General features: G+C 45.0%; 1 protein-coding gene and 1 long non-coding RNA gene across 2 annotated transcripts in view; one reads left to right on the forward strand and one right to left on the reverse strand.

Annotated features, from left to right (window-relative positions):
- LOC149984196 (uncharacterized) overlaps positions 1–3,546 on the forward strand; it is a 5,412-nt gene extending 1,866 nt beyond the window's left edge. Inside the window, exon 2 of the long non-coding RNA XR_016495515.1 lies at positions 2,899–3,546. This is a non-coding gene — a long non-coding RNA (uncharacterized LOC149984196). The remainder of the gene's footprint in view (positions 1–2,898) is intronic.
- Positions 3,547–26,893: 23,347 nt separating this feature from the next.
- LOC110510406 (chloride intracellular channel protein 5) lies at positions 26,894–95,117 on the reverse strand. The gene is made up of 6 exons (XM_021591755.3): positions 94,131–95,117; positions 35,907–36,016; positions 34,023–34,148; positions 33,142–33,248; positions 30,094–30,275; positions 26,894–29,944 (listed from the first exon to the last, which is right to left on the reverse strand). The coding sequence occupies exons 1-6, from the start codon at positions 94,707–94,709 to the stop codon at positions 29,780–29,782; spliced, it is 1,269 nt and encodes a 422-aa protein (XP_021447430.3). The 5' UTR covers positions 94,710–95,117; the 3' UTR covers positions 26,894–29,779.
- Between the last annotated feature and the right edge of the window lie 16,845 nt (positions 95,118–111,962).

Consider the following 111,962-nt stretch of genomic DNA (forward strand, 5'->3'; position numbering starts at 1 on the left):
GAATAAATGTTGTGGATCTTAATGTTTTTCCTCATAATCCTGGACTATCGGACCACCATTTTATTACGTTTGCAATTGCAACAAATAATCTGCTCAGACCCCAACCAAGGATCATCAAAAGTCGTGCTATAAATTCACAGACAACACAAAGATTCCTTGATGTCCTTCCAGACTCCTTCTGCCTACCCAAGGACGCCAGAGGACAAAAATCAGTTAACCACCTAACTGAGGAACTCAACTTAACCTTGCGCAATACCCTAGATGCAGTTGCACCCCTAAAAACTAAAAACATTTCTCATAAGAAACTAGCTCCCTGGTACACAGAAAATACCCGAGCTCTGAAGCAAGCTTCCAGAAAATTGGAACGGAAATGGCGCCACACCAAACTGGAAGTCTTCCGACTAGCTTGGAAAGACAGTACTGTGCAGTACCGAAGAGCCCTTACTGCTGCTCGATCATCCTATTTTTCTAACTTAATTGAGGAAAATAAGAACAATCCGAAATTCCTTTTTGATACTGTCGCAAAGCTAACTAAAAAGCAGCATTCCCCAAGAGAGGATGACTTTCACTTTAGCAGTGATAAATTCATGAACTTCTTTGAGGAAAAGATTATGATTATTAGAAAGCAAATTACGGACTCTTCCTTAAATCTGCGTATTCCTTCAAAGCTCAGTTGTCCTGAGTCTGCACAACTCTGCCAGGACCTAGGATCAAGAGAGACACTCAAGTGTTTTAGTACTATATCTCTTGACACAATGATGAAAATAATCATGGCCTCTAAACCTTCAAGCTGCATACTGGACCCTATTCCAACTAAACTACTGAAAGAGCTGCTTCCTGTGCTTGGCCCTCCTATGTTGAACATAATAAACGGCTCTCTATCCACCGGATGTGTACCAAACTCACTAAAAGTGGCAGTAATAAAGCCTCTCTTGAAAAAGCCAAACCTTGACCCAGAAAATATAAAAAACTATCGGCCTATATCGAATCTTCCATTCCTCTCAAAAATTTTAGAAAAGGCTGTTGCGCAACAACTCACTGCCTTCCTGAAGACAAACAATGTATACGAAATGCTTCAGTCTGGTTTTAGACCCCATCATAGCACTGAGACGGCACTTGTGAAGGTGGTAAATGACATTTTAATGGCATCGGACCGAGGCTCTGCATCTGTCCTCGTGCTCCTAGACCTTAGTGCTGCTTTTGATACCATCGATCACCACATTCTTTTGGAGAGATTGGAAACCCAAATTGGTCTACACGGACAAGTTCTGGCCTGGTTTAGATCTTATCTGTCGGAAAGATATCAGTTTGTCTCTGTGAATGGTCTGTCCTCTGACAAATCAACTGTAAATTTCGGTGTTCCTCAAGGTTCCGTTTTAGGACCACTATTGTTTTCACTATATATTTTACCTCTTGGGGATGTTATTCGAAAACATAATGTTAACTTTCACTGCTATGCGGATGACACACAGCTGTACATTTCAATTAAACATGGTGAAGCCCCAAAATTGCCCTTGCTAGAAGAATGTGTTTCAGACATAAGGAAGTGGATGGCTGCAAACTTTCTACTTTTAAACTCGGACAAAACAGAGATGCTTGTTCTAGGTCCCAAGAAACAAAGAGATCTTCTGTTGAATCTGACAATTAATCTTAATGGTTGTACAGTCGTCTCAAATAAAACTGTGAAGGACCTCGGCGTTACTCTGGACCCTGATCTCTCTTTTGAAGAACATATCAAGACCATTTCAAGGACAGCTTTTTTCCATCTACGTAACATTGCAAAAATCAGGAACTTTCTGTCCAAAAATGATGCAGAAAAATTAATCCATGCTTTTGTCACTTCCAGGTTAGACTACTGCAATGCTCTACTTTCCGGCTACCCGGATAAAGCACTAAATAAACTTCAGTTAGTGCTAAATACGGCTGCTAGAATCCTGACTAGAACCAACAAATTTGATCATATTACTCCAGTGCTAGCCTCTCTACACTGGCTTCCTGTCAAAGCAAGGGCTGATTTCAAGGTTTTACTGCTAACCTACAAAGCATTACATGGGCTTGCTCCTATCTATCTCTCTGATTTGGTCCTGCCGTACATACCTACACGTACGCTACGGTCACAAGACGCAGGCCTCCTAATTGTCCCTAGAATTTTTAAGCAAACAGCTGGAGGCAGGGCTTTCTCCTATAGAGCTCCATTTTTATGGAACGGTCTGCCTACCCATGTCAGAGACGCAAACTCGGTCTCAACCTTTAAGTCTCTACTGAAGACTCATCTCTTCAGTGGGTCATATGATTGAGTGTAGTCTGGCCCAGGAGTGGGAGGGTGAACGGAAAGGCTCTGGAGCAACGAACCACCCTTGCTGTCTCTGCCTGGCCGGTTCCCCTCTTTCCACTGGGATTCTCTGCCTCTAACCCTATTACAGGGGCTGAGTCACTGGCTTTACTGGGGCTCTCTCATGCCGTCCCTGGAGGAGGTGCGTCACCTGAGTGGGTTGAGTCACTGATGTGGTCATCCTGTCTGGGTTGGCGCCCCCCCCCCCCCCCCCTTAAGTTGTGCCGTGGCGGAGGTCTTTGTGGGCTATACTCAGCCTTGTCTCAGGATGGTAAGTTGGTGGTTGAAGATATCCCTCTAGTGGTGTGGGGGCTGTGCTTTGGCAAAGTGGGTGGGGTTATATCCTTCCTGTTTGGCCCTGTCCGGGGGTGTCCTCGGAGTGGGCCACAGTGTCTCCTGACCCCTCCTGTCTCAGCCTCCAGTATTTATGCTGCAGTAGTTTATGTGTCGGGGGGCTAGGGTCAGTTTGTTATATCTGGAGTACTTCTCCTGTCCTATTCGGTGTCCTGTGTGAATCTAAGTGTGCGTTCTCTAATTCTCTCCTTCTCTCTTTCTCTCTCTCGGAGGACCTGAGCCCTAGGACCATGCCCCAGGACTACCTGACATGATGACTCCTTGCTGTCCCCAGTCCACCTGGCTGTGCTGCTGCTCCAGTTTCAACTGTTCTGCCTTATTATTATTCGACCATGCTGATCATTTATGAACATTTGAACATCTTGGCCATGTTCTGTTATAATCTCCACCCGGCACAGCCAGAAGAGGACTGGCCATCCCACATATGCTCTCTCTAATTCTCTCTTTCTTTCTCTCTCTCGGAGGACCTGAGCCCTAGGACCATGCCCCAGGAATACCTGACATGATGACTCCTTGCTGTCCCCAGTCCACCTGACTGTGCTGCTGCTCCAGTTTCAACTATTCTGCCTTATTATTATTCGACCATGCTGGTCATTTATGAACATTTGAACATCTTGACCATGTTTTGTTATAATCTCCACCCGGCACAGCCAGAAGAGGACTGGCCACCCCACATAGCCTGGTTCCTCTCTAGGTTTCTTCCTAGGTTTTGGCCTTTCTAGGGAGTTTTTCCTAGCCACCGTGCTTCTTCACCTGCATTGCTTGCTGTTTGGGGTTTTAGGCTGGGTTTCTGTACAGCACTTTGAGATATCAGCTGATGTACGAAGGGCTATATAAAATAAATTTGATTGATTGATTGATTGTCCTGTTGTTCTGTTGTCCTATTGTCCTGTTGTCCTGTTGTCCTGTTGTCCTGTTATCCTATTGTCCTGTTGTCCTGTTGTCCTGTTATCCTATTGTCCTATTGTCCTATTGTCCTGGTGTCTTGCTATCCTATTGTCCTATGGTACTGTTATCATGTTGTCCTGTTGTCCTGTTGTCCTATTGTCCTATTGTCCTGTTGTCCTATTGTCCTATTGCCCTATTGTCCTGTTGTCCTGTTGTCCTGTTGTCCTGTTATTTTGTTGTCATGTTGTCATGTTGTCCTGTTGTCCTGATGTCCTGTTGTCCTATTGTCATGTTGTCCTGTTGTCCTATTGTCCTGTTGTCCTGTTGTCCTGTTGTCCTGTTATCTTGTTGTCCTATTGTCCTATTGTCCTGTTATCTTGTTGTCCTATTGTCCTATTGTCCTGTTATCTTGTTGTCCTATTGTCCTGTTATCTTGTTGTCCTGTTGTCCTGTTGTCCTGTTGTCCTATTGTCCTGTTATCTTGTTGTCCTGTTGTCCTGTTGTCCTGTTGTCCTATTGTCCTATTGTCCTGTTATCTTGTTGTCCTATTGTCCTGTTATCTTGTTGTCCTGTTATCTTGTTGTCCTATTGTCCTGTTATCTTGTTGTCCTGTTGTCCTGTTGTCCTGTTGTCCTATTGTCCTGTTATCTTGTTGTCCTGTTGTCCTGTTGTCCTGTTGTCCTATTGTCCTATTGTCCTGTTATCTTGTTGTCCTATTGTCCTGTTATCTTGTTGTCCTATTGTCCTGTTATCTTGTTGTCCTGTTGTCCTGTTGTCCTGTTGTCCTGTTGTCCTGTTATCTTGTTGTCCTGTTGTCCTGTTATCTTGTTGTCCTGTTGTCCTGTTATCTTGTTGTCATGTTGTCCTGTTGTCCTGTTATCTTGTTGTCCTGTTATCTTGTTGTCCTGTTGTCCTGTTGTCCTGTTGTCCTGTTGTCCTGTTATCTTGTTGTCCTATTGTCCTGTTGTCCTGTTGTCCTGTTGTCTTGTTGACTCTCAGTCTGCGTCCCAAGTGGCACCCCATTTCCTGTATTGTCCACTGTATTGGACCAGGGCCCAAAGGGCTCTATATAGGGAATAGGGGGCATGTACTTTGCTACATAGGGTAGTCTGTGTTTTGTTTCTTTCTCATCGTGCTGGGACTACTTGGTTGGTGGTCAGGACTTGAGTGGACGAGAGCAGGAGAGGAGGAGTGGGGAGGGAGGACAGGAGCGAGGTAGGAGTGGAGGAAAGGAAATAAGGAGGAGTGGAAGGGAGGAGAAGACGATATGTAAGGAGAGGAAAAGTGCTGCCTCAGCACCAGAGAGCTTCAGGGTTTATAGAGTCCGACCCTGAGAGAGGGAGAGGGAGAGGGAGAGGGGAGAGAGAGAGAGAGAGAGAGAGAGAGAGAGGGAGAGAGGGAGAGAGAGAGAGAGAGAGAGAGAGGGAGAGAGGGAGAGAGGGAGAGAGAGAGAGAGAGAGAGAGAGAGGGGGGGGAGAGAGAGGGAGAGAGAGAGAGGGAGAGGGAGAGAGAGAGAGAGAGAGAGAGAGGGAGAGAGGGAGAGGGAGAGGGAGAGGGAGAGAGAGAGAGGGAGAGGGAGAAGGAGAGGGAGAGCGAGAGAGAGAGGGAGCAGAGAGGGAGAGGGAGAGGGAGAGAGAGGGAGAGCGAGAGAGAGAGGGAGCAGAGAGAGAGAGAGAGGGAGCGAGAGAGAGGGAGAGAGAGAGAGAGAGAGAGGAGAGAGAGAGAGAGAGAGAAAGAGAGAGGAGGGAGGGAGGGAGGGAGGGAGGGAGGGAGGGAGGGGGTGCAGAGCGAGAGAACGAGAGAGTGAGCTTAGCCTTGATATGGAGACGTTGTAGGCAGACCTGGCTCTCAAGAGGAGACAGTCTATGCGCACACAGCCCACAAAATGAGGTGGAAACTGAGCTGCACTTCCTAACCTCCTGCAAATGTATGACCATATTAGAGACACATATTTCCCTCAGATTACACAGACCCACAAAGTACTCGAAAACAATTACAATTTTGATAAACGCCCATATCTACTGGATGAAATACCACAGTGTTCCATCACAGCAGCAAGATCTGTGACCTGTTGCCACGAGGAAAGAGGAAGCAGTGAAGAACAAACACCATTGTAAATACAACCCATATTTATGTTTATTTATTTTCCATTTTGTACTTTAAATATTTGCACATTGTTACAACACTGTACATAGACATAATATGACATTTGAAATCTCTCTATTCCTTTGAAACTTTTGTGAGTGTAATATTTATTGTTCATTTAAATTTGGTTTATTATCTATTTCACTTGCTTTGGCAATGTAAACGTGTTTCCCTTTGAATTGAATTGAGAGAGAGAGAGAGAGAGAGAGACAGAGAGACAGAGAGAGAGAGACAGAGAGAGAGAGAGAGGGAGACAGAGAGAGAGAGAGAGAGAGAGAGAGAGAGAGAGAGAGAGAGAGAGAGAGAGAGAGAGAGAGAGAGAGAGAGAGAGAGAGAGAGAGAGAGAGACAGAGAGAGAGAGAGAGAGAGAGAGAGGGAGAGAGACAGAGAGACAGAGAGAGAGAGAGAGAGAGAGAGAGAGAGAGAGAGAGAGAGAGAGACAGAGAGAGAGAGAGAGAGAGAGAGAGAGAGAGGGAGAGAGAGAGAGAGAGAGAGAGGAGAGAGCGATTCCAGGCTGTTGTTAAAGTCAGATTGTTTAATATTCCCGCTGTGAAGGGTAATTGAACTCATAACACACACCACCCTCCACAGTGACGAAGAAACCGGATGTTTCACTTCAACTATACAGTCTTTTCTATCTAACTTCTGTTTTCCCATGAAAACTGGATGTGGGGACTCCACTCAGGCATTTATTTTGTGCCTACTAAGGTTACACGCCTACTCACACGCAGACAGACACATGGTTACACACACACCTGATAGCCTCCTCACGCACATAGAGAGGTCAACAAACAGGAGCTACTGTTTAAATCAGGTACAGATATACTACTAGTATAATTATTATTAATATTATTACTACTATAATAACTTTATTAAAATCATTACTACCATAATTATTAATATTCATATTAGTATTGTGTTTATTAAAATCATTACTACCATAATTATTCATATTCATATTATGATTGTGTTTATTAATAGCATTACTACAATTATTGATAGAATTAATATTACTACTACTATCATTATTAAAATGGATATTATTACTACTATAATAATTATTAATATTATTAGTGGTAGTAATAGTATTCATACAATTATTATAATAATTAATATTATTACTACTATTATTATCAATATTATTAATATTATTAATGCAATTATTATTATTAATATAATTATTATATTAGTGTTAATATTAATGCAACTATTTGTATTAATAATAATGTTTTTCAAGGCCTCAGTTGTCCAGTGTTGGTGACCACTGACCACTGGAGCTGCTTCTTCTTGTTGTTAGCTGATAGGAGTGGAACCCGGAGTGGTCGTCTGCTGAAATAGCCAATCCGTGACAAGGACCGATGAGTTCTGAATTCCGAGATGCCGTTCTGCACACCACTGTTGTACTGCGTCGTTATGTTAGATTGCAGGATTCTTGGCATTCTCCTTCGACCTCACGTCAACCAGATGTTTTCGCCCACAGGACTGCCGCTGACTGGATGTTTTCTGTTTGTCGTCACATTCTCGGTAAACCCTGGACACTGTCGTGCGTGAAAATCGCTTTAAGTGATAGTTAATTGTATTTTTATCTACATGACAAGAACATGATATAAAAAGTAAAGTGAAAGGCACTTAGATGGAATATGTATGGAGACTGGAATAGTGCATTGAACAAGAGGATTTGAAAAAGTGTTTCTGGTTCTCAGTCAATTGAAAATGTGGTTAGAGATGATCTGTTTAACTTTTTATTTTATTTTTGTGCTTAGGGTTGTGAAAAGTGATTGAAAAGAAAGTGTATTATTGTCTGTGGGGGGCGTGCCTTGTCTGTGTATGTGTACAAAGTGTGTGTGTGTGTTTCCATTTGAAAACAATCTGCTGTATTTCTCCAGGGAAGCATGTTGTGTGGAGGCTCAAAGCTCAGAGCTCCAACCCACATCAAGAGGAGCCATCCGGCCACGCTGCCACAAACTTCTTTCTCTTCTCTTTCCTCTCACCCCCTTTCTTCTCCTCTTGTTCTCCGCTCTTTCCTCTCACCCCTTTCTTCTCCTCTTTGTTCTCCGCTCTTTCCTCTCATCTCTTTTCGTCTTCTCGTCATCCCCATCCTCCTGGCCTCCCCCTTAACCTCTCCTCTTTCTTCCCCCTCACCTCCCCCTCTCCTCCCCCTTCCCCCTCTCCACCCCATCCCATCCCTCTCCTCCCGCTCACCCCCCCTCACTTTCCCCTCTCATCCAGCCCTCCCCTGCCCCTCACCTCACCCTCTCTTCTCCTCCACTCCTCCCACTCCTCCCCTTCTCCCTCACCTCCCCCTCTCATCTCCTCCACCCTTCCCTCTCCTGCCTTCCCCTCACCTTCCCCCTCTCCTCTCCTCCAACCCTCCTTCTCCTCCATTCTCGCTCACCTTCCGCTCTCCTCCCCTCTCCTCCACCCCTCCCTCCCTCCCTCTCCTCCCCTTCACCTCCCCCTCCCTCACCTCCCCTAACCCCCTCCACCCCTCCCTCCCTCTCCTCCCCTTCACCTCCCCCTCCCCTCACCTCCCCTAACCCCCTCCACCCCTCCCTCTCCACCCTCCCCTCCCCTCTCCTCCCCTAACCCCCTCCACCCCTCCCTCTCCTCCTCCTCCCTCTCCTCCCCCTCCTTCTCCTCCCCTAACCCCCTCCCACCCCTCCCTCTCCACCTCCCCCTCCCCTCACCTCCCCTAACACCCTCCACCTCCCCTAACCCCCTCCACCCCTCCCTCTCCACCTCCCCCTCCCCTCACCTCCCCTAACCCCCTCCACCTCCCCCTAACCCCCTCCCCCTCCCCCTAACCCCCTCCACCCCTCCCTCTCCACCTCCCCCTCCCCTCACCTCCCCTAACCCCCTCCCACCTCCCCTAACCCCCTCCACCCCTCCCTCTCCACCTCCCCCTCCCCTCACCTCCCCTAACCCCCTCCCACCTCCCCTAACCCCCTCCACCTCCACCTCCCCTCACCTCCCCTAACCCCCTCCACCCCTCCCTCCCTCTCCACCTCCCCTCTCCTCCCCCTCCCCCTTCACCTCCCCTAACCCCCTCACCCCCTCCCTCTCCTCCCCCTCCCCTCCACCTCCCCTCCCTCACCTCCCCTAACCCCCTCCACCCCTCCCTCTCCTCCCCCTCCCCTCCCCCTCCCCTAACCCCCTCCCTCCCCCTACCACACTGGGATTCGTTTTGGAGTTAACCCATCTATTTTCTTCTTTTCCCCAACATGTGTCCTATTACATCTGACAGCTTGATTCTAATATCAACTCATAATGATTTATTATTTTGGTTTCAGTTCTAAAATGTGATTTAATCTCATAAATGAAGCTGTATAACTGTGTGCCAAGACCATTAAATACATCAATTTACAAAAAAGCAATTATCATACTTCATCTCCCGTTTGCCCAGTTCGTTCTCTCCCGTTGGCCTAGTTTGTTCATACGGTGTTTAGTCCATATGCTCTTAGTTCAGTAAGCTGTACTGAGGAAGGACACAAAAAAAACACGTCTCTCTCTCGTCACATTAGGAAAGAAGTAGAAGAAAAAACGAATAGGTTTAGCTAATAAGATAATGACAGTTACGTAAGCAATGTGATGTGTAATGATGTTGGCTAGTCATCTCATCAGCAGAGTGATGTGTAATGATGTTGGCTAGTCATCTCATCTCGTTAGCAGAGTGATGTGTAATGATGTTGGTTAGTCATCAGCAGAGTGATGTGTAATGATGTTGGCTAGTCATCTCATCAGCAGAGTGATGTGTAATGATGTTGGCTAGTCATCTCATCTCGTTAGCAGAGTGATGTGTAATGATGTTGGTTAGTCATCAGCAGAGTGATGTTTAATGATGTTGGTTAGTCATCTCATCAGCAGAGTGATGTGTAATGATGTCGGCTAGTCATCTCATCAGCAGAGTGATGTGTAATGATGTTGGCTAGTCATCTCATCTCGTTAGCAGAGTGATGTGTAATGATGTTGGTTGGCTAGTCATCAGCAGAGTGATGTGTAATGATGTTGCTAGTCATCAGCAGTGATGTGTAATGATGTTGACTAGTCATCAGTAGAGTGATGTGTAATGATGTTGACTAGTCATCAGCAGAGTGATGTGTAATGATGTTGACTAGTCATCAGTAGAGTGATGTGTAATGATGTTGACTAGTCATCAGTAGAGTGATGTGTAATGATGTTGGTTAGTCATCAGCAGAGTTATGTTTAATGATGTTGGTTAGTCATCTCATCAGCAGAGTGATGTGTAATGATGTATGCTAGTCATCTCATCAGCAGAGTGATGTGTAATGATGTTGGCTAGTCATCAGTAGAGTGATGTGTAATGATGTTGACTAGTCATCTCATCAGCAGAGTGATGTGTAATGATGTTGGCTAGTCATCAGTAGAGTGATGTGTAATGATGTTGGCTAGTCATCAGTAGAGTGATGTGTAATGATGTTGGTTAGTCATCAGCAGAGTGATGTTTAATTATGTTGGTTAGTCATCCCAACAGCGGAGTGATGTGTAATGATGTATGCTAGTCATCTCATCAGCAGAGTGATGTGTAATGATGTTGGCTAGTCATCAGTAGAGTGATGTGTAATGATGTTGGCTTGTCCTCAGTAGAGTGATGTGTAATGATGTTGGCTAGTCATCTCATCTCATCAGCAGAGTGATGTGTAATGATGTTGGCTAGTCATCTCATCAGTAGAGTGATGTGTACTGATGTTGGCTAGTCATCAGTAGAGTGATGTGTAATGATGTTGGTTAGTCATCAGCAGAGTGATGTTTAATTATGTTGGTTAGTCATCTCAACAGCAGAGTGGTGTGTAATGATGTATGCTAGTCATCTCATCAGCAGAGTGATGTGTAATGATTTTGGCTAGTCATCAGTAGAGTGATGTGTAATGGTGTTGGCTAGTCATCAGTAGAGTGATGTGTAATGATGTTGGCTAGTCATCTCATCTCATCAGCAGAGTGATGTGTAATGATGTTGGCTAGTCATCTCATCAGTAGAGTGATGTGTACTGATGTTGGCTAGTCATCTCATCTCATCAGTAGAGTGATGTGTAATGATGTTGGCTAGTCATCTCATCAGTAGAGTGATGTGTAATGATGTTGGCTAGTCATCTCATCAGTAGAGTGATGTGTAATGACGTTGGCTAGTCATCAGCAGAGAAATGTGTAATGATGTTGGCTAGTCATCTCATCTCATCAGCAGAGTGATGTGTAATGATGTTGGTTAGTCATCTCATCTCATCAGGAGAGTGATGTGTAATGATGTGTGTTAGTCGTCTCATCTCATCAGTAGAGTAATGTGTAATGCTGTTTGTTAGTCATCTCATCTCATCAGCAGAGTGATGTGTAATGATTTTGGCTAGTCATCCCATCATTAGAGTGATGTGTGATGATGTTGGCTAGTCATCAGCAGAGTGATGTGTAATGATGTTGGCTAGTCATCAGCAGAGTGATGTGTACTGATGTTGGCTAGTGATCTCATCAGCAGAGTGATGTGTAATGATGTTGGCTTGTCATCTCATCAGCAGAGACCAACAGTCAGACCAACAGGCCAGGCCAACAGACCAGGTCAACAGGCCATGCCGACAGGTCAGACCAACAGGCCAGACCAAAGGACCAGACCAACAGACCAGACCAGACCAACAGGCCAGTCCAACAGGCCAGGCCAACAGACCAGGCCAACAGACCAGGTCAACAGGCCAGGCCAACAGGTCAGACCAACAGGCCAGACCAACAGACCAGTGTGTGTGTGTGTGCGTGCGGGGGTGCGTGCGTGCGTGTGTGTGTGCGTGCGTGTCAGTACGGTGGTTATACTGCTCTGAAACAGTCTCTCTGCCAGTTGGTATCCAGGATCCTGTCACTGAGCTGATATCTGACACTGATGGTAAATACAGTGTGTTTTGATCCGCAGGCAGAACGCAGCGATAGAATGACTGCCCAGCGTTGTTCTAGAATGATAACTGCGGTGTTCCAGAAACACACGGTGTTCTATCAAAGCTGACCGTGCAGGAAGTCTGATGCCAGCTCCTCAACTCTGACAGACTTCATATTCAACTGGAGCGTGTTTTCAAAGTGGTAGCTAATCTACCATGTTTATATTCTTTATTTATTTTCTCAACCATTCCAAAAAAAAGATGTGCTCCTGTGGGATAAACAGATGAATAACCATGTCATACCCAGTGACTAGGGTCCAGGGTTCTACCTGCTTAAAGGAACAACTCCAGTCCCAGGATCATTTTCCGCCTCCGTTTGGATATATGGTAACATCTCTGTCGGTGTGATGATCAACTCTCAGAAAATGAGAGAGAGAGACACAAGAACAGAGAGACAACAGAGCAGAGAGACACAACAACAGAAAGAGAACAGAGCAGAGAGACACAAGAACAGAGAGAGAACAGAGTAGAGAGACACAACAACAGAGAGAGAACAGAGGAGAGAGACACAGCAACAGAGAGAGAACAGAGCAGAGAGACACAACAACAGAGAGAGAACAGAGCAGAGAGACACAACAACAGAGAGAGAACAGAGCAGAGAGACACAAGAACAGAGAGAGAACAGAGCAGAGAGACACAAGAACAGAGAGAGAACAGAGCAGAGAGACACAACAACAGAGAGAGAACAGAGCAGAGAGACACAACAACAGAGAGAGAACAGAGGAGAGATAGAGACATTTATAGGATTAAAATATGTTCTTTATGTAAATCATTCCTCACCACATTACTTTTTAGGAGCGCAAACTTCTACATAAAGTGAAACTGAACTCTGAGTTTCCTTCAAAAGCAATAAGAGGATTAACATTTGATCTGAGAGGATGTTTAGAAACAGTTTGTTTTTATGTCTTTGGAAATTATAGACTACAATGTTATTTTTAGGTTTGTTAATCACATTGTTTACTGATGCATCTCTCTACACTGAGGTCAGAGCCCAGGCTACATCCCACGTGCCTAACCCTATTCCCTTTATAGGGCCTTGGGCAGAGTTAGTGCACTATATAGGGAATAGGGTGCGATTTGGGACACTGCCCCTGTCTTTAGAGTGTGTGATGTGTGGAGCCAGACTCACAACCATTTAGTTGGAGACTCCTTTCATCTTCCTGTCTTTCTCTCGTTCCGTCGCTCCCTCTCTCGCTCCGTCTCTCCCTCTCTCCCTCCGTCTCTCCCTCTCTCCCTCCGTCTCTCCCTCCCTCTTTTGCTCCGTCTCTCCCTCTCTCCCTCCCTCTCTCCCTCCATCTCTCCCTCTCTCCCTCCAGCTCTCCCTCTTTCCCTCCGTCTCTCCCTCCCTCTTTTGCTCCGTCTCTCCCTCTCTCCCTCCGTCTCTCCCTCCATCTCTCACTCTCTCCCTCCGTCTCTCCCTCCCTCTTTTGCTCCGTCTCTCCCTCTCTCCCTCCGTCTCTCCCTCCATCTCTCCCTCTCTCCCTCCGTCTCTCCCTCCATCTCTCACTCTCTCCCTCCGTCTCTCCCTCCCTCTTTTGCTCCGTCTCTCCCTCTCTCCCTCCGTCTCTCCCTCCATCTCTCCCTCTCTCCCTCCGTCTCTCCCTCCATCTCTCCCTCTCTCCCTCCGTCTCTCCCTCCATCTCTCACTCTCTCCCTCCGTCTCTCCCTCCTTCTTTTGCTCCGTCTCTCCCTCTCTCCCTCCCTCTCTCCCTCCATCTCTCCCTCTCTCCCTCCGTCTCTCCCTCCATCTCTCCCTCTCTCCCTCCCTCTCTCCCTCCTTCTCTCCCTCTCTCCCTCCGTCTCTCCCTCTTTTGCTCCGTCTCTCCCACTCTCCCTCCCTCTCTCCCTCCATCTCTCACTCTCTCCCTCCATCTCTCCCTCTCTCCCTCCGTCTCTCCCTCCATCTCTCCCTCTCTCCCTCCATCTCTCACTCTCTCCCTCCATCTCTCCCTATTTCTCTCCGTATCTCCCTCTCTCCCTCCGTCTCTCCCTCCATCTCTCCCTCCATCTCTCCCTCTCTCCCTCCCTCTCTCCCTCCGTATCTCCCTCTCTCCCTCCGTCTCTCCCTCCATCTCTCCCTCTCTCCCTCCGTCTCTCCCTCCATCTCTCACTCTCTCCCTCCATCTCTCCCTCTCTCCCTCCGTCTCGCCCTCCATCTCTCCCTCTCTCCCTCCGTATCTCCCTCCATCTCTCCCTCTCTCCCTCCGTCTCTCCCTCCATCTCTCCCTCTCTCCCTCCGTCTCTCCCTCCATCTCTCACTCTCTCCCTCCATCTCTCCCTCTCTCCCTCCGTCTCTCCCTCCATCTCTCACTCTCTCCCTCCATCTCTCCCTCTCTCCCTCCGTCTCTCCCTCTTTCCCTCCGTATCTCCCTCCATCTCTCACTCTCTCCCTCCATCTCTCCCTCTCTCCCTCCGTCTCTCCCTCTCTCCCTCCGTATCTCCCTCCATCTCTCACTCTCTCCCTCCATCTCTCCCTCTCTCCCTCCGTCTCTCCCTCTCTCCCTCCGTATCTCCCTCCATCTCTCACTCTCTCCCTCCATCTCTCACTCTCTCCCTCCATCTCTCCCTCTCTCCCTCCGTCTCTCCCTCTGTCTCTCCCTCTCTCCCTCCGTATCTCCCTGTCTCCCTCCATCTCTCCCTCCATCTCTCCCTCTCTCCCTCCGTCTCTCCCTCTCTCCCTCCGTATCTCCCTGTCTCCCTCCATCTCTCCCTCCATCTCTCCCTCTCTCCCTCCATCTCTCCCTCTCTCCCTCCGTATCTCCCTGTCTCCCTCCGTCTCTCCCTCCATCTCTCCCTCTCTCCCTCCGTCTCTCCCTCCATCTCTCACTCTCTCCCTCCATCTCTCCCTCTTTCCCTCCGTATCTCCCTGTCTCCCTCCATCTCTCCCTAAAGGAGTGTGCTCACGCATGCCGCCCTTATAATCAGCCATTTGGATATTCAAATGAGTAAAAAAAAAAGCTTTATTCACACATGTGTAGTTGACTACCAGAATACATCTAAGGGAAAGCTGGAATGAACACGGCTCCTTATGTTATCCTTTTCCTCTTTATCGTCCAGACTACATAGAGACAAAGGGAGAAATGGAGGAGTAGGAAGGAGAAAGGAATGAGGAACGTAGGAAGGAAGGAGAAAGGAAGGAAGAACGAAGGAAGGAAGGAGACAGGAAGGAGAAAGGAAGGAGCAAGGAAGGAAGGAAAGAGGAAGGAAGGAGAAAGGAAGGAGAAAGTATGGAGCAAGGAAAGAAGGAAAGAGGAAGGAAGGAGAAGGAAGGAAGGAGAAAATAAGGAAGGAAGGAGATGGGAAGGAAGAAGGAAGGAAGGAAGGAGATAGGAAGGAGGAAGGAAAGAGGAAGGAAGGAGAAAGGAAGGAAGGAAGGAGTAAGGAAGGAGGAGAAAATAAGGAAGGAGAAAGAAGGAGAAAGGAAGGAGAAAGGACTGAAGGAGATAGGAAGGAGGAGAAGACAAGGAAGGAATTTGGAAGGAAGGAGATAGGAAGGAGGAAGGAAAGAGGAAGAAAGGAGAAAGGAAGGACAAAGGGGGAGAAAGGAAGGAGAAATGAAGGAAGGAGATGGGAAGAAGGAGAAGACAAGGAAGGAATAAGGAAGGAAGGAAGGAAGGAGCAAGGAAGGAAGGAAAGAGGAAGGCAGGAGAAAGGAAGGAATGAGAAAGGAGGGAGAAAATAAGGAAGGAAGGAGATAGGAAGGAGGAAGGAAGGAGATAGGAAGGAAGGAGATAAGAAAGAGGAAGGAATAAGGAAGGAAGGAGAAAGGAAGTAGGAGAAAATAAGGAAGGAGATAGGAAGGAAAGAGAAAGGAAGGAAAAGGAAGGAGGAACGAAGGAGATAGGAAGTACACACTGACTCACTAACACACACTAACACACACTAACACACACTAATACACACTAACACACACTCCTCCCCCTCTCCTCCTCTTCTCCTCCCCCCCACCTCCTCTTCTCCTCCTCCTCACCTCCTCTTCTCCTCCCCTTCTCCTCCTTCCCACCTCCTCTTCTCCTCCCCCTCTTCTCCTCTTCTCCTCCTCTCCACCTCCTCTCCTCCTCCTCCCCACCTCTTCTCCTCCTCCTCCCCACTTCCTCTTCTCCTCTTCCCCACCGCCTCATCTCCTCGCCCCCTCCTCCTCTTAACCTCCTCCCCACCTCCTCTTCTCCTCCTCCCCACCTCCTCTTCTCCTCCTCCCCACCTCCTCATCTCCTCCCCCTCTCCTCCTCTCCTCCTCCCCACCTCCCCTTCTCTTCCTCCCGACCTCCTCATCTCCTCCCCCTCTCCTCCTCTTCTCCTCCTCTTCTCCTCCTCCCCCTCTCCTCTTCTCCTCCTCCTCTCCACCTCTTCTCCTCCTCCCCACCTCCTCTTCTCCTCCCCCTCTCCTCCTCCTCCCCACCTCCTCTTCTCCTCCCCCTCTCCTCTTCTTCTCGTCATCACCACCTCCTCTTCTCCTCCCCCTCTCCTCTCCACCTCCCCCTCTCCCCTCATCCCCCTCTCCTCCTCTTCTCATCCCCCTCTCCCCCATCCCCCTCTCCTCCTCTTCTCATCCCCCTCTCCCCTCATCCTACTCTCCTCCTCCTCTCCACCTGTTCTCCTCCTCCCCACCTCCTCTTCTCCTCCCCCTCTCCTCCTCCTCCCCACCTCCTCTTCTCCTCCCCCTCTCCTCTCTTCTCCACCTCCCCCTCTCCCCTCATCCCCCTCTCCTCCTCTTCTCATCCCCCTCTCCCCCATCCCCCTCTCCTCCTCTTCTCATCCCCCTCTCCCCTCATCCTACTCTCCTTCTCCCCTCCTCCTCTCCTCCATTTCTGTCCATCTGGCCCAGGCATCGGCAGTCTTGTTTTAGGAAACTTCTCTGGTTGTCTCTGTGGTGAGTCGTGTGCCCCTGAAGTCCTAACCTCTTCCATGGGATCATTAAAGGCAGACGGAGCCCGGTTCGTATTGCTTTTAGAGCAAACAGATCAGTTGCCACTTCATCCATCTACTTTAGCTCTCTGTCCTGGAAACTGACTTTTTCCAGCGGCTCACATGGGGTAGTCTGCCAGTGAAGAACGCTCCTCCAAATCCCACCCAACTCAGAGAGGAGGAAGTTGCCCTTAGACACTGATCTAAGACCAGTGTTAATGGTTAAGGTTAGGATACAGGGGAGGTAAACTGTCCCTAGATCTGTGGTTTCTCCTAGAGCAGATCTGACGTTAAAGATAAACTGACCTTAAAGACCATCTGACCTTAAAGACCATCTGACCTGAAAACAATAGCCAGGGAAAATGCCAAATTCAAATAAAATACTATAAAATTCAAACTTTCATTAAATCACACATGTAAGATACCAAATTAAAACTACACTCGTTGTGAATCCAGCCAACATGTCAGATTTTAAAAAGGCTTTTCGGCGAAAGCATAAGAAGCTATTATCTGATGATAGCACAACAGTAAACAAATAGGGTAGCATATTTCAACCCTGCAGGCGCTACACAAACTGCAGGAATAAAATATAAAACATGCATTACCTTTGACAAGCTTGTTCTGTTGGCACTCCAATATGTCCCATAAACATCACAATTGGCCCTTTTGTTCGATTAATTCCGTCCATATATATCCAAAATGTCCATTTATTTGGCGCGTTTGATCCAGAAAAAAACATCTTCCAACTTGCGCAACGTCACTACAAAATGTCTCAAAAGTTACCTGTAAACTTTGCCAAAAATTTTCAAACTACTTTTGTAATACAACTTTAGGTATTTTTAAATGTTAATAATCAATCAAATTGAAGACGGGTCTATCTGTTTTCAATACAGGAGGATCACAAACTAACGCTACTTTTTTAGTCTTGCGCAACTAACGTTACCCTGATCCAAGATGGCCGTACTTCTTCATTACACAAAGGAATAACCTCAACCAATTTCCAAGACTGGTGACATCCAGTGGAAGCAGTAGAAACTGCAAACAAGAAATCTCGTTTCCCAATGAAAACTCATTGAATAGACAGTGACCTCAAAACAAAAAAAAATTCTGAATGGTTAGTCCTCTGGGTTTTTCCTGCTACATAAGTTCTATTTTACTCACAGACATGATTCAAACAGTTGTAGCACCTTCAGAGTGTTTTCTATCCAAATCTACTAATAATATGCATATCTTATATTCTTGGCATGAGTAGCAGAAAGTTGAAATTGGGCATGCTATTTATCCAAAAGTGAAAATGCTGCCCCCTATCCCAAAGAGGTTATTAATGAACATGATGTCAGTTCGGTTGTCATCTGAGACATTCTTGATAATGATAGGATGACATAAACTGTATCCTGGAAAGTCTGAACATTATAGTTATCAGACATGGAATTGTTGTGCAATTTAAATGTTTAAATATTTAAATTGATTCAATGTGATTTTAGCTTCCAAATGAGAGTTAGGTCATGAGGTTAAAGCTCTGCTCACTCAGTGAAAAGACATGGGTTATAAACTATGAAACAGACCCTTCTCTCCTTCCACTATATGAGCCCTTGATGAAAATGTAACCTCCTGTTCCGGGTACATTAGGATGACGATCCGATGTCAGAATGGTTCAGATAACAACTACAAAATGAAGCCAACCTCAGCGTGAGCTTTGGTTGCGAATGGTATGAACGTTGAACTCTTATTCACTACAGAAGTGATACCGCCTAGCCGTTGAGTTAGCAGCGGCCGCTGTAAACGTGGACTAGGAAAGGACGGACGACGGATCCAGTCTAACACACGACGACGATACTACAACGTATCCAGTTTACCACCAGAGACATTATTCCGGGGACAGGAAAATGTTGGGCAACACGGCCTTCCATCTACAACCAACATATTGAGGAGCAGCTCAGAGTAAATATGTATAGCATTTTCCTTTTCCAAATGGGCGGTAATTTAGAATGCATAAGAAACTGTATTTACGATTGTAAGGGTTTTCCTGTGGTGAAGGAGAGGCGGACCAAAATGCAGCATGGTTATATTGATTCATGTTTAATAAAAACCGATAAACACTACAAAACAATAAAGGTGGAAAACCAAAAACAGCCCTATCTGATGTAAAACACAGAGACAGGAACAATCACCCACAAACACACAGTGAAACCCAGGCTACCTAAGTATGATTCTCAATCAGAGACAACTAATGACACCTGCCTCTGATTGAGAACCATACTAGGCCGAAACATAGAAATACCCAAAACCTAGAAAAACAAACATAGACTGCCCACCCAACTCACGCCCTGACCATACTAAATAAATACAAAACAAAGGAAATAAAGGTCAGAACGTGACAACGATAGCACAACTTCTTCCCTTTGTTCCTCAGTCTTCCCGCTCTTTCACTCAAACCCCGCCCCTTTTCCTTTGCATAACAAACTATCATATCTGTTCCGCCCGCCAGGGACGTTTTCCTTTATGACGTCATTTGTAATCAAGTTATGATTTAATTATGTGTATGTGTAATTCTGTGTGATTAGTTAGGTATTTAGTAAATAAATAATTAAACCCAATTTTTAATTGCTGATTCAACTTGTTAGCCAGGGTTCGTGCAGATAACCAAGAATTTACAACTTTCAGATGAGACTGAAATAAGATGACGATTAATATTGACTGCAATTGATGTAAAATATTACTAGGTCTTTAAGAATTTATTCAGAAGATAACAGCTCTATAAATATTATTTAGTGATGCCCAGACTCTCTAGTTAATTACATTTACATGATTAGCTCAATCAGGTAATATTAATTACGGAGAAATGTCCTTTGTGTAACCTTTGTGAATGTATTACTTTTAATAAATGCAAAAAGGAGAATAAACTACTGGAACTACTACTAGTCCTCCAGACCAGGAGATTAAACTACTGGAACTACTACTAGTCCTCCAGACCAGGAGAATAAACTACTGGAACTACTACTAGTCCTCCAGACCAGGAGAATAAACTACTGGAACTACTACTAGTCCTCCAGACCAAGAGAATAAACTACTGGAACTACTGATAGTCCTCCAGACCAGGAGTGACAGTGAAAGTACCGGTGTGACAGGACCACATGGACAGAACCAAACAAACAAACAATTGACATCTTCGTCCTAAAGCTCTTCAAACAATTCGAGCTTCTAATTTAAAAAATGAATCTCTCCAGAAATACAGTGCCTTGCGAAAGTATTCGGCCCCCTTGAACTTTGCGACCTTTTGCCACATTTCAGGCTTCAAACATAAAGATATAAAACTGTATTTTTTTGTGAAGAATCAACAACAAGTGGGACAAAATCATGAAGTGGAACGACATTTATTGGATATTTCAAACTTTTTTAACAAATCAAAAACTGAAAAATTGGGCGTGCAAAATTATTCAGCCCCCTTAAGTTAATACTTTGTAGCGCCACCTTTTGCTGCGATTACAGCTGTAAGTCGCTTGGGGTATGTCTCTATCAGTTTTGCACATCGAGAGACTGACATTTTTTCCCATTCCTCCTTGCAAAACAGCCCAGTGAGGTTGGATGGAGAGCATTTGTGAACAGCAGTTTTCAGTTCTTCTTCAGTTTTCAGTTCGCAAAGTTCAAGGGGGCCGAATACTTTCGCAAGGCACTGTAAGTCTCTCACTATTGCCACCTGTTATAGACCCCCCTCAGCTCCCAGCTGTGCCCTGGACACCATATGTGAATTGATTGCCCCCCATCTATCTTCAGAGTTTGTGCTGTTAGGTGACCTAAACTGGGATATGCTTAACACCCCGGCCATCCTTCAATCTAAGCTAGATGCCCTCAATCTCACACAAGGAACCCACCAGGTACAACCCTAAATCTGTAAACATGGGCACCCTCATAGATATTATCCGGACCAACTTGCCCTCCAAGTACACCTCTGATGTCTTCAACCAGGATCTCAGCGATCACTGCCTCATTGCCTGCATCCGCTATGGGTCCGCGGTCAAACGACCACCCCTCATCACTGTCAAACGTTCCCTAAAACACTTCAGAGAACAGGCCTTTCTAATCGACCTGGCCGGGGTATCCTGGAAGGATATTGACCTCATCCCGTCAGTAGAGGATTCCTGGTCTTTCTTTAAAAGTGCCTTCCTCACCATCTTAAATAAGCATGCCCCTTCCATTTTTTTTTTTAACTAAGAACAGATATAGCCCTTGGTTCACTCCAGACCCGACTGCCCTCGACTCGCACAAAAACATCCTGTGGCGGACTGCACTAGCGTCGAATAGTCTCCGCGACATGCAACTTTTTAGGGAAGTCAGGAACCAATACACGCAAAGGCTAGCTTTTTCAAACAGGAATTTGCATCCTGTAGCTCTAACTCCAAAAATGTCTGGGACACTGTAAAGTCCATGGATAATAAGAGCACCTCCTCCCAGCTGCCCACTGCACTGAGGCTAGGAAACACCACCGATAAATCCATGATAATCGAAAATTTCAATAAGCATTTCTATACGGCTGGCCATTCTTCCTGGCTACCCCAACCCTGGCCAACAGCTCTGCACCCCCCGCAGCTACTTGCCCGAGCCTCCCCAGCTTCTCCTTCACTCAAATCTAGATAGCAGATGTTTTGAAAGAGCTGCATAACCTGAACCGTACAAATCAGCTGGGCTAGACAATCTGGACCCTCTCTTTCTAAAATTATCCGGCCCTAGTTGCAACCCCTATTACCAGCCTGTTCAACCTCTCTTTCGTATCGTCTGAGATCCCTGAAGATTGGAAAGCTGCCGCGGTCATCCCCCTCTTCAAAGGGGAGACACTCTAGACCCAAACTGTTACAGACCTATATCCATCCTGCCCTGCCTTTCTAATGTCTTTGAAAGCCAAGTTAACAAACAGATCACTGACCATTTAGAATCCCACCGTACCTTCTCCGCTGTGCAATCCGGTTTCCGAGCTGGTCACGGGTGCACCTCAGCCAACCTCAAGTTATTAAACGATATCATAACCGCCATCAATAAAAGACAGTACTGTGCAGCCGTCTTCATCAACCTGGCCAAGGCTTTCGACTCTGTCAGTCACCATATTCTTATCGGCAGACTCAGTTCACTGGTCATGACAACATCCACCCGTAGCACGCGCTCCAGCAGGTATATCTCACTGGTCATCCCCAAAGCCAACACCTCTTTTGGTCGCCTTTCCTTCCAGTTCTCTGCTGCCAATGACTGGAACGAATTGCAAAAATTGCTGAAGTTGGAAACTTATATCTCCCTCACTAAGTTTAAACATCAGCTATCTGAGCAGATAACCGATCGCTGTAGCTGTACACAGCCCATCCGTAAATAGCCCACCAATCCAACTACCTCATCCCCATATTGTTTTTATTTACTTTTTTGCTCTTTTTCACACCAGTATCTCTACTTGCACATCACCATCTACTCATCTATCACTCCAGTGTTAATTTGCTAAATTGTAATTACTTTGCCACCATGGCCTATTTATTGCCTTACCTCCTTACGCCATTTGCACACACTGCATATAGACTTTTTTTCTACTGTAGTATTGACTGTATGTTTGTTTATTCCATGTGTAACTCTGTGTTGTTGTTTGTGTCGCACTGCTTTGCTTTATCTTGGCCAGGTCGCAATTGTAAATGAGAACTTGTTCTCAACTGGCCACCTGGTTAAATAAAGGTGAAATAAAAAATATATATATTATTTGGTGCAAAAAATATATATAAACAAAAAAATTGTAAATGGGTCTGTTGTCTCTGTCCGTCACTACAGATGACCCTGCAGTGGAAGGTCTGGACAAGTCACGGCAGCTCCAGACTGGAGAGGTGATCATCATTGTGGTCGTGCTGCTCATGTGGGCAGGTAAGGAAAAGGACAGGTAAGGAAAAGGACAGGTAAGGAAAAGGACAAGTAAGGAAAAGGACAGGTAAGGAAAAGGACAGGTCAGGTAAGGAAAATGACAGGTAAGGAAAAGGACAGGTAAGGAAAAGGACAGGTAAGGAAAAGGACAAGTAAGGAAAAGGACAGGTAAGGAAAAGGACAGGTCAGGTAAGGAAAAGGACAGGTAAGGAAAAGGACAGGTTAGGAAAAAGACAGGGCAGGTATGGAAAAGGACAGGGCAGGTATGGAAAATGACAGGGCAGGTAAGGAAAAGGACAGGGCAGGTAAGGAAAAGGACAGGGCAGGTAAGGAAAAGGACAGGTATGGAAAAGGACAGGGCAGGTAAGGAAAAGGACAGGTATGGAAAAGGACAGGGCAGGTAAGGAAAAGGACAGGGCAGGTAAGGAAAATGACAGGTAAGGAAAAGGACAGGGCAGGTAAGGAAAAGGGCAAGTAAGGAAAAGGACAGGGCAGGTAAGGAAAAGGACAGGGCAGGTAAGGAAAATGACAGGTATGGAAAAGGACAGGGCAGGTAAAGAAAGGGACAGGTAAGGAAAAGGACAGGGCAGGTAAGGAAAAGGACAGGGCAGGTAAGGAAAATGACAGGTAAGGAAAAGGACAGGGCAGGAAAGGAAAAGGACAGGTAAGGAAAAGGACAGGGCAGGACAGGTAAGGAAAAGGACAGGGCAGGTAAGGAAAAGGACAGGGCAGGTAAGGAAACGGACAGGTATGGAAAAGGACAGGGCAGGTAAGGAAAAGGACAGGGAAGATAAGGAAAAGGACAGGTATGGAAAAGGACAGGGCAGGTAAGGAAAAGGACAGGTAAGGAAAAGGACAGGGCAGGTAAGGAAAAGGACAGGGCAGGTAAGGAAAAGGACAGGGCAGGTAAGGAAAAGGACAGGTAAGGAAAAGGACAGGGCAGGTAAGGAAAAGGACAGGTAAGGAAAAGGACAGGGCAGGTAAGGAAAAGGGCAGGGCAGGTAAGGAAAAGGACAGGGCAGGTAAGGAAAAGGACAGGTAAGGAAAAGGACAGGGCAGGTAAGGAAAAGGGCAGGGCAGGTAAGGAAAAGGACAGGGCAGGTAAGGAAAAGGACAGGTAAGGAAAAGGACAGGGCAGGTAAGGAAAAGGACAGGTACGGAAAAGGACAGGTAAGGAAAAGGACAGGGCAGGTAAGGAAAAGGACAGGACAGAGCAGGTAAGGAAAAGGACAGGTAAGGAAAAGGACAGGGCAGGTAAGGAAAAGGACAGGGCAGGTAAGGAAAAGGACAGGTAAGGAAAAGGACAGGGCAGGTAAGGAAAAGGGCAAGTAAGGAAAAGGACAGGGCAGGTAAGGAAAATGACAGGTATGGAAAAGGACAGGGCAGGTAAGGAAAAGGACAGGTAAGGAAAAGGACAGGGCAGGTAAGGAAAAGGACAGGGCAGGTAAGCAAAATGACAGGTAAGGAAAAGGACAGGGCAGGACAGGTAAGGAAAAGGACAGGGCAGGTAAGGAAAAGGACAAGGCAGGACAGGTAAGGAAAATGACAGGGCAGGTAAGGAAAATGACAGGGCAGGTAAGGAAACGGACAGGTATGGAAAAGGACAGGGCAGGTAAGGAAAAGGACAGGGAAGGTAAGGAAAAGGACAGGTAAGGAAAAGGACAGGGCAGGTAAGGAAAAGGACAGGGCAGGTAAGGAAAAGGACAGGGCAGGTAAGGAAACGGACAGGTATGGAAAAGGACAGGGCAGGTAAGGAAAAGGCAGGTAAGGAAAAGGACAGGTAAGGAAAAGGACAGGGCAGGTAAGGAAAAGGACAGGGCAGGTAAGGAAAAGGACAGGTAAGGAAAAGGACAGGGCAGGTAAGGAAAAGGGCAGGGCAGGTAAGGAAAAGGACAGGGCAGGTAAGGAAAAGGACAGGACAGGTAAGGAAAAGGACAGGGCAGGTAAGGAAAAGGAGAGGTAAGGAAAAGGACAGGGCAGGTAAGGAAAAGGAGAGGTAAGGAAAAGGACAGGGCAGGTAAGGAAAAGGGCAGGGCAGGTAAGGAAAAGGACAGGTAAGGAAAAGGACAGGGCAGGTAAGGAAAAGGACAGGTAAGGAAAAGGACAGGGCAGGTAAGGAAAAGGACAGGTAAGGAAAAGGCCAGGGCAGGATGCTGTTTCCACTATACATTTACATTTTAGTCACTCAGCAGACAACTATGTTTCTGTCAATCAATCAATCATTCAATCATAGAGCATCCTTAGAGCTGTCGTAGAGCATCCATAGAGCTGTCGTAGAGCATCCATAGAGCTGTCGTAGAGCATCCATAGAGCTGTCGTAGAGCATCCATAGAGCTATCATAGCGCATCCATAGAGCTATCGTAGAGCATCCATAGAGCTGTCGTAGAGCATCCATAGAGCTGTCGTAGAGCATCCATAGAGCTGTTGTAGAGCATCCATAGAGCTGTCGTAGAGCATCCATAAGCCTGTCGTAGAACATCCATAGAGCTGTCGTAGAGCATCCATAGAGCTGTCGTAGAGCATCCATAGAGCTGTCGTAGAGCATCCATAGAGCTGTCGTAGAGCATCCATAGAGCTGTCGTAGAGCATCCATAGAGCTGTCGTAGAGCATCCATAGAGCTGTCGTAGAGCATCCAAAAGAGCTGCAGCCCAGTCCAATTCAGCCCAGTCCCATACAGCCCAGTCCCATACAGCCATGCAGCCCAGTCCAATTCAGCCCAGTCCCAATCAGCCCAGTCCCAATCAGCCCAGTCCCATACAGCCATGCAGCCCAGTCCAATTCAGCCCAGTCCCAATCAGCCCAGTCCCATACAGCCCAGTCCCATACAGCCATGCAGCCCAGTCCAATTCAGCCCAGTCCCAATCAGCCCAGTCCCAATCAGCCCAGTCCCATACAGCCATGCAGCCCAGTCCAATTCAGCCCAGTCCCAATCAGCCCAGTCCCAATCAGCCCAGTCCCATACAGCCATGCAGCCCAGTCCAATTCAGCCCAGTCCCAATCAGCCCAGTCCCAATCAGCCCAGTCCCATACAGCCATGCAGCCCAGTCCCATTCAGCCCAGTCCCATTCAGCCCAGTCCCATTCAGCCCAGTCCCATTCAGCCCAGTCCCATTCAGCCCAGTCCCATGCAGACCAGTCCCATGCCGCCCTATACTGAGCGCCAGCCACAGCTCATAGCTCCAGCCCAAATGGCACCCTATTCCCTATATAGTGCACTACTTTAGACTAGGGCCCTGTAGCACCCTATTCCCTATATAGTGCACTACCTTAGACTAGGGCCCTGTAGCACCCTATTCCCTATATAGTGCACTACCTTAGACTAGGGCCCTGTAGCACCCTATTCCCTATATAGTGCACTACTTTGTACCAGAGCCCTATAAACTATATAGAGAAGAGTGTGCCATTTGGGACGGCCTGTTGTTCCTGGCAGAGGGCTAATCTCAGTAAACACCACTGGTCTCATTGTAGAGTCCACAGCAGCAGATCCTATGAATTAGAATCCTCAGAGGGGAGAGACAGATCAGATGGATGGCCGCACTCAAGTTTTCTAGCCTAATGAGAGAGTAGAGATGAGGAATGAGGGGAGGAGAGGCAGTGGAGAGGAGAGGAGGAGAGGTGGTGTTTGGCATGGTAACCTCTATTTAAAGTTGTCAGCATTGTCTCCCACTTTCTCTCCCTGTCTTTTTCCCTGTCTCCCTCCCTGTGGCTCTCCCTTTCTCCCTCCCTGTGGCTCTCCCTGTCTCTCTCCCTGTATCTCTCCCTGTCTCTCTCCCTGTATCTCTCCCTGTGGCCTTTCCCTGTGGCTCTCCCTGTCTCTCTCCCTGTGGCTCTCCCTGTGGCTCTCCATGTCTCTATCCCTGTGGATCTCCCTGTGGATCTCCCTGTATCACTCCCTGTCTCTCTCCCTGTGGCTCTCCCTGTGGCTCTCCCTGTCTCTCTCCCTGTGGCTCTCCCTGTGGCTCTCCCTGTCTCTCTCCCTGTGGCTCTCCCTGTCTCTCTCCCTGTTTCTCTCTCTGTCTCTCTCTCTGTCTCTCTCTCAGTCTCTCTCTAAGTCTCTCTCCCTGTTGCTCTCCCTGTCTCTCTCCCTGTCTCTCTCTTAAACACACGGAGCAGAAACCGATCTACTCAACTGCGTCTGATCGGTGATGCCAGGCAGAGTTAACTCTTTCTCTGCCAAACACAGTGAAGACAGGACTTTACTCTTCATCATATTAGCATGTGTCCCAAATGGCACCTTATTCCATATATAGTGCACTACTTTAGACCACGGCTTATAGGCCTTTGGTCAAAGGTAGTGCACTATAAAGGGAATAGGGTGCCATTTGGGGTTGCATACTATTCCCTCTGAGACTCTAGTAGGTCGGTCGGTGTAATGGGTGATTGATGATCTCCAGTAGCTGCTGTTTTGTGTTTCAGAAATAAAAGACACAGAGACAGAAGCAGAAAACAGAGTATCTGTGAAAATATGATTTTATTTCCTAGCGGTCCACTCTAAACATGGCTCTTCTTTCAGATCACATGACCATCCAAACCACACCAGAACACTATGGGTCAGAACAGGAAGCACACAGGTTATAGACAGGAAGTCAGCCAAAGACCACGAGACAGAGACTGATGACTGTTTTACCCTGAATGGACAATAAAGTTTTAGAATCTGAAATCGCTGCGTGGAACATGTGTCTGCGTTCCAGGCTGACTACATTACAGATGCCTGCCAGACTTTAACCACTCTAGGGTGGATCTGGTAGATTGTCATCGCCCAGGCCTGAATGGTCTCTACATAAATATTCTCTGAATCTAAAGTCATCTCTGTTGACTCCATATTAAACCGACATGACGGACACGTTCTAACAACTGATAGCTAGAGGCTAAATATTCTAAACACCTGTCCGTATGACAAACGTTTAGGATTTAATTTAATAAAGAATGTTATTATCATGTTAATCAATCCATTTTTACTTGGCTTGGAATTTGGACATTTCCAAATAGGCACATGGTTCAGGATGAGATCCATTCTAGAACTAGTTCTGATGAACAATCAAAGTTAAACAATAGCAACAACGTAGCAACAGGTTTATTCAGGAGAACCAACCAGAAGAGAGCTTTGTTCCAGGCTTCTATCAGAGGCCAAACACAGTATAAAGTGCTTCCCTATAAAAACCCTGTTCCCTATAATAACCCTGTTCCCTATAGTCACCATGTTCCTTATAGTAACCCTGTTCCCTATAATAACCCTGTTCCCTATAATAACCCTGTTCCCTATAGTAACCCTGTTCCCTATAGTAACCCTGTTCCCTATAGTAACCCTGTTCCCTATAGTCACCCTGTTCCCTATAATAACCCTGTTCCCTATAGTCACCCTGTTCCCTATAATAACCTTGTTCCCTATAATAACCCTGTTCCCTATAGTCACCCTGTTCCCTATAGTCACCCTGTTCCCTATAATAACCCTGTTCCCTATAGTAACCCTGTTCCCTATAATAACCCTGTTCCCTATAATAACCCTGTTCCCTATAATAACCCTGTTCCCTATAGTAACCCTGTTCCCTATAGTAACCCTATTCCCTAAAGTAACCCTGTTCCCTATAATAACCCTGTTCCCTATAGTAACCCTGTTCCCTATAATAACCCTGTTCCCTATAATAACCCTGTTCCCTATAGTCACCCTGTTCCCTATAATAACCCTGTTCCCTATAATAACCCTGTTCCCTATAAAACCCTGTTCCCTATAATAACCCTGTTCCCTATAGTAATCCTGTTCCCTATAATAACCCTGTTCCCTATAGTAACCCTGTTCCCTATAATAACCCTGTTCTCTATAATAACCCTGTTCCCTATAGTCACCCTGTTCCCTATAATAATCATGTTCCCTATAGTCACCATGTTCCTTATAGTCACCCTGTTCCCTATAATAACCCTGTTCCCTATAGTCACCCTGTTCCCTATAATAACCCTGTTCCCTATAGTCACCCTGTTCCTTATAGTAACCCTGTTCCCTATAATAACCCTGTTCCCTATAGTCACCCTGTTCCCTATAATAACCCTGTTCCCTATAGTAACCCTGTTCCCTATAATAACCCTGTTCCCTATAATAATCCTGTTCCCTATAGTAACCCTGTTCCCTATAGTCACCATGTTCCCTATAGTAACCCTGTTCCCTATAATAACCCTGTTCCTTAAATAACCCGGTTCCCTATAATAACCCTGTTCCCTATAATAACCCTGTTCCCTATAATAACCCTGTTCCCTATAGTAACCCTGTCCCCTATAGTCACCATGTTCCCTATAGTAACCCTGTTCCCTATAATAACCCTGTTCCTTAAATAACCCGGTTCCCTATAATAACCCTGTTCCCTATAATAACCCTGTTCCCTATAATAACCCTGTTCCCTATAATAACCCTGTTCCCTATAATAACCCTGTTCCCTATAGTAACCCTGTTCCCTATAATAACCCTGTTCCCTATAATAACCCTGTTCCCTATAGTAACCCTGTTCCCTATAATAACCCTGTTCCCTATAATAACCCGGTTCCCTATAATAACCTTGTTCCCTATAATAACCCTGTTCCCTATAGTAACCCTGTTCCCTATAATAACCCTGTTCCCTATAATAACCCTGTTCTCTATAATAACCCTGTTCCCTATAGTAACCCTGTTCCCTATGGTGCTGGTCATGATTAGTGCACTATAGGGCAATAGGGCCCTGGAATGCACCCATAGTAATGTTCTCTTAATACACAACGCCGTTTCTCCTTGTTTGTTCAAAAGTTTTTAAAATACATTAAAATTTGTTAACAAATTATCAAATCAACTTCTCAACATAAGATCTGTCTCAAATAGAGAGACTACAGCAAAACGATATGAAAATCAACCAAGTGAAGCTCGTGATTGTAATGGACCTTTCAACACAGTGTATTATCAATTACAGATCAATACATCAATCAATATATTAGTATAATCAGTAGCCAGATGTTGATGGTGGAGGCAGACTACAGCAGGGGAAATTATGAATAAATACAACCAACTGGTCACTGTGGACTGGCTTCATGGTAACTGCTGATATGGGTTGGGATTAGGAGTCAACGGGTTAAAAATCACGCTTGTAGGTTAGAAGTCAGGGGTTAGAGATCAGGGGTTAGAGGTCAGGGGTTAGAGGTCAGGGATTAGAGGTCAGGGATTAGAGATAAGGGGTTAGAGGTCAGGGGTTAGAGGTCAGGGGTTAGGTTTCAAGGGGTTAAAAATCAGGCTTGTAGTTTAGAGGACAGGGGTTAGAGGTCAGGGGTTAGAGGCCAGGGGTTAAAAATCATGGTTGTAGGTTAGAGGTTAGGGGTTAAATGTCACTTCTCCAGTCTCTTGGCCACATCCAGGTAAGCCATCTCTATCTCGTTGTCGGCAGCGCAGGTGTTGGTGAACTCGTCTCGTGTGTAGGCATTCTTCAGATAGCGCCACACCCCACCCAGCTCAGACGGAATCTCATAGTTACGATACTTCTTAGCAACCACCTGGTAACAAAACACAGAGAGAACACACCTCACACTCAGGTAATAGAACGTCTGAGAGCCTGTGTCTGTGTGTGTGTGTGTGTGTGTGTGTGTGTGTGTGTGTGTGTGTGTGTGTGTGTGTGTGTGTGTGTGTGTGTGTGTGTGTGTACCTTGACTATATGTAGTTTGGGCAGTAGGTTGCAGTCAGCCAGGGTGAGGTCATCTCCATCCAGGAAGCGTCTGGTGGACCCCCTCTCCTCCTCCATGCTGTCTGCATCGATCTCCTCTGGGAGGGGACCAGCCAGGTAGTCATCTAACTTCTTCAGTGCCTTCAGCAGACCCTTCTCCAGGACTAGAAGGGAGGGGGAGAGAGAGAGAGATTTTAGTCCATTTATCATATAAAGAGAAATCAGGAAAAGGGAGCACATCTCCATCATATCCACAAGGTGGCAGCACAGGACAGTACAGTCATCTCCATCATATCCACCAGGTAGCAGCACAGGACAGTACAGTCATCTCCATCATATCCACCAGGTGGCAGCACAGGACAGTACAGTCATCTCCATCATATCCACCAGGTGGCAGTACAGCATAGTGCACAGCCACAGCAGGCCACAGCCAGGTTCCTTCTGTGTAGTAGGATTGACTCTGCTACCATTTAGTGGCAGCTAACAGTTGGACATGTCTGATATTGCTTCTGATATTCACACTAGTTTAAAAAGTAAATCTCAATGAGACTAAACCTGCTAAATGTAAGTATGAGACACAATAATAACGTATAGCAACCTACGGCCCTTCCACAAAGTTCAATGATATAGTGACAGAGGTTTGCAGAGGGATAGAGGTTAGGCCATAGGAATCAGAATACTAGAATGGACATGAACCTTCTTATGATGGGATAAAGGTCAGCCATGATGGTCATGGAGTTGGTCAACCATGGTTTGCCAGTGCTGTGATAAGATAGTGTAAAATAATGAATTTGAAGAATGTATCTGTACCGTGTGTTTGTTAGCTAGCTAGCCAGACAGTTTTAGAGGAATGAGTCCATACTTTATTCAAATTAACTGCCACTACTCCCAAGTCGGTATTCATCTCATATGAAGTATGACCAGTTCAACCAGAACCCACAATTTGTGGAATACAAACATTCTTGACTTTTGACCCTTCATTGTAAAAGAGCCAACTTCGTTGCCAATTTTTTGTTATAAAGCAATAACAAAACATGCCCTAAAAAGCTGCGTTGTTGTTCAATGTAACCAGGTCAAAAATACAGACCTACAATTCACAATGCTCCCAGATAGGGAAATCGATCCTGTGAGAAGAGCCCTGTGGCTTCAGGCTATTCGCTGTGGAAGAGTGGGAAATGTGGAGACCCGGTGTCCAAGTAGACTACAAGTAGCTACAGTGCCTTCAGAAAGTATTCATACCCCTTGACTTATTCCACATTTTGTTGTGTCACAGCCTGAATTCAAAATAGACCAAATTGATTTGTTTTCTTACCCATCTATATGCAATACCCCATAATGACAAAGTGAAAACATGCTTGCAAATTTATTGAACATGAAATACAGAAATATCTAATTTACATAAGTATTCACACCCCTGAGTCTGAAGCACCTTTGGCAGCGATTACAGCTGTGAGTCTTTCTGGGTGAGTCTCTAAGATCTTTACACACCTGGATTGTGCAACATTTGCCCATTATTCTTCTCAAAGGTTTTCAAGCTCTGTCAAATTGGTTGTTGATCATTGCTAGACAACTATTTTAAGGTCTTGCCATAGATTTTCAAGTTCATTACATGTATTTTTTATCCTGAAAAACTGAAAAACGTACAAGCATACCCATAACATGATGCAGCCACCACTATGCTTGAAAATATGGAGAGTGGTACTCAGTGATGTGTTGTATTGGATTTGCCCCGAATATAACATTTTGTATTCAGGACAAAAAGTGAATTGCTTTGTAACATTTTTTGCAGTATTACTTTAGAGCCTTGATTCAAGCAGGATGCATGTTTTGGAATATTTTTTTTCTTCTGTACAGGCTTCCTTCTGTCACTTCTTCCACTCTGTCATTTAGGTTACTATTGTGGAGTAACTACAATGTCGTTGAGCCATCCTCAGCTTTCTCCTATCACAGCTATTAAACACTGTAACTGTTTTAAAGACACTCATGGTGAAATCTTTGAGCGGTTTCCTTCCTTTCCAGTAACTGAGTTAGGAAGGACACATGTTTCTTTGCAGTGACTGGGTGTATTGATTCATCACCCAAAGTGTAATAAATAACTTCACCATGCTCAAACGGATATTCAAGGTCTGTTTTTTTTTTTTTACACATTTACCCTTCTTTGTGAGGCATTTGGAAATCTTCCCTGGTCTTTGTGGTTCAATCTGTGTTTGAAATTCACTGCTTGGCTGAGGGACCTGACATATAATTGTATGTGTAGGGTACAGAGATGAGGTCATGTTAAACACTATTATTGCAAACATAGTGAGTCCATGCAACTTATTATGTGACTTGTTAAGCACATTTCTACTCCTGAACTTATTGAGGCTTGTCATAACAAAGGGGTTGATTATTTATTATTTATTTATTAATTATTGACTCAAGATATTTCAGTTTTTCATTTGTAATCAATTTGTAAAAAACATTGAAAAACATTATTGCACTTTGATATTATGGGTTATTGTGTGTAGGCCTGTAAAAAAAAAACTATCAACAAGGCAACACTATCAACAAGGCAGGTCCTACAGGCCCTAGTTTCTACCTTCTTAACAGTACTATCAACAAGGCAGGTCCTACAGGCCCTAGTTTTGTCGCACCTTGACTACTGTTCAGTTGTGTGGTCAGGTGCCACAAAAAAGGACTTAGGAAAGTTGCATTTGGCTCAGAACAGGGCAGCACGGCTGGCCCTTGGATGTACACAGAGCTAATATTAATAATATGCATTTCAATCTCGCCTGGCTCAAAGTGGAGGAGAGATTGACTTCCTCACTACTTGTTATTTGTGAGAAGTGTTGACATGTTGAAAGCATGGAGCTATCTGTTTAAACTACAGCTCAGACACCCATGCATACTCCACAAGACATGTTCTAGGGGTTAGGGTTAAGGGTAGGGGTCAGGGGTTAGGCTATGTGTCCTACCTCCATTAGCTTGGTGTTCTAAGTGTTAGGGTTAAGGGTTAAGGGTAGGGGTCAAGGGTTATACTATGTGTCCTACCTCCATTAGCTTCAGGCTTGGTGTTCTTGATGTACGCTGAGAACTTGGCAAAGATGTTGTTTCCAGCTGTGTTGGACTCTCTCTGCTTGGCTGCCAACTTAGGGTACCTGCAAGAGGAAGACACAGAGATACAGTCAGATACAGGAATACAGAGATACAGTAATAGAGATACAGTCAGATACAGTCAGATACAGGAATACTGAGATACTAAGACACAACCAGACACAGTCAGACACAGTCAGATACAGGAATACAGAGATACAGTCAGATACAGTAATAGAGATACAGTCAGATACAGTCAGATACAGGAATACTGAGATACTAAGACACAACCAGACACAGTCAGACACAGTCAGATACAGGAATACAGAGATACAGTCAGATACAGTAATAGAGATACAGTCAGATACAGTAATAGAGATACAGTCAGACACAGTCAGATACAGGAATACTGAGATACTAAGACACAGCCAGACACAGCCAGACACAGTCAGACACAGTCAGACACAGCCAGACACAGCCAGACACAGCCAGACACAGCCAGACACAGTCAGACACAGCCAGACACAGTCAGACACAGTCAGACACAGCCAGACACAGTCAGACACAGAGACAGTGGAAAACATCTGGGTCACAGTATCATCTATTGAGCTGTATTCAGTGGATATAATGGAGCGAGCTGGATCAGGACTTGCACTGACACTACTTTGGGTGATGGCATATGAAGCCGAACGGTACAGAGGATTTCTGTGTGATATACATTATGGTTGGAGAGCTGCCTGTGTACAAGTTGACAGTGTTATCTGGAGAGAGGACGTACTCCTCGGAAGATGTGTGACGTTGTGCTGTTGTATTCATACAGCGTGTTACTGTATCCTTACTTGGGTGGAGCCAGTACATCCTCCAGGAACTCTTCTATCTTATTGATGTCTGTCTTCACCTCTCCATTAAATGTCAGGAAGGGAGGATGGGTCCCTGGGGCTAGGTTATGGAGGTCAGCTGGCTTCCTATTGGACAACAGATAGATAGAGTTACTTCTAATTGGAGCAGAGAGGGTCAGGGTTTCTTCCTATTAAAGCAGAGAGAGACAGGGTTACTTCCTATTAAAGCAGAGAGAGACAGGGTTACTTCCTATTAAAGCAGAGAGAGACAGGGTTACTTCCTATTAAAGCAGAGAGACAGGGTTACTTCCCATTAAAGCAGAGAGAGACAGGGTTTCTTCCTATTAAAGCAGAGAGAGACAGGGTTACTTCCTATTAAATCAGAGAGAGACAGGGTTACTTCCTATTAAAGCAGAGAGACAGGGTTACTTCCCATTAAAGCAGAGAGAGACAGGGTTACTTCCTATTGAAGCAGAGAGAGACAGGGTTACTTCCTATTAAAGCAGAGAGACAGGATTACTTCCCATTAAAGCAGAGAGAGACAGGGTTACTTCCAATTAAAGCAGAGAGAGACAGGGTTACTTCCTATTAAAGCAGAGAGAGACAGGGTTACTTCCTATTAAAGCAGAGAGAGACAGGGTTACTTCCTATTAAAGCAGAGATAGACAGGTGAGTGTTTGTAAACTTCTAACATCATCAAGAGTCTAAATGGAAGTTTGATTGAAAATCCCAACTTGTGACATACATCTGAGCTGATGTAGCATAACCTCTACTACTGAGTCACCTGGTTGTCATGTCTGACCCTTTCCTCAGTGGATCAGACACCTGGGAGTGTTACCAATGTGATACTGTCCCTTTCCTCAGTGGATCAGACACCTGGGAGTGTTACCAAGGTGATACTGTCCCTTTCCTCAGTGGATCAGACACCTGGGAGTGTTACCAAGGTGATACTGTCCATTTCCTCTGTGGTGTGTCCTCTGTCCCTTTCCTCAGTGGTGTGTCCTCTGTGGTGTGTCCTCTGTCCCTTTCCTCAGTGGTGTGTCCTCTGTGGTGTGTCCTCTGTCCCTGTCCTCTGTGGTGTGTCCTCTGTCCCTTTCCTCAGTGGTGTGTCCTCTGTCCCTGTCCTCAGTGGTGTGTCCTCTGTGGTGTGTCCTCTGTGGTGTGTCCTCTGTGGTGTGTCCTCTGTCCCTTTCCTCAGTGGTGTGTCCTCTGTCCCTGTCCTCTGTGGTGTGTCCTCTGTCCCTGTCTTCTGTGGTGTGTCCTCTGTCCCACATACCTCTTTAGCCCCGGTCCCTTAACCCCTAACCCCTGGCATACCTCTTTAGCCCCTGTCCCTTAACCCCTAACCCCTGGCATACCTCTTTAGCCCCTGTCCCTTAACCCCTAACCCCTGGCATACCTCTTTAGCCCCTGTCCCTTAACCCCTAACCCCTGGCGTACCTCTTTAGCCCCTGTCCCTTAACCCCTAACCCCTGGCGTACCTCTTTAGCCCCTGTCCCTTAACCCCTAACCCCTGGCGTACCTCTTTAGCCCCTGTCCCTTAACCCCTAACCCCTGGCGTACCTCTTTAGCCCCTGTTCCTTAACCCCTAACCCCTGGCATACCTCTTTAGCCCCTGTCCCTTAACCCCTAACCCCTGGCATACCTCTTTAGCCCCTGTCCCTTAACCCCTAACCCCTGGCATACCTCTTTAGCCCCTGTCCCTTAACCCCTAACCCCTGGCATACCTCTTTAGCCCCTGTCCCTTAACCCCTAACCCCTGGCATACCTCTTTAGCCCCTGTCCCTTAACCCCTAACCCCTGGCATACCTCTTTAACCCCTGTCCCTTAACCCCTAACCCCTGGCGTACCTCTTTAGCCCCTGTCCCTTAACCCCTGGCATACCTCTTGAGGTCGACGGTGGTGACATTGAAGACCACTCCCTTCAGCCACAGGATCATGAAGAGACGCTGGGAGAACGGACAGTTCCCGATACTCTCTCCATCGCTACCCGCCTAGAGAGAGAGAGCATTATCATTAGCAGCTGACTCGTACATTTCCTCAGTGAAAACAATGTACTGAGCAAATGTCAAATAGGCTTTTTTACCAAATTACCGTACGACAGACCACGTATTCACCCTGCAACCCAATTGACAAACAAACCAAAACAAGGGTAATTTGCCTCGAGGGTGTGCTATATAAATTGATGGAAAGTGTTGTTGGGGGAAAACGTATGACATTATAAAATCCATGTACGCAAACAACCAGTGTGCGTTTAAAATTGGCAAATAATACACACATTTCTTTCCACAGGGCCGTGGGGTGAGACAGGGATGCAGCTTAAGCCCCAACCTCTTCAACATATATATTAACGAATTGGCGCGGGCACTAGAACAGTCTGCAGCACCCGGCCTCACCCTACTAGAATCTGAAGTCAAATGTCTGCTGATGATCTGGTGTTTCTGTCCCGAACCAATGAGGGCCCACAGCAGCACCTAGATCTTCTGCACAGATTCTGTCAGACCTGGGCCCTAACAGTAAATCTCAGTAAGACCAAAATAATGGTGTTCCAAAAAAGGTCCAGTCGCCAGGACCACAAATACAAATTCCATCTAGACACCGTTGCCCTAGAGCACACAAAAAAACTATACATACCTTGGCATAAACATCAGCGCCACAGGTAACTTCCACAAAGCTGTGAACAATCTGAGAGACAAGGCAAGAAGGGCCTTCTATGCCATCAAAAGGAACATAGAATTCAACATACCAATTAGGATCTGGCTAAAAATACTTGAATCAGTTATAGAACCCATTGCCCTTTATGGTTGTGAGGTTTGGGGCCCGCTCACCAACCAAGAATTCACTAAATGGGACAAATACCAAATTGAGTCTCTGCATATAGAATTCTGCCAAAATGTTTTCTGTGTACAAAATAAAACACCAAATAATGCAGAGCAGAATTAGGCCGATACCCGCTAATTATCAAAATCCAGAATAGAGACATTCAATTCTACAACCACCTAAAAGGAAGTGATTCCCAAACCTTCCATAACAAAGCCATCACCTACAGAGAGATGAACCTGGAGAAGAGTCCCCTAAGCAAGCTGGTCCTGGGGCTCTGTTCACAAACACAAACAGACCCCACAGAGCGCCAGGACAGCAACACAATTAGACCCAACCAAATCATGAGAAAACAAAAAGATAATTACTTGACACATTGGAAAGAGTTACCAAAATACCTGACCGCCGTGACTGACCCAAACTTAAGGAAAGCTTTAACTATGTACAGACTCAGTGAGCATAGCCTTGATATTGAGAAAGGCCGCCGTAGGCAGACATGGCTCTCAAGAGAAGACAGGCTATGTGCACACTCCCCACAAAATGAGGTGGAAACTGAGCTGCACTTCCTAACCTCGTGCCAAATGTATGACCATATTAGAGAGACATATTTCCCTCAGATTACGCAGACCCACAAAGAATTTAAAACAAATCCAATTTTGATAAACTCCCATATCTACTGGGTGAAATACCACAGTGTGCCATCACAGCAGCAAGATTTGTGACCTGTTGCCACAAGAAAAGGTCAACCAGTGAAGAACACACACCATTGTAAATACAACCCATATTTATGTTTATTTATTTTCCCTTTTGTACTTTAACTATTTGTACATCGTTACAACACTGTACATAGACACAATAGGACATTTGAAATATCTTTATTCTCCCGAGCGGCGCAGAGGTCTAAGGCACTGCATCTCAGTGCTATAAGCGTCATTACAGACCCTGGGTCGATTCCAGGCTGTATCACAACCGGCTGTGATTGGGAGTCCCATAGGGAGGTGCATAATTGGCCCAGCGTCGCCCAGGCTTAGCCGGGGTAGGCCGTCATTGTAAAAAATTATTTGTTCTTAACTGACTTGCCTAGTTAAATAAAATAAACTTTTGTGAGTGTAATGTTTACTCTTCATTTTTTTTGTTTATTTACAATCACTTTCACTTGCTTTGGCAATGTAAACACATGTTTCCCATGCCAATAAGGCCCTTAAATTGAAATGGAAATGAATTGAGAGAGAGAGAGAGATAGGGGGTGAAGGGGGGAGAGAGAGAAATAGGGGAAGGGAGAGAGAGATAGGGGAGAGAGCGAAAAGGAGGGGGGAGCGAGAGAGAACAGGGGAGAGAGAGAGAGGAGGGGGGAGAGAGAGAAGGAGGGGGAGAGAGAGAAGGGGGGAGAGATCAGGTATCTCACTCTGTGTGTGTGCGTGTGTGTGTGTGTGTGTGTGTGTGTGTGTGTGTGTGTGTGTGTGTGTGTGTAGTTTCCATAGCGGTGGAAACTAACCCAGTCACCTGACACCATGGACTGACTGAATTATGAATACTGATTCCATTACCTGCTTCATCGACCACAGAGATACCTTTACATAGCATTGGGCTGGGTATGGAGCTAGGGGTCCACAGGGTTGGGTATGGAGCTAGGGTCTACAGGGCTGGGTGTGGAGCTAGGGGTCTACAGGGCTGGTTGTGGAGCTAGGATCCACAGGGCTGGGTGTGGAGCTAGGGGTCTACAGGGTTGGGTATGGAGCTAGGGTCCACAGGGCTGGGTATGGAGCTAGGGTCCACAGGGCTGGGTATGGAGCTAGGGGTCTACAGGGCTGGGTATGGAGCTAGGGTCCACAGGGCTGGGTATGGAGCTAGGATCTACAGGGCTGGGTATGGAGCTAGGATCTACAGGGCTGGGTATGGAGCTAGGATCTACAGGGCTGGGTATGGAGCTAGGATCTACAGGGCTGGGTGTGGAGCTAGGGTCTACAGGGCTGGATATGGAGCTAGTATCCACAGGGCTGGGTATGGAGCTAGGGGTCAACAGGGTTGGGTATGGAGCTAGGGTCTACAGGGCTGGGTGTGGAGCTAGGGGTCTACAGGGCTGGGTGTGGAGCTAGGATCCACAGGGCTGGGTGTGGAGCTAGGGGTCTACAGGGCTGGGTATGGAGCTAGGGGTCTACAGGGCTGGGTATGGAGCTAGGGTCTACAAGGCTGGGTATGGAGCTAGGATCCACAGGGCTGGGTATGGAGCTAGGGTCCACAGGGCTGGGTATGGAACTAGGGTCCACAGGGCTGGGTATGGAGCTAGGATCTACAGGGCTGGGTATGGAGCTAGGGTCCACAGGGCTGGGTATGGAGCTAGGGGTCCACAGGGCTGGGTATGGAGCTAGGGGTCCACAGGGCTGGGTATGGAGCTAGGGTCCACAGGGCTGGGTATGGAGCTAGGGGTCCACAGGGCTGGGTATGGAGCTAGGGGTCCACAGGGCTGGGTATGGAGCTAAGATCTACAGGGCTGGGTGTGGAGCTAAGATCTACAGGGCTGGGTGTGGAGCTAAGAGTCTCAGGGCTGGGTATGGAGCTAGGGGCACTGGGCTGGGTATGGAGCTAGGATGCACATTGCTGGGTATGGAGCTAGGGTCTACAGGGCTGGATATGGAGCTAGGGTCCACAGGGCTGGGTATGGACCTGGGGTCTACGGGGCTGGGTGTGGAACTAGGGTCCACAGGGCTGGGTATGGAGCTAGGGTCCACAGGGCTGGGTATGGAGCTAGGATCCACAGGGCTGGGTATGGAGCTGGGGTCTACGGGGCTGGGTGTGGAACTAGGGTCCACAGGGCTGGGTATGGAGCTAGGGTCCACAGGGCTGGGTATGGAGCTAGGATCTACAGGGCTGGGTATGGAGCTGGGGTCCACAGGGCTGGGTATGGAGCTAGTGTCCAAAGGGCCGGGTATGGAACTAGGGTCCACAGGGCTGGGTATGGAGCTAGGATCTACAGGGCTGGGTATGGAGCTAGGGTCCACAGGGCTGGGTATGGAGCTAGGGTCCACAGGGCTGGGTATGGAACTAGGGTCCACAGGGCTGGGTATGGAGCTAGGATCTACAGGGCTGGGTATGGAGCTAGGATCCACAGGGCTGGGTATGGAGCTAGGGTCCACAGGGCTCGGTATGGAGCAAGGGTCTACAGGGCTGGGTATGGAGCTAGGGGTCCACAGGGCTGGGTATGGAGCTAAGATCTACAGGGCTGGGTGTGGAGCTAAGATCTACAGGGCTGGGTGTGGAGCTAAGAGTCTCAGGGCTGGGTATGGAGCTAAGATCTACAGGGCTTGGTGTGGAGCTAAGAGTCTCAGGGCTGGGTATGGAGCTAGGGGCACTGGGCTGGGTATGGAGCTAGGATGCACATTGCTGGGTATGGAGCTAGGGTCTACAGGGCTGGATATGGAGCTAGTATCCACAGGGCTGGGTATGGAGCTAGGGGCACTCGGCTGGGTATGGAGCTAGGGTCTTCGGGGCTGGGTGTGGAGCTAGGGTCCACAGGGCTGGGTATGGAGCTAGGGTCTACAGGGCTGGGTATGGAGCTAGGGTCTACAGGGCTGGGTATGGAGCTAGGGTCTACAGGGCTGAGTATGGAGCTAGGGTCTACAGGGCTGGTTATGGAGCTAGGGTCCACAGGGTTGGGTATGGAGTTAAGATCTACAGGGCTGGGTATGGAGCTAGGATGCACAGGGCTGGGTATGGAGCTAGGGGTCTACAGGGCTGGGTATGGAGCTAGGGTCTACAGGGCTGGGTATGGAGCTAGGGTCTACAGGGCTGAGTATGGAGCTAGGGGTCTACATGGCTGGGTATGGAGCTAGGGTCTACAGGGCTGGGTATGGAGCTAGGGTCTACAGGGCTGAGTATGGAGCTAGGGGTCTACAGGGCTGGGTATGGAGCTAGGGTCTACAGGGCTGAGTATGGAGCTAGGGGTCTACAGGGCTGGGTATGGAGCTAGGATGCACAGGGCTGGGTATGGAGCTAGGGGTCTACAGGGCTGGGTATGTGACAATTAACCGGTTACCTTCAGATGAACCCGGATGACACTTGTGGGTTTTGTAGAGCAGTGACAGTTGTGAGGTTCTCGAGCAAATCGGAGAACACCGGCGTGTTTGTGAGAGTCTCCACTTTCCATAGAGGGGTCATAATAGTTTGTAGGATGCTACTGATGTTTTTTTGTTGTTGTTAGAAGACAGATTTTCAGGATGGCTCAAGGTCTGACAAACCACGCTCTAGCTCTTTCACCTTTCACCTGAAGTGTTACTTAGGCGGATACAGTACATGCATGTGTAAATTAGATTGACGGGTCAATCGACTCTAGGGGGTTAATTAACATAAACACGTTCAGCATCTCCAGATCTCCGCGCCTACAAGCCGCTGATTAGCGGGTCTAAAGAAACGTTTTGATATGAAAACAATGTATTTCAGAAGAACAGAATATGCACCAGATGAAGTCAATATTTTAAACGTTATCATCACGGTGATAGTTATCATCACGGTACAGTTTTCAGTTGGCTTATGCCATATCATGGTAATATTTAATGGCAGTACCATCATACTTCAAGGCTAAACCGTGGTACATTTCTATGATTGAGACTATACCATGGTATAAGTGAAAGTACCAAATTAGTACCATTGTATAAGTGAAAGTACCATATTAGTACCTTGGTATGAATGAAAGTACCATATTAGTACCATGGTATGAATGAAAGTACCATATTAGTACCATGGTATGAATGAAAGTACCATATTAGTACCATAGTATGAATGAAAGTACCAAATTAGTACCATGGTATGAATGAAAGTACCATGGTAGAACCACGGTTAATTGCTGTAAGGGTAGCTAGTGTAGTATGGGACGAGGCTAGCTAGCTATTGCAGTATGGGGTGTGGAGGTCAGGCTAGCTAGCCTGTGTAATATGGGGTGTGGAGGTCAGGCTAGCTAGCCTGTGTAATATGGGGTGTGGAGGTCAGGCTAGCTAGCCTGTGTAATATGGGGTGTGGAGGTCAGGCTAGCTAGCCTGTGTAATATGGGGTGTGGAGGTCAGGCTAGCTAGCGTGTGTAATATGGGGTGTGGAGGTCAGGCTAGCTAGCATGTGTAATATGGGGTGTGGAGGTCAGACTAGCTAGCGTGTGTAATATGGTGTGAGGAGGTCAGGCTAGCTAGCTATTGCAGTATGGGGTGTGGTCAGACTAGCTAGCGTGTGTAATATGGGGTGTGGAGGTCAGGCTAGCTAACATGTGTAATATGGGGTGTGGAGGTCAGACTAGCTAGCCTGTGTAATATGAGGTGTGGAGGTCAGGCTAGCTAGCGTGTGTAATATGGGGTGTGGAGGTCAGGCTAGCTAGCATGTGTAATATGGGGTGTGGAGGTCAGACTAGCTAGCGTGTGTAATATGGGGTGTGGAGGTCAGGCTAGCTAGCTAGTGTAGTATGGGGCAGGGAGGTCAGGATAGCTAGTGTAGTATGATGGACCACTGTATCTGATGAGCCACTGTCTCTCTGTACCATGCTGACTAGACTGTATGCCAATGCCCCCCCCCTGTAGTGAAGCTTCTGTCTGTGTGTGTGTGTGTGTGTGTGTGTGTGTGTGTGTGTGTGTGTGTATTGTTTGTTGCTGAGCTGAGTTATATGGGTCCTGTGGTAACACAATACACTGCTGATCATAATAGATAGTCAACATCTAGAACACTGAGGACAATAGAAAACGCTATAGAGGGACAGCAGGGCAGAGGACTGACCCTAATACACTGACCTGTACTATGCAAACACTTAATTTGCTCACTGCGTCAATTTTTTAACATTTAGTGTACTTGAGGTTTAAAAGGCTTCCATAGTTTGTAATTTCAACTTTTAAATTTCAGACTCAATTTTTCCTTTACTAAAAATGTATCCACCGCTACAAATTTATAATCCAAATTAATTATTCACATTTCCTGTTGCTGCAGGATTATTTTCCTGCTGTAGGAGACTGGCTCAGATTAAGATCCTACATCTGTAGGGCGTTCCTTGACTAAACTGACCAATTCAGAAGCAGGATCAAGGAGTTAGGAGCCAGCTGACTTGTCTAAATATTCAGAAAAACTTTTTTTTTTCAAATCAACCAAAAACACAAATCAAAAGTTCTTATTGAAGCAGAAAAGGAGTAGTTGTTTTGGGTTATTGATCCTATTCTGGATATGGAACAAAAATATAAACGCAACATGCAACAATTTCAAAGATTTTACTGAGTTACAGTTCATATGAGGAAATCAGTCAGTTGAAACGAATCCATCAGACCCTAATCTATGGATTTAACATGACTGGGAATACAGATGGATATGCAGTGTACTTGGAAAGTATTCAGACCCCTTCACTTTTTCTACATTTTGTTACATTAGAGCCTTGCTTTTTTTCCCCTCCTCATCCATGAGAATGAAAAGCAAAAAAAAAAGGGTTTTAGACATTTTTGCAAATGTATTTAAATAAAAAACAAGAAATACCTTATTTGCATAGTCCTTTTTCTATGAGACTCGACATTGAGCTCAGGTGCATCCTGTTTCCATTGATCATCCTTGATGTTTCTACAGCTTGATTTTCTACAACTTGATTGGAGTCCACCTGTGGTATATTCAATTGATTGAACATGATTTGGAAAGGCACACACCTGTCTATATAAGGTCCCACAGTTGAGAGTGAATGTCAGACCAAAAACCAAGCCAAGGAATTGTCTGTAGAGCTCAGAGACAGGATTGTGGCGAGGCACAGATCTGGGGAAGGGTATCAAAAAAAATTCCTCATCATTGAATGTCCCCCATCATTCTTAAATGAAAGAAGTTTAGAACCACCAAGACTCTTCCTAGAGCTGGCCGCGCCCGGCCAAACTGAGCAATCGTGGGAGAAGGGCCTTGGTCAGGGAGGTGACAAAGAACACGATGGTTACTCTGACAGAGCTGCAGAGTTCCTCTGTGGAGATGGGAGAACCTTCCAGAAAGACAATCATCTCTGCAACACTCCACCAATCAGGCCTTATGGTAGAGTGGCCAGACGGAAGCCCCTCATCAGTGAAGGGCACATGACAACCCTCTTGGAGTTTGCCAAAAGCCACCTAAAGGACTCAGACCATGAGAAACAAGATTCTCCAATCTGATGAAACCAAGATTGAACTCTTTGTGTGTCACGCCTGGAGGAAACCTGGCACCATCCCTACTGTCAAGCATGATAGTGGCAGCATAATGCCGTGGGGATGTTTTTCAGCGGCAGGGACTGGGAGACTCGTCAGGATCGAGGGAAAGATGAATGGAGCAAAGTACAGAGATCCTTGATGAAAACCTGCTCCAGAGCGCTCAGGACCTCAGACTGGGGTGAAGGTTCACCTTCCAACAGAACAACGACCCTAAGCACACAGCCAAGACAATGCAGGAGGCTCTGAATGTCCTTTAGTGGCCCATCCAGAGCCCGGACTTGAACCCGATCGAACATCTCTGGCGGGACCTGAAGATAGCTGTGCAGCAACTCTCTTCATCCAACCTTTAAAGGATCTGCAGAGAAGAATGGGAGAAACTCCCCAAATATAGGTGTGCCAAGCTTGTAGCGTCACACCCAAGAAGAATCGAGACTGTAATTGCCTGCCGAAGGCGCTTCAACAAAATACTGAGTAACGGGTCTGAATATTTATGTTAATGTGATATTTGCTTTGTCATTATGGGGTATTGTGTCTATATATGGGGGGAGAAACATGTAATCCATTTTTTAAATAAGGCTGTAACGTAACAAAATGTGGAAAAAGTCAAGGGGTCTGAGTACTTTCTGAATACACTGTATGTTGGCCACAAACACCTTTAATAAAAATTGACCTTACAATGGGTCTCAGAAGCATTTTGCTACATTGACATCAACAAACTGCTTGTCTACATGACGCCATACACGTGGTCTACAGTTGTGAGGCCAGTTGGACAAATTCTCTAAAATGGCATTGGATGCGGTTTATGGTAGAGAAATTAATGTTCAATTCTCTGGCAACAACTCTGGTGGATGGTCCTGCAGTCAGCATGCCAAATGCACACTCCCTCAACTTGAGACTGTGGCATTGTGTTGTGTGACAAAACTGTATATTTTAGATAGTTTTTTTTATTGTCCTCAGAACAAGGTGCACCTGTGTAATGATCATGCTGTATAATCAGCTTATCTTTATGCCACACCTGTCAGTTGGATGGATTATCTTGACAAAAGGATCTAATGCTCACTAACAGGGATGTAAACAAATTTAAGAAAAATTATATTTTTGTGCGTATGGAACATTTCTGGGAACTTTTATTTTCAGCTCATGAAACCACCACTTTACATGTTGTGGTTTTGTTGTTCAGTATATTATAGACCTCTGTACAACGCTAATATTACAGCTAAACTAAATAGACTGAGGAAGGCTGACGACAGACTGACCTGAGCAAGGACTGACAACAGACTGACCTGACGAAAGACTGACAACAGACTGACCTGACGACAGACTGACCTGACAACAGACTGACAACAGACTGACCTGAGGAAGGACTGAAACCGGACTGACCTGAGGAAGGACTGACAACAGACTGACCTGACGACAGACTGACCTGAGGAAGGGCTGACAACAGACTGACCTGAGGAAGGACTGACCTGAGGAAGGGCTGACAACAGACTGACCTGAGGAAGGACTGACCAGAGGAAGGGCTGACGTCAGACTGACCTGAGGAAGGGCTGACGACAGACTGGCAACGGACTGACCAGAGGAAGGGCTGACAACAGACTGGCAACAGACTGACCTGAGGAAGGACTGAAACCGGACTGACCTGAGGAAGGACTGACAACAGACTGACCTGACGACAGACTGACCTGAGGAAGGGCTGACAACAGACTGACCTGAGGAAGGACTGACCAGAGGAAGGGCTGACCTGAGGAAGGACTGACAACAGACTGACCTGACGACAGACTGACCTGAGGAAGGGCTGACAACAGACTGACCTGAGGAAGGACTGACCAGAGGAAGGGCTGACAACAGATTGACCTGAGGAAGGACTGATCAGAGGAAGGGCTGACGACAGACTGACCAGAGGAAGGGCTGACAACAGACTGGCAACGGACTGACCAGAGGAAGGGCTGACAACAGACTGGCAACGGACTGACCAGAGGAAGGGCTGACAACAGACTGGCAACGGACTGACCAGAGGAAGGGCTGACAACAGACTGGCAACGGACTGACCAGAGGAAGGACTGACAACAGACTGGCAACGGACTGACCAGAGGAAGGGCTGACAACAGACTGGCAACGGACTGACCAGAGGAAGGGCTGACAACAGACTGGCAACGGACTGACCAGAGGAAGGGCTGACAACAGACTGGCAACGGACTGACCAGAGAAAGGGCTGACAACAGACTGACCAGAGGAAGGGCTGACAACGGACTGGCAACGGACTGACCAGAGGAAGGGCTGACAACAGACTGACCAGAGGAAGGGCTGACAACAGACTGACCAGAGGAAGGGCTGACAACGGACTGGCAACGGACTGACCAGAGGAAGGGCTGACCTGAGGAAGGGCTGGCAACGGACTGACCAGAGGAAGGGCTGACCTGAGGAAGGGCTGGCAACGGACTGACCAGAGGAAGGGCTGACCTGAGGAAGGGCTGACCTGAGGAAGGGCTGACAACGGACTGGCCAGAGGAAGGGCTGACAACGGACTGACCAGAGGAAGGGCTGACAACGGACTGGCAACGGACTGACCAGAGGAAGGGCTGACAACAGACTGACCAGAGGAAGGGCTGGCAACGGACTGACCTGAGGAAGGGCTGACAACGGACTGACCAGAGGAAGGGCTGACCTGAGGAAGGGCTGACCTAAGGAAGGGCTGGCAACGGACTGATCTGACGACAGACTGACCAGAGGAAGGGCTGACCTGAGGAAGGGCTGGCAACGGACTGACCAGAGGAAGGGCTGACAACAGACTGACCAGAGGAAGGGCTGACAACGGACTGACCAGAGGAAGGGCTGACCTGAGGAAGGGCTGGCAACGGACTGACCAGAGGAAGGGCTGACAACAGACTGACCAGAGGAGGGGCTGACAACAGACTGACCAGAGGAGGGGCTGACAATAGACTGACCAGAGGAGGGGCTGATAAGACTGACCCAACAGACTGACCTGAGGGGCTGACAACGAACTGACCTGAGGAGGGGCTGATAAGACGGACCTGGGGATGGGTTGACAAGACTGACCTGAGGATGATGGACTGACAACAGACAAACAGGGTACAAAGCACAGGATTAAACTCAACTGGAATGACCTGAAGTTCATTGGAGAGATGACAGTTTGTTCAAATCCAAAACATTTACAATCAAATTAGAGGAAGTTGCCCAGGTTTGTTATGGTGCGTGTCCACTACCCACAGTCCCTTGGGGTGAATAAACTCCAGGCTAGTCATGGATTCTCAGAGCAGTGGTTCAGCAGATCTGATAGACTGACCTGCACCAACCTGATATTAGGGCACTGGACTGAACTGACCTGATACACGGGCCTGATACATTGACCTGATGAACCTACTACAACTCTCATCTCCTCTTACCAAAGACACCAGGATGTTTACCATGAGGGTGCCCTGGTTTGTTTTGATAGTACCCACTGTCCACGGTACGCTAGGGTGAATCAATTCCAGGTCAATCCCCTTGTCTCAGAAGAGAGATTTAGTTGAGGCTAAAGCACTGTGAGCTGTCTAATCTTAAGTAGTATCAGAATCTCTTCAAATCAATAGTCCTCTTCCTGACCTTAATGTGTGAGACTCCTCTTCCTGACCTTAATGTGAGAACCTCCTCTTCCTGACCTTAATGTGTGAGCCTCCTCTTCCTGACCTTAATGTGTGAGCCTCCTCTTCCAGACCTTAATGTGTGAACCTCCTCTACCCTTTAACATGAGTGAGCCTCCTCTTCCTGACCTTAATGTGTGAACCTCCTCTTCCTGACCTTAATGTGTGAGCCTCCTCTTCCAGACCTTAATGTGTGAACCTCCTCTTCCTGACCTTAATGTGTGAGCCTCCTCTTCCAGACCTTAATGTGTGAACCTCCTCTACCCTTTAACATGAGTGAGCCTCCTCTTCCTGACCTTAATGTGTGAACCTCCTCTTCCTGACCTTAATGTGTGAGCCTCCTCTTCCAGACCTTAATGTGTGAACCTCCTCTACCCTTTAACATGAGTGAGCCTCCTCTTCCTGACCTTAATGTGTGAACCTCCTCTTCCTGACCTTAATGTGTGAGCCTCCTCTTCCTGACCTTAGTGTGTGAACCCCCTCTTCCTGACCTTAATATGTGGGTCCTTTAACATGTGTGATGTGAGTTAGCTTGGATCCTATGAGATGCAGCGCTGGTCCATGTGATGTTTGTCACTCCCTCTATATAGGGCAGGTCCCCGAGGGCAGCATGGGGAACAGATGCAGCGCTGGTCCATGTGATGTCTGTCACTCCCTCTATATAGGGCAGGTCCCCCAGGGCAGCATGGGGAACAGATGGGTCAGGTCCCCCAGGGCAGCATGGGGAACAGATGGGTCAGGTCCCCCAGGGCAGCATGGGGAACAGATGGGGCAGGTCCCCCAGGGCAGCATGGGGAACAGATGGGTCAGGTCCCCCAGGGCAGCATGGGGAACAGATGGGGCAGGTCCCCCAGGGCAGCATGGGGAACAGATGGGGCAGGTCCCCCAGGGCAGCATGGGGAACAGATGGGGCAGGTCCCCCAGGGCAGCATGGGGAACAGATGGGGCAGGTCCCCCAGGGCAGCATGGGGAACAGATGGGGCAGGTCCCCCAGGGCAGCATGGGGAACAGATGGGGCAGGTCCCCCAGGGCAGCATGGGGAACAGATGGGGCAGGTCCCCCAGGGCAGCATGGGGAACAGATGGGGCAGGTCCCCCAGGGCAGCATGGGGAACAGATGGGGCAGGTCCCCCAGGGCAGCATGGGGAACAGATGGGGCAGGTCCCCCACGGCAGCATGGGGAACAGATGGGGCAGGTCCCCCAGGGCAGCATGGGGAACAGATGGGGCAGGTCCCCCACGGCAGCATGGGGAACAGATGGGGCAGGTCCCCCAGGGCAGCATGGGGAACAGATGGGTCAGGTCCCCCAGGGCAGCATGGGGAACAGATGGGGCAGGTCCCCCAGGGCAGCATGGGGAACAGATGGGGCAGGTCCCCCACGGCAGCATGGGGAACAGATGGGGCAGGTCCCCCAGGGCAGCATGGGGAACAGATGGGGCAGGTCCCCCAGGGCAGCATGGGGAACAGATGGGGCAGGTCCCCCAGGGCAGCATGGGGAACAGATGGGGCAGGTCCCCCACGGCAGCATGGGGAACAGATGCAGCATGTCTGGTTCTCAGCCTTGGACTCTTTGTTTTTTACCTTCAGATCATAGCTCTTAAAACAAGGAGCGTGTACAGTGGAGAACAGTCAGTGATGTGTCTGTTGTCCCCTGAGACCATGTCAGTGATGTGTCTGTTGTCCCCTGAGACCACGTCAGTGATGTGTCTGTTGTCCCCTGAGACCACGTCAGTGATGTGTCTGTTGTCCCCTGAGACCATGTCAGTGATGTGTCTGTGATGTGTCTGTTGTCCCCTGAGACCACGTCAGCTGTGTCAGTGAGGTGTCTGTTGTCCCCTGAGACCATGTCAGTGATGTGTCTGTTGTCCCCTGAGACCACGTCAGCTGTGTCAGTGAGGTGTCTGTTGTCCCCTGAGACCATGTCAGTGATGTGTCTGTTGTCCCCTGAGACCATGTCAGCTGTGTCAGTGAGGTGTCTGTTGTCCCCTGAGACCATGTCAGTGATGTGTCTGTTGTCCCCTGAGACCATGTCAGCTGACTTTCAGGCTACATGGCTGGCTGCACACTGATTCTTAACCTTCGTCTAGTCCTCCAGGGGGGTTGTGGAGAACTCAACAGCAGATATCATGTGGCTGATATCAGGACCTGTATTCACTTAGTATCTCAGTTACTGATCCAGGATCAGCCCCCCTCCCCTCTTCATCATTATGATTTAAAAGCCCAAACTGATCCTGCATACGGTCCAGAACCAGGAAGGATACAGTTGGACGTCAGTGTGTACCATGGATATACAGTGGATAAGGTGGGATAGTGTGTATGAGGATAGACAGTAGATAAGGTGGGATAGTGTGTATGAGGATAGACAGTAGATAAGGTAGGATAGTGTGTATGAGGATATACAGTAGATAAGGTAGGATAGTGTGTATGAGGATATACAGTAGATAAGGTAGGATAGTGTGTATGAGGATATACAGTGGATAAGGTAGGATAGTGTGTATGAGGATATACAGTAGATAAGGTAGGATAGTGTTTATGAGGATATACAGTAGATAAGGTAGGATAGTGTGTATGAGGATATACAGTAGATAAGGTGGGATAGTGTGTATGAGGATATACAGTGGATAAGGTAGGATAGTGTGTATGAGGATATACAGTGGATAAGGTAGGATAGTGTGTATGAGGATATACAGTGGATAAGGTAGGATAGTGTGTATGAGGATATACAGTGGATAAGGTAGGATAGTGTTTTACCGCTATAGCCATAGGGCATGTCGGAGAAGGCTGTGTTACTCTGCCATTAACACCTAGAGTATTGGTGTCTCGTGGGTCGACCTCAGCAGAACCTGTTGCTGTTGAAACTCTAAACACACACTGTCCACTACTACACTACAGAACACACACACACACACACTGCCCACTACTACACTACAGAACACACACACACACACACACACTGTCCACTACTCCACTACAGAACACACACACACTGTCCACGACTACACTAAAGAACACACACACACACACTGTCCACTACTACACTACAGAACACACACACACACACACACACACACACACACACACACACACACACACACACACACACACACACACACACACACACACACACACACCTGTCCACTACTACACTACAGAACACACACACTGTCCACTACTACACTACAGAACACAAACACTGTCCACTACTCCACTACTACACTACAGAACACACTGTCCACTACTACACTACAGAACACACACACACACACGGTCCACTACTACACTACAGAACACACACACACCCACACACACCCACACACACACTGTCTACTACTCCACTACAGAACAGACTGTCCACTACTACAGTACAGAACACACACTGTCCACTACTCCACTACAGAACACACACACACACTGTCCACTACTACACTACAGAACACACACACACACACACACACACACACTGTCCACTACTACACTACACACACCTGTCACACACATCTTACCTTGACAAAAAGCTCTATCTCAGGGTCTCTGTCTTCTCCGTTTGGTGAGGTCATATCTGTCTTTCTGACAGGCTGTCTGTCCGTCCTTCGAGTTTACTGTCCCCTTACGTTGCAGTAAGAGCCAAATCTGCACGTCTTCAAAATCAAGTCCCATCCACAGTCCTGAAGCCTACATTCTCCTGTCTGTTCTGATGACAGAGCTCATAGTGACTGCTCTCCTGGTCCTGGCTCAGTCCTTAGGTTAGGATGCTTTGTTCTGTACTGCTCCGCAGCTCTACCTTCCTCCTGTTTCCTCCAGGCTCCAACAATGTTGTCAGGAAGGATGTGAAACAGGTAACAGGTAGTAACAGCTGTAGACCAGATGTGACTCTGATTTGGCCCCTTCTACAGCTGAGTGATGAGAAGCAGATAGCTCTGACTGACACACAGAGAGAGAGAGAGAGAGGGGAACAGAACAGGTGACAGACTAGCAAGGGGGCGGAGCTCTGTACCCCTCACTCAGTCCATCTCTCTCTCTCTCTCTCCATCTCACTTCACCAACTCTCTCCCTCACCTCTTGCACACTTCACCCTCCTCTTTTTCTCTCCCCCCTCCCTCCCTCTCTCATCTCCCTTCCTCCATCTCGCTCTCTCTCCGCCTCAGCATCACTGAAAACTCACTACTTCCGTCAGTGAAATCAGGTCAGGTACAGCGCCTCCTCTCTGAAGGCTGTGTGGTCACTTGTTCAATGATCTTTGCATGACATTCTAGTCACAAACATAAACAGGTGTTAGATATGGAAATAAGCTGCATCGCCTGCTCTTTTGATTGAGTCCTTACTATAGAAGTATTACATCTGCTCTGACTTCTAAAAATCTGAATGATACCCTTCAACCTAGTCTGAAATCACACCCTTCAACCTAGTCTGAAAACAATAAACTACAACCTAGTCTGAAATCACACCCTTCAACCTAGTCTGAAATCACACCCTTCAACCTAGTCTGAAATCATACCCTTCAACCTAGTCTGAAATCATACCCTTCAACCTAGTCTGAAATCACACCCTTCAACCTAGTCTGAAATCATACCCTTCAACCTAGTCTGAAATCACACCCTTCAACCTAGTCTGAAATCACACCCTTCAACCTAGTCTGAAATCATACCCTTCAACCTAGTCTGAAATCATACCCTTCAACCTAGTCTGAAATCATACCCTTCAACCTAGTCTGAAATCACACCCTTCAACCTAGTCTGAAATCACACCCTTCAACCTAGTCTGAAATCACACCCTTCAACCTAGTTTGGAATCACACCCTTCAACCTAGTCTGAAATCATACCCTTCAACCTAGTCTGAAATCACACCCTTCAACCTAGTCTGAAATCATACCCTTCAACCTAGTCTGGAATCACACCCTTCAACCTAGTCTGAAATCATACCCTTCAACCTAGTCTGAAATCATACCCTTCAATTTGTCTGAAATCATACCCTTCAACCTAGTCTGAAATCACACCCTTCAACCTAGTCTGAAATCACACCCTTCAACCTAGTTTGGAATCACACCCTTCAACCTAGTCTGAAATCATACCCTTCAACCTAGTCTGAAATCACACCCTTCAACCTAGTCTGAAATCATACCCTTCAACCTAGTCTGGAATCACACCCTTCAACCTAATCTGAAATCATACCCTTCAACCTAGTCTGAAATCATACCCTTCAATTTGTCTGAAATTATACCCTTCAACCTAGTCTGAAATCACACCCTTCAACCTCCAAATCCTAGAATTCTAAATAAATTAACCCTTTAGAGTAACTATAATCTCGTAGATAAACAGGTGAACACTTCTCCCAGCAGCAGAGAGAGAGAGAGAGAGAGAGAGAGAGAGAGAGAGAGAGAGAGAGAGAGAGAGAGAGAGAGAGAGAGAGAGAGAATCATGTATTTTTAATGTGTGTTCACAGTTCTGCCTGGCAGGCTAACTAGCACAGCTTATATCTGATCTGACAGAGAGGAATCCTGTTACATTATTCATGCTTGGATTTGGTTTTAGCTGCTGGGGACTCTAACCCAGGGGCCTCGGTTTCTGCTGCATGGGGACTATATCCCAGGGGCCTCAATATTTTTACTGCATGGGGACTCTAACCCAGGGGCCTCAATATTTTTACTGCATGGAGACTCTAACCCAGGGGCCTCGGTTTCTGCTGCATGGGGACTCTAACCCAGGGGCCTCGGTTTCTACTGCATGGGAACTCTAACCCAGGGGCCTCGGTTTCTGCTGCATGGGAACTCTAACCCAGGGGCCTCGGTTTCTGCTGCATGGGAACTCTAACCCAGGGGCCTCGGTTTCTGCTGTTTGGGACTCTAACCCTGGGGCCTGAGTTTCTGCTCAATGGGGACTCTAACCCCATGGTCTGGGTTTCTGCTGCTTGGGGAATCTAACCCTGGGGCCTCAAGGTGTCTGCTGCTTGGGGAATCTAACCCTGGGGCCTCAAGGTGTCTGCTGGTGAGGACTCTAACCCTGGAGCCTCAAGGTGTCTGCTGGTGAGGACTCTAACCCTGGGGTCTTAAGGTGTCTGCTGGTGAGGACTCTAACCCTGGGGCCTCAATGTGTCTGCTGGTGAGGACTCTAACCCTGGGGCCTCAAGGTGTCTGCTGCATGGGGACTAACCCTGGGGCCTCAAGGTGTCTGCTGCATGGGGACTAACCCTGGGGCCTCAAGGTTTCTGTAAATCTAGAGTATGTGAACAACAACAACTGCTCTGACTGTAAGGGATGATAATGTCCTCTACATAAGTACGTCCCACCCTATTACCGCTTCATCCCTGAATATATGAAATATTTATTCACAGGTATAATTACTACCTTTCATCACACAGGTCTCTATACTGATGGAAGGCTCGGTTGGATTAACCCTGGAGAGAGAGACAACACCCCCCTCTAGTGGTCGACTGACACACTGCTCTTCAGAGTGAACAAGGGCACATGCCTCTTCAGAGTGAGATTGTCGCTACATTGCATATCAGCGGTTTTACGAGCACCTGATTAATTATGCATTTTTTAAATATCATAACTTTTTTCTACATAGAGCTTTTCTTTAGAGTAAGCCCCACCGTTTCTACCTAGTCAGATCAACCCAATTCTACCTACCTAGCCAGATCAACCCCATTCTACCTACCTAGCCAGATAAACCCAATTCTACCTACCTAGCCAGATCAACCCCATTCTACCTACCTAGTCAGATCAACCCCATTCTACCTACCTAGCCAGATCAACCCAATTCTACCTACCTAGCCAGATCAACCCCATTCTACCTACCTAGCCAGATCAACCCAATTCCACCTACCTAGCCAGATCAACCCCATTCTACCTACCTAGCCAGATCAAACCCATTCTATCTACCTAGCCAGATCAACCCCATTCTACCTACCTAGCCAGATCAACCCAAGTCTACCTACCTAGCCAGATCAACCCCATTCTACCTACCTAGTCAGATCAACCCCATTCTACCTACCTAGCCAGATCAACCCAATTCTACATATCTAGTCAGGTCAACCCAATTCTACCTACCTAGCCAGATCAACCCAATTCTACCTACCTAGCCAGATCAACCCAATTCTACCTACCTAGTCAGATCAACTGTATTCTACCTACCTAGCCAGGTCAACCCAATTCTACCTACCTAGCCAGATCAACCCAATGCTACCTAGCTACCCAGATCAACCCAATGCTACCTAGCTACCCAGATCAACCCAATTCTACCAAGCTAGTCAGATCAACCCAATGCTACCTAGCTACCCAGATCAACCCAATTATCCCTACCTAGCCAGATCAACCCAATTCTACCTACCTAGCCAGATCAACCCAATGCTACCTAGCTACCCAGATCAACCCAATTCAACCAAGCTAGTCAGATCAACTGTTTTCTACCTACCTAGCCAGGTCAACCCAATTCTACCTACCTAGCCAGATCAACCCAATTCTACCTACCTAGCCAGATCAACCCAATGCTACCTAGCTACCCAGATCAACCCAATTCAACCAAGCTAGTCATATCAACTGTTTTCTACCTACCTAGCCAGGTCAACCCAATTCTACCTACCTAGCCAGATCAACCCAATGCTACCTAGCTACCCAGATCAACCCAATTCTACCTACCTAGCCAGATCAACCCAATTCTACCTACCTAGCCAGATCAACCCAATGCTACCTACCTAGCCAGATCAACCCAACTCTACCTACCTAGCCAGATAAACCCAATTCTACCTACCTACGCCAGATCAACCCAATGCTACCTAGCTACCCAGATCAACCCAATTCAACCAAGCTAGTCAGATCAACTGTATTCTACCTACCTAGCCAGGTCAACCCAATTCTACCTACCTAGCCAGATCAACCCAATGCTACCTAGCTACCCAGATCAACCCAATTCAACCAAGCTAGTCAGATCAGCCCAATTCTGCCTACCTAGCCAGATCAACCCAATTCTACCTACCTAGCCAGGTCAACCCAATTATCCCTACCTAGCCAGATCAACCCAATTCTACCTACCTAGCCAGATCAACCCAATTCTACCTACCTAGCCAGATCAACCCAATGCTACCTAGCTACCCAGATCAACCCAATTCAACCAAGCTAGTCAGATCAACCCAATTCTACCTACCTAGTCAGATCAACCCAATTCTACCTACCTAGTCAGATCAACCAAATTCTACCTACCTAGCCAGATCAACCCAATTCTACCTACCTAGCCAGAGCAACCCAATTCTACCTACCTAGCCAGATCAACCCAATTCTACCTACCTAGCCAGATCAACCCAATTCTACCTACCTAGCCAGATCAACTGTATTCCACCTACCCAAATCAACTGTATTCTACCAAGCTAGCCAGATCTCTCTCTCTCTCACACACACACACACACACACACACACACACACACACACACACACACACACACACACACAAACCCTAACCCCAACTCCCTACCTCCCAGTCAGAGTGAAACCATGGTGAGAAGGTGTGGCAGATTTCACAACAGCTTTTATGAAGGTCCTAGCTGGTCCTAGCTGTGTCATAAAACAGACAGGAACAGTAATCACGTTGAAGTCTAGAGACTGCCGAAGGTGTGTCCCAAATAGCACCTTATTCCCAAGAGTCTCTATTGTAAAGCAGTGCACTATTTAGGGAATAGGGACCCATTTGCGACTTAGCTAGACTGAATGGGCTTTCAGAATAGCTCACCACTGGGAGACAGGGAGCTAGGATACACAGAGACAGAGGGCTAGGATACACTAACACTGAGAGACAGGGCGCTAGGATACACTAACACTGAGAGACAGGGGGCTAGGTTACACTGAGAGACAGGGGGCTAGGATACACTAACACTGAGAGACAGGGGGCTAGGATACACAGAGACAGGGGGCTAGGATACACTGAGAGACAGGGGGCTATGATACACTGGGAGACAGGGGGCTAGGATACACTGGGAGACAGGGGGCTAGGATACACTGAGAGATATGGCGCTAGGATACACTGGGAGACAGGGGGCTAGGATACACTGGGAGACAGGGGGCAAGGATACACTGAGCGATAGGGCGCTAGGATACACTGAGAGACAGGGGGCTAGAATACACTGAGAGACAGGGGGCTAGGATACACTGGGAGAAAGGGGGCTAGGATACACTGGGATAAAGGGGGCTAGGATACACTGGGAGACAGGGGGCTAGGATACACTGTAACACTGAGAGACAGGGGGCTAGGATACACTGTAACACTGAGCGACAGGGCGCTAGGATACACTGAGAGACAGGGGGCTAGGATACACTGTAACTCCATCCATTCCCAATCAGTCATATACTGAATGTATAGTGTGTTCTCTGCAGCCTGCACATTGACTGGGGACATGACAGTAATTTCCAAAGCAATTTACTGTACATAGAGAGCTCAACTAACTCCATAAATACTATGATAATATATACATGTTTAATAAACCAGGTAAACTCTCTATACATCTTTGTGGTGCAGGTGATTTCCTTTCGCTGATGTCTTAAATTAAACTGTTTATATATATTTTTTATTCCTGAAAAACTACACTTCTCTCTGTCCTGGTGACGGGATCTGTCTGAAACTAGCCATCAAAACCTTGATTCCTTAAATCCTCCCCTCACCTCTCAAAACCCATTGGAGAAAACAGGCGAGGAGATAGGAGGAGAAGAGACAGGAAGTGAGGAATCGTAGAAAGATGAGTTGAGATAGCAACCCTACCCACGAGGACGTTTCAGGAGGAAGGTTTTGGCGTGTCATAAGAGTTCCAATGAAACTAAATGAGATAATAATGAATGACACATCTATAGATTGTATGAGAGCACGGAAGGGTTTGGTGATGACAGACTGGAATCCTGGAACTGTCCCTGTATATAACTACTGACCCTGGAACTGTCCCTGTATATAGCTACTGACCCTGGAACTGTCCCTGTATATAGCTACTGACCCTGTATATAACTACTGACCCTGGAACTGTCCCTGTATATAACTACTGCCCCTGGAACTGTCCCTGCATATAGCTACTGACCCTGTATATAACTACTGACCCTGGAACTGTCCCTGTATATAACTACTGTCCCTGGAACTGACCCTGTATATAACTAATGACCCTGTATATAACTACTGACCCTGGAACCGTCCCTGTATATAACTACTGACCCTGGAACTGTCCCTGCATATAGCTACTGACCCTGTATATAACTACTGACCCTGCATATAGCTACTGACCCTGTATATAGCTACTGACCCTGTATATAGTTACTGTCCCTGTATATAACTACTGACCCTGTACATAACTACTGTCCCTGTATATAACTACTGACCCTGGAACTGTCCCTGTATATAACTACTGACCCTGGAACTGTCCCTGTATATAACTACTGACCCTGGAACTGTCCCTGTATATAGCTACTGACCCTGGAACTGTCCCTGTATATAGCTACTGACCCTGGAACTGTCCCTGTATATAGCTACTGACCCTGTATATAACTACTGACCCTGTAAATAACTACTGACCCTGGAACCGTCCGTGTATATAACTACTGTCCCTGGAACTGTCCCTGTATATAACTAATGACCCTGTATATAACTACTGACCCTGGAACTGTCCCTGTATATAGCTACTGTCCCTGTATATAACTACTGTCCCTGGAACTGTCCCTGTATATAGCTACTGACCCTGTATATAGCTACTGACCCTGTATATAACTACTGTCCCTTTATATAACTACTGACCCTGGAACTGTCCCTGTATATAACTACTGTCCCTGGAACTGACCCTGTATATAACTACTGTCCCTGGAACTGACCCTGTATATAACTACTGACCCTGGAACTGTCCCTGTATATAGCTACTGTCCCTGGAACTGTCCCTGTATATAGTTACTGTCCCTGGAACTGTCCCTGTATATAGTTACTGTCCCTGGAACTGTCCCTGTATATAGTTACTGTCCCTGTATATAACTACTGACCCTGGAACTGTCCCTGTATATAGTTACTGTCCCTGTATATAACTACTGACCCTGGAACTGTCCCTGTATATAGTTACTGTCCCTGGAACTGTCCCTGTATATAACTACTGTCCCTGGAACTGACCCTGTATATAGCTACTGTCCCTGTATATAACTACTGTCCCTGGAACTGTCCCTGTATATAACTACTGTCCCTGTATATAACTACTGACCCTGTATATAGTTACTGTCCCTGTATATAGCTACTGTCCCTGGAACTGTCCCTGTATATAACTACTGACCCTTTATATAACTACTGTCCCTGGAACTGTCCCTGTATATAGCTACTGACCCTGTATATAACTACTGACCCTTTATATAACTACTGACCCTGGAACTGTCCCTGTATATAACTACTGTCCCTTTATATAACTACTGACCCTTTATATAACTACTGACCCTGGAACTGTCCCTGTATATAACTACTGTCCCTTTATATAACTACTGACCCTGGAACTGTCCCTGTATATAACTACTGACCCTGGAACTGTCCCTGTATATAGCTACTGACCCTGGAACTGTCCCTGTATATAACTACTGACCCTGGAACTGTCCCTGTATATAGCTACTGACCCTGGAACTGTCCCTGTATATAACTACTGACCCTGGAACTGACCCTGTATATAGCTACTGTCCCTGTATATAACTACTGTCCCTGTATATAACTACTGTCCCTGGAACTGTCCCTGTATATAGCTACTGACCCTGTATATAGCTACTGACCCTGTATATAACTACTGACCCTGTATATAACTACTGTCCCTGTATATAGCTACTGACCCTGGAACTGTCCCTGTATATAACTACTGACCCTGGAACTGTCCCTGTATATAGCTACTGTCCCTGTATATAACTACTGTCCCTTTATATAGCTACTGACCCTGGAACTGACCCTGTATATAACTACTGACCCTGGAACTGTCCCTGTATATAGCTACTGTCCCTGTATATAACTACTGTCCCTGGAACTGTCCCTGTATATAGCTACTGACCCTGTATATAGCTACTGTCCCTGTATATAACTACTGACCATGTATATAGCTACTGTCCCTGTATATAACTACTGTCCCTGGAACTGTCCCTGTATATAGCTACTGACCCTGTATATAGCTACTGTCCCTGTATATAACTACTGACCATGTATATAGCTACTGTCCCTGTATATAACAACTGACCATGTATATAGCTACTGTCCCTGTATATAACTACTGTCCCTGTATATAACTACTGACCCTGTATATAACTACTGTCCCTGTATATAACTACTGTCCCTGTATATAACTACTGACCCTGTATATAACTACTGACCCTGTATATAACTACTGTCCCTGTATATAACTACTGTCCCTGGAACTGTCCCTGTATATAGCTACTGACCCTGTATATAGCTACTGTCCCTGTATATAACTACTGACCATGTATATAGCTACTGTCCCTGTATATAACTACTGTCCCTGTATATAACTACTGACCCTGTATATAACTACTGACCCTGTATATAGCTACTGTCCCTGTATATAACTACTGACCCTGGAACTGACCCTGTATATAGCTACTGACCCTTTATATAACTACTGTCCCTGGAACTGACCCTGTATATAGTTACTGTCCCTGGAACTGACCCTGTATATAATTACTGTCACTGTACATAACTACTGACCCTGGAACTGTCCCTGTATATAACTACTGTCCCTGGAACTGACCCTGTATATAGTTACTGACCCTGTATATAACTACTGTCCCTGGAACTGACCCTGTATATAGCTACTGTCCCTGGAACTGTCCCTGTATATAACTACTGACCCTTTATATAACTACTGACCCTGGAACTGACCCTGTATATACCTACTGTCCCTTTATATAACTACTGACCCTGTATATAACTACTGACCCTGTATATAGCTACTGTCCCTGTATATAACTACTGTCCCTGGAACTGACCCTGTATATAGCTACTGTCCCTGGAACTGTCCCTGTATATAATTACTGTCACTGTACATAACTACTGACCCTGGAACTGTCCCTGTATATAACTACTGTCCCTGGAACTGACCCTGTATATAGTTACTGACCCTGGAACTGTCCCTGTATATAACTACTGACCCTTTATATAACTACTGACCCTGGAACTGACCCTGTATATAGCTACTGTCCCTTTATATAACTACTGACCCTGGAACTGTCCCTGTATATAACTACTGTCCCTTTATATAACTACTGACCCTGGAACTGTCCCTGTATATAGCTACTGTCCCTGTATATAGCTACTGTCCCTGGAACTGTCCCTGTATATAACTACTGTCCCTGTATATAACTACTGTCCCTGGAACTGTCCCTGTATATAACTACTGACCCTGGAACTGTCCCTGTATATAGCTACTGACCCTGTATATAACTACTGACCCTGTATATAACTACTGACCCTGTATATAACCACTGACCCTGGAACTGTCCCTGTATATATCTACTGACCCTGTATATAGCTACTGTCCCTGTATATAACTACTGTCCCTGTATATAACTACTGTCCCTGTATATAACTACTGTCCCTGTATATAACTACTGTCCCTGTATATAACTACTGTCCCTGGAACTGACCCTGTATATAACTACTGTCCCTGTATATAACTACTGTCCCTGTATATAGCTACTGACCCTGGAACTGACCCTGTATATAACTACTGACCCTGGAACTGTCCCTGTATATAGCTACTGACCCTGTATATAACTACTGACCCTGTATATAACTACTGACCCTGTATATAACCACTGACCCTGGAACTGTCCCTGTATATAACTACTGACCCTGTATATAGCTACTGTCCCTGTATATAACTACTGTCCCTTTATATAACTACTGTCCCTGTATATAACTACTGTCCCTGTATATAACTACTGTCCCTGTATATAACTACTGTCCCTGTATATAACTACTGACCCTGTATATAACTACTGACCCTGTATATAACTACTGTCCCTGTATATAACTACTGTCCCTGGAACTGTCCCTGTATATAACTACTGTCCCTGGAACTGTCCCTGTATATAACTACTGTCCCTGGAACTGACCCTGTATATAACTACTGTCCCTGTATATAACTACTGACCCTGTATATAACTACTGACCCTGGAACTGACCCTGTATATAACTACTGTCCCTGTATATAACTACTGACCCTGTATATAACTACTGACCCTGTATATAACCACTGACCCTGGAACTGACCCTGTATATAACTACTGTCCCTGTATATAACTACTGACCCTGTATATAACTACTGACCCTGTATATAACTACTGTCCCTGTATATAACTACTGTCCCTGGAACTGTCCCTGTATATAACTACTGTCCCTGGAACTGTCGCTGTATATAACTACTGACCCTGTATATAACTACTGTCCCTGTATATAACTACTGTCCCTGGAACTGTCCCTGTATATAACTACTGTACCTGGAACTGTCCCTGTATATAACTACTGTCCCTGTATATAACTACTGACCCTGGAACTGACCCTGTATATAGCTACTGTCCCTGTATATAGCTACTGTCCCTGGAACTGACCCTGTATATAGCTACTGTCCCTGTATATAGCTACTGTCCCTGGAACTGTCCCTGTATATAACTACTGTCCCTGTATATAACTACTGACCCTGGAACTGTCCCTGTATATAACTACTGTCCCTGTATATAACTACTGACCCTGTATATAACTACTGACCCTGTATATAGCTACTGTCCCTGTATATAACTACTGTCCCTGGAACTGACCCTGTATATAACTACTGTCCCTGTATATAACTACTGTCCCTGGAACTGTCCCTGTATATAGCTACTGACCCTGTATATAGCTACTGTCCCTGTATATAACTACTGACCATGTATATAGCTACTGTCCCTGTATATAACTACTGTCCCTGTATATAACTACTGACCCTGTATATAACTACTGACCCTGTATATAGCTACTGTCCCTGTATATAACTACTGACCCTGGAACTGACCCTGTATATAGCTACTGACCCTTTATATAACTACTGTCCCTGGAACTGACCCTGTATATAGTTACTGTCCCTGGAACTGACCCTGTATATAATTACTGTCACTGTACATAACTACTGACCCTGGAACTGTCCCTGTATATAACTACTGTCCCTGGAACTGACCCTGTATATAGTTACTGACCCTGTATATAACTACTGTCCCTGGAACTGACCCTGTATATAGCTACTGTCCCTGGAACTGTCCCTGTATATAACTACTGACCCTTTATATAACTACTGACCCTGGAACTGACCCTGTATATACCTACTGTCCCTTTATATAACTACTGACCCTGTATATAACTACTGACCCTGTATATAGCTACTGTCCCTGTATATAACTACTGTCCCTGGAACTGACCCTGTATATAGCTACTGTCCCTGGAACTGTCCCTGTATATAATTACTGTCACTGTACATAACTACTGACCCTGGAACTGTCCCTGTATATAACTACTGTCCCTGGAACTGACCCTGTATATAGTTACTGACCCTGGAACTGTCCCTGTATATAACTACTGACCCTTTATATAACTACTGACCCTGGAACTGACCCTGTATATAGCTACTGTCCCTTTATATAACTACTGACCCTGGAACTGTCCCTGTATATAACTACTGTCCCTTTATATAACTACTGACCCTGGAACTGTCCCTGTATATAGCTACTGTCCCTGTATATAGCTACTGTCCCTGGAACTGTCCCTGTATATAACTACTGTCCCTGTATATAACTACTGTCCCTGGAACTGTCCCTGTATATAACTACTGACCCTGGAACTGTCCCTGTATATAGCTACTGACCCTGTATATAACTACTGACCCTGTATATAACTACTGACCCTGTATATAACCACTGACCCTGGAACTGTCCCTGTATATATCTACTGACCCTGTATATAGCTACTGTCCCTGTATATAACTACTGTCCCTGTATATAACTACTGTCCCTGTATATAACTACTGTCCCTGTATATAACTACTGTCCCTGTATATAACTACTGTCCCTGGAACTGACCCTGTATATAACTACTGTCCCTGTATATAACTACTGTCCCTGTATATAGCTACTGACCCTGGAACTGACCCTGTATATAACTACTGACCCTGGAACTGTCCCTGTATATAGCTACTGACCCTGTATATAACTACTGACCCTGTATATAACTACTGACCCTGTATATAACCACTGACCCTGGAACTGTCCCTGTATATAACTACTGACCCTGTATATAGCTACTGTCCCTGTATATAACTACTGTCCCTTTATATAACTACTGTCCCTGTATATAACTACTGTCCCTGTATATAACTACTGTCCCTGTATATAACTACTGTCCCTGTATATAACTACTGACCCTGTATATAACTACTGACCCTGTATATAACTACTGTCCCTGTATATAACTACTGTCCCTGGAACTGTCCCTGTATATAACTACTGTCCCTGGAACTGTCCCTGTATATAACTACTGTCCCTGGAACTGACCCTGTATATAACTACTGTCCCTGTATATAACTACTGACCCTGTATATAACTACTGACCCTGGAACTGACCCTGTATATAACTACTGTCCCTGTATATAACTACTGACCCTGTATATAACTACTGACCCTGTATATAACCACTGACCCTGGAACTGACCCTGTATATAACTACTGTCCCTGTATATAACTACTGACCCTGTATATAACTACTGACCCTGTATATAACTACTGTCCCTGTATATAACTACTGTCCCTGGAACTGTCCCTGTATATAACTACTGTCCCTGGAACTGTCGCTGTATATAACTACTGACCCTGTATATAACTACTGTCCCTGTATATAACTACTGTCCCTGGAACTGTCCCTGTATATAACTACTGTACCTGGAACTGTCCCTGTATATAACTACTGTCCCTGTATATAACTACTGACCCTGGAACTGACCCTGTATATAGCTACTGTCCCTGTATATAGCTACTGTCCCTGGAACTGACCCTGTATATAGCTACTGTCCCTGTATATAGCTACTGTCCCTGGAACTGTCCCTGTATATAACTACTGTCCCTGTATATAACTACTGACCCTGGAACTGTCCCTGTATATAACTACTGTCCCTGTATATAACTACTGACCCTGTATATAACTACTGACCCTGTATATAGCTACTGTCCCTGTATATAACTACTGTCCCTGGAACTGACCTTGTATATAGCTACTGTCGCTGTATATAGCTACTGTCCCTGGAACTGTCCCTGTATATAACTACTGTCACTGTACATAACTACTGACCCTGGAACTGTCCCTGTATATAACTACTGTCCCTGTATATAACTACTGACCCTGGAACTGACCCTGTATATAGCTACTGACCCTGTATATAGCTACTGACCCTGTATATAGCAACTGACCCTGGAACTGACCCTGTATATAGTTACTGACCCTGTATATAGCTACTGTCCCTGTATATAGCTACTGACCCTGGAACTGACCCTGTATATAGCTACTGACCCTGTATATATCTACTGACCCTGTATATAACTACTGTCCCTGTATATAGCTACTGTCCCTGTATATATCTACTGACCCTGTATATAACTACTGTCCCTGTATATAACTACTGACCCTGTATATAGCTACGGACCCTGTATATAGCTACTGACCCTGTATATAACTACTGACCCTGTATATAACTACTGTCCCTGTATATAGCTACTGACCCTGTATATAGCTACTGACCCTGTATATAACTACTGTCCCTGTATATAACTACTGACCCTGGAACTGACCCTGTATATAGCTACTGTCCCTGTATATAACTACTGACCCTGTATATAACTACTGACCCTGTATATAACCACTGACCCTGGAACTGTCCCTGTATATAACTACTGTCCCTGTATATAACTACTGACCCTGGAACTGACCCTGTATATAGCTACTGACCCTGTATATAGCTACTGACCCTGTATATAGCAACTGACCCTGGAACTGACCCTGTATATAGTTACTGACCCTGTATATAGCTACTGTCCCTGTATATAGCTACTGACCCTGGAACTGACCCTGTATATAGCTACTGACCCTGTATATATCTACTGACCCTGTATATAACTACTGTCCCTGTATATAGCTACTGTCCCTGTATATATCTACTGACCCTGTATATAACTACTGTCCCTGTATATAACTACTGACCCTGTATATAGCTACGGACCCTGTATATAGCTACTGACCCTGTATATAACCACTGACCCTGGAACTGTCCCTGTATATAACTACTGACCCTGTATATAGCTACTGTCCCTGTATATAACTACTGTCCCTTTATATAACTACTGTCCCTGTATATAACTACTGTCCCTGTATATAACTACTGTCCCTGTATATAACTACTGTCCCTGGAACTGTCCCTGTATATAACTACTGACCCTGGAACTGTCCCTGTATATAGCTACTGACCCTGTATATAACTACTGACCCTGTATATAACTACTGACCCTGTATATAACCACTGACCCTGGAACTGTCCCTGTATATATCTACTGACCCTGTATATAGCTACTGTCCCTGTATATAACTACTGTCCCTGTATATAACTACTGTCCCTGTATATAACTACTGTCCCTGTATATAACTACTGTCCCTGTATATAACTACTGTCCCTGGAACTGACCCTGTATATAACTACTGTCCCTGTATATAACTACTGTCCCTGTATATAGCTACTGACCCTGGAACTGACCCTGTATATAACTACTGACCCTGGAACTGTCCCTGTATATAGCTACTGACCCTGTATATAACTACTGACCCTGTATATAACTACTGACCCTGTATATAACCACTGACCCTGGAACTGTCCCTGTATATAACTACTGACCCTGTATATAGCTACTGTCCCTGTATATAACTACTGTCCCTTTATATAACTACTGTCCCTGTATATAACTACTGTCCCTGTATATAACTACTGTCCCTGTATATAACTACTGTCCCTGTATATAACTACTGACCCTGTATATAACTACTGACCCTGTATATAACTACTGTCCCTGTATATAACTACTGTCCCTGGAACTGTCCCTGTATATAACTACTGTCCCTGGAACTGTCCCTGTATATAACTACTGTCCCTGGAACTGACCCTGTATATAACTACTGTCCCTGTATATAACTACTGACCCTGTATATAACTACTGACCCTGGAACTGACCCTGTATATAACTACTGTCCCTGTATATAACTACTGACCCTGTATATAACTACTGACCCTGTATATAACCACTGACCCTGGAACTGACCCTGTATATAACTACTGTCCCTGTATATAACTACTGACCCTGTATATAACTACTGACCCTGTATATAACTACTGTCCCTGTATATAACTACTGTCCCTGGAACTGTCCCTGTATATAACTACTGTCCCTGGAACTGTCGCTGTATATAACTACTGACCCTGTATATAACTACTGTCCCTGTATATAACTACTGTCCCTGGAACTGTCCCTGTATATAACTACTGTACCTGGAACTGTCCCTGTATATAACTACTGTCCCTGTATATAACTACTGACCCTGGAACTGACCCTGTATATAGCTACTGTCCCTGTATATAGCTACTGTCCCTGGAACTGACCCTGTATATAGCTACTGTCCCTGTATATAGCTACTGTCCCTGGAACTGTCCCTGTATATAACTACTGTCCCTGTATATAACTACTGACCCTGGAACTGTCCCTGTATATAACTACTGTCCCTGTATATAACTACTGTCCCTGTATATAACTACTGTCCCTGGAACTGACCCTGTATATAACTACTGTCCCTGTATATAACTACTGTCCCTGTATATAGCTACTGACCCTGGAACTGACCCTGTATATAACTACTGACCCTGGAACTGTCCCTGTATATAGCTACTGACCCTGTATATAACTACTGACCCTGTATATAACTACTGACCCTGTATATAACCACTGACCCTGGAACTGTCCCTGTATATAACTACTGACCCTGTATATAGCTACTGTCCCTGTATATAACTACTGTCCCTTTATATAACTACTGTCCCTGTATATAACTACTGTCCCTGTATATAACTACTGTCCCTGTATATAACTACTGTCCCTGTATATAACTACTGACCCTGTATATAACTACTGACCCTGTATATAACTACTGTCCCTGTATATAACTACTGTCCCTGGAACTGTCCCTGTATATAACTACTGTCCCTGGAACTGTCCCTGTATATAACTACTGTCCCTGGAACTGACCCTGTATATAACTACTGTCCCTGTATATAACTACTGACCCTGTATATAACTACTGACCCTGGAACTGACCCTGTATATAACTACTGTCCCTGTATATAACTACTGACCCTGTATATAACTACTGACCCTGTATATAACCACTGACCCTGGAACTGACCCTGTATATAACTACTGTCCCTGTATATAACTACTGACCCTGTATATAACTACTGACCCTGTATATAACTACTGTCCCTGTATATAACTACTGTCCCTGGAACTGTCCCTGTATATAACTACTGTCCCTGGAACTGTCGCTGTATATAACTACTGACCCTGTATATAACTACTGTCCCTGTATATAACTACTGTCCCTGGAACTGTCCCTGTATATAACTACTGTACCTGGAACTGTCCCTGTATATAACTACTGTCCCTGTATATAACTACTGACCCTGGAACTGACCCTGTATATAGCTACTGTCCCTGTATATAGCTACTGTCCCTGGAACTGACCCTGTATATAGCTACTGTCCCTGTATATAGCTACTGTCCCTGGAACTGTCCCTGTATATAACTACTGTCCCTGTATATAACTACTGACCCTGGAACTGTCCCTGTATATAACTACTGTCCCTGTATATAACTACTGACCCTGTATATAACTACTGCCCCTGTATATAGCTACTGTCCCTGTATATAACTACTGTCCCTGGAACTGACCTTGTATATAGCTACTGTCGCTGTATATAGCTACTGTCCCTGGAACTGTCCCTGTATATAACTACTGTCACTGTACATAACTACTGACCCTGGAACTGTCCCTGTATATAACTACTGTCCCTGTATATAACTACTGACCCTGGAACTGACCCTGTATATAGCTACTGACCCTGTATATAGCTACTGCCCCTGTATATAGCAACTGACCCTGGAACTGACCCTGTATATAGTTACTGACCCTGTATATAGCTACTGTCCCTGTATATAGCTACTGACCCTGGAACTGACCCTGTATATAGCTACTGACCCTGTATATATCTACTGACCCTGTATATAACTACTGTCCCTGTATATAGCTACTGTTCCTGTATATATCTACTGACCCTGTATATAACTACTGTCCCTGTATATAACTACTGACCCTGTATATAGCTACGGACCCTGTATATAGCTACTGACCCTGTATATAACTACTGACCCTGTATATAACTACTGTCCCTGTATATAGCTACTGACCCTGTATATAGCTACTGACCCTGTATATAACTACTGTCCCTGTATATAACTACTGACCCTGGAACTGACCCTGTATATAGCTACTGTCCCTGTATATAACTACTGACCCTGTATATAACTACTGACCCTGTATATAACCACTGACCCTGGAACTGTCCCTGTATATAACTACTGTCCCTGTATATAACTACTGACCCTGGAACTGACCCTGTATATAGCTACTGACCCTGTATATAGCTACTGACCCTGTATATAGCAACTGACCCTGGAACTGACCCTGTATATAGTTACTGACCCTGTATATAGCTACTGTCCCTGTATATAGCTACTGACCCTGGAACTGACCCTGTATATAGTTACTGACCCTGTATATAGCTACTGTCCCTGTATATAGCTACTGACCCTGGAACTGACCCTGTATATAGCTACTGACCCTGTATATATCTACTGACCCTGTATATAACTACTGTCCCTGTATATAGCTACTGTCCCTGTATATATCTACTGACCCTGTACATAACTACTGTCCCTGTATATAACTACTGACCCTGGAACTGTCCCTGTATATAGCTACTGACCCTGTATATAGCTACTGACCCTGTATATAACTACTGACCCTGGAACTGACCCTGTATATAGCTACTGACCCTGGAACTGACCCTGTATATAGCTACTGTCCCTGGAACTGTCCCTGTATATAATTACTGTCACTGTACATAACTACTGACCCTGGAACTGTCCCTGTATATAACTACTGTCCCTGGAACTGACCCTGTATATAGTTACTGACCCTGGAACTGTCCCTGTATATAACTACTGACCCTTTATATAACTACTGACCCTGGAACTGACCCTGTATATAGCTACTGTCCCTTTATATAACTACTGACCCTGGAACTGTCCCTGTATATAGCTACTGTCCCTGTATATAGCTACTGTCCCTGGAACTGTCCCTGTATATAACTACTGTCCCTGTATATAACTACTGTCCCTGGAACTGTCCCTGTATATAACTACTGACCCTGGAACTGTCCCTGTATATAGCTACTGACCCTGTATATAACTACTGACCCTGTATATAACTACTGACCCTGTTGATAACCACTGACCCTGGAACTGTCCCTGTATATATCTACTGACCCTGTATATAGCTACTGTCCCTGTATATAACTACTGTCCCTTTATATAACTACTGTCCCTGTATATAACTACTGTCCCTGTATATAACTACTGTCCCTGTATATAACTACTGTCCCTGGAACTGACCCTGTATATAACTACTGTCCCTGTATATAACTACTGTCCCTGTATATAGCTACTGACCCTGGAACTGACCCTGTATATAACTACTGACCCTGGAACTGTCCCTGTATATAGCTACTGACCCTGTATATAACTACTGACCCTGTATATAACTACTGACCCTGTATATAACCACTGACCCTGGAACTGTCCCTGTATATAACTACTGACCCTGTATATAGCTACTGTCCCTGTATATAACTACTGTCCCTTTATATAACTACTGTCCCTGTATATAATTACTGTCCCTGTATATAACTACTGTCCCTGTATATAACTACTGTCCCTGTATATAACTACTGACCCTGTATATAACTACTGACCCTGTATATAACTACTGTCCCTGTATATAACTACTGTCCCTGGAACTGTCCCTGTATATAACTACTGTCCCTGGAACTGTCCCTGTATATAACTACTGTCCCTGGAACTGACCCTGTATATAACTACTGTCCCTGTATATAACTACTGACCCTGTATATAACTACTGACCCTGGAACTGACCCTGTATATAACTACTGTCCCTGTATATAACTACTGACCCTGTATATAACTACTGACCCTGTATATAACCACTGACCCTGGAACTGACCCTGTATATAACTACTGTCCCTGTATATAACTACTGACCCTGTATATAACTACTGACCCTGTATATAACTACTGTCCCTGTATATAACTACTGTCCCTGGAACTGTCCCTGTATATAACTACTGTCCCTGGAACTGTCGCTGTATATAACTACTGACCCTGTATATAACTACTGTCCCTGTATATAACTACTGTCCCTGGAACTGTCCCTGTATATAACTACTGTACCTGGAACTGTCCCTGTATATAACTACTGTCCCTGTATATAACTACTGACCCTGGAACTGACCCTGTATATAGCTACTGTCCCTGTATATAGCTACTGTCCCTGGAACTGACCCTGTATATAGCTACTGTCCCTGTATATAGCTACTGTCCCTGGAACTGTCCCTGTATATAACTACTGTCCCTGTATATAACTACTGACCCTGGAACTGTCCCTGTATATAACTACTGTCCCTGTATATAACTACTGACCCTGTATATAACTACTGACGCTGTATATAGCTACTGTCCCTGTATATAACTACTGTCCCTGGAACTGACCTTGTATATAGCTACTGTCGCTGTATATCGCTACTGTCCCTGGAACTGTCCCTGTATATAACTACTGTCACTGTACATAACTACTGACCCTGGAACTGTCCCTGTATATAACTACTGTCCCTGTATATAACTACTGACCCTGGAACTGACCCTGTATATAGCTACTGACCCTGTATATAGCTACTGACCCTGTATATAGCAACTGACCCTGGAACTGACCCTGTATATAGTTACTGACCCTGTATATAGCTACTGTCCCTGTATATAGCTACTGACCCTGGAACTGACCCTGTATATAGCTACTGACCCTGTATATAACTACTGACCCTGTATATAACTACTGTCCCTGTATATAGCTACTGACCCTGTATATAGCTACTGACCCTGTATATAACTACTGTCCCTGTATATAACTACTGACCCTGGAACTGACCCTGTATATAGCTACTGTCCCTGTATATAACTACTGACCCTGTATATAACTACTGACCCTGTATATAACCACTGACCCTGGAACTGTCCCTGTATATAACTACTGTCCCTGTATATAACTACTGACCCTGGAACTGACCCTGTATATAGCTACTGACCCTGTATATAGCTACTGACCCTGTATATAGCAACTGACCCTGGAACTGACCCTGTATATAGTTACTGACCCTGTATATAGCTACTGTCCCTGTATATAGCTACTGACCCTGGAACTGACCCTGTATATAGCTACTGACCCTGTATATATCTACTGACCCTGTATATAACTACTGTCCCTGTATATAGCTACTGTCCCTGTATATATCTACTGACCCTGTATATAACTACTGTCCCTGTATATAACTACTGACCCTGTATATAGCTACGGACCCTGTACATAGCTACTGACCCTGTATATAACTACTGACCCTGTATATAACTACTGTCCCTGTATATAGCTACTGTCCCTGTATATAACTACTGACCCTGTATATAACTACTGTCCCTGTATATAACTACTGACCCTGGAACTGTCCCTGTATATAGCTACTGACCCTGTATATAGCTACTGACCCTGTATATAACTACTGACCCTGGAACTGACCCTGTATATAGCTACTGACCCTGGAACTGACCCTGTATATAGCTACTGACCCTGGAACTGTCCCTGTATATAGCTACTGACCTTGTTTATAGCTACTGACCCTGTATATAGCTCTGACCCTGGAACTGACCCTGTATATAGCTACTGACCCTGTATATAGCTATTGACCCTGTATATAGCTACTGACCCTGGAACTGACCCTGTATATAGCTACTGACCCTGTATATAGCTACTGTCCCTGTATATAGCTACTGACCCTGTATATAGTCAATTGGAGGTGTACCTGTGGATGTATTTCAAGGCCTAACTTCAAACTCAGTGCCTCTTTGCTAGACATCATGGAAAATTCAAAATAAATGAGCCAAGACCTCAGAAAAATAATTGTAGACCTCCACAAGTCTGGTTCATCCTTGGGAGCAATTCCCAAACACCTGAAGGTACCACGTTCATCTGTACAAACACTAGTATGCGAGTATAAACACCATGGGACCAGGCAGCTGTCGTACTGCTCAGGAAGGAGATGCGTTCTGTCTCCTAGAGATGAACGTACTTTGGTGCGAAAAGTGCAAATAATTCTCAGACAACAGCAAAATTCCTTGTGAAGATGCTGGAGGAAACAAGTACATCTGTATCTATATCCAAAGTAAAACGAGTCCTATATCGACATAACCTGAAAGGCCGCTCAGCAAGGAAGAAGCCGCTTCCAAATGGACAATGACCCCAAGCATACTTCCAAAGTTGTGGCAAAATGGCTTATGGACAGCAAAGTCAAGGTATTGGAGTGGCCATCACAAAGCCTGGACCTCAATCCTACAGAAAATTTGTGGGCAGAACTGAAAAAGCGTGTGCGAGCAAGGAGGCCTACAAACCTGACTCAGTTACACCAGCTCTGTCAGGAGGAATGGGCCAAAATTCGCCCAACTTATTGTGGAAAGCTTGTGGAAGGCTAACCGAAACGTTTGACCCAAGTTAAACAATTTAAAGACAATGCTACCAAATACTAGTTGAGTGCATGTAAACTACTGACCCACTGGGAATGTGATGAAAGAAATAAAAGCTGAAATAAATCACTCTCTCTATTATTATTCTGACATTTCACATCCTTAAGATAAAGTGGTGATCCTAACTGACCTAAGACAGGGAATTTCTACTAGGATTAAAATGTCAGGAATTGCAAAAAACTGAGTTTAACTTTTTATGGCTGCAATCCCGACATCGGGATAAGTGTCATCAACAACCGCTGAATAGCATAGCGCTACATACAATACATATTACTATAAATATTTATATTCATGAAATCACAAGTGCAATAATCCACCTGTTGTGTCAGATTTTGAAATTATGCTTTACAGCAAAAGCAATCCAAGTGTTTGTGTAAGTTTATCGATCGCACAACAAAACATAAAGTACACTTAGCATCAGGTAGCTCGGTCACGAAAATCAGAAAAGCAATCAAATGAATCGTTTACCTTTGATGATCTTCGGATGTTTTCACTCACGAGACTCCCAGTTACACAACAAATGTTCTGTTTTTTTCATAAAGATGATTTTTATATCCAAAATACCTCAGTTTGTTTGTCGCGTTATGTTCAGAAATCCACAGGAAAGACCGGTCACGACAACGCAGACGAAAATTCAAAATTGTTTCCATAATGTCCACAGAAACATGTCAAACGTTTTTTATAATCAATCCTCAGGTTGTTTTTAAAATATATAATCGATAATATATCAACCGCAAATGTCTTTCACAGGAGGAGAGGGAAAAGCAATACCTATCCATACTCTGTTGCGTGAGCAAAACTCATGTGACCACTTGACGTGATGTTATCGTTCTGGCTCATTTTTTCAAAATAAAAGCCTGAAACTACGTCTGAAGACTGTTGACACCTTGAGGAAGCGATAGGAAAAGGAATCTGGTTCATATCCCTTTAAATCTAGCAAAGGGAGGCTATGGAACATTGAGTTTTCAAAATAGAAGCCACTTCCTGTTTTGATTTTCCTCAGGGTTTCGCATGCAATATCAGTTCTGTTATACTGACAGACAATATTTTGACAGTTTTGGAAACTTTAGAGTGTTTTCTATCCAATACTAATAATGATATGCATATATTAGCAACTGAGACTGAGGAGCTGGCCGTTTACAATGGGCACCTTTTCATCCAAGCTACTCAATACTGCCCCTGCAGTCATAAAAAATTTAATGTATTTTGCTGAGGTGTATGTAAACTTCCGACTTCAACTGGAACAGAAGAGCATGTCAGCTGTTAGACAGCTCTCCCTTGTCCTGCGTTTAGGGTTAAGGTGTCGTCTAATGGGGATCCCAGTAAGACTAGCTGTCGCCATTGGTGTCGGCTAATGGGGATCATAATAAATAAAATCAGTCAGCAAGTCAGACAGCAGGCAAGTCAGCTAGCCAGTCAGTCAGCCAGCAAGTCAGCCAGCCAGTCTGACAGCTAGCAAGTCAGCTAGCCAGTCAGCTACCCAGTCAGACAGCCAACAAGTCAGGTAGCCAGTCAGCTACCCAGTCAGACAGCCAACAAGTCAGCTAGCCAGTCAGCTACCCAGTCAGACAGCCAACAAGTCAGCTAGCCAGTCAGCTACCCAGTCAGACAGCCAACAAGTCAGCCAGCAAGTCAGCCAGCCAGTCAGACAGCTAGCAAGTCAGCTACCCAGTCAGACAGTCAGCCAGCCAGTCAGCTAGCCAGTCAGCTACCCAGTCAGACAGCCAGCAAGTCAGCTAGCCAGTCAGCTACCCAGTCAGACAGCCAACAAGTCAGCTAGCCAGTCAGCTAGCCAGTCAGACAGCCAACAAGTCAGCTAGCCAGTCAGCTAGCCAGTCAGCCAGCCAGTCAGTCAGTGGGTCAGTGGCGTTATTATTCTATTGTAGTAACTACAGGGTTCAAAGGCCTCTCTGTACAGAGCAGCTTATGACACAGTGCAACACACACACAGCCCATCTGTCAATGATTTAGTGCTGAGGTGAATGATTAGTGAAACAGGACAGTGATCTCAGAGCTGATCTCCTTTTGTTCTTTGACTAGTCAAACATCACTGTCTCTTCCTCTCAATACCCAGTGGTATATTAAAACGCTTCACATATAATACCTGTTGAATGTATTGTGATGTCTCTAAAGACTGTGAACCACTCATATCAGGAATGTTTCACATCCCAGCAAACCAAGAACATAACCAACATAACTATTAAGTTCTAGTTAGGGTTTTATCTAACGTTAGGAGGATAACATCCCCAAAACATTCAAAGAACGTTTTTGATAACAAAATATTTATGTTTTAAATGAATTATCCTTGGAATGTTCTCCTAACATTCACCTTAAATGTTGTGCACAACATTTGTAACAACTGCAACAGAACGTTCCCCAAACGTTCTCATTATGTTTCCAGGGAATGTAATAACACAATAACACAAACAGTAATGTTTTCCCAGCAAACCAAAATTGTGTCTCTGAAAGAACATTCGTTAGGTTGTGGCAAATGTTCTCATAACACCAAAACTGTCCATTCATGATGATGATTGTACAATGTTTGTATAAAACATTCGCCTGATATTGCAAGAAGGTTCCCAGAACCCATTTAGTCTGTTCTTTAAAAGGTTCCCACAATGTTTCATTAGGTTGTGGGAACATTATGGGGACATCACAAAAGACATGTTCCCAAAACACTAAGACTGTCTAGCTGAGCAGGAACAATGTGGGTACATTACAAGAGATTACATTCTCTTAATGTTGCAAGAATATTATTGTGATGTTCAAAGGCCGCACAGAACATTCCCACAATGCTACATAATGTTCCACAATTTTCTAAATAAGTACATTTTTATGATGTTCTTAGCACATTTGTTTTACATTTAATATAATATTACAATGTACATTTTACTTTGATTTGGAGAACATTTCAAGAACATTACAAATAAAGAATCATGCTTTGTAACATATGGGATCGTCTTAAGATGGTCATACCATGGATCCTTTTGAATTTTAGGACTTTTAGGTATCCCCAAAATATATTTACAAATGATTTGGTTAAATATTGAATTTTATTGCTATAGCCCTTAGAAACGCATTGAATAACACCTTCATGAATGGGGAAAACATAAATCATAAAGAATTAGGTTTTTAAGTGTTTGTCTGAGATATAAGACACCTCAGGGTAAATATATATTTATTTTATTTTTTTTACACATATTTAACCCCTTATTTTTGTTGGCACAAAACTACCTCAATACTTTAATTAATTTGGATGGATTACCGTCCCAAAGCTCCCAAAATAACAAAATGGAGAAAACCATTGTGTTTGTGAGTCTCCCTTTTCCATAGCGGGGTCATTTGTAGCTCAAACGGTTCGGACGCTACAGACAGAACTTGGCACGTCCGCGTTACCGACTTCAGACGAGTCCTGTGATAATTGTGGGGGTCGTAGAGCCAAACGGAGGACACCATCGTATCAGTGAGAGTATCCCCTTTCGATAGAGTGGTCATAATAGTTTGCAGAAGCTACAGACATTTTGTGAAAATACTGATTGTTCGGGATGTCTCATGGTCTGACAAACACCACTGAAGACCGTCATATTGAGATGCAGCCCATGCAAAAAATCTGACAGCTCTAGCTTAAACTGACAGCTCTAGCTTAAACTGACAGCTCTAGTTTAAACAGACGGCTCTAGTTTAAACTGACGGCTCTAGTTTAAACTGACGGCTCTAGTTTAAACTGACGGCTCTAGTTTAAAACTGACGGCTCTAGTTTAAAACTGACGGCTCTAGTTTAAAACTGACGGCTCTAGTTTAAAACTGACGGCTCTAGTTTAAAACTGACGGCTCTAGTTTAAACTGACGGCTCTAGTTTAAACTGACGGCTCTAGTTTAAAACTGACGGCTCTAGTTTAAAACGGACGGCTCTAGTTTAAACTGACGGCTCTAGTTTAAACTGACGGCTCTAGTTTAAAACTGACGGCTCTAGTTTAAAACTGACGGCTCTAGTTTAAACTGACGGCTCTAGTTTAAACTGACAGCTCTAGTTTAAACTGACAGACTTTGATGGGGATGTTTATATGATGTCATCTGACTGCAGAGTTGAAGATTGTTCAATCCCACATTTTAACTTTTTAACCATGTTTCTTTTGAGAAAAAGAAAATGTTTTTAAAAAAATCATTTTTATTTCACTTTTATTTAGCAGGTAGGCCAGTTGAGACCAAGTTCTCAATTACAACCACACATTCACCAGTAACACGATCCTCAATCAGCTTTCTGAATTTACCTCGAGACACCAGAACCACACATTCACCAGTAACACGATCCTCAATCAGCTTTCTGAATTTACCTCGAGACACCAGAACCACACATTCACCAGTAACACGATCCTCAATCAGCTTTCTGAATTTACCTCGAGACACCAGAACATCACAATCATCAGTAGTAAGATCCTCCATTGTTTTATTTTAGTGTTTTATTTAACCTTTATTTAACCAGGTAGACAAGTTGAGAACAAGTTCTCATTTACAACTGCGACCTGGCCAAGATAAAGCAAAGCAGTGTGACACAAACAACAACACAGAGTTACACATGGAATAAACAAAAGTACAGTCAGTAACACAATAGAAAAGTCTATATACAGCGTGTGCAAATGAGGTAAGATTAGGGAGGTAAGGCAATAAATAGGCCATTGTGGCGAAGTAATTACAATTTAGCAATTAAACACTGGAGTTATAGATGTGCAGATGAATGTGCAAGTAGAGATACTGGGGTGCAAAGGAGAAGAAAAAATAAATAACAGTATGGGGATGAGGTAGTTGGGTGGGCTATTTACAGATGGGTTATTTACAGGTGCAATGATCAGTAAGGTGCTCTGACAGCTGATGCTTAAAGTTAGTGAGGGAGAAATGAGTCTCCAGCTTCAGTGACTTTTTGCAATTTGTTCCAGTCATTGGCAGCAGAGAACTGGAAGGAAAGGCGGCCAAATGAGAGTTGGCTTTGGGGGTGACCAGTGAAATATACCTGCTGGAGCTATGGGTGTGTGCTGCTATGGTGACCAGCGAGCTGAGATAAGGCGGAGATTTATTTATAGATGACTTATAGATGAAATTGAGGCTCAGATATACACTGCTCAAAAAAATAAAGGGAACACTTAAACAACACAATGTAACTCCAAGTCAATCACACTTCTGTGAAATCAAACTGTCCACTTGGGAAGAAACACTGATTGACAATAAATGTCACATGCTGTTGTGCAAATGGAAAAGACAACAGGTGGAAATTATAGGCAATTAGAAAGACACCCCCAATAAAGGAGTGGTTCTGCAGGTGGTAACCACAGACCACTTCTCAGTTCCTATGCTTCCTGGCTGATGTTTTGGTCACTTTTGAATGCTGGCGGTGCTTTCACTCTAGTGGAAGCATGAGACGGAGTCTACAACCCACACAAGTGGCTCAGGTAGTGCAGCTCATCCAGGATGGCACATGTTTGCAAGAAGGTTTGCTGTGTCTGTCAGCGTTGTGTCCAGAGCATGGAGGCGCTACCAGGAGACAGGCCAGTACATCAGGAGATGTGGAGGAGGCCGTAGGAGGGCAACAACCCAGCAGCAGGACCGCTACCTCCGCCTTTGTGTAAGGAGGAACAGGAGGAGCACTACCAGAGACCTGCAAAATGACCTCCAGCAGGACACAAATGTGCATGTGTCTGCTCAAACGGTCAGAAACAGACTCTATGAGGGTGGTATGAGGGCCTGACGTCCACAGGTGGGGGTTGTGCTTACAGCCCAACACCGTTCAGGACGTTTGGCATTTGCCAGAGAACACCAAGACTGGCAAATTCCCCACCGGCGCCCTGTGCTCTTCACAGATAAAAGCAGGTTCACACTGAGCACGTGACAGACGTGACAGAGTCTGGAGACACCATGGAGAACGTTCTGCTGCCTGCAACATCCTCCAGCATGACCGGTTTGGCAGTGGGTCAGTCATGGTGTGGGGTGGCATTTTTTGGGGCGGCCGCACAGCCCTCCATGTGCTCGCCAGAGGTAGCCTGACTGCCATTAAGTACCGAGATCCTCAGACCCCTTGTGAGACCATATGCTGGTGTGGTTGGCCCTGGATTCCTCCTAATGCAAGACAATGCTAGACCTCATGTGGCTGGAGTGTGTCAGCAGTTCCTGCAAGAGAAAGGCATTGATGCTATGGACTGGCCCGCCCGTTCCCCAGACCTGAATCCAATTGAGCACATCTGGGACATCATTATCTCGCTCCATCCATCAACGCCACGTTGCACCACAGACTGTCCAGGAGTTGGAGGATGCTTTAGTCCAGGTCTGGGAGGAGATCCCTCAGGAGACCATCCGCCACCTCATCAGGAGCATGCCCAGGCGTTGTCGGGAGGTCATACAGGCACGTGGAGGCCACACACACTACTGAGCCTCATTTGGACTTGTTTTAAGGACATTACATCAAAGTTGGATCAGCCTGTAGTGTGTTTTTCCACTTTAATTTTGAGTGCGACTCCAAATCCAGACCTCCATGGGTTGATAAATATGATTTCCATTGATAATTTTTGTGTGATTTTGTTGTCAGCACATTCAACTATGTAAAGAAAAAAGTATTTAATAAGAATATTTCATTCATTCAGATCTAGGATGTATTATTTTAGTGTTCCCTTTATTTTTTTGAGCAGTGTAATTTACTAAAAGATGTCTTTATTTCGTCAAGATTTATACATCCAGTCAGAAATGCAGAAGTCTAAAAAGGAAGCATGAGAATTCCTGATTGACCATACTGCCATGACTATATACTGAAAAAACAAGATGGATGAGAGCTTCCCTTGTGGTGCAGAGGGTAAAAGACCAAAGATTGCAGGTTCAAACACGACTTGTGAAGGGTAAAAAATATGGCTGTTTGTACGATTAAATGCTGTTCAAATGTCCTACGAATAAAATTAAAATGGCATGTGTCTCTACATCACCTACAAAAATGAATATCTGTTAAATCTGAAAGGAAACATAATGGGGATGTATTCCAGTCTATAGAAACATAATGGGGATGTATTCCAGTCTGGAGGGAAACATAATGGGGATGTATTCCAGTCTATAGAAACATAATGGGGATGCATTCCAGTCTATAGAAACATAATGGGGATGTATTCCAGTCTGTAGAAACATAATGGGGATGTATTCCAGTCTGGAGGGAAACATAATGGGGATGTATTCCAATTTGGAGGGAAACATAATGGGGATGTATTCCAGTCCATAGAAACATAATGGGGATGTATTCCAGTCTGGAGGGAAACATAATGGGGATCTATTCCAGTCTGTAGAAACATAATGGGGATGTATTCCAGTCTATAGAAACATAATGGGGATGTATTCCAGTCTGGAGGGAAACATAATGGGGATGTATTATATTCTGGAGGGAAACATAATGGGGATGCATTCCAATCTGGAGGGAAACATAATGGGGATGTATTCCAATCTGGAGGGAAACATAATGGGGATGTATTCCAGTCTATAGAAACATAATGGGGATGTATTCCAGTCTGTAGAAATATAATGGGGATGTATTCCAATCTGGAGGGAAACATAATGGGGATGAATTCTAATCTGGAGGGAAACATAATGGGGATGAATTCTAATCTGGAGGGAAACATAATGGGGATCTATTCCAGTCTGGAGGGAAACATAATGGGGATGAATTCTAATCTGGAGGGAAACATAATGGGGATCTATTCCAGTCTGTAGAAACATAATGGGGATGTATTCCAGTCTATAGAAACATAATGGGGATGTATTCCAATCTGGAGGGAAACATAATGGGGATGTATTCCAATCTGTAGAAACATAATGGAGATGTATTCCAGTCTGGAGGGAAACATAATGGGGATGTATTCCAATCTGGAGGGAAACATAATGGAGATGTATTCCAGTCTGGAGGGAAACATAATGGGGATGTATTCCAATCTATAGAAACATAATGGGGATGTATTCCAGTCTGTATAAACATAATGGGGATGTATTCCAGTCTATAGAAACATAATGGGGATGTATTCCAGTCTGTAGAAACATAATGGGGATGTATTCCAGTCTATAGAAACATAATGGGGATGTATTACAATCTATAGAAACATAATGGGGATGGAGATTTATACATCCAGTCAGAAATGCAGAAGTCTAAAAAGGAAGCATGAGAATTCCTGATTGACCATACTGCCATGACTATATACTGAAAAAACAAGATGGATGAGAGCTTCCCTTGTGGTGCAGAGGGTAAAAGACCAAAGATTGCAGGTTCAAACACGACTTGTGAAGGGTAAAAAATATGGCTGTTTGTACGATTAAATGCTGTTCAAATGTCCTACGAATAAAATTAAAATGGCATGTGTCTCTACATCACCTACAAAAATGAATATCTGTTAAATCTGAAAGGAAACATAATGGGGATGTATTCCAGTCTATAGAAACATAATGGGGATGTATTCCAGTCTGGAGGGAAACATAATGGGGATGTATTCCAGTCTATAGAAACATAATGGGGATGCATTCCAGTCTATAGAAACATAATGGGGATGTATTCCAGTCTGTAGAAACATAATGGGGATGTATTCCAGTCTGGAGGGAAACATAATGGGGATGTATTCCAATTTGGAGGGAAACATAATGGGGATGTATTCCAGTCCATAGAAACATAATGGGGATGTATTCCAGTCTGGAGGGAAACATAATGGGGATCTATTCCAGTCTGTAGAAACATAATGGGGATGTATTCCAGTCTATAGAAACATAATGGGGATGTATTCCAGTCTGGAGGGAAACATAATGGGGATGTATTATATTCTGGAGGGAAACATAATGGGGATGCATTCCAATCTGGAGGGAAACATAATGGGGATGTATTCCAATCTGGAGGGAAACATAATGGGGATGTATTCCAGTCTATAGAAACATAATGGGGATGTATTCCAGTCTGTAGAAATATAATGGGGATGTATTCCAATCTGGAGGGAAACATAATGGGGATGAATTCTAATCTGGAGGGAAACATAATGGGGATGAATTCTAATCTGGAGGGAAACATAATGGGGATCTATTCCAGTCTGGAGGGAAACATAATGGGGATGAATTCTAATCTGGAGGGAAACATAATGGGGATCTATTCCAGTCTGTAGAAACATAATGGGGATGTATTCCAGTCTATAGAAACATAATGGGGATGTATTCCAATCTGGAGGGAAACATAATGGGGATGTATTCCAATCTGTAGAAACATAATGGAGATGTATTCCAGTCTGGAGGGAAACATAATGGGGATGTATTCCAATCTGGAGGGAAACATAATGGAGATGTATTCCAGTCTGGAGGGAAACATAATGGGGATGTATTCCAATCTATAGAAACATAATGGGGATGTATTCCAGTCTGTATAAACATAATGGGGATGTATTCCAGTCTATAGAAACATAATGGGGATGTATTCCAGTCTGTAGAAACATAATGGGGATGTATTCCAGTCTATAGAAACATAATGGGGATGTATTCCAGTCTGGAGGGAAACATAATGGGGATGTATTCTAATCTGAAGGGAAACATAATGGGGATGTATTCCAGTCTGGAGAGAAACATAATGGGGATGTATTCCAGTCTGTATAAACATAATGGGGATGTATTCCAGTCTATAGAAACATAATGGGGATGTATTCCAGTCTATAGAAACATAATGGGGATGTATTCTAATCTGAAAGGAAACATAATGGGGATGTATTCCAGTCTATAGAAACATAATGGGGATGTATTCCAGTCTGGAGGGAAACATAATGGGGATGTATTCCAGTCTATAGAAACATAATGGGGATGTATTACAATCTATAGAAACATAATGGGGATGTATTCCAGTCTGGAGGGAAACATAATGGGGATGTATTCTAATCTGGAGGGAAACATAATGGGGATGTATTCCAGTCTATAGAAACATAATGGGGATGTATTCTAATCTGGAGGGAAACATAATGGGGATGTATTCCAGTCTATAGAAACATAATGGGGATGTATTCCAGTCTATAGAAACATAATGGGGATGTATTCTAATCTGGAGGGAAACATAATGGGGATGTATTCCAGTCTATAGAAACATAATGGGGATGTATTCCAGTCTATAGAAACATAACAGGGATGTATTCCAGTCTGGAGGGAAACATAATGGGGATGCATTCCAATCTGGAGGGAAACATAATGGGGATGCATTCCAGTCTGATCTTTCATGCTTTAATGAGATACAAATGTGCATGCTGGGAGTCTAGTGGTAATATTAGGTCAAACTTAAATATAAGACTTGGTCAAATGTATAATGCTTGAACATCAATGGAATATTGTGTTAAACTGAAAACAAATATCCTATAAACATCTAAACATTTCCAAAAACGTACTTGGAATTACTAGAATTATGAGACATTTTTGCAAATGTATAAAAATGTGAAAACAGAAATACCTTAATTGCAGAAGTATTCAGACCTTTTGCTATGAGACTTGCAATTTCCATTGATCATCCTTGAGATATTTCTACAACTTTGGAGTCCACCGGTGGTAAATTCAATTGATTGGACATGATTTGGAAAGGCTCACACCTGTCTATATAGGTCCCACAGTTGACAGTTCATGTCACAGCAAAGAACCAAGCCATGAGGTATGATAGAAATATTACGTACTTACCTGATTTGTTTGATATTAAAAGTTAATTATTATATATTTAACTAAGAGTAAGACTGGCCTGCTAAGGCTGAGTTTTATGGTGTCCACTCTGGCTTCCTGCAGCTTGTCTGGGCACTTAGGGTTTTACTAGAGAGCGATAAAACTTTACAGCCACATTCCATTCTATGATCAGTGGTGAACTGAGGAAATGGGTTTTACTAGAGGGCGATAAAACTTTACAGCCACATTCCATTTTATGATCAGTGGTGAACTTAGGGAGATGTATTCCATGGACAGGTTGTGGGATGATTGATCTGTTCCTCCAGACTCTCTCGGTTACAAAGGCCTCAATATTCCTAATTATCCTAGCATCTGGGAGACCACATCCGAGGAAGATGACCAGAGGATGAACCCAAAGTGGCTTATGGTCCCCCCCAATTTATATGGGAGGGGTGGAAGCAAGCATTCTGGGTATTAGCTATATAAACTGTGCATTGTCTGTAAAGTGAAGGCTCTCAGTCCAACAGTCAAGACTGTTGGGCTGACGGTTTCATTATTGCAATAATTAATCGATATTAAATAAAGATGATTGTTTGAAGAAATAACCAAAGTCTCTCAGAACTGAATTTCCACCACAGAGGTTGAAAAAATTGTCTGTAGAGCTCCGAGACAGGATTATGTCGAGGCACAGATCTGGGGAAGGGTACCAAAAAATGTCTGCAGCATTGAAGGTCCCCAAGAACACAGCAGCCTCCATCATTCTGAAATTAAAGAAGTTTAGAACCACCAAGACTCTTCCTAGAGCTGGCCGCCAGGCCAAACTGAGCAATCGGGTCAAGGGCCTTGGTCAGGGAGGTGTCCAAAAAAACAGATGGTCCCTCTGACAGAGCTGCAGAGTTCCTCTGTGGAGATGGGACAACCATCTCTGCAGCACTCCACCGATCAGGCCTGTATGGTAGAGTGGCCAGACGGAAGCCCCTCCTCAGTAAAAGGCACATGACTGCCCGCTTGGAGTTTGCCAAAAGGCACCTAAAGGACTTAGACCATGAGAAACAAGATGCTCTGATCTGATGAAAGCAAGATTTAATTGTTTGGCCTGAATGCCTGGAGGAAACCTGGCACCAGCCCTACGGCGAAGCATGGTGGTGGCAGCATCATGCTGTGGGGATGTTTTTCAGGGGCAGGGACTGGGAGAGTAGTCAGGGTTGAGGAAAATATGAACGGCGCAAAGTACAGAGAGATCCTTGATGAAAACCTGCTCCAGAGCGCTCAGGACCTCAGACTGGGGAAAGGTTAAACCTTCCATCAGGACAACAACCCTAAACACACAGCCAAGACAAAGCAGGAGTGGCTTCAGGACAAGTCTCTGAATGTCCTTGAGTGGCCCAGCTAGAGCCCGGACTTAAACCCGATAGAACTTCTCTGGAGGGACCTGAAAATAGCTGTACAGCAACACTCCCCAACCAACCTGACAGAGCTTGAGAGGATCTGCAGAGGAGAATGGGAGAAACTCTCCAAATACAGGTTTGCTAAGCTTGTAGCGTCATACCCAAGAAGACTCGATTCTGTAATCGATGCCAAAGGTTCTTCAACAAAATACTGAGTCTGAATAATGTAAATGTGATATTTCAGTTGGATTGTTTTTTTTATATACATTTGCAAACATTTCTAAAAACCAGTTTGTAGTTTGTCATTATGGGGTATTGTGTGTAGATTGATGAGGAAAAAAACACAATTGGGTCTAAATACTTTCCGGATGGATTGAAACATCAAGGTAGGGTGTGACAGGTATTCTACCCACTCCTAGTTGTAGAACACTGTGGTAACTGGGAACAAAATAACACTTAGTATGACAATATTATTTGATTTAGATTCATAATATTATTATACAAACAAACATACAGTGCCTTCAGAGAGTATTCATACCCCCTGACTTATTACACATGTTGTTGTTACAGCCTGAATTCAACATGGAATAAAACATTAAAAAAATCACATAACATCTCACTACAGGTGTAGAGACACGAGGTGTAGAGACAATAGAGGAGTGGTGACACTAGAGGTGTAGAGACACGAGGTGTAGAGACAATAGAGGAGTGGTGACACTAGAGGTGTAGAGACACGAGGTGTAGAGACAATAGAGGAGTGGTGACACTAGAGGTGTAGAGACACGAGGTGTAGAGACAATAGAGGAGTAATGACAGTAGAGGTGTGGTGACACTAGAGGAGTGGTGACACTAGAGGTGTGGTGACAATAGAGGAGTGGTGACACTAGAGGAGTGGTGACACTAGAGGTGTGGTGACACTAGAGGTGTAGAGACAATAGAGGAGTGGTGACACTAGAGGTGTAGAGACACGAGGTGTAGAGACAATAGAGGAGTGGTGACACTAGAGGTGTGGTGACACTAGAGGAGTGGTGACACTAGAGGTGTGGTGACACTAGAGGTGTGGTGACACTAGAGGAGTGGTGACACTAGAGGAGTGGTGACACTAGAGGAGTGGTGACACTAGAGGTGTGGTGACACTAGAGGTGTGGTGACACTAGAGGTGTGGTGACACTAGAGGATTGGTGACACTAGAGGTGTGGTGACACTAGAGGATTGGTGACACTAGAGGAGTAGAGGTGTGGTGACACTAGAGGCGTGGTGACACTAGAGGATTGGTGACACTAGAGGAGTAGAGGTGTGGTGACACTAGAGGTGTGGTGACACTAGATGCATGGTGACACTAGAGGAGTGGTGACACTAGAGGGGTGCTGACACTAGAGGTGTAGAGGTGTGGTGACACTAGAGGAGTGGTGACAATAGAGGAGTGGTGACAATAGAGTGGTGACACTAGAGGAGTGGTGACAATAGAGGCGTGGTGACACTAGAGGTGTAGAGACAATAGAGGAGTGGTGACACTAGAGGTGTAGAGACACGAGGTGTAGAGACAATAGAGGAGTGGTGACAGTAGAGGTGTGGTGACACTAGAGGAGTGGTGACACTAGAGGAGTGGTGACACTAGAGGTGTCGTGACACTAGAGGTGTGGTGACACTAGAGGTGTGGTGACACTAGAGGATTGGTGACACTAGAGGTGTGGTGACACTAGAGGATTGGTGACACTAGAGGAGTAGAGGTGTGGTGACACTAGAGGCATGGTGACACTAGAGGATTGGTGACACTAGAGGAGTAGAGGTGTGGTGACACTAGAGGTGTGGTGACACTAGATGCATGGTGACACTAGAGGTGTGGTGACACTAGAGGAGTGGTGACACTAGAGGAGTGCTGACATTAGAGGTGTAGAGGTGTGGTGACACTAGAGGAGTGGTGACAATAGAGGAGTGGTGACAATAGAGTGGTGACACTAGAGGAGTGGTGACACTAGATGAGTGGTGACAATAGAGGAGTGGTGACACTAGAGGAGTGGTGACAATAGAGAAGTGGTGACACTAGAGGTGTGGTGACACTAGAGGTGTAGAGGAGTGGTGACACTAGAGGTGTGGTGACACTAGAGGAGTGGTGACACGAGAGGAGTGGTGACACAAGAGGAGTGGTGACACTAGAGGTGTAGAGACAATAGAGGAGTGGTGACACTAGAGGTGTGGTGACACTAGAGGTGTGGTGACACTAGAGGTGTGGTGACACTAGAGGTCTGGTGACACTAGAGGATTGGTGACACTAGAGGTGTGGTGACACTAGAGGATTGGTGACACTAGAGGAGTAGAGGTGTGGTGACACTAGAGGTGTGGTGACACTAGATGCATGGTGACACTAGAGGTGTGGTGACACTAGAGGAGTGGTGACACTAGAGGAGTGCTGACATTAGAGGTGTAGAGGTGTGGTGACACTAGAGGAGTGGTGACAATAGAGGAGTGGTGACAATAGAGTGGTGACACTAGAGGAGTGGTGACACTAGATGAGTGGTGACAATAGAGGAGTGGTGACACTAGAGGAGTGGTGACAATAGAGAAGTGGTGACACTAGAGGTGTGGTGACACTAGAGGTGTAGAGGAGTGGTGACACTAGAGGTGTGGTGACACTAGAGGAGTGGTGACACGAGAGGAGTGGTGACACAAGAGGAGTGGTGACACTAGAGGTGTAGAGACAATAGAGGAGTGGTGACACTAGAGGAGTGGTGACACTAGAGGTGTGGTGACACTAGAGGTGTGGTGACACTAGAGGTCTGGTGACACTAGAGGATTGGTGACACTAGAGGTGTGGTGACACTAGAGGATTGGTGACACTAGAGGAGTAGAGGTGTGGTGACACTAGAGGTGTGGTGACACTAGATGCATGGTGACACTAGAGGTGTGGTGACACTAGAGGAGTGGTGACACTAGAGGAGTGCTGTCACTAGAGGTGTAGAGGTGTGGTGACACTATAGGAGTGGTGACAATAGAGGAGTGGTGACAATAGAGTGGTGACACTAGAGGAGTGGTGACACTAGATGAGTGGTGACAATAGAGGAGTTGTGACACTAGAGGAGTGGTGACAATAGAGAAGTGGTGACACTAGAGGTGTGGTGACACTTGAGGTGTAGAGGAGTGGTGACACTAGAGGTGTGGTGACACTAGAGGAGTGGTGACACGAGAGGAGTGGTGACACAAGAGGAGTGGTGACACTAGAGGTGTAGAGGAGTGGTATCACTAGAGGTGTGGTGACACTAGAGGTGTAGAGGATTGGTGACACTAGAGGTGTAGAGGATTGGTGACACTAGAGGTGTGGTGACACTAGAGGAGTGGTGACACGAGAGGAGTGGTGACACAAGAGGAGTGGTGACACTAGAGGTGTAGAGGAGTGGTGACACTAGAGGTGTGGTAACACTAGAGGTGTAGAGGATTGGTGACACTAGAGGTGTGGTGACACTAGAGGAGTGGTGACACTAGAGGTGTAGAGGATTGGTAACACTAGAGGTGTGATGACACTAGAGGAGTGGTGACACTAGAGGTGTAGAGGATTGGTAACACTAGAGGTGTGGTGACACTAGAGGTGTAGAGGATTGGTGACACTAGAGGTGTGGTGACACTAGAGGAGTGGTGACACTAGAGGTGTGGTGACACTAGAGGAGTGGTGACACTAGAGGAGTGGTGACACTAGAGGTGTGGTGACACTAGAGGTGTGGTGACACTAGAGGAGTGGTGACACTAGAGGTGTAGAGGTGTGGTGACACTAGAGGTGTGGTGACACTAGATGTGTGGTGACACTAGAGGAGTGTTGACACTAGAGGAGTGGTGACACTAGAGGAGTGGTGACACTAGAGGTGTGGTGACACTAGAGGTGTAGAGGAGTGGTGTCACTAGAGGAGTGGTGACACTAGAGGAGTGGTGACACTAGAGGAGTGGTGACACTAGAGGAGTGGTGACACTAGAGGAGTGGTGACACTAGAGAAGTGGTGACACTAGAGGTGTAGAGGTGTGGTGACACTAGAGGTGTGGTGACAGAGGTGTAGAGCTGTGGTGACACTAGAGGAGTGGTGACACTAGAGGAGTGGTGACACTAGAGGAGTGGTGACACTAGAGGTGTAGAGGTGTGGTGACACTAGAGGAGTGGTGACACTAGAGGAGTGGTGACACTAGAGGTGTAGAGGTGTTTTGACACTAGAGGTGTGGTGACACTAGAGGTGTGGTGACACTAGAGGAGTGGTGACACTAGAGGAGTGGTGACACTAGAGGTGTGGTGACACTAGAGGTGTAGAGGTGTGGTGACACTAGAGGAGTGGTGACACGGTTAATGTGATTAGATTTTAATTATTTGACTACGCTTCCTGTATTTGACCTTGTGTTGTTATTTCGCTGAACACTAGAAGGTTTAATGTTATTTTTGGCAGTGAAACGAGGCTACTCAGGAGAGAAAAAACAAAACCCATAAAAAAAAAATGTAAATCGGCGTACCCCGGACGGCATTGCACGTACCCCAGTTTGGGTATACATGGGCTAGGGCAGGAGATAGGGGCTAGGGGATAGGGCAGAAGATAGGGGCTAGGGGATAGGGCAGGAGATAGGGGCTAGGGGATAGGGCAGGAGATAGGGGCTAGGGCAGGAGATAGGGTCTATGGGCTAGGGCAGGAGATAGGTTCTATTGGCTAGGGGATAAGGGCTAGGGCAGGAGATAGGGGCTAGGGGATAGGGCAGGAGATAGGGGCTAGGGGCTAGGGGATAAGAGCTAGGGCAGGAGATAGGGTCTAAGGGCTAGGGCAGGATATAGGGGATAAGGGCTAGGGCAGGATATAGGGTCTATGGGCTAGGGCAGGAGATAGGTTCTATTGGCTAGGGGATAAGGGCTAGGGCAGGAGATAAGTTCTATTGGCTAGGGGATAGGGGCTGGGGATAAGGGCTAGGGCAGGAGATAGGGTCTATGGGCTAGGGCAGGAGATAGGTTCTATTGGCTAGGGGATAGGGGCTGGGGATAAGGGCTAGGGCAAGAGATAGGGTCTATGGGCTAGGGGATAGGGTCTATGGGCTAGGGGATAGGGTCTATGGGCTAGGGGATAGGGTCTATTGGCTAGGGGATAGGGTCTATTGGCTAGGGGATAGGGTCTATTGGCTAGGGGATAGGGTCTATTGGCTAGGGGATAGGGTCTATTGGCTAGGGGATAGGGTCTATTGGCTAGGGGATAGGGTATATTGGCTAGGGGATATGGTCTATTGGCTAGGAGATAGGGTCTATTGGCTAGGAGATAGGGTCTATTGGCTAGGGGATAGGGTCTATTGGCTAGGGGATAGGGTATATTGGCTAGGGGATAGGGTCTATTGGCTAGGGGATAGGGTCTATTGGCTAGGGGATAGGGTCTATTGGCTAGGGGATAGGGTCTATTGGCTAGGGTCTATTGGCTAGGGGATAGGGTCTATTAGCTAGGGGCTAGGGTCTATTGGCTAGGGGATAAGAGCTAGGGCAGGAGATAGGGTCTATTGGCTTAGGTCTATTGGCTAGGGGATAGAGTCTATTGGCTAGGGGATAGGGTATATTGGCTAGGGGATAGGGTCTATTGGCTAGGGGATAGGGTCTATGGGCTACGGGATAGGGTCTATGGGCTAGGGGATAGGGTCTATTGGCTAGGGGATAGTGTCTATTGGCTAGGGGATAGGGTCTATTGGCTAGGGTATATTGGCTAGGGGATAGGGTATATTAGCTAGGGGATATGGTCTATTGGCTAGGGGATAGGGTCTATGGGCTAGGGGATAGGGTCTATGGGCTAAGGGATAGGGTCTATTGGCTAGGGGATAGGGTATATGGGCTTGGGGATAGGGTCTATGGGCTAGGGGATAGGGGATAAGAGCTAGGGCAGGAGATAGGTACGAGGCTACCGTATATCTGGACTTTCTCAGACTCAAACATGTCCAACCACTCTCTTGTTCAAACCCCTCTCTCTCTCTCTCTCTCTCTCTCTCTGTTAATCTGTGTTGCTCAATTATCAGGGTGACCGTGCTAGAACAGAAAACACTGATTACAGCCAGTGTGTGTGTGGCGGGGGGGGGGGGGGGGGGTTTGCCCAGCCATAGAGCTCACCTCTTGTTTCTATGGTGGTACAGTGAACTATAGTTAATGATTACAAGGCTGTCTCCAGGGCTTGTCAAAGTCAAAGACGGTGTACAGAGGATATAGACACAGTGGAATAAAACAGCACTTCCTGCTCTACACACAGAAATGAGCTTGTTGATAAAGAAAACATTAATAGGAGGCCAAGTGCCTCTCTGAACTCTCTATAACCACTGTGTTCTGTCGGACTCTGTGTTTTCAAAACTGAGGGTCGAAGACAGTTCCACCACTGATTTTCATTCTATTTCAAGAACTGATTTAAACCTGATGAACCCACCTGATTTAAACACCAGGTGGGTTCATTATCAAGTAGAACAGGAAACCTGCTGTCGTCTGGACCTCCAGGCTCGGATGTGGATAGCCCTGGACGAGGCCTATCCTGCTGTGAGGCCTACTATAGCAAAGTCCATGTGGAGGGGGATGACCACTCACACAGCCACACCTTAACGACCTTCAGACTACTGCATAGTGGTGAGGAGGGTACGGGCCAATCTTAGACGGTAACTCAATGAGCCCTGTCTTTCCCTGAAAAACACTATCTGATGAAGATAGATCGTATACAGACCATATACAACCTTTAACACACGTTCTAGTCAATGCTTGCTTTCTTACGGCTGTTTTAAAACATCACCTTTATCCCTCAGAAGACTAATGACATTTGAAAACATTTGAAACCATGTGTGACAGTTGCAGAAATACAGATTATGTTGGCCTATATATACTATATATATTCCTCTTCCTCAATTATAGACATATATATAGGCCAACGTAATCTGTGTTTCTCCAACTGTCACACAACGGGAGTTCTGTTTAATCCCATTCTTTAGGCCTACCTTCTGAGACAGTTGAAGAAACAGCTGTTTAATCCCATTCTTTAGGCCTACCTTCTGAGACAGTTGGAGAAACAGCTGTTTAATCCCATTCTTTAGGCCTACCTTCTGAGACAGTTGAAGAAACAGCTGTTTAATCCCATTCTTTAGGCCTACCTTCTGAGACAGTTGGAGAAACAGCTGTTTAATCCCATTCTTTAGGCCTACCTTCTGAGACAGTTGAAGAAACAGCTGTTTAATCCCATTCTTTAGGCCTACCTTCTGAGACAGTTGAAGAAACAGCTGTTTAATCCCATTCTTTAGGCCTACCTTCTGAGACAGTTGAAGAAACAGCTGTTTAATCCCATTCTTTAGGCCTACCTTCTGAGACAGTTGGAGAAACAGATGTTTAATCCCATTCTTTAGGCCTACCTTCTGAGACAGTTGGAGAAACAGCTGTTTAATCCCATTCTTTAGGCCTACCTTCTGAGACAGTTGAAGAAACAGCTGTTTAATCCCATTCTTTAGGCCTACCTTCTGAGACAGTTGAAGAAACAGCTGTTTAATCCCATTCTTTAGGCCTACCTTCTGAGACAGTTGAAGAAACAGCTGTTTAATCCCATTCTTTAGGCCTACCTTCTGAGACAGTTGGAGAAACAGATGTTTAATCCCATTCTTTAGGCCTACCTTCTGAGACAGTTGGAGAAACAGCTGTTTAATCCTATTCTTTAGGCCTACCTTCTGAGACAGTTGAAGAAACAGCTGTTTAATCCCATTCTTTAGGCCTACCTTCTGAGACAGTTGGAGAAACAGCTGTTTAATCCTATTCTTTAGGCCTACCTTCTGAGACAGTTGAAGAAACAGCTGTTTAATCCCATTCTTTAGGCCTACCTTCTGAGACAGTTGGAGAAACAGCTATTTAGTCAAATTCCTTAGGCCTACCTTCTGAGACAGTTGAAGAAACAGCTGTTTAATCCCATTCTTTAGGCCTACCTTCTGAGACAGTTGAAGAAACAGCTGTTTAATCCCATTCTTTAGGCCTACCTTCTGAGACAGTTGGAGAAACAGCTGTTTAATCCCATTCTTTAGGCCTACCTTCTGAGACAGTTGGAGAAACAGCTGTTTAATCCCATTCTTTAGGCCTACCTTCTGAGAGTTGGAGAAACAGCTGTTTAATCCCATTCTTTAGGCCTACCTTCTGAGACAGTTGGAGAAACAGCTGTTTAATCCCATTCTTTAGGCCTACCTTCTGAGACAGTTGGAGAAACAGCTGTTTAATCCTAATCCTGTTTATCATCTCGGAGCCTGTATATACCTATTCCACGGTTGTTTATAGGAATATCCCTTCTGAGACAGTTGGAGACAGTTTGAGAAAGTTGACAATTCCTCTTCCTTACCTTGACAAACAGGGAGATTTCGGGCGCATTGGGGTCATCAGGAGTGGCACTGTCCTCGTTCAGAGTAATGGCTTCTAGAGTCTCGATGGTCTTCAGACTGTAGTCCACCGGTTCTTCCTCCTCCTTGTCGCTCAGACTCTTCTCACTGTGGCTGTAGGCATCCACCAGCCTGTCCTGCAGGTTGTCCTCGTGCTTGGAGGAGGAAGAGGAGGATGATGATGACGATGACCGTCTCGAGCCAGCTCCATCACCGTTAACCTCGAGGACAGCCTCAACCTCTGCTGCTAATTTAATCTCCTCCACCGTGCACTTATCGTCTTCGTTGTTGCCGTACGAGGAGGCTATAGAAGAACAATCTTTCTCTGCTGCCTGTTCCGGCGCGTCTCTGGTGTCCATGTAGTCCGGCGAAGATCGCTTCCCTCTCGGGGATGAGTACACCTGCTCCTCTCTGTGCAACGCCTCTTCCACCTCACTGGGAGTTTCATAGATAACTCCTTGGTTCTCATACTTGGCCTCGGCAGGACTGTCGGGCTGCTCATACACGCTCCCCTCCGCTACGGTCTCGTACAAGTTCTCCATGCTGGCCGCTTCTCTGGCTAAATGTTCAGGGCTGACTGGGGGGAGAGTTGTCCGTTACAAGGTTGCTGCAACTAACTGACTGGTGATTGTCTGTAGCCGCGCTGGTCTCTCTCACTCTCGGTGCAATGGGCTTGCCCTCTCTCTCCCCCCTCCCCCTGATTACACGCATGAGTGAGCTCTAGCAATGATAACTCAGACAGAACTTTGATCCTTCAGTAGCAGCCCAGTCTCAGGTGATTCAAGCCCTAGCTGGCTGCTTGTAAGGAGACCTGGTTATAAAGACTAGCCTTTAACGATGGCTGGTATTTCACACGTAACTATTTGATTGGATCCATTAGGAACCCCATTAGCCGATAATAGTAATAACATTGGAGATGTCACACAGCATGTCTATACTTCTAAAGGAAGGAAGGTATGACATCATTGTGACATCCTGTATATGAGTGAAAACACTGGTACAGACGGGAACAGAGTATATAGGCTCCCCAATGCCTTATATAGTGCACTACCCCCATAGGGCTCTGGTATAAAGTAGTGCACTATATAGGGAATAGGGCTCTGGTCTAAAGTAGTGCACTATATAGGGAATGGGGTGCCATAGGGCTCTGGTCTAAAGTAGTGCACTATATAGGGAATAGGGTGCCATAGGGCTCTGGCCAAAAGTAGTGCACCTAATAGGGAATGGGGTGCCATAGGGCTCTGGTCTAAAGTAGTGCACTACATTGGGAATAGGGTGCTATTTGGAATGTGACATAACACCCTGCAGGGTGGGTGCAGGTGGGCAAACCCTTCACAATAATCACCACATAGCATATAGTCTGAAATCACTACAGAGAAACTCCTTATCAAGAGACCCATTTATACCCGCTGCTAACATGCATCCTTTGTCCTGATTTTGTCCACATATTGAGACTGGTGTAGACGATTAAAAGCTGCATTGTGAATTGATTGTGATCAGATCTCCCACCTCCGGAGGTAGACAGGGAACATTTGTATCTGGATATTTTAATCAAGTGTAAACAGATCTTTATAATCAAACCATTTCACCTGTTAGAGTCGATGCCCCCCCTCTGAAACACAATTAGAATAATAAAAACATTCCCAAAATAAAGCTGTCAGTTTAAGCTAGAGATATCTGCATTGGGTGTGTCTCAATCCACTTCATCCCCCGATGTCACACTTCCGTATCTGCGGTGAGAGGTGTCAGAGCTAGAGTTGTCAGACCATGAGACATCCTGAAAATCGATCTTCTCGCAAAATCGTCTGTAGCGTCCGAACAGTTTGGGCTACACACTATTAATATTACTACTACTAATAATACTATTAATACTTATTTTCCACCATAATTTGCAAATAAATTCATTAAAAATCCATCCTACAATGTGATTTTCTGGAATTTCTTTTCTCACTGTCATACCTGAAGTGTACCTATGATGAAAATTACAGGCCCCTCTCATCGTTTTAAGTGGGAGAACTTGCACAATTGGTGGCTGACTAAATACTTTTTTTGCCCCACTGTACCTCAACTTGCTCAATTTCCACATTCTTTATTACAATATTTACACACTATTAATAGTATGACTACTAATAATACTATACTACTACTACTAATAATACAATATTTACACACTATTAATAGTATGACTACTAATAATACTATACTACTACTACTAATAATACAATATTTACACACTATTAATAGTATGACTACTAATAATACTATACTACTACTACTAATATTACAATATTTACACACTATTAATAGTATGACTACTAATAATACTATACTACTACTACTAATATTACAATATTTACACACTATTAATAGTACTACTACTAATAATACTATACTACTAATAATACTAATAATACAATATTTAGTTGAGGTTTAGGGTTTAGTTAATGATTTGTCTCAAATACAATGCTTTTAGTTTTGGAAATATTTAGGACCAACTTATTTCTTGCTACCATTCTGAAACCAACAGCTCTTTGTTAAGTGTTGCAGTCATTTCATTAGCTGTAGTAGCTGACTGCCTCTCCTTGTTCGTTCGGCGGTCGTCGTCACCGACTTTCTAGCTGCCACCGATCTACGTTTCTTTTTCCATTTGTTTTGTCTTGATTGTACACACCTGGTTCCCATTACGTTATAATGTATTCCCTATTTAACCCTCTAGTTCCCACATGGTTTTGTGCGTGTTTGTTCTTTGTTTAGTGTTCAAGACTTCTGTGAGCTGGTGTGTTTTCTCTGTGTGGAAATGTTGTTATTTATTTTCGAGTAAAGTATGTCTTTTACTCAGTCCTGCGCCTGACTCCCTCCTAACCGCTGCACATTGACACATAACACTGACGTGTACAGTGTTGAGTCATCTGCATACGTGGACACTCTGGCTTTACTCAACGTCAGTTGCATGTCGTTAGTAAATATTGAAAAAAGTAAGGGGCCTAGACAGCTGCCCTGGGGAATTCCTGATTCTACCTGGATTATGTTGTAGAGGCTTCCATTAAAGAACACCCTCTGTGTTCTGCTAGACAGGTAGACCCTCTCACCAGGCTCGAATTTGACTCTCATGATATTACCTTACGTAGAGTATCTCAACAGCATGTGATGTTAGATGAGAAGGACATCTCCAATAAGAATCCCTATTGTATTAACTAAAGATGAAATGATTATAGGTTTATGTTATTGTATCAGGATAGGCTATCCCATGCATTCAATTAAATTGAAACATTAAATGACTCCACCAAGGCAACATACATAAGGTTCAATATGTGTATGATTACATTTTCATAGCACAACATAAAAAATAAAAAAATAATAATAAATCCCAATGAGTCGTGCACAACCCAAGTCCAAATTATTTAAAGCTTAATAGCCTGTTGGCATGCGTTGGAGCTAAAAAAAAAAAAAGACAACACACAAAGTCCAGAAGCACCTCACGTTGTGACTACTCACTACTATTCCTTCAGCGAAGTAAGGCAGTTCCTTGCAGGTTTCCTCAGGTTTCCTCACAACATCCACAGCAAGCACCGCTATCAATGCAGACAGTACTCCTTAGCCGTAACCGATATCCCATGGGAACATGAACTTGTTAAGCTTTCCCAACACGATGCTAGGCTAACCTCAAGGCTGTCAAATACCTCCACGATGAGACCAACGGTCCTAATGTAAAACGTTCATCATTTTCTCAACGTCTCTTTCCCTCTTTTTTCCCCAAGCCTCCCATTAACCAGGTCAACTCTCCCATTGGCCACATCTTAACAAGCGACCCTATTGGTCAAAACTTAAACTTAAAAGTAAACCAAGTTATTCATTTATAAATTCAATAAATATTTATTCAAAAAAGAAATGCATTAAGAACATTACAATTTAGGAGCAATTCAATCACCTTTTACATCTAATATCAATGGATTTTAACAAATAAACTCAACACCTAGTTCAAACAAGGTAACTCTTTAGGTAACAGGTAACTCTTTATCCATGTTATAGCAGGGGGTGTAAAGCCATAACACATACGGTTTTCCAGCAGCAGACTATGATCAATAATGTCATAAGCTGCACTGAAGTCTAACAAGACAGCCCCCCCCACAATCATTTCATCATCAATTTCTCTAAGCCAGTCAGTCATTTGTGTACAGTGCCTTGCGAAAGTATTCGGCCCCCTTGAACTTTGCGACCTTTTGCCACATTTCATGCTTCAAACATAAAGATATAAAACTGTATTTTTTTGTGAAGAATCAACAACAAGTGGGACACACAACGACATTTATTGGATATTTCAAACTTTTTTAACAAATCAAAAACTGGAAAATTGGGCGTGCAAAATTATTCAGCCCCTTTACTTTCAGTGCAGCAAACTCTCTCCAGAAGTTCAGTGATTTGTTTGCTGTGAAATAGCATTGTATCTGGTCAAACACAATTTCAGAAGTTTACTAAGGGTTGGTAACAGGATGATTGGTCACCTATATGAGCCAGTAAAGGGGGCTTCACTATTCTTTGGTAGTGGAAAGACTTCAGGCCTGGGGGCACACACTTTCTAGTAGGCTTAGAATGAAGATATGGTAAATAGGAGATGTGGCAATATCTTCTGCTATTATCCTCAGTAATTTCCCATCCAGATTGTCGTGCTCTGCGTCTGGCCGTGCTCTGCGTCTGGCCGTGCTCTGAGTCTGGCCGTAGTCTGCGTCTGGCCGTGCTCTGCGTCTGGCCGTGCTCTGCGTCTGGCCGTGCTCTGCGTCTGGCCGTGCTCTGCGTCTGGCCGTGCTCTGCGTCTGGCCGTGCTCTGCGTCTGGCCGTGCTCTGCGTCTGGCCGTGCTCTGCGTCCGGCCGTGTTCTGAGTCCGGCCGTGTTAATTACAAACAAGTACGAAAATGTTTTATCTACAACCCTCTTAGACCTCACTCCCCCTATCTGAGATACCTACTGCAGCCCTCATCCTCCACATACAACACCCGTTCTGCCAGCCACATTCTGTTAAAGGTCCCCAAAGCACACACATCCCTGGGTCGCTCCTCTTTTCAGTTCGCTGCAGCTAGCGACTGGAACGAGCTGCAACAAAACACTCAAACTGGACAGTTTTATCTCCATCTCTTCATTCAAAGACTCAATCATGGAAACTCTTACTGACAGTTGTAGCTGCTTTGTGTAATGTATTGTTGTCTCTACCTTCTTGACTTTGTGCTGTTGACTGTGCCCAATAATGTTCGTACCATGTTTTGTGCTGCTAACATGTTGTGTTGCTACCATGTTGCTATGTTGTGTTGCTATCATGCCGTGATGTCATGTGTTACTGCCTTGCTATGTTGTTGTCTTAGGTCTCTTTAAGTAGTGTTGCCTCTCTTGTCGTGATATGTGTTTTGTCCTATATTTATATTTACCCTTTATTTTTTATCCATGCCCGTCCCCGCAGGAGGCCTTTTGCCTTTTGGTAGGCTGTCATTGTAAATAATAAGTTGTTGTTAACTGACTTGCCTAGTTATACAAATAAAATAGCAGAGACTTACCCCGATGCTGCCAGTGGTTTGCGGCTATCAAGAATGATGCAAGTCTAGCTGGACGTTACTGTCCTGTATTGAACTCTGAAAGCCATCAGGTAAATTATATAGCCGTCAATCAATTTTCCCTTTGACATTGAAGAGGTGGTAGCAACCTTCAGCAGAGTAAACGTTTGTTCGTTCTATCTTTGATTCACGCTAACTAATGCTAGCAAATAAGACTAACTCAATTGAAACATGCATGGTTGAACGTCAGCATGTAGCTAATAGATGCTCCATCGGCAAATGTGTGTTGATGAAAGGAATCACATGAAGCCATTGTAGTCTAGTCAGTTCTTACGGTTTTGCCCAAAGGATTATGTTGTTAGCGTTAGCTTCCTATTCAAAAATGCCCGCCTTGGGGAAGGGACGGAAGGATGAAGCATCGCCCCACACAAATTGTAGACTTTCAGAGATTGGAAAAAAATGTGTTGACTTGTATATTTAGCAATGAATTTGCCGATAGGAACATCACTGAAAGACGTCCAATGACTCTATCGAACAGGGACAACCATATCTAGTCGTGGCCAAAAGCTGAGAATGACACAAATATGAATTTTCACAAAGTCTGCTGCCTCAGTTTGTATGATGGTAATTTGCATATACTCCAGAATGTTATGAAGAGTGATCAGATGAATTGCAATCAATTGCCAAGTCCCTCTTTGCCGTGCAAATGAACTGAATTGCCCAAAAACATTTCCACTGCATTTCAGCCCTGCCACAAAAGGACCAGCTGACATCATGTCAGTGATTATCTCGTTAACACAGGTGTGAGTGTTGACGAGGGGAAGGCTGGAGATCACTCTGTCATGCAGATTGAGTTTGAATAACAGACTGGAAGCTTCAAAAGGAGGGTGGTGCTTGGAATCATTGTTCTTCCTCTGTCAACCATGGTAACCTGCAAGGAAACACGTTCCATCATTGCACAGCACAAAAAGGGCTTCGGAGGCAAGGATATTGCTGCCAATACGATTGCAACTAAATCAACCATTTATCAGATCATCAAGAACTTCAAGGAGAGCAGTTCAATTGTTGTGAAGAAGGATTCAGGGCGCCCAAGAAAGTCCAGCAAGCGCCAGGACCGTCTCCTAAAGTTGATTCAGCTGCGGGATCGGGGCACCACCAGTACAGAGCTTGCTCAGGAATAGCAGCAGGCAGGTGTGAGTGCATCTGCAAGCACAGTGAGGTGAAGACTTTTGGAGGATGGCCTGGTGTCAAGAAGGGCAGCAAAGATGCCACTTCTCTCCAGGAAAAACATCAGGGACAGACTGATATTCTGCAAAAGGTACAGGGATTGGACTGCTGAGGACTGGAGTAAAGTCATTTTCTCTGATGAATCCCCTTTCCGATTGTTTGGGGCATCCGGAAAAAAGCTTGTCCGGAGAAGACAGGGTGAGCGCTACCATCAGTCCTGTGTCATGCCAACATTAAATCATCCTGAGACCATTCACGTGTGGGGTTGCTTCTCAGCCAAGGGAGTGGGCTCACTCACAATTTTGCCTAAGAACACAGTCATGAATAAAGAATGGTACCAACACATCCTCCGAGAGCAACTTCTCCCAACCATCCAGGAACAGTTTGGTGACGAACAATGCCGTTTCCAGCATGATGGAGCACCATGCCATAAGGCAAAAGTGATAACTAAGTGCTCGGGGAACAAAACATCAATATTTTGGGTCCATGGCCAGGAAACTCCAGAGACCTTAATCCCATTCAGAACTTGTGGTCAATCCTGAAGAGGCGGGTGGACAAACAAAAACCCACAAATTCTGGGCTGCCATCAGTTAATTGACAGTATGCCAGGATGGATTGCAGAGGTCTTGAAAAAGAAGGGTCAACACTGCAAATATTGACTCTTTGCATCAACTTAATGTAATTGTCAATAAAAGCCTTTGACATTTATGAAATGCTTGTAATTATACTTCAGTATTCCATAGTAACATCTGACAAAAATATCTAAAAGACACTGAAGCAGCAGACTTTGTGGAAATTAATATTTGTGTCATTCTCAAAACTTTTGGCCATGACTGTACACCCACAAAAACATACAGTGCAATCAGTATAACATTGAAATGCCTCAGACATGACGAAAACAAGCCCAGATTCTCCTTTTAATGTACATAACTAATTACAACACCTCTTTAACGTACCTCATTAATTACAACACCTCTTTAACGTACCTCATTAATTACAACACCTCTTTAACGTACCTCATTAATTACAACACCTCTTTAACGTACCTCATTAATTACAACACTTCTTTAACGTACCTCATTAATTACAACACCTCTTTAACGTACCTCATTAATTACAACACCTCTAATACTGTAAGATATCATAAAACGCGAGATGAGATATTACTTTCCTTTTTATTAATATTAGATCAAATTAATGTTAATCCCATTTTGCCATGTAAATAAAGGTATTTCTGTTTTTATTTTTAATACATTTGAATTTTACATTTGAAAACAACCTTTGTCACTTTGTCATTATGGGGTATTGTGTGTAGATTGAAGAGGAAAATCATTTCATACATTTTAGACTGGGTTGTAAAAAGAAACGGTGGGAAAAGTCATGGGGTCTGAATACTTTCTGAGTGTCTCCTTATTTATTACATCACAGTGAAGTTGTCTATTTTTGGGCACTGGTGTTCATTAAATCAATCAATCAATGAGTCTAACAAAAATCGCACAAAGGACATTTTCTACCACTCAATAATCTGAATTAAATAAATCTACTACAATGATTTATAGTATCGCTACAATAAATGACAGAGTAGGAAGCTGCTATGTCAACTCTTTCAATACATCAGTTATCAACATCAAAAAAGCATTCACAGTGCCTTCGGAATGTATTCAGACCCAGTGACTTTATCCATATTTTGTTACGTTACAGCCTTATTCTATAATGGATTAAAACAACAAAAAAATCCCCATCAATCTACACATAATACCTCATTAATGACAAAGCAAAAAACAAAGTATTCAGACATCCATGTTTCCATTGATCATCCTTGAGATGTTTCTACAACGTGATTAGAGTCCACCCACGTTGGTAAATTCAATTGATTGGACATGATTTGGAAAGGCACACACTTGTCTATATAAGGACCCACAGTTGACAGTGCATGTCAGAGCAAAAACCAAGCCATGAGGTCAAAGGAGTTGTCGGTAGAGCTCAGAGACAGGATTGTGTCGAGGCACAGATCTGGGGAAGGGTACCAAAACATTTCTGCAGCATTGAAGGTCCGCAAGAACACAGTGGCCTCCATCATTCTTAAATGGAAGAAGTTTGGAACCACCAAGACTCTTCCTAGAGCTGGCCGCACGGCCAAACTGAGCAATCAGGGGACAAAAGCCTTGGTCAGGGAGATGACAAAGAACCAGACGGTCACTCTGACAGAGCTCTAGAGTTCCTCTGTGGAGATGGGAGAACCTTCCAGAAGGACAACCATCTCTGCAGCACTCCATCAATCAGGCCTTTATGGTAGAGTGGCCAGACGGAAGCCACTCCTCAGAAAAAGGCACACAACAGCCCGCTTAGAGTTTGCCAAAAGGCACCTAAAGACTCTTAGACCATGTGAAACAAGATTCTCAGGTCTGATGAAAACCAATAATGAACTCTTTGGCCTGAATGCCAAGTGTCACGTCTGGAGGAAACCTGGCACCATCCCTACGGTGAAGCATGGTTGTGGCAGCATCATGCTGTGGGGATGTTTTTCAGCAGAAGGGACTGGGAGTGATGGTCAAGGGAAAGATGAACAGAGCCAAGTACAGAGAAATCCCTGATGATGATGCTCCAGAGCGTTCAGGTCCTCAGACTGGGGTGAAGGTTCACCTTCCAACAGGACAAGTCTCTGAATGTCCTTTAGTGGCCCAGCAAGAGCCTGGACTTGAACCCGATCGAACATCTCTGGAGAGACCTGAAAATAGCTGTGCAGCGACACTCCCCATCCAACCTGACAGAGATTAAAAGAATCTGCAGAGAAGAATGGGAGAAACTCCTCAAATACAGGTGTGCCAAGCTTGAATTTATAAACATATGTTTAACCTTTATTTAACTAGGCAAGTCATACCCAAGAAGACTTGAGGTTGTAATCGCTGCCAAAGGTGCTTCAACAAAGTACTGAGTAAAGGGTCTGAATACTTACGGAAATGTTTTCATTTGTTGCTTTTTTTATACATTTGCAAACATTTCAGAAAAACAGTTTTTTGCTTTGTCATTATGGGATATTGTGATGTCATTATGGGATATTGTGATGTCATTATGGGATATTGTGATGTCATTATGGGGTATTGTGATGTCATTATGGGATATTGTGATGTCAATATGGGATATTGGGTCTAGATTGATGAGGGAAAAAAAGCTATTTAATCAATTTTAGAAGAAGGCTGTAACGTAACAAAATGTGGAAAAGTCAAGGGGTCTGAATACTTTCCGAAGGCTCTGTAAATAAAGAGTGCAAAAACACACATGTCCTACACAGCACTTCATCGCACTGCTCCCTCATCACGATTCAGTTAATTTAGCGCAAAATGGCCTCTCAGACCGCACAGCTCAGTAGTCAACTATCAACACAGAAAGTTAAGAATTACACATATTATTCAGAATCCCTCCTAAATTAAGAATCCCTCCTAGTCCTTAAAACCTATTGCACTTCACACATCACAGTCCTTAAAACATATAGCAATTTTCACCAGCGAATGGTTATGACATCACCAACTAATGGGCAGGGCTTGACATTCAGGCCTGCGAGCTGGCAACTTCTGCCGAGCTCACCAGGCCAATTAAATCAAGCTTTCACATGACCCGTTTGGGCCAGTACATTTCCAAACTACAAAACAGAAAATAATGATTTATATTTGGATTTAATCCTTGACAATCTTCCTGACATCTGACGATTCACACTTGTTATCAACCAGCATTTGGTTTCCAAGCTGAGGCAAAGCCTTCCATCTGGAGTAAGCCCCGTCACAGTATGGCCTAGATACTCGCGTCAGACCGTTCTCAGCGGAGGCGGAATAAAAAAAAGTCCTCCCCCTGATCGTCAGTATTATTTCATATCATTATTAGCAAGGCAAGGTTTACCTAGAACTAGGCCTACACTTTGTAGCTGCTTGCTTATCAAGACATCCATTCTTTACACAAATCACTTGTTAGAAGAAAAAAAAAAGAAAAAAAGGAAAAATAATATTGTAATAATGCTATTCTGTAACACACACAAGTTTGGGGTCACTTAGAAATGTCCTTGTTTAAAATATCAAATTGATCAGTGTAGACATTGTTAAAAAAAAAAAACCTCAAGGATCCGCCCCTTCTTTTTCAATTTCCGCATAAAACGACATACCCAAATCTAACTGCCTGTACCACAGGACCTGACGCAAGGATATGCATATTCTAAATCTAACTGCCTGTACCTCAGGACCTGACAAGGATATGCATATTCTAAATCTAACTGCCTGTACCTCAGGACCTGACAAGGATATGCATATTCTAAATCTAACTGCCTGTACCTCAGGACCTGACAAGGATATGCATATTCTAAATCTAACTGCCTGTACCTCAGGACCTGACAAGGATATGCATATTCTAAATCTAACTGCCTGTACCTCAGGACCTGACAAGGATATGCATATTCTAAATCTAACTGCCTGTACCTCAGGACCTGACAAGGATATGCATATTCTAAATCTAACTGCCTGTACCTCAGGACCTGACGCAATGATATGCATATTCTAAATCTAACTGCCTGTACCTCAGGACCTGACGCAATGATATGCATATTCTAAATCTAACTGCCTGTACCTCAGGACCTGACAAGGATATGCATATTCTAAATCTAACTGCCTGTACCTCAGGACCTGACAAGGATATGCATATTCTAAATCTAACTGCCTGTACCTCAGGACCTGACAAGGATATGCATATTCTAAATCTAACTGCCTGTACCTCAGGACCTGACAAGGATATGCATATTCTAAATCTAACTGCCTGTACCTCAGGACTTGACAAGGATATGCATATTCTAAATCTAACTGCCTGTACCTCAGGACCTGACAAGGATATGCATATTCTAAATCTAACTGCCTGTACCTCAGGACCTGACAAGGATATGCATATTCTAAATCTAACTGCCTGTACCTCAGGACCTGACAAGGATATGCATATTCTAAATCTAACTGCCTGTACCTCAGGACCTGACAAGGATATGCATATTCTAAATCTAACTGCCTGTACCTCAGGACCTGACAAGGATATGCATATTCTAAATCTAACTGCCTGTACCTCAGGACCTGACAAGGATATGCATATTCTAAATCTAACTGCCTGTACCTCAGGACCTGACAAGGATATGCATATTCTAAATCTAACTGCCTGTACCTCAGGACCTGACAAGGATATGCATATTCTAAATCTAACTGCCTGTACCTCAGGACCTGACAAGGATATGCATATTCTAAATCTAACTGCCTGTACCTCAGGACCTGACAAGGATATGCATATTCTAAATCTAACTGCCTGTACCTCAGGACCTGACAAGGATATGCATATTCTAAATCTAACTGCCTGTACCTCAGGACCTGACAAGGATATGCATATTCTAAATCTAACTGCCTGTACCTCAGGACCTGACAAGGATATGCATATTCTAAATCTAACTGCCTGTACCTCAGGACCTGACAAGGATATGCATATTCTAAATCTAACTGCCTGTACCTCAGGACCTGACAAGGATATGCATATTCTAAATCTAACTGCCTGTACCTCAGGACCTGACAAGGATATGCATATTCTAAATCTAACTGCCTGTACCTCAGGACCTGACAAGGATATGCATATTCTAAATCTAACTGCCTGTACCTCAGGACCTGACAAGGATATGCATATTCTAAATCTAACTGCCTGTACCTCAGGACCTGACAAGGATATGCATATTCTAAATCTAACTGCCTGTACCTCAGGACCTGACAAGGATATGCATATTCTAAATCTAACTGCCTGTACCTCAGGACCTGACAAGGATATGCATATTCTTGGCACCATTTGAAAGGACACACTTTGTAGTTTGTGGAAATGTGAAAGTAATGTAGGAGAATATAACACATTAGATCTGGTATAAGATAATACAAAGACAAAACCAACCGTTCTTTTGTACCATCGTCTTCGAAATGTAACAGAAAGGCCATAATGCATTATTCCAGCACAGGTGCAATTTAGATTTTGGCCACTAGATGACAGTGTATGTGCACATTGTTTGACTGATCCAGTGAACCATTGCATTTCTATTCAAAATGTTGTCTCAAGACCGCCCAAATGTGCCTAATGTGTTTATTAATAATTTTTCATGTTCCAAATTGTGCACTCAACTCAAACAATAGCATGGTATTCTTTCACTGTAATAGCTACTGTAAATTGGACAGTGCAGTTAGATTAAGAATTTAAGCTTTCTGTCAATATCAGATATTTCTATGTCCTGGGAAATGTTCTTGTTACTTACAACCTCATGCTAATCGCATTAGCCTACATCTTCGATCCCGAAGTTAATGTTGTAAATGACTATTGTAGCTGGAAAAGGCTGATTTTTTACGGAATATCTACATAGGCGTAGAGGCCCATTACCAGCAACCATCACTCCTGTGTTCCAATGGCATGTTGTGTTAGCTAATCCAAGTTTGTCATTTTAAAAGGCTGATCGATCATTAGAAAACCCTTTGCAATTATGTTAGCACAGCTGAAAACTGTTGTCTGATTAAAGAAGGAATAAAACTGGCCTTCTTTAAACTAGTTGAGTATCTAGAGCATCAGCATTTGTGGGTTCGATTACAGGCCCAAAATGGTGAGAAACAAAGAACTTTCTTCTGAAACTCGTCAGTCTATTTTGTTCTGAGAAATGAAGGCTATTTCATGCGAGAAATTGCCAAGAAACTGAAGATCCTGTACAACGCTGTGTACTACTCCCTTCATAGAGCAGCGCAAACTGGGTCTAACCAAAATAGAAAGAGTGGGAGGCCCCGGTGCACAACTGAGCAAGAGGACAAGTACATTAGAGTGTCTAGTTTGTCCTCAACTTACAGCTTCATTAAATAGTACCCGTAAAACACCAGTCTCAACATCAACAGTGAAGAGGCGACTCTGGGATGCTGGCCTTCTAGAAAGAGTTCCTCTGTCCAGTCTCAACATCAACAGTGAAGAGGCGACTCCGGGAGTTGCAAAGAAAAAGCCATATCTCAGACTGGCCAATAAAAATAAAATATTAAGATGGGCAAAAGAACACAGACACTGGACAGATGAACTCTGTCTAGAGGACCAGCATCCCAGAGTCACCTCTTCACTGTTGACGTTGAGACTGGACAGAGGAACTCTGCATAGAAGGCCGTTTCCAGCTATAATAGTCATGTCTACACTGTATTTCTGATCAATTTGATGTAATTTAAAAAAAAGGCACAAAAAAAATGTGCTTTTCTTTAAAAAACTAAATACATTTCTATGTGACCCCAAACTTTTGTACGGTAGTGTGTGTGTGTATGTATATTTTTTATATATATATATATATATATATATCACACACACACACACACACACACACACACACACAATTGTTTAAAAAAACAGATTTACATTCCAGATGAGCTATGTGGTTTATTTATCAGCTGAATATCAACTGTCAGATGGCGAGAGCTCTCAACTCCTCAGCTGGGTGGAAAGAAGTGTGTTCTAATAAACCCAGTCACTGGGCAACATACCTAAATGCTGTGTTCTAATAAACCCAGTCACTGGACAACATTCCTAAATGCTGTGTTTTAATGAACCCAGTCACTGGGAAACATTCCTAAATGCTGTGTTCTAATAAACACAGTCACTGGGCAACATTCCTATATGCTGTGTTCTAATAAACCCAGTCACTGGGCAACATTCCTAAATGCTGTGTTCTAATAAACCCAGTCACTGGGCAACATTCCAATATGCTGTGTTCTAATAAACCCAGTCACTGGGCAACATTCCTAAATTACTTTGCTAGTGGTAGTTTTTTCATACCTTAAACAAGCAACAATATCATATTTAGAGTCTGATCTAGCTAATGATTCACCCATTGGGGTAAACAATGCAGAAGAGAAATCCCATGCTTCAGCCATGTAGCCACCATGCTGTATCAGACAGGAGACCATGTAGTCACCATGTAGTCACCATGCTGCATCAGACAGGAGACCATGTAGTCACCATGTAGTCACAATGCTGTATCAGACAGGAGACCATGTAGTCACCATGCTGCATCAGACAGGAGACCATGTAGTCACCATGCTGTATCAGAAAGGAGACCATGTAGTCACCATGCTGTATCAGACAGGAGAACATGTAGTCACCATGTAGTCACCATGCTGCATCAGACAGGAGACCATGTAGTCACCATGTAGTCACCAAGTATTCACCATGCTGCATCAGACAGGGGACCATGTAGTCACCATTCTGCATCAGACAGGAGACCATGTAGTCACCATGCTGTATCAGACAGGAGACCATGTAGTCACTATGAAGTCACCATGCTGCATCAGACAGGAGACCATGTAGTCACCATGTAGTCACCATGCTGTATCAGAGAGGAGACCATGTGGTCACCTTGTAGTCACCATGCTGTATCAGACAGGAGACCATGTAGTCACCATGTAGTCACCATGCTGCATCAGACAGGAGACCATGTAGTCACTATGAAGTCAGCATGTTGTATCAGACAGGAGACCATGTAGTCACCATGTAGTCACCATGCTGCATCAGACAGGAGACCATGTGGTCAACATGTAGTCACCATGCTGTATCAGACAGGAGACCATGTAGTCACCATGCTGCATCAGAAAGGAGACCATGTAGTCACCATGCTGCATCAGACATGAGACCATGTAGTCACCATGCTGCATCAGACAGGAGACCATGTAGTCACCATGCTGTATCAGACAGGAGACCATGTAGTCACCATGCTGTATCAGACAGGAGACCATGTAGTCACCATGTAGTCACCATGCTGTATCAGAGAGGAGACCATGTGGTCACCTTGTAGTCACCATGCTGTATCAGACAGGAGACCATGTAGTCACCATGTAGTCACCATGCTGCATCAGACAGGAGACCATGTAGTCACTATGAAGTCAGCATGTTGTATCAGACAGGAGACCATGTAGTCACCATGTAGTCACCATACTGCATCAGACAGGAGACCATGTGGTCAACATGTAGTCACCATGCTGTATCAGACAGGAGACCATGTAGTCACCATGCTGCATCAGACAGGAGACCATGTAGTCACCATGCTGCATCAGACATGAGACCATGTAGTCACCATGCTACATCAGACAGGAGACCATGTAGTCACTATGAAGTCACCATTTTGTATCAGACAGGAGACCATGTAGTCACCATGTAGTCACCATGCTGCATCAGACAGGGGACCATGTAGTCACCATTCTGCATCAGACAGGAGACCATGTAGTCACCATGCTGTATCAGACAGGAGACCATGTAGTCACTATGAAGTCACCATGCTGCATCAGACAGGAGACCATGTAGTCACCATGTAGTCACCATGCTGTATCAGAGAGGAGACCATGTGGTCACCTTGTAGTCACCATGCTGCATCAGACAGGAGACCATGTAGTCACCATGCTGTATCAGACAGGAGACCATGTAGTCACCATGCTGTATCAGACAGGAGACCATGTAGTCACCATGTCGTCACCATGCTGCATCAGACAGGAGACCATGTAGTCACTATGAAGTCACCATGTTGTATCAGACAGGAGACCATGTATTCACCATGTAGTCACCATGCTGCATCAGACAGGAGACCATGTAGTCACCATGCTGCATCAGACAGGAGACCATGTAGTCACCATGCTGTATCAGACAGGAGACCATATAGTCACCATGCTGTATCAGACAGGAGACCATGTAGTCATCATGTAGTCACCATGTAGTCACCGTGTAGTCACCATGCTGTATCAGACAGGAGACCATGTAGTCACCATGTAGTCACCATGCTGTATCAGACAGGAGACCATGTAGTCATCATGTAGTCACCATGTAGTCACCATGTAGTCACCATGCTGTATCAGACAGGAGACCATGTAGTCACCATGTAGTCACCATGCTGCATCAGACAGGAGACCATGTCGTCACCATGCTGTATCAGACAGGAGACCATGTAGTCACCATGCTGTATCAGACAGGAGACCATGTAGTCACCATGTAGTCACCATGTAGCCACCATGCTGTATCAGACAGGAGACCATGTAGTCATCATGTAGTCACCGTGTAGTCACCATGCTGTATCAGACAGGAGACCATGTAGTCACCATGCTGCATCAGACAAGAGACCATGTAGTCACCATGTAGTCACCATGCTGTATTAGACAGGAGACCATGTAGTCACCATGCTGTATCAGACAGGATACATGTAGTCACCATGCTGTATCAGACAGGAGACCATGTAGTCACCATGTAGTCACCATGCTGTATTAGACAGGAGACCATGTAGTCACCATGCTGTATCGGACAGGAGACCATGTAGTCACCATGCTGCATCGGACAGGAGACCATGTAGTCACAATGCTGCATCAGACAGGAGACCATGTAGTCACCATGATGCATCAGACAGGGGACCATGTAGTCACCATCTAGTCACCATGTAGTCACCATGCTGTATCAAACAGGAGACCATGTAGTCACCATGCTGCATCAGACAGGAGACCATGTAGTCACCATGCTGCATCAGACAGGAGACCATGTAGTCACCATGCTGTATCAGACAGGAGACCATGTAGTCACCATGCTGTATCAGACAGGAGACCATGTAGTCACCATGCTGCATCAGACAGGAGACCATGTAGTCACCATGCTGCATCAGACAGGAGACCATGTAGTCACCATGCTGTATCAGACAGGAGACCATGTAGTCACCATGCTGTATCAGACAGGAGACCATGTAGTCACCATGCTGTATCAGACAGGAGACCATGTAGTCACCATGTAGTCACCATGCTGTATCAGACAGGAGACCATGTAGTCACCATGCTGTATCCGACAGGAGACCATGTAGTCACCATGCTGTATCCGACAGGAGACCATGTAGTCACCATGCTGTATCAGACAGGAGACCATGTAGTCACCATGCTGTATCAGACAGGAGACCATGTAGTCACCATGTAGTCACCATGCTGCATCAGACAGGAGACC

This window comes from Oncorhynchus mykiss, chromosome 4 (assembly GCF_057628025.1).
Source record: "Oncorhynchus mykiss isolate SJ-2025 chromosome 4, ASM5762802v1, whole genome shotgun sequence".
Lineage (NCBI taxonomy): Eukaryota > Metazoa > Chordata > Actinopteri > Salmoniformes > Salmonidae > Oncorhynchus > Oncorhynchus mykiss.

Coding starts and splice junctions, on each gene's coding strand:
- LOC110510406 (XM_021591755.3), bottom strand. CDS start 94,709: ATGGAGAACTTGTACGAGACCGTAGCGGAGGGGAGCGTGTATGAGCAG. Junction 36,017..94,130: donor AAATCTCCCTGTTTGTCAAG/GTAAGGAAGAGG, acceptor CTCTCTCTCTAG/GCGGGTAGCGATGGAGAGAG. Junction 30,276..33,141: donor CAAGCCTGAAGCTAATGGAG/GTAGGACACATA, acceptor CCTCCCTTCTAG/TCCTGGAGAAGGGTCTGCTG.